At 42.8% G+C, this 129,233-nt stretch overlaps 2 protein-coding genes across 7 annotated transcripts in view; both read right to left on the bottom strand.

Moving 5' to 3' along the window:
- Positions 1 to 16,058: 16,058 nt before the first annotated feature.
- On the bottom strand, positions 16,059 to 78,649 carry LOC123775227 (endoribonuclease Dicer). Of its 5 annotated transcripts, XM_045770212.2 has the most exons (14): positions 78,273 to 78,629; positions 74,974 to 75,065; positions 73,886 to 74,140; positions 66,676 to 66,752; positions 62,007 to 62,150; positions 55,566 to 55,724; positions 48,319 to 51,396; positions 37,518 to 37,706; positions 33,855 to 34,049; positions 28,662 to 28,780; positions 25,657 to 25,834; positions 23,377 to 23,460; positions 19,952 to 20,119; positions 16,059 to 17,484 (listed from the first exon to the last, which is right to left on the bottom strand). In XM_045770212.2, exons 3-14 carry the CDS (start codon positions 74,133 to 74,135, stop codon positions 17,377 to 17,379), a joined length of 4,749 nt encoding a protein of 1,582 aa, XP_045626168.2. In that variant the 5' UTR covers positions 74,136 to 74,140; positions 74,974 to 75,065; positions 78,273 to 78,629; the 3' UTR covers positions 16,059 to 17,376. The 5 variants fall into 5 exon arrangements, with proteins under 5 accessions (XP_045626168.2, XP_069178020.1, XP_069178021.1 ...); XM_069321919.1 differs by lacking the exon at positions 74,974 to 75,065; XM_069321920.1 differs by lacking the exons at positions 73,886 to 74,140; positions 74,974 to 75,065 and having other exon boundaries at positions 78,273 to 78,626.
- Positions 78,650 to 106,540: 27,891 nt separating this feature from the next.
- LOC123773731 (endoribonuclease Dicer) overlaps positions 106,541 to 129,233 on the bottom strand; it is a 143,958-nt gene continuing 121,265 nt past the window's right edge. Inside the window, exons 11-14 of one of the 2 annotated variants that reach the window (XM_069321917.1) lie at positions 125,452 to 125,629; positions 124,763 to 124,846; positions 122,250 to 122,417; positions 106,541 to 114,315 (exon numbers count right to left, since the gene is read on the bottom strand). In XM_069321917.1, coding sequence (XP_069178018.1) covers positions 114,208 to 114,315; positions 122,250 to 122,417; positions 124,763 to 124,846; positions 125,452 to 125,629 — 538 coding nt within the window. In that variant the 3' untranslated portion in view covers positions 106,541 to 114,207. The remainder of the gene's footprint in view (positions 114,316 to 122,249; positions 122,418 to 124,762; positions 124,847 to 125,451; positions 125,630 to 129,233) is intronic. The other variant, XM_069321918.1, reaches the window with a different exon arrangement.

The following is a 129,233-nucleotide window of genomic DNA, read 5'->3' as shown; positions in this document are numbered from 1 at the left end:
ATCCCTATTTACCCAGTCTATTTATCTGTGGTTGAAGTCCCCCAATATTATGATTTTAGCTTTTGTTCCGCTTGCTACCTGTGGCTGCCGTTTCTAGCATCTTCAGGCAATTTTCATTGCACATGTGATACTCTTCTCTAGGCCATCTATTGTTTGGTGGAGATTATAAATTACTGCTACCACTATCTTCACACCTTCCACTGGTGCTATTCCTAGAATATATTCTTGTCGGTTAGCTCTCTGTCTTCTATTTTTAGTTGTTTAAAACTCAAGTGTAGCTATAACAAGACTTACACCACTCTCCCCTCTGTACACTCTCTCCTTATTACTTAATGCCCTCTGGGGAAGATTGCACTTCCTATAGTGCTTGTCAGTTTCGTTTGTTACTGCGATCGTGTGGGGTTGTACTTAGTGTTACTCTTTCCTGTAACTCTGTTCTGTTATTGGCAGTTCCATCCTCATTTGTGTACATTAATTTTATGCTACTAATGGCAATTAGGCTGCTTTTATTTTTTCCCGAGGAGTATTTGTTCATGTAGTTGTATTTCTGTATCTGATAGGTACGGTGAACCAGTCACTCCTGCCTATTTGTTTGTGTGGATGCCTTGTTAGGCTGGGCACACCTGCTACCTTCTCTGTAGTGTACTCTGTTTCATTTTTAAGATAGTTTGCTCTACTATTTCACTGTGTTCTACAGTTTCCAGATTTTATTTGTCTTGTGCACTGTTTGTGCTATTTTCTGGTCTCATTATATTTATTTGTTTTTTTCTCCGATTCTCTCTTATACCTCCCTTTCCTTTTTATTGTTGCCGCCGAAGGTAGCTAGTTTATTGTGCACCCCATACTCATCCTGTGAGCGGTAGCGCAAAAGCATTACAGAGGGCACAAAAGGTCTTTATCAGACCTCATCTTAGATTATTACATAAACAATTTCATCTATCCTTCACACCTTATAGTTACAATGTCAGCTAGTTACAGAGAAAGTGCTATTACAAGAGCTACATATTTGTAGCAAGTCATCATACATTAATGGTAGGTCTTATCGCTAATACATAATAGTTTGACCAATGGAGATATTACAGAGTCATAGGGGGAGCTTCTGTTTATTATTAGTCCTCACAATACACTACTTGTTTCTGAATCTCATATGTCGTTCATCTACTGGAAGCGAAATGTGGATACAGTGCAAGGATTTCAGGTAATTTATCCATGGTAATAAGATAGGTTGCCATATCATACAGACTGAGCTTAGATTTATCTATAAATGGCTCAATTTTACTACAATCCAGGATATAGTGTTCGAGTGTGTGTCCCTGTCTTTGTCCACACACTTTACACTTTACTTCATCTAGATCCCTATACAAGCCGAACTGCCAGATATACTTGTAGCGAAGTCTTATACGAGCTGTGACAACATCTGTTAGTCTACTGACTTTGTTACTTGCTCCATACACATGTTTTACTTCACACATTTCATTGTGATGAACAATGGACCTGCTAGTTCCAGTTTGCTCTGTTCTACTTTCTTCAAATTCATCCAGGAGTTCTCGTCTAATGACCCTTTTAAGGGACCTATTTGATAACTCAAGATTCCGTTCAAATACTGTCTTTATCCCTTTCCTCCTTAGACATATCCTGTCTAATAAACACTGCACGGTATTTATCCTTATTTCTTAAACCTCACTTCTCTGCCAGTATATACTTGTTCTCTCCCCTTCTTCCAACTCTTCCTGGATTTTTACACTGCCTCTCACTAATTCATCCATGTTGTCTCGAAATTCTACTATATTAATGGTGCAGGTGGCGTACGAGTGAGCTGCGGGTACTGCATGGCTTTCGGGGTTCACGCTGGGGATATCGCGGGCAGAGTCGGGTTGGGGTGTTGGGGGGGGGGGAGGGCTGCGGGTGATATTAATCAAGTCGGAACCTGGATTTGGGTGTCGGGTGAAAGATGGGTCGGAGTTCAGGTGTTACGGGGGAATGGAGGAGGGGGATGTGGAGTCTGGTCGACTATAGTGAGGTGGGGGGGGGGGGGTATTGTGGTAAAATGCGGTGGAGTGGACGGAGTGCGCGGCCAGATTTGGACGGACGGGTGGGGAACAAGCATGGGCGGGGACGTTGTGGGCGGGTGCAGGCGGGCCTATGGAAGTGGGAGGGTATGGGGCTGGAATAGACGGCTGAGACCGAGGGCGAGCGCGCAGGCGCATACCGTATGGTATGCGGGCGGGCGGGCGTGCAGACGCGTGGTATGAGGGTTTGAACTTGTTTTAACGTGGCCATTTTGCGTAGTAAGAGAACGTCTGCTTTAGTGTTGTCATTATGGCCTATCAATCTTCGGAGGGTTATTAACGCCCATCAACCTCTGGAGGGATATTTAGGCTCATCAACCTCTGGAGGGTTATTAAGGCCCATCAACCTTTGGAGGGTTATTAAGCCCCATAAACCTCTGGAGGGTTATTAAGCCCCATAAACCTCTGGAGGGTTATTAAGGCCCATCAACCTCTGGAGGGTTATTAAGGCCCAGCAACCTCTGGAGGGTTATTAAGGCCCATCAACCTCTGGAGGGTTATTAAGGCCCATCAACCTCTGGAGGGTTATTAAGGCCCATCAACCTCTGGAGGGTTATTAAGGCCCATCAACCTCTGGAGGGTTATTAAGGCCCAGCAACCTCTGGAGGGTTATTAAGGCCCATCAACCTCTGGAGGGTTATTAAGGCCCATCAACCTCTGGAGGGTTATTAAGGCCCATCAACCTCTGGAGGGTTATTAAGGCCCATCAACCTCTGGAGGGTTATTAAGCCCCATAAACCTCTGGAGGGTTATTAAGGCCCATCAACCTCTGGAGGGTTATTAAGGCCCATCAACCTCTGGAGGGTTATTAAGGCCCATCAACCTCTGGAGGGTTATTAAGGCCCATCAACCTCTGGAGGGTTCCAGGACTAATATATATATAATATATACTTTTTATACAGTATATAAGAATTCACTGTATAATACACTGATAAGTGGAGTATAGTTCTCGCTGTATATATCCGGTCGCCTGTGAAACAATCATATATAGAGAATTATATATGAAAAATATATGATTATCCGTCGCGATGCAAGTCTCATCCTATCTTGAGATGATTTCGGGGCTTAGCGTCCCCGCGGCCCGGTCCTCGACCAGGCCTCCTTTTTGTTACATATCCCCAGGAAGCAGCCCGTAGCAGCTGTCTAACTCCCAGGTACCTATTTACTGCTAGGTGAACAGGGACATCAGGGTGAAAGAAACTGACCATTTGTTTCCCCCTCCACCGGGGATCGAACCCGGAACCTTAGGACTACGAATCCTGAGCGCTGTCCACTCAACTGTCAGGCCCCTGATAGGAAGAGGGGGGGGGGGGGGAAGAGTCCTAACCATATACTGTACTCAGACCTCGACAAAGCACTCAGGAGGGTGCGAAACACTTGGTGTAAATCAGAAAGTAAAGAAAGTGTAAATCTTTACATAAAATACACAAATACCTAAGCGTGGGGTTTTATCCTATGTTATTATGTCTGTGAGAAGACACTATACCATTAGAGAACAACCCGTCCTCTTAAAAATAACGTCGCCATCTTCCCCAAATGGCGAGGGTCAAGTCGGGAGAAGAGAAAAGAAGGCGAGAGGAAAGGTTTTTACCACAAGAGAAAGTAACCGGGCAAGCTCTCGCAGGTGTTGTGACCCGGTTTCAAGTGGCCCGGTTCGCGTCGAAGCTGTTAGATTAAGGACCTGCACGAAACGTTATGCGTGCTAGTGGTTTTTACAAGAATGTAAACTTCACTGCTCTGTACTCTCATGAACCCAATGTACCTTCTTGTATATAAATAAATAAATAAACAAAGCTCCGCCCCTCCTAAGAGATCGCATGAATGAAATGAACCAAGACTTTCTCTCTTTCCCCCCAGAGAGGGCGGATTTTTTTTCACGCTTCATTTTCAACATTATGCATTTCTTGGCAGACAGTAAAATTATATATTAATGATATAAAAGTGGGTTTAATTGTGTGTAAAAGTGGGTTTAATCGTGAGTAAATGACTTTTGTAGAAGACACTACGAGACTGAGATCAAAGCCCCTCCCCCCCTGGGGAAGGCAGACAAGAAAGTTGGGTATAAAAACTCGTCAAATGCGCGCCAAAGTTGCCAGACACCACCATGATAACGGCATCTACTGGCGGATACTGATTACCCCTAGGAGAGTCCTATAGTTAGCTGGGGGGGGGGGGAGGGAGTCCTATAGCTAGCTGGGGGGGAGCACTATAGCTAGCTGGGGGGGGGGGAAGGGAGTCCTATAGCTAGCTGGGGGGGGGGAGTACTATAGCTAGCCGGGGGGGAGTGCTATAGCTAGCTGGGGGGGAGTACTATAGATAGCTGGGGGGAGGGAGTCCTACAGCTAGCTGGGGGGAGTCCTATAGCTAGCTGGGGGGAGTGCTATAGCTAGCTGGGGGGAGTACTATAGATAGCTGGGGGGAGTCCTATAGCTAGCTGGGGGAGTCCTATAGCTAGCTGGGGGGGGAGTACTATAGCTAGCTGGGGGGGAGTACTATAGATAGCTGGGGGGGAGTACTATAGCTAGCTGGGGGGGAGTACTATAGCTAGCTGGGGGGAGTCCTATAGCTAGCTGGGGGGAGTGCTATAGATAGCTGGGGGGGAGGGAGTCCTATGGCTAGCTGGGGGGAGTACTATAGCTAGCTGGGGGGGGAGTCCTATAGCTAGCTGGGGGGCGGGGAGTCCTATAGCTAACTGCAGGGCGGGGAGTCCTATAGCTAGCTGGGGGGGAGTACTATAGATAGTTGGTGGAAGTCCTATGACTAGCTGGGGGGGAGTCCTATGGCTAGCTGGCGGGGAAGTCCTATGGCTAGCTGGCGGGGGGGGGGGGTCCTATAGCAAGCTGGTGAGGGGGGTCCTATAGTTAGCTAGCAGGGGGGGGGAGTCCTATCGTTAGCTGGCGGCGGGAGTGGAAAGTTGTTTCCTTGCGAAGGGGGAGGGGGCAAAGCGTTTCCTGGCGTGGGAAGGGGAAAAGGTGTTTCCTGGCGGGGTAGTTATATTGGTTGGGTAGGAGATGTTCCTGGCAAGTTATTGACTGTGGGGTTCCAGGCGGGAGATATGAAGGCTGAGGGAAGAGGGTTCCCGGTGGAACGGGGTGCTCCTGGTGGGGGAGATGTGGGACGGGGAGTTTCTGGTGGGGGAGATGTGGGACGGGGAGCTCCTGGTGGGGGAGATGTGGGACGGGGAGTTCCTGGTGGGGGAGATGTGGGACGGGGAGCTCCTGGTGGAGGAGATGTGAGACGAGGAGTTTTTGGTGGGGGAGATGGACGGGGAGTGCATGGTGGGATTTTTGGTGGGGGAGATGGACGGAGAGTTCCTGGTGGGGGGAGATGTGGGACGGGGAGTTTTTGGTGGGAGAGATGGACGGGGAGTTCCTGGTGGGGATGATGTGGGACGGGGAGTTTTTGGTGGGGGAGATGGACGGGGAGTTCCTGGTGGGATTTTTGGTGGGGGAGATGGACGGAGAGTTCCTGGTGGGGGGAGATGTGGGACGGGGAGTTTTTGGTGGGGGAGATGGACGGGGAGTTCCTGGTGGGGATGATGTGGGACGGGGAGTTTTTGGTGGGGGAGATGGACGGGGAGTTCCTGGTGGGGGAGATGTGGGACGGGGTTCTTGTACCAAGAGAGAGTAATGATGAAATTACTGCCTTGGGGGAACCTTCACACTGGTAATGAAGAGGCAAAAAGGTAGTCTCAATTCGATGCGTGCCTGACACGTATTGCCGTAGAGAAAGTTGATATTTTTTGCATTCAGATTTCGCAATTTCGACATTATCCAGTTGAAATCTGGTAACTATAATAATTACCTAGGCAAAGAACCCTACATATTTTAGCCTTAAACTGTAAATTTGTGTTAAAAAAAAAGAAAAGACTTTAATGCTACAAAAAAGCGGCAATTTTTTGTCATGCAGCACAGTTAATCCCAACCCTCCTGTTTTTGGTTTGTAATGCAGAGAACAACAGTTACATGGATGGAAAAAATAAATAATCTAACCCAAGGAGTTTGGTTGGCCCCTCTTGCTTGGGCTATCAAATAGAACTCAAAAGACTAATAGACGAGAACTCTTAGATGAATTTAAGGAGAGAAGAAGGTGCCAGCAGCTGGAACTAGTAGATTCGTTATCACAATGAAAAAAAATTGAACAAAATGAGTATGGGACAAATTGCGTGACATTTGTTGTCACAGCTCAAATACGACTTGGCTACATTAAGTATATCTGGCACTTGGTCTTGTGTGGGGACCTAGATGAAGAGGTGTAAAGTGTGTGGGCAAAGACAGGGACACACTATATTATTGTATATTTTACACTTTAGATATAAAACTAAACTTACGTTGAACTAAATAGCAAATCATTTTATTGTAAATGATAAAATACCTGAAATGATTGCAATGTATCCATATTTCGCTTGAAATAGATGACATAAGCAATATTGAATGTACAAGATGTGACAAAACTCTACATTACCCTATGAAAACCACTGTTGAACCTCGCTACCGCTCACACGAGCATAAGTGCGAATGAACAGTACACCAGCACCCTCAGGCAACATATTACAACTAATTCTTGGACCGGAATTGTGTCAAACTTTCTAGGCGCCTCAACCCATATTCTTGGCGGTTTTTTTGAATTGTTGCAGACACTGCTTTCTCCCGCGCCGCTTTCCCGCCACCCTGGGCGGTGACTCGCGGCTTCCTCACCTGTAGCTGCTATGTTACAGTCTACAAAATATGCACCTTTGATAAAATAAATCCACTGTTGATTTTGTAGATGGCCAGAAAAAGAAGGCAACCACCAATGTTAACTTTTTTCTGGGCAATATATATTTACTAAATTATGCACAAGATTACATGCGCTAGGCTTAAGATTGCTTATTTAGGCCTAGGACAGGTTAGGTTGAGTATTTCGCTTCGTATTTTATTAATTTAGGCAGCATAATACATTTTGAATGAAATTATTAGATTGATTCTATATAAAGTAATAATGCGGTTCAGTTTGTCACTTTTTTTTTTGTCATCATGTTACCTCCAATCCCGACTGTCGGTGTTACCATGAGGATGTCACCTAAGGAATTAAGACATCCCCACGGCAACACCAACAGTCGGGAATAGAGGCGACATGATCAGCAGGCCATGAAAAACACGAGGACTGGATCCAGGATATAAACCGTGTTAATCGTAGAGATGAAAGTCTTGTCCAAACTATAGAGACCTTGATAATACACTCAGGAAGGTACAAAAGTGTGTAACTGAAACCTTTACTTAAAATTCATAAACACACGTGTTTTTTTTTTATCGTATTCAAGCATGTCTCACGTAAATTTCATGATAGACACCAACAAGGACCGGCATCAACTTTAATCACTTCGTCTCCTATTGAGTGAAGGAAAGTATTCCGTGTCGTTAATGGGGACGCCAAGGTGCGTACCGCCTGTAGGTCTGGGTACCCCATCTACAGAAGTTATCATCACATCCTTCACCACCTTCCCTACTCTCTCCACAATTTTCACTAAACGGCGTCTTTGTCACTAAATAAATTACATTACGTAACAATCAAGCATGTAGATAATAATATGCTGGATGAATCTTAGTGAGGACGGAGTCTGGTATTTAGCGAGATGGAAATTGGTGTAATTTGCGGCTTCATATACTGTGGGTGCCAGGTTGATGGGCTCGTCCCTGACCTGCCTATGGCTGTAACTCAACTGTACGACAAATATGCAGCATAAGTACCCACTTGCCTCTTATTGTTAATCCAGTGTAGATTAGGTCAGGGCCTGTATATAACCGGTGTAAATGTATAGGGAATTCCAGCACGTCACACCGGTAGTTCAGCGCCGCTTGTCACCTTCCGGATATATATAATCACTTTTAATAACCCAAACAGTAAAATGTTAACTCCACGAGAAGCTGGGAGCCGGCCGGGACGGTGTGCACCTCAACACGGCCAGGCGAGGTCTGCGGGACATCCCTTTGAAGACCTATTTCACACCGTTGAGGTTGCCAGATGTCTGGGTGCCTTGCTTTCAATCGTTTATTAAATTATAATAATCTTTAAAATTGGTAGTAAAATAACACACTTGTAGCTGAGTATGGATGAATGAAGGACGCTTTCTTGTACTTTCAACAATGTCATCATAATTATATACTGTATACAGTATACCGCATATATAGGTACTGTAAAAACTTTGCCATACAACACCCTTACTTGAATTAGCTGAGAGCCACTATTTCTCTAGTGACCTCGATAAGGACAGGCAGCCGGCGGCTTGTCAAAAGTTCCCCCCCTCCCATTTATCCTAATGATTTTTCCAATCTAGATCTTAAAATTCAGCAGTGTTTTGGCATTTACAGCTTCGGTAGATAGGCGATTCCATAGATTTATAACCCTATGGGTGAAAAAGCATATATTTTCAGTCCTGCATTGTGGCTTGTTGAGCTTGAAATCTTTGCTTCTTGTAATTGTTCAGTATTTTAGAAGTTTCTGAGATCCGCCCTGTCATGTCTGTTTCGCAGTGTTGGTAGCCCTGAGGCCCTCAACTTTTCCTGGTATGAGAGTTGATTTAGTTCTAGGATGAGTTATGTTGCTCGGTGTTGCACTTTCTCCAATGCAGCCATGTCTTTCTGAAGAAGGGTGCCTTCCCGTGTCCATGGGTCTATCATAGTTCACGTCTCCTTGACACTAGGCTCTCACTCGCCTTCAGATTGGGCATATCTGTCTGGCAGCGCATCTCCTTCGTCTACTGCTGGTGGATTTATCCTGCTGCCAGTGGTGCCCGAACTAGGTGGGTACTGTCAACATCTACGTCTCGATTGATTGATGAAGATTAAGCCACCCAAAAGGTGACACGGGCATTAATAGCCCGTAAGTGGTGGCTCTTTTTGAGCCATTACCAGTATCAAGAGCTGATACTGGAGATCAGTGGTGGGAATGCACCCTGCATGACGGGAGATGTCTCCCTTGTGAATGTGTTAAGATGACGATGAAGCCACCCAAAAGGTGGCACGGGCATGAATAGCCCGTACGTGGTGGCCCCTTTTGAGCCATCACCAGTATCAATAGATAATACTGGAGATCTGTGGAGGTGCGACTGCACCCTGCGTGACGGGAGATGTCTCCCGCGTGAATGTGTTAAGATGAACATGAAGCCACCCAAAAGGTGGCACGGGCATGAGTAGTAGCTCGTAAGTGGTGGCCCTTTTGAGCCACCAGTATCAATAGATGATACTGGAGATCTGTGGTGGTGCGACTGCACCCTGCGTGACAGGAGATGTCTCCCGGACCAAATGGTGACCAAATGGTCCATCTACGTCTCTATTGCCCACAGTTTTTATAGCGGTCCGTCTAATTACCGCAAGCTACCACAAGCTACACAAGCTTCACAAAGCTTCCTGGCAATACGTTAGTAATTAATAAATATGATATATTTACTCATTAAAATGTTGGTGCTGAATGTACAACACGAAAAAACATAATTTTAATCTGAAAAAGTATCTATTTATAAAGAAATTAGACGAAAATAAAGAGCTGGTGACGCCAAATCAAGTCGACGACCCAAGCGTCGGTTAGGTTAGGTTAGGTCAGCCTAACACATCATATTTATTCATTACTATCGTATTGCTAGGAAGCTTTGTGAAGCTTGTGGTAGCTTGCGGTAATTAGACGGACCCTTTTTATAGTGCTCACATCAAGATAACAGAGTGCTGTTCATAGGCTGCATTTTTGTGCGTCGGGTGAAAACAAACACCATAGGCGGTATAACTTCTTATTAATTGCAACTACAAGTTGCATGGAATGCAGATAAGTCACAATAACGTGGCTGAAATATGCTGACCAGACCACACACTAGAAAATGAAGGGATGACGACGTTTCCGTCCGTCCTGGACCAAATTCTCAAGTCGATTGAGAAGTTGCATGTTGTGCAACTGCAGTTGCTAGTAGTTTGCAACTGAAGCTGCTGGAAATGATTGCAGCTTTGCAGTTGCTGGAAAGTTGTAACTGCAGTTATAAGAAAATTGCAGCCTATGGTGTGCATGTGAAGCGGCCTTATTAACTATATTTGTATACTTATTTTACGTTAGTGGGGGCACGTACACCCGAACATACTACTACGTAACTAAAGTATACAAGGTTAGAGAATTCATCCAAGAATTATAAATGGAGCACTTAACAATAATGACGAAGAATGCCTATCGCCTATGCACAATCCAAAATAATTAACAACTAATTATTTATAATTACCCTGTAACGTATTGGAAATTGAGCGAGAAAGAAAAGAATAATAAAGTAATGAGTGAGGGTTTGAGGTGAGGGAGGTAGGGAGGTAGAGAGGATGGAGGAATAGGTGGAAGGAGTAAGGAGTGGAGTCTGGGAGTATAGCGTGGAGTGGTCAGGTGAAAGGGAAGTTTGAAGAGAGGCGAAGGGAGAGACCGAGAACACGGAGGGGAGTAGATAGTAGACGCAGAAGGTAGAAGTAGAAGACAGATGAGTAGAAAGTAGAAGTAGAAAGGGCTGCCACCATCCATTCTAGTTCTTTACATACAAGACAAGGAATGGAACTTGTCTGTATCTCAATCATCTCAAGATAACCTAAAGAAGATGATGACCCAAGCAGGCAGCATGTCGGAGGCAAAGTTTTTTTTTTTCAGGGATATTCCTGCGCGGGCCCTAAGCCTCTGGCTGGCCCACTAAGTGTTGCTTGTTTCTGTTTTACTTGGGCGGAGTATGAGTATTTATTACTCGTATGGTCGCTTCAGTAAGATTTTGCCATATGTGTTTAACAACGTCTTCTGCTCTGTTGAATCTAAGTTGAAATCTTATTTTGCTGACTAGCTGATGACGTCATTGACCTTTAGCAATGCCTGTGCATGGACCACCGGGGTAACGAAAAAAGTGTATGACTACGAAGGACCTTTTAATCCCCTTGAGTGAAATTTTCATGGACTATAAGGCATTCACCCGCTGGGGTAACGGAAAAACAGGTATGACTACTTGCTGCCCCACACTATTGTAACGAAAAACATGTATGACTACTCGCTGCCCCACACTATTGTAACGAAAAACATGTATGACTACTCGCTGCCCCACACTATTGTAACGAAAAACATGTATGACTACGAAGGACCCCACACTATTGTAACGAAAAAACATGTATGACTACGAACGACATTTTAATCCCCTTGAACGTACCTGTGCAGGGGCATTGAGCGGCTACCAGGTGACGTCATTGACCATTAGCGATATCTGTGCAAGAGTCACCGGGGTAACGAAAAACACCTATGACTACGCGCTGCCGGCCGTTGGGGTAACGAAAAACACCTATGACTACTCGCTGCCGGCGAAAAAAGCAAAACGGCAGCGAGTAGTCATATATGACACTACTACCAAAAGTGTGGATAGCCACCACTAGCAAAAGTGGTGACTATCATCCAGAGACAAGGGCACACAGCAACATTCAAACCCGCATGAGGTGGGCTGGAACTTTAACTGGTTAGCAACACCTTGCCCGGGCTTCCCCTAGCAGTCAGCCTACAGGCTCTGGAAAACCCTGTCAGAACTCGGTGGACCTATTGATACGTCTTCCGAGTTCCAGCCCACCGAAGACGTATCAATAGGTTCACCGAGTTCTGACAGGGTTTTCCAGAGCCTGTAGGCTGACTGCTAGGGGAAGCCCGGGCAAGGTGTTGCTAACCAGTTAAAACCCAAAGCTAACAAGGGGAAAATCAAAACACTGAAACCACTGTGACGTGTACAATCACAGGGACCTAGCAGAGAGGCGCTAAAATAATAGAGGTGGAATTATAGACACACCAGACACACACAAAAAAAATAAAAATACAATGTCCCCAGAGGAAACAAGAACTGGCTGCCCCATAGGTAGGCAAGCTACACAACACCTTAATGCACCAACCAGCACGATACCATTCCCTACCAAAGGTCAAACAAGGGCCACAAAACCCCAGCTGGCCCCAAGGGCAGGGTAAATGCCGTGCAGCAAAAACCCTCCGGAAATGGTTTCCCTAACGCACCAGGGAAGGGAACCCTAACATGTAAGGGCAATACCCCTCACAGGGTGCCTAGAGAAGGATACCCCTAAGCGTATGCAGCCCCGGCACTGATGAGGACACCTGGCTACCACAAACACATCATCACTGCAAAGGTCACCACGAAGGTAAAACCCCGCCTATAGAAATTGAGGCTAGAGTATAGATGTCCGCCCTGGACCACATTAGCTAACAAACTGGAGTGCTGGATAGCCAGGGCGGGAAGGTCTGGGGGGCTCCCGCCCCCCCCTCCCTCTCTCGGGGAGGGGAGGGCTCTACCTCTCTAAGTAGTAAGAGTTCTCTCAGTGGTTTCTAGATGTCATTTTCTTACCATGTGGGGCTTGTTTTGTTATGCCTACCTTTCTGGGTGTCTAACCCCAGTCAATGGCAGATAAGGGAAAACACCAACCACAAGGGGGTTTTCCAGGGCCATTGCTTCCTACAACCTCTTTGAGGGGACCAGGTTCTGGCTCGTGGTGCCCGTAGGTTGAACTCCATAGACTAATGCCCCGGTATATATTTATCGATATTGATGTATTGTAATTGATATATTGATATATCACACATTAACCCAATAGTTCCAGGAAGCTGTAAGGGCTTCCCACAGAAAGAATTTATTTCTTCTTCATTCCTGCTCTCATTTAGATGTTTTGCCTCTACGAGGTTCAGTTTCCAGCTTCTCTGTCTTCTTTTGAAAGATCTTGTCTTAATGACCATAATTTCCCTTCCTCATCAATTTGTAATTTCCTAACATTCCTTAGTACTTCTTCCATCAGCTTATTACTGTTTAGAGTGATCAAGGTGCCAATCTTTCCTTTTTTTCTACCTGCCAATTCTTCTGTAGTCGCAGACATTTTCTTTGGTTGTAAGACCTTCCACTAGCCCAACAATTTTATCTACTACTTTTGCTTGTTCTATGGCTCTTTCTGACCTAGATGTTATCTCCTTTTCTTTGCAACCAAAAATTAATAGGGACTTATTTCGATCGACTGTTTTGCATGAATTTCGGGTTTAATGCCAGTTACTTTTTAACTTCCAGCATGTTTGTTTTATCCTGGTTGCTGCCGTTTTTGGCTTCCTTTCCTGCTGCTTCTATTTTTCCTTCTCCCTAGCCACTGGTGCATAGGCAAGTTGCCACACCAACAATGCTTAACACAAGGCCACACAGGATCAAGTCAAAACAAGGCACTTGGCTGAAGCCACAGCTTACTGACAACAATGGTGGCCTACAACAAACATGTCACCATTGTCATCAGCATTAGCATTATAATACATCAGCAACATAACTGATTGCTCCAGCCAGTGGACAGAGTGAGTTCTGACCCCTTTGCCCTCCTCAAGAGAGAGAGAAAGAGAGAGGGGTGGGTTGAACGAGTGCACACTTGTTTTGAGACTGGACTTTCTGGAGAGGTGGAGGAGTGTCACCTGCTTCCTATGCCTCTGTGAGGGGGGCCAGGTTCCTGCTCTGGTCCCCTGTACGCTGAACAGAACTCCACGGCTGATGTGTTCTAGTAACTGGAAGTCCTCTCTGAGATAGCTTCAGAGAGCACAAGGGGCTCCATATATCCCCAAAAGCACACTATTTCAAGAAACTAGGCTGACAGTGAAGCAATCACCGGCACTCAAAAGGGCAAAAAGCACAATCATAAGGAATTAAATGTTTAGAACTGATAATTATGTATACGGATGGAATAAACCATCCACCAACCAGCGTTACATTGTAATGATTAAAATTAGGCTGGGATATCATTAAATAGGAAGGTGGTTCTAGATAATGAATCTCAGTGAGCATTCCAACTGCAGACTCTGAACAAGAGCTAGGATACACTCTTCAACACTACTAGTTATCAATAGACTACATGGCAAGAGATACTTTAATCTTTTTATTGCACTCATGGATATTGGAAGATATTCTCAAATTCTACCCAAAATTTGTTAGTACAGTGGGGCCTTATGCAGGCGATGAGTCACAATAACGTGGCTGAAGTATGTTGACCAGACAACACACTAGAAGTTGAAGGGACGACGACGTTTCGGTCCGTCCTGGACCATTCTCAAGTCGATTGTCACAATCGACTTGAGAATGGTCCAGGACGGACCGAAACGTCGTCGTCCCTTCAACTTCTAGTGTGTGGTCTGGTCAACAGTGGGGCCTCAATTTACGATGGAAATCCGTTCCCAGAGACGTATCGTAAGTCAAAATATCTTAAGTCGAAGCGATTTTTCCCAAAAGAAATAAAGGGAATTGGATTAATCTGTTACACACCCCCAAAAATATTAACTTAAAAATACATTTTATACTGAATACAATTTTTTTCTCTAACTACAATACAGTACATATGTTTATCTTACCTTTATGGAGGGCTCTTGATGCGTATGGAAGATGGTGAGGAGGGGGAAGAGGAGAGGTGTTACTGTTTTGGAAGGGGAGTCCCCTTCCATTAAAACATCAGGCAATGATGACTTCTCTGAGGTACTCTCTCCTCTATGTTTTGCCTGCATACCACTAGGACCTGGTTGTGATTCACTGCTTGTTTGTCTCACTAAAAACCTTTCCATAGATTTTTGTTTTTACGTACATTTTAATTTTTGTCTGTAGTGAGGCATCACAGTGTCATTATAAAGGTTAAGACAACGACCTACTGCACCGTGATTTGGGCGAGTCGTTTCAGCAAAAGTTTGCAATTCTTCCCATGCTGCACACATTTTCTTAATTAATGAGGAAGGGACATTCTGTACTGTCTCCTCCTCCCCTGAAGAAATTTCCTCAGCTGTCTCTTGTTGCTGCTTCTTGTGCAGTTCTTCGGTGGTCAGTTCTTCGCTGTGTTCCTCCACCAGCTCACAACACTCAGAACACTATGAATGCCACTCCTTTTTCTAAATTTCTTAAACCATCCCCTGCTCACCTTAAACTCTTTCACATTTGCATCACTCGTTCCAGGGGTTTTCTTTAAAAGGTCTTCATGCAATTTCCTTGCTTTTTCACAAATGATAGCCTCTGAAACTCTATCACCTGCTAACTCCTTGCTGTGTATTCAAATTAATAAAAACTGTTCAACATCCTCAAGTGTGTGTGTTCTATGTTTCGTGATTATTGATACGCCTTTTGCCACTTTAGCACTCAATGTTTTTTTTCTTAGTAAGTATGGTGGATATCGTTGACCGAGATTTGCTGTATTGCCTAGCTAGTTCAACAACCTGCACACCATCTTCACATTTACGAATGATCTCTTGTTTTTGCCCTATGGTCATCCTTACATGGGTTTTCGTATGGTGAACCTTACCACTGACTTTCTTGGGACCCATGGCATGATATATAATAATCAGTTTTATGTTCAAAAAGCAAAAAATCACCACAAAAACGGAATTTCTTATAGGCGTGATCATCACTAAGCGGGCAGCTCTAGTAAACCAAGGCAGGTCGGCCTGCGTGACTGGGAACCACGCGCTCGGTCGACCCAAACGTGTACCAACAAATATCGTTAGTCGACAACACTATCGTAAGTCGAGTCGCATTTTTCGATCAAATTTACATCGTAAGTCGAGGTGCCACTGTACAGGTTAGTGGACTAGACTTGCATTCCATGTCACTGATTTTAAATATGACTATCTATTCTGAGAGATGAGGATATTAGATTAACATTATGGCTAGCTCTATAATTCTTCATATAGAATAGGATAGCATCAGTAGTGCTGCCAAAAATATAAAAATTAAATACTAGCCACAGTACCATTGTAATTTGAAGAAAAATATATCAAATTAAATGCAACTTATAAACATTGCATTTGAAAATAAGGCATTGTGCAAGTTGGTTAAGGCAGGTGTCTGGGAATCATCAGGGCGCTGGCTCAAGTCACTCCACTGCCTCGATGATTTTCATTGATAAATCACGCCATTGTGATTTCATTATGAACTTTAGTGTGTAATTATCTGGTAATTAATACAACTTGAAATTTTACATTTTAATAAAATAAGTCATTTCTATTTGAAGGAGCATCACATTATTTACATTATTTAAGTATACAAAATAAACTCCACTTAAGTAAAAATAAACCACTGACTTCTTCTTTACACAAAAATAATGGAAGATTTCAATGCAATAATGTTTTATCATAAAAAATAGACTGTACTTAATTTTTATTTACAATGGGAGGAATACACATATACTGTACTTTGAAACAAAAAGATATTGAAAATAAAGTAACCCCCAAAACTAAAAAATGCATTGACTCTATTGGATATTCACTAAACATTTCTGAACAAGCTGAAGGAATGCTCAGATAAACACATGAAGAAAAAAAGTAAAATACCTGAGATATAAAAAGGAGGATGATAATGACTTGCATAAATATGGCTAAAAGGAAGACATTATAGCACTGTGTACAATAAATTGCACGTGAAGATAAAAAGCTGAAACACATTCATCTTTGTTTCCAGAGAGACTTTGTACATTGGTGTATTGGTGCACAGTGCATAGGTACATAGGTGACTAGTTATGTCTCAGTATCTCAATATGTATCATTTATACATTCAAGTTATATTTCACAATATCATTTATTATTATCATTCATCAACACGAGGCTACCGAATTGGCAAAGAACACAGCTGAGGACAGTATAAAACACAACTAAATGTCAATCTATACATTCACAATAACACAATATAACAGTACACAAGTATTTACATTCCAACACCACCTATGGTCTTATGCCAGCATCAACTGGCCACCTTTTAAAACTAATCCTCAAATTTTGAGTATTATGAAAGTTCTTGAAAGGAATAAAATGGATAAAGGAAACCTATTTTAATTAAAAAGAAATAAGACAAGAGGACAGTGGTGGAAACTAGATATGCAACTGAGTCAAAGAAAAGTAAGAAAGATCTCGTTACGTGTACAGATGGTAAGAAAGTGCAAGACATTCAAGAGGTTGCTGAAGCCAATTCCAACCACAACTTTAAAATGAAAGATGATGAAAATATTATTGAGAGGGGTAATTAGTGCATCAGGTATAAATGGCTAAGAGGAGAGCATAAAGAGCAAGATCCCACTCTCTTGAGTCACTGATAGGTAAGCAAGCAGGACAACACACGTGTAGCTCTCCATCTTGCAACTACGCTTAGGAAATTACACATGCACGCACACAAATTCTCCTTCCATGACTGATAATTAACAAGAAAAAGAACATTACATTGCTTATGTTGGTTTACAGTTTCATCTAGTATGGCAAAAACAGGAAGGTACTTAAGAGTAACAAGCAGCAAGGCTCACTGATCCTGAAGAGATTGTAACCTTTGAAGTCCCAGTTTTGCTGCTGCTATCCTTGCAGTTCTATAATTCTTCCCTTGACCACAAAGAATTGGCAAGCCCAAAATCTGTTGGGATGAAATTATACAAAATGTATTAAGAAAACAATGTGAGTGAACACATTTCCAACCAATATAAAGTTCATTCTTAGCTGCTCAACAACCTGTTAACAACTAGGTTTGGCAATTGAAAGTTACAAAACACATTCGAAAGTAGGTTATGCCTTAATTCCACTATCCCAGAATAACCACTATACTGTACATCCTATGGAGAAGGCTTCATATGCCTAGCCGTGAGTAATGACACACTGCCCAGAGGTAGGCTTCATACTCCACCGGTATTCCTCATAATGTCAAATGGTGTATGTGATGGCATATACTTTTATGGAAAAAACAGTGTCAAATGTAATGAAATGCCAATTTCTGGGTGAGCCCCCAGAGGTCCGAAAGCTATTATCACTGAATCAGTGCCATACTACTAGGTGCCATCAATCGCAGAGTTCTATTGGCCTACTAGGGACCATGAGCCAGAACCTGGCCCCCTCAGATGTGCAGAAAGTGATGGGCTATGAACACTTTACATTAAGTCAACCATAACTGCCACCACCCTCCCCACTAACAGTTCTATGATGATGAAACACACCGACACCCTGGGAAAAGGAGCCTCCAGTGCTCAGCCAGAATCTGGCGTTTCATTACATTCAATGCTGTTTTTTTTGGGAGGAGTCCAGTTGGCTCCCTGAAGCTAACTACCCACAGAGAAGTACAATAAAGAGCACTCACCAGGGAGGAGGCAGCACTGCAAGAATCAACTCAAGGATAAGACTGTCTACTGCGACACACACACACACCTCAAAAGGAAGCAACACTATGTACAAAATAGTAACGATAATCGATAAAAAACTTATCAGCTCCCGAGACCTGGAACTTCAAGAATAAGAGGTCAGATATTTAAACTAGCTAAACAAAGCTGCTGAAGAAATAAAAAAAATTCACTTCAGCAGAGTGGTAGACAGTTGGAACAAGTTATGCGAGTGTTGTGGAGGCCAAAATAGTTGGTAGTTTCAAAGCGTTATATAACAAAGAGTGCTGGGAAGAAGGGACACTGTGAGCATAGCTCTCATCTTGTAACTACACTTCAGTAATTTCACAACCCAAAGCAACACAAGGAACCAGTAACGTTAACAAGATACATGGCCACCAAGACTCTGGTAAACCTCCAAAACCCCTGCACTCGAATATTGGCCCAAGACATATTAGCAAACACTGCTGTCAGAGTGGCATACTTCCGAACATCATGGGCACGAGGGTAGACCGCAGGTTGGCTAGACTTAATGATACCGCGGACAACCTGAGAAATACAAGCCCTGGAACAGGGAACGAAGGAAACCAAATCAACTAACAAATCCACCGAAGCAGAACCGATGGCACAAGGTAGCGGCAAAGATCCGCCACCAAACAGAGCATGATGCACCCCTGGCTGAACCAACCAAGCAACAACAAGGAAAGGACTCCTCCGGAAGCCCGCCGACTCATTCTTTGCTGGATAAGGAGGAGTCGGCTGCAAGTTAACAAATAGCTCACCAGGACCAAAAGAACAAAACCCCTGACCTGAAAGCAGTGTATGAAGCTAACCCACTCAACAACTAGAAGCCAAGGAGAGTAAAAATACAGCCTTGAAAAAACAATCCATGATGGAAGGGGCCACAAGAAACTGAGGAGAAAAAAGGAAAGAAAGAACCAGGTGAAGAGACCAGGCAGGCTCAGGAGATGCACGAGCTGGCTGGAGGTTAAAGCATGAGAAAGCTTGCAAAATGGGGCCAAAAAAGTGTTAGCCCCGAACACAAGCTGTAGCAGCATGATAAGAGGAGACAGTATTCAGAATCAGATGCCAAGAAAGAAAGGACAAAACAACCAGCTTGGAAAATTGAAGAGTAACAATGAAGAAAGAGAAAACGGTGAAAAGACCGCAAAGAAATCTCATGCATCAGCCGAGAAGATGATTCGAAGTGGGACACCGTTCACCCAGCCATCCAATCACCATATAAATGGCGATAAATATGCATGTTTAAGTCAAGATGCGTAGAGCAGAAGAGCCGAACCAGGAAAATATGTCACTAGCCCAACCTTCTGAAACAGGTGGAGCAGCAGAAAAACACCCGGGTTCAGACATCGAGTAAGCAGTGCCTGAAACCAGGGCTGGGCCAGCCCTCAAGGAGTCAAAAGAATCCCAGTGCCGAGACATCCATAAACATATCAAGAGACAGAAGGAAAGCACCACAGTACCAAACCTAAAAAAGTCCACAGTGGAAATCGGGGAACCAAAATACCCTGAGCCTTACTGGGGACAACAAACACACCATTAAAGTTCAGGTTCCTGTCTGTTCCTCATTTCAATCAACAACCTATCTGCTCTCATTTCTGCTTTTCATTTTCTTAATAATTTTAATCTCATCTTTATATCATCTCATCTAATATATTTACATCAACAATTACACTAGTGATTAAGAGTGAATGTAGCACACTGTTAACCTACCTGCACATTATACTTGGCAACGTCATCATTTTTATGACGAGGAACTTTCTCAAACTTTACTTTTCCAGGTGCTCTCTCATAGAGCTCACGCACACAGTTCACCGGGATGTTTATGAATGATTCCTCCACTCTGACTCCGATGAGCAATTCTACTACCTTCCAGGTTTTCTGAGGACAAACATTATGTAGTTAAATATATATCCCACATTATGTATGATAAATTTGATATTATAAGTTGATTTACTATAATGAATAAGAGCTAGAGTTTGAAAAATACTGTAATGAGTTTAACCCTCTTGGAGCATCTTTATAAAAACCTGCTCCACCTACCAGAAAAATATTTCCAATTTCTGAGGGGAGCCCCCTTGTGGCTCCCTGAAGCAACTATTACTGATAGTGCACCATCTATTGGGTCGCATCAGTTTTGGAGTACTATTTGGCCAATAGCCAGAACTTGGCCCCCTTAATAGAGGTGTAAGGAGCAGTGACATTTATTTACATACAGTATTTATTTATTTATACCACAACCAGGGAGGGCACCCAGAAAGTCAGCGAGACAAAACAATCAACAGATGGCTGTAGTAGAGACTGTAACCTCATGAACTGACAAAAGAACGCCCTAGCATTATAAACAATAAAAAAATACCAGCTGCAGCTCGTCAGCTCAACCTCTCCCACTCATCTGAGGGAAGGGGGTATGTAGCTCGCGGTCAGCTGGTGACACTGCCCTCAGTTCTATGCTGATGCGTGTAGTATGAGTATCGGGTCGCCTCTCTCCACTTGGGCTCCAGTCTCCTGCTTCAGTTAAGTTATTGTTCCTGACCATCATTAGATTTTATTTACATTTTCAGTGTAGCGTGAGCCTGGACATTAGTGCGCTTTGAGCTGCACGTGCACAGGGTTATCTTCCCTATGTGCTGTCTAGTACTGCATGCATTTCAGGGTTCTCTTTCCCCGGGGTGTTTGGGGGAGGGTCACTTCCTTGGACGTCATCCTTGCTTGTGGTGGTCCTCTCCCAGGTTGAGTTAGATTTCTTCAGTTTCCTATCTTTACTTGGGTTTGTTGGAGCATTTGTTGGCTTAGAATGCACCCAGTACTTGCATACTATGCATTAGTATGTCGAGGTTGGCATTTTCAGCTGTTGTAGCCAGGATGTGTTGCCTACTACACTGTTTTTATACGTAGTTCTCCAAAGCATTACGAGACAGGGACACCACACTATGGTTTCGTATATATAGATTCAGCAATGTATTATCTTTTCTAGATCTTGCATAGTGTTCCAGTGCCTGGGTATCATGCTTGGTCGATTCCTTCGGGCCCTGGTAATCTCCAGCAGGTTTGGGGGTCCCTATGGATTTCTCCCTGAACCTGATCTTGCTTTGAACGAATTTGGGGATTGTATGTCATCCATACCAGATGGCTACGTTCATTCCTTCTGCCTCCGCCATGACACCTGTTGGGTCAGGTTCTTGAGGTTATCTTGAGATGATTTTTGGGCTTAGCGTCACGGTGGCCGGGTCCTTGACCAGGCCTCCTTTTTGTTACATATCCACAGGAAGCAGCCTGTAACAGATGTCTAACTCCCAGGTACCTATTTACTGCTAGGTAACAGGGTGAAATAAACTGCCCATTTGTTTTCGCCTCCACTGGGGACTGAACCCAGAACCTCAGGAGTACGAATCCGAAGCGCTGTCCACCCAGCTGTCAGGTTCACATATTTTTTTTTTTTTTTTTTTTTTTTTTTTTTGCAGGGGCAAGAAGATCTTTTTTTCTTGTGCGGGCCCTAAGCCTCTGGCTGGCCCACTAAATGTTGCTTGTTTCTGCTTTACTTGGATGGAGTATGAGTATTTATGACTTGTATGGTGGCTTCAATAAGATTTTGTCCCATATGTTTAACAACAACTTCTGCTCTGTTGAATCTAAGTTGAAATCTTAATGGGTTTGTAACTCCGCACTGTGTTAGATAACGTTCCAGTGGTCTGTGGGGCATTTCTCCACAGTTCTGACATTTCCTATCATATTATAGAACCTGTAAGCCTATTTCTCATGCACATGGGTATCCAAGCCTGATGCGATGTAAGTGTACTTCTGTTCTTCTACTGCTCCCTTTCATCGAACTAAGTGGTTCATAGTTGGTTGGATTCTTGTATCAACCTGCAAATCCTGATGTTGCAACTGCTGTGTTGTGATCACTGTACACCTTCTGCATTGCTTTGTTTCTAATTACTTTCTTAATCTGTGATAGACTCTGTGGTATGTAAATGTCTACATTTCTTCTCTTAGTTGCAAGTTTTGCAGCTTTGTCTACAATGTCATTTCCTATTATTTCCTGTTTTTCCCCTATGGTGTCGGGTCACTGTAGGGAAGGCACAACTGTAGGCCCCCTACAGGGCAGTGACAACTTCAACCTTGAGTCATGTGGGGTTTGTTCTCATGCGACTACTCTTTCGGGTCCTCCTGTTGAGTTATGGCTTTTCAGGCAGCGACTACTTTATGAGTTAGCTTTCTGCCATGCACTTTCTTTCTCTATAGTTTCATGGTGAGTAGCTCTTGGAGGATTTTGATGTGCTTGGCAGAGCATCTCTTGCAGGGATTTTGGTTCTGTTATTGCAGCATCGGCTGTGCTTTCCAAATTATAAGCTCCTGTGCTCCAGGAAGCAGTTGCCATGTTCTTTTCCGCCCACCTCACTTATCACAGGCTGTGTTGGCTCATCTCTCGACTCATCATTTGTCCTGGGTCTGCTGTCCGCCTCCCCCTTTTCTGCACTCCTCTACCTGAAGGACATTGTTCTGCAATTTTTATCCTCTATGGGTACAGCCTGCTGTTCAAAACTGCAAAACAAGAGCTATGAGGAGAGGCTAGAGGTACTAAATATACCACATCAAAAAAATAAAAGAAAACGAGGTGACATGATCACTTTGTTCAAAATAGTAACAGGAATTGACAAAAGTGAAAAAGAAGAATACAGTACTTGAAAACTACAACTTCAAGAACACACAGTCATAGATTTAAAACTAAGAAAACAAAGCTGCCAAAAAGACATTAGAAATTTACTTTTGCAAGCACTTGGTAAACAGTTGGACCAAGTTAAATGAGAAGGCGTTGGAGGCCAAAACCGTCAGTACTTTCAAGGCATCATATAAAGAATACTGGGAAGGTGGGACACCATGAGCATAGCTCTTGTCCTTTAACTACACTTAAATAATTACTCAGATGAAAATGACTCATTATGATGATGTGACACTACATAAAAGTAGCCTTCCATAAGGGGGGCCAATATAAATGAGAAATGAGTGAGTTTGACACATGAAATATAATCTGACTTGATAAATTTGCTTACACACCCAAGGATTTTGCAAGTTCAAACATGTTATTCTTTCATTTATGACTTTTTTGTTAACAATTCTTACAAAATTTGACTAACCTCGAGAGATCTCCCACTGTCAAGATACACGGCTCCAATGATGGCTTCAACCAGGTCACCCAAAGCTTTAGGTACATCAACGTCCTGTAATAAAAAATGTAATTTATCATTGCAATATTCCTATATTTTATCTACTTGAAAGAGTAATAGATCCAGGAAGGCTGATGTGGTTTACATCTCATGATTAATCATAACCACAAAGCAGCAAATCTATTAAGGCTTGCACCTAACAGCTTTTTAAGAAAAATAGATAATGATACAAAAAAAAAAAAAAAAAACAGAGTTGAATGTAATGAAACGCCATTTTCTGGGTGAGACCCGGAGGCTCCCCGGACCTTTCCAGGTTGATATGGATATATTAGCTTTCTGGCATCAGTCAATGTGCATGGCGTTCTTGCCTACCAGGGACCACGAGCCAGAACCTGGGACCTCTCAGAAAGGCACGAGGAGCAATGGCCTATAGAAACCCCCGTGTGGTTGGAAGCATTTTATGTCTGCCATCAACTGGGTCTGGCACCCAGAAAGGTAGGTGCCCCAGAACAAACTCCTATTTTGGTGAAAATATTGCTCCGAAAGCCGAACGAGTGAACAGAACTACCCAAATGAAAATTAGCAAACTAGCATGATGTCATCACATTGCTGCGCAGCTGTCTGCATAACCCCCCCCCCACCCTCCCCGAGAGGGGGAGCCCAAGACCTCGCGCTGGACAAACCATCCCTAGCGCATCATCAAAGGGGGCAATTTTGAAAATGCCAGAGCAACCCACTAGCAACTGATGCCTTCTAAGTGGAGAGAGCACAGTGCCAACTGTTATGATCCCAGGTACCTGAAAAATGAGTCTACCTTTGAGTTATTCTGCAAGACCTGACCTAAATAAGAGGTCAAAGAAATATAGACATGGAGATACATATGTAAAATAATTGGTTAGATTTGATAAATAGTTTAAGAGTATGGGCAGTGATCAAGAATGTAAGTAAATGACTTAACATGTAAAGCATTCTCTGCCTGAAAAGCCCAACCTCATTGGGAGTCAGAACGAAGAGTTGCATGGGAAGAACAAACCCCACAAGAATCAGGGTTGAAGGTATCACCTAACTACCCAACAGATAGCATAGTTGAGGCAGAAGGAATGATCATCGCAATGTGGCAACGAGCAACCCTCAACCTCATACAAAGTGAGAGCAAATTCAGGGGTAATATACATGAGATCACAGAACTTGCAAGGGATTTCCAGGGCCTGAAAGGGAGGGGGGGGGGACCTCAGGACACCCAGGCACTGGGATCATATAAAATCAAGCCAACAACCTGGTATACGCAGCTACAGAGCCGATCTCAATGCTTTGAGGAAAGAGTACAAACCACCAGCCAAAGCCACTCCCAACCAGAGTGAAGATGGGAAAGTTTCAAGACCACTGGCTCACCTTAGCCGAAGGCCACCACAAGCGAGGAAGACCTCTAAGAAAGCGACTCCTGAAGATTGCAGAGAAGATAATCTTGGCAATGCAAGGACAGAACTAGGGAGCACACAGGAAAGGTAACCCTGCATACATGCAGCTCCAAGAATGCACAAACCTTGGCTCAAACTATATCACAGTGTACAGGAAATACCACCAAGTGCAAATGTTACCACTTAGTTGAACAAGCAGAACACTGAAGCCAGCATAACAAAGAGTTGACCTGATATCCACTACATCAGCTATAGCCTGGGACACCATGTGCCAGCTGACAGTGAAGTACCTTCCCCACTCTCCCAAACAAGTGGGAGGGTGGGCAAATGAGCTCACGTTAGTTCAGAGATATTTATATCATTTGTTTACATAGTTGTGGGAGTTCTTTAGTTGGGTGTTTAGGCATTAGTCTATTTTGAAGCAAGTAATGGCTTGATTTAACTCACTGACTTTCTACCAATCTTTCCCAGCGAGGTGGCGTAAATAAATGTCATCGTTCCCTTGCACCTCCTTGAGTAGGCTAGGTTCTAGTACTTGTTCCCGGTAGGCCTACAGAAGTCCCTGGGTGTTGTGACATAGTAGATGGTACCATCTCAGGATAGTAGCTTCCGAGAACCACGAGGGGATCCCCTAGAAAATTGCTTTTATTCTACCAATCAACTATGCAACTAAGAACCACACCCCCTGTATAATAAGAAAGTTATATTGCAGTATTTGTTAAATAGCAAATAATGATTTCATGCCAATACTCTTTACAGAATCTAACAATATTATCTTGGTTCACAAGTACAGTAATATAAAGTTTATATCTTGGAACACTTAATATCCTACCTCTCCATCCACCTCGTCTGCTTCAGTATTCAGAGTATCTTCCTCATAGGAGTGCTCACAAATTTTCAGAAAATTGTCAATAGAAGCCTCTAGTTTGGGTGCCAGGTAGAGTAAATGTTTGTGAAGTTTCATGTCTACAGCAACTCTGGCCAGAGTTTCATTCTTGACATAATATGATCTGCAATGAAAAACACAGATCAATAAAATTAGAAAAATCACACATTACTCTTGCAACATGAATAATCACACAAAATACATTATCTTAAGACTTATGTTACTTTCAACTATGGCATGTTGTCATCACTTTCATGGGTAGTGAGGCAGTTTAATTTGTGGAGTGGGGAGGCACCCTGACTGGCAGGGTGAAATTGCACAAAGTATCTCGGGAGTGTAATACAGACACTGCCTGCAAGACAAATCTTGAAAAGAAGAAAAGGCTAGAAACGAAGAAAACAAGGCGAGAACACAGTCCAAAGACCAAGTGGGTTCAAGTGGAGCATGAGCAAGCCAGAAGTGAAACAATGCATGTAAATGCTTACAAAATGGCACAGAGGAAGTATTGACACAATGCAAGCAACAATGCCCATGCCAGCACTGCACAAAAATAGGTGATTTGACACTAAGTGCCAATCAAGAAACCACAAAGGAAAAAACTCAGCATTGAATGTAATGAAACGCCATTTTCTGGGTGTGACCCGGAGGCTCCCCGGAGCTATACCAGGCTGATATGCTAATGTCAGACTTTGGCATCAGTCATGTGTATGGAGTTCTTAGGGCCTACTGGGGACCACAGCCAGAACCTGTCCCCCTCAAGGCAAGGGAAGCAATGGCCTATAGAAACCCCCGTGTGGTTGGAAGCATTCTATGTCTGCCATCGACCGGGTCAAACATCCAGAAAGGTAAGCATCCCAAAACAAACCTATTCTGGTAAAAATTACTACCAAAAGCCAAACTAGTGGATAGAACTCCCCGACATAAAACAAGCAAACAAGTATGACGTCACACGTCACCGCACCTGTCTGCGCAGCTTCCCCCTCCCTGGGAGGGAGAAGGGGAAGCCCCAGATCTCGCACGCCGGCTATCCACCCATCAGTTCTGAGGCTGGATGTCAAAACACGCGAAAAACCACCGACCGGAGGGAGGGAGGGAGGGTTGCCGGGGAGCCTCCGGATCACACCCAGAAAATGGCGTTTCATTATATTCAACGCTGGTTTTCTGGGGGGAGCCCCGTCGGCTCCCCGGAGCTAACTACCCACAGAGGAAGGTCAAAGGGACGGATCCGGGAGGCGAACACCATGCACCCCTCAATGGAAAGCGAGACAACAGGCTGAAACCGCCAACCCAAGGCGACACAGGCCCGAACGAGCCCGGAAACGACACGAGACAACGAGCAACCAGGCCCCTGTATGACCGCCAAAAAGCCCCGTGCCTTAAGTCAGCAAGGACACGCTGCCAAGACGGCAGCAAGAGCAGGAAACCACGAACGCCACGGGCAAAGAACACAGGCTGGTTAGCCGCAAAAGCACGGTGGACGACCCGGGACACCTTCTCCCGCGAACAGAGAAGAACGGAACTGGATAAACCGAAAGCGCGCCCAGGACACAGAAGCCACAGTGCGCAAATAACAGAGGAGGGCCTCAACTGAACACAAAACACGACGCACCTCCGGCCTGACCAACCAAACACCAACAAACCAAGGACCAACCTTCCCCCCTCCCCCCCCCCCCGAATACTGCAGCCTTACCCCGTGCCAGAAAAGAGGGAGACAGCCGCAACCAAACAAAACAAATGCCACGATTGAAGGAGAGCAAGAAGCTCAGCGGCCCAAGCCCTAGAGGCAAACGCCAACAGGAAAAAGAGCCGTCAAAACAAACCCGAACCGAAGGGGCCACCACCTACCGAGGAGAAGAAAGAGCACGCTGTCCAAAGACCAGGACAGCCCAAGCGACGCACGAACAGGCTGGAGGTGAAACAATGCACGAGACAGCCTACAAACGGCGCAGACGTAACACCAAGACCGAAAGCAAGCCGAAGCGGCTCCACCAGCGCCACACAAAACGAGACGACAGTATGCGGCAAGTCAACAATCCCCAACCCCCACCAGAAAAGCCAAGCCGACGCCAACAAACGCAGCCACCTAAGAAGGGACAGAAGGAAAAGGAAGGACCACCAAATTACCCCATACTGCTGCCAAGAAAAGCACGCAGGTGGGTTACCAACTATGAAGCCACCCGACCACCCACCAAAGGTGAGAGACTCGAGGCAGAACCCAACCAGCCCCGTCAAGGTTCATCCAAGCCTAGGATGAGGTGGAGCCGCGGGAAGATCTCGGGCGTGACCACCGAGGAGGCAGAGCCGGAAACCCTAGCTGACAAAAACGGAGACGGAACGTCCGTCGAACAGAAAACCCCCCCAACGCACGCGAGCTCGCCCAGAGACCAGAAACTATGAGCCCGACGAGAGACCCCAGAGAAGGAATGACTTGAGAATGGTCCAGGACGGACCGAAACGTCATCGTCCCTTCACCTTCTAGTGTGTGTCCCCCAATAACCCCAAAGCCCTCCTCCAACAATTGAGACAGGAAGATGTTCTCCCAAGAGAAGGCTCAGGGTAAGGGGGCAGGACCAGAAGGTTCCACTACCCCCATCATTATAATATGGACGAGACCACTCTGGGAAAAATCCGAGCTAAATCCTGACCCGACTCCTAAACCCCAAGATGGTTTGGAGCGAGAACCAGGGAAGGGAAGACCAGAAGGAACATGAACTACACCTGAAGGGTAATTAAATCTATTAAATCCTACTAGAGATGATATACAGACAATTGAGAACATCCCTCAAATAAGCCCATTTATGAAGAAATTGTGCAAAGGTACATTTACTTGACGTTCCGATATAGAATTCCTTTCTTCTCTGGACAAATGCCTCTCTAATTCTACAAGTGATAAATTGGGTAAATGATAAGAGCAGAATCATGGATGAACGGAATCATTAGTAAGGCCTTACCTCAAGTCGGATATCTTCCCGGGGGAATAAGAAGCATGACGAGAAAAGACTTGCCCTGTTACCAAGTAGTCCAAAACTGCATCCCCTAAAAACTCAAGTCTCTGGTTGCAATCAGTTACCTGCAATATGATCAGGAGTATCATTATTTAGTGACTAATTTAAATACCTGTAACATGAAAAATCCACATGCACGTGACAAATTTAATACAAAAACTAGCATTGAACGTAATGATACACCTCTTTCTGACTGGGCCATGGTGGTTTCTTAAAGCTAGCCACACAGAGATAGGTCCACACATGTCACATTAGCCCCACCAATCCTTAACCTCCATGCTGCAGCACATTTATTGTGACATTCTGGTGGTGCGCTGAAAATGAAGTGTTCATTTATAAATGAAGCGCCCATGTTTTAAAATAAAGCATGGGCGATTCAAGACCCGCGAGTTGCCACAAATATATTTTCATTAATTTTTCAATGCATTTTCAATTATTTCTAATGACTTTTTTTTTATCATATCTGATGCACATTGGTGTCCTTTACAATATGTATACAGTAGAATGTTCATAATGTTCCAAGGAACTGTCATACATGTGTCACTAATGTGTTCACACAAAATTTTTATTGCTGTAATATTATGTGTTCAATATTCAATTTATTTACACTTATGTACACTCACTCACACACTATTTGCTAAAACACTGTTCATCTATACTACTTGTATCAGAAGCATCATCACTGAACCCAGAAAACGATTCATCTAGAGTATCATCTATAAAAACTGGAGATGGCACGGGTGGTCAAGGTGGTGCTCAACTACTTCTAGATATGCTCGCTGTATCGTCTTCATCTGTGCTGTATCACTTGTATCTGACACTTGTATTAGGTCTTTATCGTGCCTAGCGTCATCAATATCATGACCCCCTTATGTTCTTCAAACAATAAGGTCTCAATTTCACTAACAGAGAGTTATCTTTTAACACCGCGTTGGATAGGGGATTGGGCGCCAGAGGCACGTGTACTACCCACGTTTGCTCACTCAGAACTGAGCCAGCCAGCAGCCCTGGGGCATGCCGGAATTTTTTTAAATTAAAAAAAAAAAGAAAAAAAAAAAAAAAAAAAAAAAAAAATTACTTCCCAGATATATGAACATAATTGAATCACTAATATGAACATTATAATTTTGAGTATAGCAATTATTGAATAGCAGAAATTGCTATTTATGAAATTTTATAGTATAGCAGAAATTGAACTAAAGCTATAAGAATCATACAAAACCCAGGAGAGGCAAAGAGAGGTAAAGGTCATCAGTGAAATAGAGAGAAATCTGAAATATTTTTTTCCTCCTATGTAAAATCAAGATCAAAAACCACATCTAGTATCAGACCCCTGCGAAAGGGAGATGGGACTTTCACCGATGACAACAAAGAAATGAGTGAGATACTGAGCAAACATTATGACTGTTTTCAGCGAGCCACTAAACTCACTAAAGATTGATAACCCAAATGAATTTTTCATGGACATGATACCAACATCAAATCATATATCAGACGTCACCCTATCCCCACTGGATTTTGAGGAAGCCATAAACAGTATGCCTATGTATTCTGCACCAGGCCCTGATTCTTGGAACTCCATATTCATCAAGAACAGTAAAAAACCACTATCACAGGCCTTTCACATTCTTTGGAGACAAAGCCTAGATACTGGCATTATCCTTGACATACTAAAAACAGCAGAGATAGCACAACTCCATAAAGGAGGAAATAAGGCAGAGGCAAAAAATTACAGACCGATAGCACTAACATCGCACATCATAACATTTTTTGAGTGTGCGCTAAGAAGTAAGATCACAAAATACATGGAATCACAGCATCTCCTTAACCCTGGACAACATGGTTTCAGAACAGGGCACACTTGCTTGTTACAGTTGCTGGACCACTATGACATGGCATTAGATACCATGGAAGACAGAGAAAACGCTGATAAAACTTACACAGATTTTACAAAAGCCTTTGATAAATGTTACCATGGTGTTATTACACATAAAACGCGTTCAAAAGGAATTACCGGAAAAATAGGCAGATGAATACACAATTTCCTGACTAACTATTACACATTTCCCAATGTGTAATAGTCAACAAAATAAAATCCCATCCATCAACCGTGAAGAGCTCAGTCCCCCAGGGTACTGTGCTTGCTCCAGTACATTTTCTCATCCTCCTATCGGATATAGACAAGGACACAATCTATAGTACTGTACTGTATCATCCTTTGCAGATGACACTAAGATTTTCATGAAAGTAGATAACATAGAGGACAAGGCAAACCTCCAATCAGATGTAAATCAGGTCTTTCAGAAAACAGAAAATAATATGGTGTTTAATGAAGATAAGTTCCAGCTCATGCACTACGGAAAAAATTAAAATATGAAAACGGAAACCATGTACAAAACGCAGTCAAACCATGACATAGAACAGAAAGGCAATGTAAAAGATTTGGGTGTACTCATGTCGGAAGATCTTGCCTTCAAAGAACACAATAAAGTAGCCATCACAACTGCAAGAAAAATGACAGGTTGGATAACAAGAACCTTTCACACTAGAGATGCTATATCGATGAGGATACTTTTCAAGATGCTAGTGCTCTCTAGAGTGGAATACTGCTGCACAAAGACAGCCCCTTTCAAAGCCGGAGAAATTGCTGACCTGGAGAGCGTGCAGAGATCCTTTACTGCTAAAATCCACTCAGTAAAACATCTAAACTACTGGGACCGACTAAAAAGCCTAAACCTGTATTCTCTTGAGCGCAGGCGGGAGATACATAATAATCTGTACGTGGAAAATAATTGAGGGGCTGGTCCCAAACCTGCACACACAAATAACACCACATGAGACCAGAACGCATGGCAGGACGTGCAGAATATCCCGTCGAAAAGCAGAGGTGCAACAGGTACTCTGAAAGAGAACTCTATCAACATCAGAGGCCCAAGACTGTTCAACACGCTTCCACTACACATAAGGGGCGTAACTGGCCGACCCCTCACAGTGTTCAAGAGAGAACTGGACAAGCCCCTCCAAAGGATACCTGATCAACCAGGCTGTGATTCGTACGTCAAGCTGCGAGCAGCCTGGTTGACCAGTCCAGCAACGAGGAGGCCTGGTCGATGACCGGGCCGCGGGGATGCTAAGCCCCGGAACAACTCCAAGGTAAAATAAGGTAAGGTAAGGTAGCGATGATTCACACACTTTATTATATAAATATATCACACTAAACATTATTGAACAATATTACTGCAAAAAAATAAGGAAAAATCAATCAAGAGACATTGAAATAATTAGATAATAATAGCTTTGTGGCAACTCCCGCCTGACAGCTCTGGCAGAGCTGACCGCCTCCGACGATTGCTCTGTCAACGCCTCAATTTTGTCAGACTTCCTCACCCTATTGCAGCCAAAATATGTCGCCTACGATTCCCCCCTCCCCCCATGCCCAGGAACACAAGTGAACACTTTTGTAAGAGGATTTTTTTTTTTCTTACACCTGGGCGTGTTGCAGGCTATAATCACAAGAGCAGCCCAGGGGTTAAAATCGGATTTTCTTGGCCTGCGCTTCGCCTGCCACAAGTATTGTCGGGCGGTGCAGTCCAGTGGTTAATAGCCAATTGAAGAGCAAGGCCAGAATGTGGCCTCCCCCCCATCATAGTGACAATAAGCAGTTTTTTTTTATGATTACCGAAAAACAAAAAAATATCATAGAGAAATGAAGCTGCATATGCTTCCACCATGCATTTAGCTTAACCCCCACCCCCATTTTTGTTTTTTGTTTTTTTTGCAGGGATATTCCTGCATGAGCCCTAAGCCTCTGTCTGGCCCACTGGGGATAAACCCACCTAATTATAGCTGGCTACAACAAGGAGGCAGCACCCTGGGAGTTGCCAGCTCCCATATCAATACTTTTCAGTTCAGAGCCTATGACTAGACCACCAACTGATGCACTTGGTACTTCTTGAAGAAAACTATCTAGTTTTATCTTGAAGTCGTCCTCAGTTGTTCTGGCAATATTTCTTATACTTGCTGGGATGATGTTGAACAACCGTGGCTCTTTGATGTTGATACAGTGTTCTCTGATTGTGCCTATGGCACCCCTGCTCTTCACTGGTTCTATTTTGTTCTATTATTTCATTCATGGTATTTTGCTCTCTTTGCCTTTCCTAGATTTTATATGATTCTTGCAACTCTGGGCTAATAAACCCTCTTTAGTTTCATTTTTTGTTCTTGAGGCATTTAAGATGATTAGGTGTCTCTTTGTCGAAGATAGAGCACAGCAAATTGCTGTTATTTCTCGGTAACAGCCCATCACATTTACATGAAAATGAGTTAGTCGAGGGAAATATGTTTGCAACATTCTTGCTACCCAACATAACTTCCACCTCCCTAAATTAACACAACTATACTCACCAAAACATCATTACAAGATCGTATGGAGAAATATCGGGACCCTTGGCAAATACCCATATTATATAATATTTATTGACAAAAACTTGTTTGTTTTAAAGCATCTAGTGAATCTGTAATGTACTGTTATGTATTTTTTATTCATAAAATTTATCAAGTGTTACAAGTGTTGAGATTATGAAAAGATAAAGAATGGATGTTTGGATGATAAATTTAAATTTATTTTAATTTTGTCTGGGACAGGCAGCCTGTGTATGTATATATGTGGGCTTATTTTGAAGTTCCCCATCCCCCTTCCAGGTAGAACTACTGACCCTGCCCAGGATGTAACTCCACAACAGTTGACTATCTCCTAGCTATTTATTAACTGCTAGGTGAACAGAGGCATTAGCTGGAAGGAAATGTCTTCAACCATTTCTGTCTCGCCCGGGATTTGAACTCTGGAGTCTCGATTGCAAGTTGTGTCAAGTTTAAGAATCTATTCAAACACTGTTCATCCAGGAGAGAGAAAAACAGTGAAAGTTAGATGGATCAAAACAGTTACTATTCTTTGTGACAGTATGAACCAGAGTATGTTTTCAAGAGGAAGAACAATTTTAGGAGACAGAAAATTGACAGAAAAATTAATATACCTGTGCTGTAGGAGCCAGCTCGGAAGCACTATTAGCACACAGAATGCAGACCATCTGGAGAGTAAAAGCTATGGGTAAGAGTCTGCCCAATACTGCATCGCTTTACCTTGTTTGGAGAATAAGAGCTGTGGGTCACAGCCTGCACAATAAAAGCTTGGTCATCAAATCTGTAGTTAATTGCCTCCTCTAGTCGATCAAGGCATGCAGTGTAGTATAATCTTCTTATTTCAGTCTTTGCCCACGACTCTTCGCTCAGCAGTGGAGAGATGATCTCTAAGGGTGATTTCAGCAAAGACTCGTTCTGAAATATAGTTTCTCAGTCAATACACTCAACCTTACCACCAAAGAATTTAAGAATAACAATGAAAAACAGTGGATCTAAAAAATCTGAATAATTGTGATAGGGCCAGTTTAAAATTTGTGAATTGACTTTTTTTTTTCTTTTTACTATTATGTACTAAATTTGGGAGGCATTTTCTTACTGCAAATGATTGAACACATCCTTAAGTTATGCAATTTTTCTTAAATACTGTTATTGTTAAGCCATGAGAATCACACCAGGCCTCCAACTCTCCCATGCTGACCTACCAGAAACAGGACCAGAATTCCCCATGTTGTGAGGGAAGCTTGTTTGATTATCAAACAAGATTATAAGATTGTTATTATGATTTGATGATGGAAGAATATGATTATCTACTAAAACTGAGAAAACCAACTAGAAATGTTTGGTTAAACAAAACAAGCTACTAAAAAGAAGGAAATGAACAATGAGGAAGGGGCAACAAATCAATGCCTTGGGTGACCAAACTTAGACCTAATGGGTCTGGCCTTCATGAGATGGCAGCCCATGTCACCAAGGGTCCAGACCCACTTAGGAGCTGCCAATACCAAGCCCCAAAATCCCCAAAGAAAGAGAACAGAGGAGGGATGAGGAGCAACTGAAGAACTACAAGAAAAGTGAGTTTCATCACAACAGGTCACAACTTTACGAACACCAACTAATACAAACCGGCCTCCCAAGTCCCAGGCAGTCTTGTGTTTAGCACTATCGCCGGCGCCACGCGCGCACCGCAGACTTTGACGTCCTGGGGCCAATGGTGCGGGCGAGCGTGCGGCGACACCTAAATGTGTATACTCGTTTCAGTTTTCTCACCTTAATTCTTGTGCTACGTCGTTCGTTTTGGTATCATTGTGTTCGCAATTAAATTCCCTGCAGATGCATATGCATATAATGTCCAAAAGTCTGGCGAGACTCCCCACAGCAAAGCCTAAAGTCGGAAAAGTTACTGTGAGCGCACAAAATCAGTAAAATGTGTATACTCGTTTCAGTTTTCTCACCTTAATTCTTGTGCTACGTCGTTCGTTTTGGTATCATTGTGTTCGCAATTAAATTCCCAGCAGATGTATATGCATATAATGTCCAAAAGCCTGGTGAGACTCCCTGCAACAAAGCCTAAAGTTACCTTGTGAACGAGCACCAATTTGCACACTACAGCCTAATGTGTATACTCGTTCAGTTTGATAACATCAATTTTCATGTTACATCGCTCGTTTTGGTATCAAACTGTTCACAAAATAAAGGCGTGCATTTTAAAACTAGTCCCATAATAATAGAGCAATAACTGGAATTTTAACAAATATTTTAATTTTGGACGCTCATCATCAAAATTATTTATACATTTCCAGTGTTCTGACATAAAATTTCATGTTACATCGCTCGTTTTGGTATCAAATTGTTCGCAATATAAAGGCGCGCATTTTAAAACTAGTCCCATAATAATAGCATAATAAGTAGAATTTTAACAAATATTTTGAAATTTAAAATTTAGACCCAAAAACGTATTTATAATCTTTCAAGTGTTCTGACATCAAGTTTCATGTTACATCTTTCATTTTGGTATCAAATTGTGCGCATTCTAAAGGCGCTTATTTTGAAACTACCCGAGGTCAATCGGATAAAAAATGAATTTTATACAAATACTTTTGTAGTGGACGCAAGTCCTGTCCTCAGCTAGGACTCGAGAGAAAAAAAATGGACGCGAGTCATGTCCAAAGAGAACGATAGTGTTAACTAGGTATAAACTCCAGGCTGGAGATGCATACTCCAGGATTGGTCTGATATATGTGGTATACCTTTACAAGGTTCTGAATTAAACAAGTTTCTAAAGGCAGTTCTTATATTGGTCAATATAGCAAATGCTGCTGATGATATCCTTTTGATTTTGAAAGGATTTTTTGTCTTGTCTTCCCTTCGAGGTTGTTCCGGGACCATCTTCTGGGACCGTGTACTGTCGCCTCGTCTTGGGTGGTACTGGCAGAGTCGCTCCAGCTTGAGTTCGGTGTGGCTGTTCCTTCTGCTCCATTCTGTTTGCTGTCTTGGGCGTTGTTTCACCTCTGGCCTGCTCTTGATTTTTGGTGCCGTCCTGGTCGTTGGCCCTAGTGGTCTGTTTTCTTCTCCTCCTCATTTTGTTTTTTTAGGTTAGGGCGCGTGGCATCCGCATCCCGGATCCTTCCCTATTTTCCTTATCTGTGGCGAGGTAGCTCCAAGGAGCCAACGGGGCTTCCCCCAGAAAACCAGCATTGAATGTAATGAAATGCAATTTTCTGGGCGAGTCCCGGAGGCTTCCCGGCATCCCTCCCTCCCTCCCTCCGGTCGGCGTTTTTTCACGTATTTTGACATCCAGCCTAAGAACTGCCAGTTGGATCGCCGGCGCGGATGGTCTGGGGCTCCCCCTTTCCCCTCCCGGGGAGGGGGGTAGGGTACGCAGACGGCTGCGTGGTGATGACGCCATGATAGTTTGATAATTTTGTTTGGAGAGTTCTGTCCACTTGTTCGGCTTTCGGTAGCAATATTTTTACCAGAATAGGGGTTTGTTTTGAGGCGCCTACCTTTCTGGGTGCCTGTCCCGGTTGATGGCAGACATAGAATGCTCCCAACCACAGGGGGGTTTCTATAGGCCATTGCTCCTCGTGCCTTTCTGAGGGGGCCAAGTTCTGGCTCGTGGTCCCCGGTAGGCAAGAACTTCAAGCATTTTGACTGATGCCAGAAAGTTATACATATCCATTCAGCCTGGATAGCTCCGAGGAGCCGACGGGGCTCCCACCAGAAACTATATTGATGCGTTATTTCCCGCCTCACGGCTAGCTTGGTATGACCACTCCAAAGCGCTTGCTTGTTGAACGCTCATAAATCGTGACATCATTCCAATACTTCCAAGTTTCACCATCACCAAAGCAAGCCACATATAAATCGTTTAGTATTTTTCCAGTGATCATTTTAATAATAGACTAAACAAACAAAAATATGAAATGATTTTTCTTGTGCACCAGGAGGTTGTTAACTACTAAAACAGGTGTGCAGCCAAAAGCTTAATTCATTCAGATACATCACAGCATTCATGAGATTGTACCAAAAGCTACAGACACCTACCTCAAAGTGGCACAGAGAGAGACCCCCTTACCATATCAAAGAAAGCATGCTTGAGTGGCACATGTGGTAGGAGCTAGAAGGGGAGAAGCTTTACAGGGATTAATTTGTACCACCCATCTTGTTCATACATTAGATGGCAAGGCTGAAAATTATATTGTTTCTTTTTTTATGAAAAGAATGAGAGTAATTACAGTGTGCATATTCTAGTATCCAAGGAGAACATCCTTATATGCAATAATGACCTCTTATAGCAATGACTTTGCTAATGCTCTCATTTTAAGGAACATTTTCCCTTCATTAAATGATTTGTGTGTATAGAACCTCCACCAACATGCTTACATTATAAACTCCAATACCCAACATATGAAGAAAGTTGATGGCCGATTCACTGCCACCAACGAGTAGGTAAGCTCCTATTAGTGCTTCAACGCTGTCTGCTATGCTCTTATCTGACAACACATGTTCTGTCCATGGATTGTAACACATCTTTTCTTTCTTCCTCTTTTCTTGCTTCATCTTCTTAACTATCTGCAACAAATTCACAAACAATTTATGGCACACACAGTTAAATGCATGAAAATACAACAGAAAAAATAAAAGTGTCAAGTGTAATGAACTGCCTTAACCACTGCACTGCGCAACGCGTCTTGAGGCTCACGATGGGTGGTGCGCAACGTGCCTCAGGGATCTTATAGGTATACCTTATCATTCAAAACTCCCGCTGCTACATGGGGTTTACATCAGCTACTTCAGGGCTCTCCTAAACAGACACCATTTAAAAAAAATCGTGGGCAACATTCCCGGGTGTGAAGGTCTCAGTACTGAGTGAGTAACCAAGGCTGGTGCACGCAGCATGAGCTAACAGCATTGCTGTTCAGCTTGTGACCACAGCATTACCTAAAAAAGTCCAAATATATATGTATCTGGTGTTATTTAGCCATGATAGTATTACAGAAGAGCCTGACTGATAAAGACTGTGTACAATATCAGTGAATGTTCAGATATCAGTGAATAAATGCTGTTCAAGATGTTCACAGCGCTAGCCACAGCACACTGCCATTATTTCATCCATCTAAAATTCTTCAAACAACTTCTCATGTTCCATTACAAAATAAACATGTGGAAAATTAATCATCATGTACATGATTTAGTGATCAGGATTCTGATAATAGCAGGAATGTGGTGAGAATTAGCAATGTGGGAGGTGGTGTATTGTTGGTGAGGGGAGGGAGGGAGATAGCGTTGTCTGCTGGCTGGTGTGTGGCAACAAGTTATTGTCTGGAATCACAATACCAGCTTAGTGGTTCGCTATGGTGAACCCAAGTATAGATACTTATATGTAACGTGTGTATAGAGTGTAATAACAGAGAAATCAGTTTATTGAGAGGAACCATTTTGGTGAGGGAATGGGTAAAGCTGTCGTCTGCTACCTGCTGTGTGACCTGTTATGCAGTGGCCACTATGCTGTTTGGACATCAGACCAGCATAGTTGTACAGTTATGGTGAATAAAACATGTAGATACTTATATATAATGTGGGTATGTAGGGTAATAACACCACAAACAGTATTGTTGTGGGATAAATATTAATGTGTCTGGCCGTGAACCAGTGAGGGAGGTAGCCGTTAGCTCACACAGAAATCACAATAGTGTGATGCATCAAATGAAAAAATCCACAAGGGCCGTGATGAGGGTTCAAACCTACATCCGAGAGGATCCCGGACACGCCTTAATCGAAGGAGAAGAGGTAGAATAGATTATTGACAGAGCCCGGGTGCATGGGGAAATTGTGTAAAACTCTGGTTTGTCTCTCGGAGAGACTACAGGATCCGTGTGAGGTCAGTGGAACTCCTGGTTGCAATTCTTTCCCACATCGTGACAGTCGATTAAGGTGCGCCTGGGATCCTCTCGGACGTAGGTTCGAACCTTCACCATGGCCCTTCTGGATTTGTTCAGCCAACAGCTGTGTATGTGGGATAACCTCTCTTATTGCCTGAACTCGTCTTATCAGCTTAGTTGTACAGTTATGGTGAATAAAACATGTAGATACTTATATATATTTTGTGTGTATATAGTGTAATAAGACGACAAACAATATGGTTGTGGGAGGAATGTTAGTGCGTCTGGAACTGAACCAGTGAGGGAGGCAGCCATCAGCTGTGTGTGTGGTGCGACCTCTATTATTGCCTCAACTCATCATACCAGCTTAGATGTACAGTTATGGTGAATAAAACATGTAGACACTTATACTGTATATAACATGAGTAAATAGTGTAATAAAAACAATAACAGTATGGTGGGAGGTGGAATGTTGGTCAGAGGGTGTTGAAGGTGGGAGGGAATCAGCCATGCTGTGTCGCGCCCACTCTTGTTGTCTTGGGCTCACTATACCAACTTAGTGGTTCGTTATGGTAAACACATATGTAGATAGGTATATACAATATGTGTATGTAGTGTAATAACAGCAAAAACACTGATTGATCGTAGAATATAATATACATGTCACACATATGAGCCCCATAATTTTCAGCATAGCAATATTCCATACATTGAACTACTGTATATAAATTCCACAAATTCCACACTTTTGAATAAAATTACAGCAAAAAAACAGAGAAGAAATGAATGAGAAATATAAAAATAATTGTGAAACATTATATTCGTGTCAACTGCCGCCCCACAGGGTGGCGGGGCCCTAGTGACCTTGAGCACTCCATTGCTCAGCGCCCATAATTTGCTCAACTTCTGAGCTCCATCGCAGCTTAAGTATGTCACATACAATACTTTTTTTTTTTTAGTTTCCAGTGATCAGAGACTGTATTTTAACAATATAAGAGAAATTTTTTGAAAGAATTTATTTTCTGCACACCAGGTTTTTTTCATATTTTAATGCAGAACAGTGCAATGGTCAATCTGGGTTACAGTAAAACGAAGCTGCTTGCAGAAACTGCGTGACAGCAGATTCCGCAAACAGCAACGGACAAAAGAGCGACAAAAACCTAGGAGCCAAAGCCCAAGCAGATTCCAAAGAAAGAGCAAGCACAGCCTGTTGGCACGAGGGGCAAGAAGCAAAATACAGAGACACTGCCTCCTTGAGAATTGGCACAAACAACTTCAACAAAGCAGCCAACACTGTAGCTGCTGAGGCAAGCACAACCGAATGAAGACTTGACACCCAGCATCTCTACATCCTCTTCAAGCCAGTTCGAGGACAGCTCGAGAAGGGAAAAGAAAAGCAAGACCGAGGCCAAATGCCCCCCTGGTGCACAAATCCTCAGCCACCAAGAAAGCCAAAAGGGAGTGAACCTGCACATGCAGTTGCACAATGCCAACATCCCGAAGATGCACAGGGGCAAACAAGCACGCATTAATGTGCTCAAACTCAGCCCCCAGGTAAACCTGTAACACAGTGGAAGTCTCATACCAATCAAGCATGCGGGTCTGACAAAATCCATGTCATGCCCCCAACGAAAAAAGGACATTCTGCCGACTATGAAGACTCCGGTACATCGTAACGCACCCAAAAGTGAAAGGTCGAAGTGAACTCAAAAGAAGAGAGATCCATCACCGAGGCATAATCCGGGCCTCGCAGAAGGTAAGCCGCGATAGCCTCCCGAACCTCCTTAGGTGGGATTCAAGAAGCCGAAAACCTCCGGAAGGAAGGAACCTAAGTACCCAGGGGAAACCAGAACTGAACCGGGGAAAGAGCTGAACCCAATCATACTTGTACAGGGAAGGAGTAAGAAAACCCCCCTCCCCTTGCAACAACAAGCCCTGCTGCAAGGGTACCAACACCCAAGTGGGGTCAAATGGGACCCAGACCCAGGCCCCAGGCAAAAGTGGCAAGTGACACCCTAAGACAAGGGGACAGAACAACCTACAAACTCCCACTCAGCAAGCTGAAACCCAGAGGACGCATCCATAGGTCCAAAGAGCCTTAATGGGGTTTTCCTGGGCCCTTAGGCTGACTGCTAAAGGAAGCCTAACAAGGTATTGCTAACCGGTTGGGACCAAACAACCACGAAAACTGCTAAAAACTTGAACCTCTGCGACATGTACAAGCACGGAGGCTTAGCAGAGGACCACCAATATAACAGAAGGGTAAATAAACCAAGAGGGCAGACCCCCACCAGGCAAAAGAAAGAAAAACTGCGAAAGCACAATGTCCCCTGGAGGAACAGAACCGGTTGCTGTGTAAAATGGGAGACAAGCTTCACAATAACTTGTGCCCCTACCAGCAATGATACAACTTCCTACCCAAGGCCAAACAGTGGATACAAAAAACTCCAACTGGCCCCAAGGGCAGGCAACTGCAGAGCAACAGACCCCGTACTAAAACGGTTCCCAAACGCCCTGTGGAAGGGAACCCCAAGATGTAAGGGTAGTACTTACAGGACGCCTAGGGAAGGTGGCCCTAAGCGCATGCAGCCCCAGTACTGATCAGTTATTCCTGGCCTGCACACCACACACTGCATAAACACTCCACAAAGCACAGAACTGCAGAGTCAGAGGCCAAAGTTGACGACCTCCACAGTCCACATCAGCCGAGAAACTGAATGCAGGAGCGGCCGGTGTGAGTGTTTCAGGGGCCCCCCCTTCCCTCTCTGGGGTGGGGTAGACGAGCAGCGTGAGTACCGTTTGCTTGTTTTAGTGTGGCCGTTCTGCCTCCCAGTTCAGCTTTAGGTAGCAAATTTTACCATGTGGGTTTTTTGTTACACCTACCTTTCTGGGTGCCAAACCCCGATCAATGGCAGACATGAAATGCTTCCAAACACATGGTGAAGGGGAGGGGGGTTGTTCCATTGGCAATTGCTCCTCGTGCCCCTCTGAGCGGGCTAGGTTCTGGCTTGTGGTTCCCGGTAGGCAAGAACTTCATCAACTGATGCCATGGTCTAATACATACATATCAGCCCGGTAAGCTGTAGGGAGCTGTTATCTTGAGGTTATCTTGAGATGATTTCAGGGCTTAGTGTCCCCGTGGCCCGCTCCTCGAACAAGCCTCCTTTTTGTTATACACCCCCAGGAAGCTGTCTAACTCCCAGGTACCTACCCGCCAAACACACACCGAAACTACGACGTTGGTACAACGTTCGAACAAGTTTTAACACCTCCTAACAAGTTATCACAACCAATATAGCAAGTTGTAACAACGTTCTAATAAGTCATAAACACATTAAGCCAAGATGTAACAACCTTATTACAAGTTGTAACAAGCAGAAAATAGAGACAGTTTCGGTTTGTGTTTTCAGGGTATTTACTGCTAGGTAACAGGGCCATCAGGGTGAGAGAAACACTGCCCATTTGTTTCCACCTCCACCGGGGATCGAACCCGGAACGTCAGGACTACAAATCTGAAGCCCTGTCCACTCAGCTGTCAGGCCCATGAAAGGCTGTAGGGGCTACCCACAGAAAACAAGTTAAAAACCATTCTGACACATTGAGATTATACAGTGGTACCTCGGGTTTATGAATGCCCCTCTTTACAAACTTTTTGGGTTACGAGCCTGATTTCTTCGGAAAATTTGAATCGGGTTACAAACTTTACCTCGGGATACGAGTTTGTTGATATGCGTATGGTCTACCTAGCACGTGGTGGCACGGCGATTGCGCCTCAGTTTCCCAGTGCCTTCCACCTGAATTCTTTGCAAGGATTTACAGTTTTTTTTTATTTTTGGCTATTTGAACATAAAAGTTGTTATATATCTCACCATGGGTTCCAAGAAAGCCAGTGGTAAGATTCAAGGCAAGAAAACACAAGTGAGAATGACCATTGAGAAAAAATAAGATCATTCGTAAACATAAAAATGGTACACGTGTTGTTGAACTAGCTAGGCAGTATAATAAATCTTCAGGGGGGAAGGAGAAGGCAGTAGAGGATGTCCCTTCCTCATTAATTAAGAAAATGTGTGCAGTATGGGAAGAACTGCAAAGTTTTGCTGAAAAGAATCACCCAGATAAATCACCCAGCCGTTGCATTGATCTTATTAATGACAATGTGATGTCTCACTACAAACAAGTGTTGCAAAGAAGGGAAAAACAATCTTCAATGGAACGATTTCTAGTGAGAAAATCAAGCAGAGAGCCAGAAGCAGGTCCTAGTGGTATGCAGGCAAAACGTGCCAGAGTGTGCACCCCAGAGAAGTCCTCACTGCCTGATATTATAATGGAAGGGGATTCCCCTTCCAAACAGTAACACCTCCCCCCCTCATCACCGTCTTCCATATGCCAACAGGAGTCATCAGTAAAGGGAAGTAATAACTTGCACATACTTTTGTAGTGAAAATTTGGGTGAATTATGTATAAATTTACTTTAAAGTTCATTTTTTGGGGAGTCAGGAACGGATTAATTCATTTCCCATTATTATGGAGAAATTCGATTCGGTTTACGAATTTTTGGGTTACGAACCATCTCCAGGAACGGATTAAATTCATAAACTGAGGTAACCCTGTATATGGGAAATTATCTTTGTGGCAACTTCTGCCCCACAGCAGGGCTGAAGTAGACTGCATCAACTGCTGTGTTAACACTTTGAGGTTCCACAGACTGATTATCTCGTCATTTATTTTTCTACTGAATGTGTTCCAACGACGCAATACTGAGTCACTCATTAAAATATTTTTTAAAAATTTAAATTTTATCAGATCAATCTTGTAGTGGTTTTAAAATAAGCGCCTTTAGATTGCACACAATTTGATACCAAAATCAAAGATATAACATGAAACTTGATGTCCAAACACTTGAAATATTATAAATAGGCCTATGGTCCGAATATTAAAATAATTGTTAAAATTCTATTTATTGTCCTATTATCTTGGGACTAGTTTTAAAATGCGCGCCGTTTTATTGCGAACAATTTGATACCAAAATGAAAGATGTAACACAAATATTTATGTCAGAACACTGGAAAGATATAAATAAATTTGTGATGATGAGCGTCCAGAATTAAAATATTTGTTAAAAATCCAGTTATTGTTCTATTATTCTGGGACTAGTTTTAAAATACTCGCCTTTTTATTGCGAACAATTTGATACCAAAATGAGCGACCTAGCACGAAATTTGATGTTATCAAATTGAACGAGTTGAACATTAGGTTGCAATGTACAAAATGGTGCTCGTTCACGGGTAACTTTAGGCTTTTCTGCGGGGAGGCACTCCAGCCTTTTGTACATTTTATTCTTACACATCTGTAGGGAATTTAATTGCGAACACAATGATACCAAAACGAGCGACGTAGCACGAGAATTAAGGTAAAAAAATGGAAGGAGAATGCACATGTTACTGATTTTGTGCGTTTTTGCCGACTTTACGCTTTGCTGTTGGGAGTCACGCTAGGCTTTTGGACATTATATTTATACACAGCTGTAGAGAATTTAATTGCGAACACAATGATACCAAAACGAGCGACGTAGCGCGAGAATTAAGGTGAGAAAACTGGAATGAGTATACACATTTGGGTGTCACCGCGCGCTTACCCGCACGGAGGGGCCACGATCCCCCAGTCAACCGCGAGTTTCTACGGAGCGCGAAAGTGTTAACACCTGTATACTGTATTGCCAGACTTTCTTCCCCCATTATGGCCAAAGTATGTCACATACAGTATTTTTTTGTTTCCCATAATCAGGGAATGCATTTAAACAATAAAAGAAAAAAATTTGGGCACGAATAATTTTTTACACACACCACGGGGTTGTCATATTATATTAATGCACAGTACATGGGTTAAAGAACAGGTTGAAATAAAAGACTGGGCCAGCACAGCCTGATGACATGCAAGACAGGCTAAGCAAAAAGCTGCCACAACCCCTAAAGGACAAAGGTGAGCAATTTGGGCAGAACCACTGAAGCTAAAACCACAGGCAGCAAGGAAGTCACAAGGGGGACAGATGCCAGAACATTCAGGCCATCACAGAACCAATTCAAGAACAGCTCAACAGTTCAGATGTGCAAAATGACCGCTAATTGAGTAAAAGCTCTATGACCCTCTGCGGTAAGGGCTCTTAAGAACACAGGCGGCTGAACATGGGGTTGCCACTTGCCCATGTCCTTGGGAAACACTGGAGTAAACAAGCAGTTCAATCATCAATCAGCAGAAAAGAAGCACTACCCAAGAACACCTAAAAGGCAAAACTCAGTTCCTGCCATGCAAGCATTTGGATTCGACAGAAACCTTGCCAAGCACCCAAGAAAAGTAAAGGATTATCAACCAGCCAGGATGAATTGGGGACCTCATACCAAGCCAAAAGGCAGAAGCAGACCAGAACTCAAAGGTATGTAGGTCCATAAGGAAAGCAAGGCACTGATCCCACAAGAGGAACTGAAAAATGTCCACCTGTACTGAGGAAAGTGAAAGGCGGGACAACAAAAACCTTATAATAAAACAGTTCTGCAAAACTGTATGGCACACCAAAGTGCACCTAGAGGGAAAGCAGCTGAGTAATTGAGCTCACACATATTAGAGGATTAGGGAAGTCTTCCCCCTGGAGCAAAACCCATCATCAGATGGAATCAAAAGTTCTGGAGCCGTTAAAAGGCACCCACCTGCCAAACACACGATGAAACTACAACGTTGCTACAATGTTCGAACAACTTGTAACATCTTCTAACAAGTTGTAACAAGTATCTAGCAAGTTGTAACACGTATCTAGCAAGTTGTAACACATATCTAGCAAATTGTAACAAGTATCTAGCAAGTTTAACAACTTTCTAACACAAAAACTGTATAACACGATGTAACAGCTTTGTAATAAGTTGTAATAAGGTAACAATTGGGACCATTACAGTGTGTGTTTGCAGGGCAGGGACCCTTCTCAGATTCTTCCACAGCCCTGGGGATCTGTGGAGGAGACCATGGAGCAGTCACATTTCATGCCCAATGCATGAGATAGAAAGGCATTGTCCCTATGGAGAAGGTTCAGAGCAAGATAATTGTTGTGAAGATGAAGGCTTTGTATCTTTGGCAGGAAGAAATGGCTCAACAGTTTCCAGTCAGACAAACCACACCAGCAAGGAAATGATGGGGGGGCAAATTTAAACCAAGTGGAATATACAATCCCCTCAAAATCCAAGTTCCTAAACATCCCAGGGAAGAACTTCAAGGCACCCAATTGAAAACACCACAAACGTGCGAGAAACGAGCTCACAAACCAGCGGTTGCCTGACCACCAAAAGAGATAAGAGAGCATGAAGTTGGCTTCGCTGTCAGGAACAGGTTTTTAGGGTCCATAGTATCACCTATGGAGGGGTCAGCAAGGACTCTCAAACTTCAGCTTTACAAAGCAGCAGGAATGGTCAACCTCATCAACGCCTACGCACCAACACCTTACTCAGCATGATACAATCATAAGAACATAAGAATAAGGGTAACTGCAGAAGGCCTAATGGCCTCATACGAGGCAGCTCCCATTTATAACCACCCAATCCCACTCATATACATGTCCAACCCACCCTGAAACAATCAAGGGACCCCACCTCAACCATGCCATGTGGCAATTGGTTTCACAAATCAACAAATCTGTTACCGAACCATTATTTACCCAGGTCTTTCTGAAATCTAAACTTATCCAGTTAAAGCAATGCTGCAGATCCACAGGGAGCTTACCCTGGCCTGAAGGCAATTAACCAAGCAGGACACCGAGGCACTATGGATGGGCATCAAAATAATCAATAATCAATGCAGCCTGTAGGATAAACTCGTCTATGGTGTCTGCGGCATGCTGTATGAACAGGTACATGTACCCCACCACATCCCACAAAAAGAACAGAATGCCCCAACCACAGGGTTTCGCAGAGGAGTCGATGAAATGCCCACAACCCTAAGCGGGGCTCTTCATCCCTGAGTGGCCAGGCCACTGGCTTAAACTCCCAAACCCACCAGAGAAGCCAGTCTATCAGTGCAGGGGCAATGCCAGATGAACACCTAGTGAAGGGTTACTCTAAACACAGTTTAGACCAAGTCCACATCATAAGTGCTGCTGGTAAACAAATGCTTGCAAGGCAAGCACTAAAGAACAGCAAAGATACAAAGGAAAACTGCCCCCACAGAAGAAAGTCCAAAGGATAGCTTGTACTTATTTCTTAAATGTGGGACTCGCTGCAGCTTTGGGCAACTCATTAAGGTCAGAGCAATCTGACATCAAAATCGGGACTGTCCCATAGCTGACTGCAAGTCGGAGCTCTCAGGGGCCAGATTCACGAACGCACTCACTTACGAACCTGTACACCTTTTTTCAATCTTTGGCGACTTTGTTTACAATTATTAAATAGTTAATGAACTCCGAAGCATCAGGAGGCTGTTTATAACAATAACAATAGCAGCTGATTGGGAAGTTTTCATGCTTGTAAACTGTTTAATAAATGTAACCAAAGCTGTCAAAGATTGAGGAAAGATGTACATGTTTGTAAGTACGTACTTGCATAACTGCTACGTGAATCTGGGTCCAGGACATCATCTGTTTATGGCTTTGTACACTAAGGAGTTCTAAGTTTTGTTTTGAGTGAAACCTTGGGATTTAAGTGAAAAATATGTAGTCAGTTGGGTGTTCTGGAGCTTCATTTAGGCAACCCTTACAGATAATCATATTGCTTCACTTACTTTCTCAATGCATTCTCGGTGTGGGTGATTGTAATGAATCCCTAGATATCTCTGCCTCTGGGGGTGATGGGGAGTGGGGGATGGTGGGGTGGGGGGGGGGGGGGGGGAGGAAAGAAGCAGGTTCTAAGGTCTCATCTCGGTGAGCCAACAGAAATCCTATAACTAATTTGACTCGATATGAGAAGTTATCTAGGAGAGTGCTTCAGGAATCTAACAGGGGCTTACCCAGAGAAACAACATTAAAAATGTCCAATATACATAAACACATGAGACAGTAACTTCAATATCAACATGCCACAATGTACAACTGACAAGAGACACTTTTTCATTATTAAGGTAATTAAAATTAACCCATGGAATTAGCTAAACATTGAATCTATTATCAAGACAATGCTTCAGCTCAAAATATAGCTGGAAAAAAATCTCTAGCAATTACAGGGGGACCTTCAATGTGACACAGGCTCCCTGTACCTGTCAAGGCCACTAGAAATAGTCAAACGGCAGAAAAAATAAAGAAACTACACAATAAAATTCTAAGAAAAACATACCTTTTGCAGGTTATCCAGACCAAAATCAGGAAGACTAGACCATGCATCATGGGAAAGGTTCAAGGTTCTCAAAATCTTATTAACTTCAGGTTTGACCAAAAAACCTGGCAGGAAACCATTTGCTGGAGGTGTCAAATTGATTGACTGGATCTTCTGTGGTATTTTTCTGCTCTTTGCCAGGGAATACAGAGTCCTGTTACAAACCAGCTTGCCACGGCGCAGAGAGAGTCTTCCTTCATGATGCTCGGTCTCTTTTAAATATAAATATTCTGCAGTGATGAATTTGAGGAAAGTATCTCCAAGAACTTCCAATCTTTCCAGATCCATATTGTCATGAGCGGCACAAAGTGTGAGAGCTTGAACAATTACAAATGGATGGATATAGTCACTCTTCCTTTTCACTAGTAATGCAGACAAATTTTTTTCATGGTCTCTTATTCTTGCAATTATTTCTTCAGTCCAATTAAAATTTATTTCTGGATACTCTGAATCCTGTGTATGATAATTTGGGGCATTCATGGTAACATTCAGTTGATGGGCCAAGTTTAAACTATTCAGACGATGAAGAATTGACGGGATACACATGATCTGCCACCAGAGAGAGGCTTTCAGAGGCAGTACGACACAATGTTCAGGAATGTACCTGGCAGGTTCACGTCCAGTCTTCTGATCACTCTTCTTACAAGTGTCTGGCAGCTTTTTCAAGTAGTTGAGTTCTCTTGGTAGGTGCTTTGCAGCTATTAAAGGCTGTTGAAGATTGGTGGTCCTCTTACCAAATTTTTTTAACACATATTGTTCATAAGAAGCATATGATTGCTTTGGGTCAGGAAATGCAATTTGTGGATTTATATCATTAAATATTTTAGTAACATAGAACAGGTCAGTATTTTGTATATACACTGGGTAAATTACAGCATCCTCAAAAGTAGATCTCTCAAACTGGAAACTTCCTGTTTGTGATCTAAACATATTGGGCAATCTTAGAGATGTCAATGGGAATATCTGATTTAGAACATCTAAGTCAATTGTGCCAGTTTTTCCTATTGGCACAATAAATACTCCTGAGCTTTTAGAATCAAAGACAAATAGTGAGGTATTGATGTGCAATAGTGTCTCAAAAACTAGCTTATGGAAATGTTCAATTTTACTCATCAGCTCAGAACTTTGTTCTACAAGTTCCTTAACAAATTTCACCTTGACTTCCACTTCCCCCCATTTAGAAAAGTAGAGTGGGAATGGACAACGAATCAATTCTTTTTTACAAATCAATCCCATCGTTACATCACTCTTGGAGGAATCAATTACTAAATTAGTATGGGGTGTGCCCTTTGGCTGAATGATAATTGAATACAACTTGTAGTGTCCTTCATGGAAATGGGTAAATGCCTCGCACACCTCCTTATCATAGACTTGACGCCGCTTCTTTGTACCAGGCTCAGGTTCCCCCTCCTTTACTCCTTCAGGTGGAACTTCCACCAGACCATCTAGTATACTATCATCTAATACCTCTGTTGGCCGTAAAAACTCATCCAATTCTCCCATTGCATGCAACATTTTACAAAGATACAGTGCAGCACTTTTTTTGGCAAGGTCTTTGTTCTCCATACAATCCCCAGATATTTTAGACTTCAGGCATGAATTAATTGGAAGCTGTATCTCTGCCACAAATCCATCATCTGTGTATTTGTAACTAACTTCTGGTGTCAATACTGTAAACTTATCCTGAGGAAGAGTACCACAATACACATTAATAAGTGGCATAGCAGAATTTAAAGTGACTTTGGGTCCACTTGGTCCGTATGGCTCATAAGGAACAATATGTTCATCTAGAGAAAATATACGACTTGTCTTCTCATCTGTAGGTAATTGACGATTTCGGCAGAATTTTGACAAGGATATATCTATTTCTCTATACACTTCTAATGTCTCCAGCAAGTCTTTCAGTTCTTTCTCCTCCACCATGAGTAAATACCTTGATGGATGTGCACGTGCTCTCCCCTTCGACTGTATATATGCCCGATAATTCACTGGCTTGTCGAAGCGTATAACTACATTACACTTTCTAATATCCACACCTTCCTCCAAGACACTAGTTGACACTATGAAATTGCAACTCCCATTACGAAACTTGCTTAAGCTTTCCTTCTGCTTGGAAAGTTCTAATTGAGCCAAACGAATGTCAGCACCCAAGCGGGTATTTGAACCAACAACATACAACGGCTTTACAAAAGCAAGATCATTAGACATTTTAGCAGCTTCCAACAGTAAATCATACAGGATCTTGGCAGTGTTTCTCCTCTCAACAAAGATCAATCCATATACCTCTCTGTTACATGCACGAAATATTGAGAATAGCTTTTTTACCTTCTTGGTAACATGACTAAGAGGGTTCATGGCAGATTCCGCTTTAATACAAAAATTATATATTTGTTCCAACCTCCTGCTCAGTAAACTCATCAAATCCCGAACTGCTGGTACATCATCCATTTTTTCAATATCATCAAAATGGTTCATCTCATACTTGATTGCCCGAGCCACACACCAATCGCCAAGGGTACACATAATGTACTTGATATTCTCTATTTTCTTGTTCACCAATTTTCTATATCTAACTTCTATATCATCTAGTTCCTTTACATCTTCTATAATTCCTTGCAACTGCGCAAAGATTATATCTTTGTACTCGGAACTTTCATCAGATTCATAACAAATAATTTTTTCCTTGGGGCTAGTACTGTACTTATTAACTTCTGCTTGATTTGTAGTTGTCACTAATGCACAATCCATTGTGGCTTCCAGTTCCTTCATCATGCCCAACACATTTTTTTTTTTGCATTTTCGATGAATGACACAAGCTGTAAGCCCAAGAATTCTAGGACATTCCTGTGGATTTATTTTCTTTAGAGTCTCGTACTGCCTCATAATTTCTCGCATAGGGTGCTTCCCTGTGGCATGATGACATTCATCCATAATAAGCAGATTTACTGATGACAGTGGCAACCTGGCATGAAGAATAAGATCAAGAAAGATCTGAGCAATAACCACCAAAACTTCCTTCTTTGCCAGCTCCTCCAACCACTGTAAAAGAAAAACAAATTATGGCAAAAAATAAAAAACCAGCGTTGAATGTAATGAAACACCATTTTCTGGGTGAAACCCAGAGGCATCCCAGAGCTAACCGGGCTGATATGAATGCATTACACTCTGGCATCAGTCAATGCGCATGGAGTTTTAGGCCTACCGGGGAACAAGAGCCAAGACGTGGCCTCCTCAGAGAAGCACGAGGAGCAATGGCCTATAGAAACCCCCGTGTGGTTGGAAGTATCCTATGTCTGCGATTGACCAGGTTAGGCACTCAGAAAGGTAAGCGCCCTAAAACAAACCCCTATTCTGGTTAAAACATTGCTACTGAAAGCCAAACTAGTGGACAGAACTCCCCAAATAAAAACAAGCATGACGTTACCACTTCACCGCGCCGCTGTCTGTGCAGCTCCTCCCTCGATGGGAGTTGTAAGGGGGAGCCCCAGACACCCGTGCCAGCTATCCACACCCCAGTTCTCAGTTTGGATATAAAAAAATACACGAAACACTGCCGACCGGAGGGAGGGAAGGGTTGTCGGGGAGGTTATCTTGAGATGATTTCGGGGCTTTTTAGTGTCCCCGCGGCCCGGTCCTCGACCAGGCCTCCACCCCCAGGAAGTAGCCCGTGACAGCTGACTAACTCCCAGGTACCTGTTTTACTGCTTGGTAACAGGGGCATAGGGTGAAAGAAACTCTGCCCAATGTTTCTCGCCTGCGCCTGGGATCGAACCCAGGACCATAGGATCACAAGTCCAGCGTGCTGTCCGACCGGTTCCCGGGAGCCTCCGGTCTCACCCAGAAAATAGAGTTTCAATACATTCAACGCTGGTTTTCTGGGGGAAGCCCCTTTGGCTCCCCGGAGCTACTTAGTAAAAGACAAAACCAGAAGGACTTACCCAGGAGGCAGTCGGCACTCACTCCTCAACTCTAAGTCGAGACAACTGGCTGCAACTGCTGACCCAACGCAACAAAGGTCCAACTAGCCACACGAACACTGACAAGGTAGCGATCAGCAGGACCCTGTTCGACCTCCAAAAACCCCGTGCCCGAATGTCAGCCCAAGACATGTTACCAAAGACGGCAGCCAAAGCAGCAAACTCACAAACGTCGTGGGCACGAGGATAGACCGCAGGCTGCCTGGACCGAATAACCCTGCAGACGACTTGAGGGACCCGAACACTGGAACAGGGAAGAAGGGAAACCAGGTCAATCCAAAGCGTGTCCCCGGCCACCGAGGCCATGGCGTGCAGGTATCAGCAGAGCCGCAACCAAACAACACATGATGCACCCCCAGCCCAACCAACCAAGCAACAATGACCTAAAGACCCCTCCGGTAAGCAGTAGTTTCATTCTTCGCCAGAAAAGACGGTGATGGCCGGTGAGGGAGCCGGTCGGCCGAGCGGACAGCACGCTGGACTTGTGATCCTGTGGTCCTGGGTTCGATCCCAGGCGCCAGCAAGAAACATTGGGCAGAGTTTCTTTCACCCTATGCCCCTGTTACCTAGCAGTAAAATAGGTACCTGGGTGTTAGTTAGCTGTCACGGGCTGCTTCCTGGGGGGTGAAGGCCTGGTCGAGGACCGGGCCGCGGGGACACTAAAGCCCTGAAATCATCTCAAGATAACCCAGTAAGTGTCCCGCTTACTGTGACACTTACCAGTAGCTCAGGCAGGGTACTGCTAACCGGCACCCAAAGTTACCAACAAAACTGTTATAGTTGCCTCCCCCCCAGAGGTGTACACTCACGGGGGCCTAGCAGGGGGACCACCAAGATACTATAGGGAGAGACCAAAACTGAGAGGCAAACCCCCCCACCAGGCAGGAAAACAAAAACACGAAAACCTCCGCAAGAGGACAACGTACCCAGGCAGAACAGAGCCGGCCGCTATGAGAGGTTACAACTAGCTACACAGTACTCTGCGCCCCAAACATTGACGAAAACTACCCCCTACCAAGATGCAAACAGGGGTGAAGGAAACACCCCAACTGACTCCAAGGGCGGTCAATCACCGAGCGGCAAAAGGCCTTGCGGAGGTAGCCCCCAAAGGTGACTTGTTGAAGATGGCCGCAAGCCCCAAGGGCAGTACTAACTGGAACACTTAGGGAAGGTGATCCTAGGCACATGCAGCCTGAGAACTGGTGAATATACTCCTGGTTTGTGCACCACCAAGCACAGCACACACCACAAGGTACAGGACAGAAATCTGGAGCCAGAGTTGCACGACCTTGCCAGTCTCGCATCAGCCACAGAACTGGTGTGTAGATAGCCAGCATGAGGGTCTGGGGCACCCTCTTTCCCCACCCTGGGAGGGGGGAGCTGCACAGACAGCAGCACGGTGACATGGTGACTTCAATCGCGTTTGCTCATTTTCATTTGGGGAGTTCTGTCCACTAGTTCGACTTTCAGTAGCAATTTCTTAACCAGAATAGGATGTTTGTTTTGGAACGCTTACCTTTCTGGGTGCCTGACTTGGTCGATGGCAGACTTAGAATGGTTCCAAGCACATGAGGAGGTTTCTATAGACAATTGCTTCTCGTGCCTCATCTGACGGGGGCCAGGTTCTGGCTTGTGGTCCCCGGTAGGCCTAGAACTCCATTCACATTGACTGATGCCAAAGTCTCATATATCCATATCAGCCTGGATAGCTCCAGGGAGCCAAAGGGGCTCCCCCCAAAAAATCAATTTTCTGACCGCTTCTCATCATTTTTACATATAGTGTGCACAGCTGTCTGTTCTACAATCCCAAAAGAATGGATTTTTCATAAACCCTAAACATTTGGAGAATAAATTTTTTTGTCTAGATTTGGTGCATATTTCAAATGCTATATTGCCAATTTTTTTTTTTTTTACAGTAAATTATACTGAAAACCTATATTCTAAATCTATGAAAATGAAGATTGTGAATGCTATCATATGAAGATCATATGCTATTCTGAGAGCATAACACCAAATGAACAATTGGTGATATTTTATATTTTTGCAGCCGATTTCAAAATCTGAAGTTTTCAATATTCAATTTTAGAATTATTTTTTATTTTCTTGTTTTTCAAGTTATATTGGTGATCATTTAGACAAAGTTGGAGCATTTGCCAGTAGATTATGCACAACAAATTTGAAAGCATTTGAGCAAGTTCAAGAAACTGATATCCAAGTCCATACATACATACACGTATGTATTGCGCATTTAAACACTCTCGCGTCCTGATGACGGTCGCAACGTCAAAAAAACAAAACACACACGAGGCCCTGACTCAATGACGATTAATCAATTAATAAATTTTGAAAAATTCCATTTATTATCCGAATATTATGGGACTGGTTTTAAAATGTGCGCCATGATATTGCAAACAATTTGATACCAAAATAAATGACGTAGCTCAAAAATTAAGGCAAGAAAGCTGAAAAAGAGTATAAACATTTGAGTGTGGTTTGTGCGCTAACAGCCAATGCTTGGCCTACCCTGTGGTGTGCAGGGGGTTGCCCGTCAGGCATGCATAAGTGTTAAGGGTTAATCAGAATCAGTATCAAGAATTGGAAGAATCGAGCATTTTTAAGCAATCAGAATCGGTATCTTTATTATGATTTCTGATTCTTAAGACGATTCTAACATTTAATAATAAAAAAAAATTCAGATAACTAAAATTATTATGCAAGTGGATTGCCTTTTCAGTATAAAAAAAAAACTATTTTTGTTTTAAGTGAACTACTATTGTAATGTAATTTTATTTGAAAAAAGGATTAAAAATTATATTGTATTGTAAATTGTATACAATAGTGCAACTGTGATGAGTAATGCAATGTTTTCAGTGCTTCTTATTTTCTTGTGTTTTGTAGATTAAGGATTACTTTTTGAGTAAAACAAAATCAGCTACGTATGCTTTAATTGAGCTAGCGTTGCAATATTAACTTTATCTGAAATAAGATTATAAATTATATTTTATTGTATAGTACACAAAGTATGTACTGTATATCCACACATACAATGGAATGTTTTCACTTTTCGGGTTTCTTCTAGAAGATTAAGTTGGATTTACCATTGCTTTCTTTCTTAATTCAATCTGTTGTTAATACATTTACCCTAAACACAATGGTCTTGTATGATATGAAGATTACAGTATTCTACTGTACCTAAACAACAAAAAGGAATGCATTACAGCCATTACTCACCGAAGCATCAGTCCAATAATCCACACCTGTCGAGCCTTCATATTTGCCAACACTTAGTCCTGTGTGATTTTCTATTGCAAATGCTTGCTGATGGACCAGAGGAACAGTGTTCACAACAAATACTGTACGCTTGTTGCCCTTAATCAACGGTCCACGAATCTAGGGATTAAAAAGTATATTTTAAATACCCATATAAAAGGAGATGCTTGATTTTCAAATAAGTTTACAAATAGAAGTACTGTACAGTATTTAAAATTTATTTCGGCAGCATATCTGAAGGGGGTTTCAGAATTCTTCTACTCCTTAAGCCCTGCCTGGGGCCATGCTCTACTTGTGATAACTTAGTCCAACAAGCTGTTGCTTGGAGTGGCCTGCAGGCCCACATATCCACTACAACCTGGTTGGTCCAGCCCTTCTTGTAAAAGCTTATTTAAATGTTTCTTGAAGATATCTACCTTTGTTCTGGCAATATTTCAAAATGCTTGCTGGGAGGGAATTGAAGAGCCATGGACCCCCGATGTTCAGACACGACTCTCTGTCTTGCAAATAGTCTTGTAATTGTATCTTGTCGTATTTAGTCTTTTATCTCTTATATTCTTGTAGATTATGGCATTATTTTGTTATCTATACAACCACTTTGTCACAGCCCAATTAGTTAAGTGTAACATTAAGTGTATCAGCATAAGGTCCATAGCTGGTGGAAGCTGTATTATGTGTCACTCACAAACCTGCAACATTTCCCAACAATTCTGGGGTTGTCTTCAAATTAAGAAAGTGCATTAAAAGTAAACATCAAGGATGGGTTTAAAGGTCCTTTAAAGGTCCTTTAAATTAGCTTTATCTTGAAAGGTCAAAAGTAAAGAGCAACAATTATTGCCTATTGTCATGTCACTGTCACTGGATGAAATTCACATTCTCAGCTGAGTGTGTATTATACTGTCTATGCTCGGGTATTTGGATCATATGGGACCCCCAACCCCCATATTAGTGGGCTGGACATCCGAATTAGCAGAATTTCTTACCAGGAAAATAAAAAAAATGGACGGCCATTTTCACAAAGTTCAATCACTCTCACTTCATTAAAAACAAGTTAACTTATTTCTTCTTAGTACCTCCATGTCAATTGCTGCTGCTACCAGATGTGGTATTAGCAAAAAATTATGGGTATTAAATAAATCATGAAAGAAAATATTTAAGTAATGAAAGGTGGCCAAGATTTTCTGGCAATGTAGTACTAAGAAATGTATTAAAAGTTTGTGTCTCACTGACATTAAACACTGTACAAGATATCAGAACTAGGGCTTCCACAGACTGGCTGGCTGGGCTGTTTATCGGGCACACCTGGGCCCCTCCAAATTCCCTCCCATCAACACACGCAATTCTGCCCCCCACCCCCCTCTCCCCACTTCCACATGAATGGCATAAAGTCACCAGTGGAGTCCCACAGGGTTCTATACTCGAACCTATCCTGTTTCTGAAATAAGTAAATAATTTTCCAGAGAGTATAATACTCATTCCTCTCAATGTTTGCTGACAATACCAAAAATATGAATTGGATTAAGACAGAGGAGGACAGCAAGAGGCTACAAGATGACTTGGACAAACTAAAGGAATGGTCCAACAAATGGTTGTTACAGTTTAAGGGGGCGTCTGGTTGGCATCTGGGTCCAAAAATGCAAAAATGAAAACTCATTCGATTTCAATCAAACTTTTTTGACAAGTTCTATATGAAAAGTGTTTCATCTGGTCCAAGTTTCAGCATTGTAGCATAAATAGGAAGGGAGAAAAAAAATATTGAAGTAGTTGTGAAAATTATGCAAAAATGGTCAAAATCGATTATCAATCAAAAGTGTCAACTGAAATCATAACTACAACTCTTTGCTATCACAATAGCATATATTAAACAAATATTATTATTAGTTTAATTGGAAAAAAAATTTAAGGAAAAAAAAAAAAAGGATTTTTTTTTTCGTTTTTTTTTTTTTTTAAATATTTTTTTTTTTTCATTTTTTTGGGGGCGATTTGCATCAAACTTAAACACCTGACTGTACGTAAGCCTATCTGTAATGATGCCAATTTTGGAGAAAATTGGTTGATGTCAACCTCAGCCACAGATTTTAAAACCTTAGACTTTATTCATTTCTGTTTTTTTTTTCAATTGACACAAACGTTTACAAAACTCATTCTTTTTTTATTCAATTTACATGAAACTTACACAGTATATGTGGAGGGCATGTCTCTACATTGGGGGGCTTTCATTTTTCTCTAAGTTCATTTATTGATTTTATAATAGCAATAAACATGCCATATTTGCAAAAAAATTTTGAGGAACTTTGAACATTTGTATTAGGAAAACTAAAGACGTTTTGGAAATTCTAAATCCCCAAATCCTTTATTATATGCTAATGTGTCAGAAAAGTGTCACAGAATAATTTTATCTGAAACGTGTGTTCTGAAGTGTGGACTTGAAAATGTGTAAAAAACGTTCAAAAAAAAAAAAAAAAAAAAAAAAAAAAAAAAAAAAAAAAAAAAACTCCCTTTCTATTTACGCTGCAGTACTGAAACTTGGGACAATTTAAGCACTTTTCATATACAACTAGAAAAATAATATTGGTTGACATTGAACAACTTTCATTATAATAACCAGACGCCCCCTTAACCTGAGCAAATGTAAAGTAATGAAGATAGGTGTAGGGAACATGAGGCCAGATACAAGGTATCATTTGGGAGATAAAATTCTTCAAGAATTGGAATGAGAAAGACCTGGGAGTTGATATCATGCCAGACCTGTCCCCTGAAGCCCACATCAAAATGATCAGTGGCAAATGCCAGGTTGGCAAACATAAGAACAGCCTTTAGAAAATTGTGTAAGGAATCATTCAGAACCTTGTATAACCACATATACCAGACCAATCCTGGAGTATGCAGCTCCAACATGGAGTCCTTATCTACTCAAGCACAAAACCAAACTGGAGAAGGTTCAAAGGTATGCCACCAGACCAGTACCCAAGCTGAGGGATATGGGCTATGAGGAGAGACTACAGGAACTAAACCTCACGTTGCTGGAAGAGAGAAGAGTTAGGGATCACCACATACAAGATTCTCACAGTAATTGACAGGGGTAGATAAAGACAGTTTATTTAACACAGGGGATACATGCACAAGGGAGCACAGGTGGAAACTGAGTACCCAAATGAGCAACAGGGGTCATTGGTAAGAACTCTTTTTAGTGTCAGAGTAGTTAACGCATGGAATGCACTAGGAATTGACGATGTGATGACAGACACCATACACAGTTTCAAGTGTAGATATCTTAGAGCCCAATAGGCCCAGGAATCTGTCCACTTGTTGATTGACAGTTGAGAGTCGAGACCAAAGAGCCAAAGCTCAACGCGAGTGCCTCATCCCCCTCCCCCCCCTTACAAGGAGAGGTTAGAGGCATTAAATATGCCATATCTTCAAGATAGTAGAAAAAAGAAATGTTATGATCACTCCAGACAAAATAGTAATGGGAATCAACAAAATTGATAGGGAAAAATTCCTAAGACCTGAAACTTCAAGAACAAGATGTCAGAGATTTTAGCTGACCAAACAAAGCTGCCGAAGAAATATAATAAAATTCACTTTTGCAGAGTGGTAAATGGTTGGAACAAATTAAGTGAGAAGATGGAGAAGGCCAAAACCGTCAGTAGTTTCAAAGTGTTATATGACAGTACTGGAAAGATGGGACACCCTGAGTGTAGCTCTCATCCTGTAACTACACTTGGGTAATTACACATTTTGTAAAATATATGATAAAGAGCATAACAAAATTTATACTAAAACAGATGCAGAACTAGGAAACAGGAGTGGTTCAACAGAAATTGCAAGGGGCCAGAGACCGTAAGCAGAATGTGCAATTGAGCTGAGCATTCTACTTCAATTTATATTCCAAACATCTTTGTCCACAGGAAACTTGGCTGTTATGGAAAAAAGCAAACATAGTTCCAATCTACAAAAACAGTACAGTGGTAGAGAAGACCCTCTGAATTACTGACCAGTATCATTAACAAGCATGGTACTCAAAACACAAGAAAAAATAGTTAAAACCAAATGGGTAGAACACCTGGAGAGTAATGACAATAATAGACAGTAGTGTTTTAGAACAGGAAGATCCTGTGTAGCAAATCTATTTAGTTTTTATGATTGAGCCACAGATATTCTACAGGAAAGAGATGGTTGGGTTGACTGTCTATCTGGACCTGAAAAAGGCTTTTGACAGACTCCCACACAAGAGGCTGTTTTGGAAACTGGAACATGCAGAAGGGTTGAATGAGAGACTGCCGATATGAATGAAAAATTTTCTAACTGACAAAGGCGAGGGCAATAATTAGAGGTAATGTATCTGATTGGAGGAGTGTTAACTAGTAGAGTACCACAGGGTTCAGTTCTTGCACCAGAAATGTTCATCGTCTACATATATGATCTACCAGAAGGAATACAGAATTAAATGAACACGTTTGCTGATGATGTAGTAGTAGTAGTAGTAGGGGATGATAGGAAGTAGTAGTAGGGAAGATAGGAAACCTAGATGATTTTAATGCCCTTCAAATGGATCTAAATAAAAATAAGTGCTTGGAGCACCATGTAGCAAATGGAATTCAGTGTGAATAAATGCCATGTTATAGAATGTGGAATAGGAGAAAATAGACCATACATAACCAACAAATTATTTGGAAAGGGCTTAAAAAAACTAACAAAGAGAGAGATCTAGGTGTGGTCCTGGATAGTAAACTGTCACCAGGGAAACACAAAGGAAATTGTGCAAGGAGCATATGCTATGTTTAACTAAGTTATTCATTTATGCCACCCACCGGGAAAGGCACCCAAAAAGTCAGTGAAACAAAACAAACCACTGTGGGCTCCAAATGACACTGCAGCCTAGAGAACAGCAGAAATAACTACCCAAACTCTATAAACAACCTATAGAAAATTCATGAAACTAGCTTCAGCTTGCACGCCCCATTTCCCTCACTAGTTTGGGGAAAGGAGCGAGGCAGCCTGCTGTTAGTCGGTTCTTCCACCCTCAGTTCCCTGATGGTGCAAACACCCCCAAAGACTTGGAGAGAGGGGCTATGTCAGGAAGCCACTGGGGGCTCATCCAGAAATAGTGGTTTTATTACTCCTCAAAGCCAGTTTCCTGGGAAAAGCCCCATATGGCTCCCTGAAGCTAACCACCACAGAGAAGGAACTAAGTGGCACTTAACAGGGAGGAGGGAGTACTGCAGGTATCAAGATGAAGTTGAGACTCTTGGCTGTGACACATAACCCAAAACCACACAAAGGTGCCAAGGACAGGGCACACTGACAACATACTGGACCACCAGAACCCTGTTCAACCTCCAAAACATACGCGCCTGAAAATCAGCCCAAGACCTATTCGCGAAGACAGCTGAAAGAGACATTTCCAAACTTCATGGGTGCGAGGGTAAACCACAGGATGGCTAGACTTAATGACACTGCAGAGAACCTGAGAAAGGAGACTCTTATATCAGGAAACCAAGGCGACACGATCAACCCACAAAGAATCCACCAACGCAGGAAAGGTGGCACAAAGGTAGCGGGAGAGAGCTGCTACCAGACAATACTTGATGCACTCCCGACCAAACCAACCAAGCATCAATGACCAAGGTACCCCGATGGAACCCAACAGACTCATTCTTCACCAGAAAAGTTGTCAGGTGTAAGCAAACAAAAGCCCCAGTGCTCAAGGAGTTCATGAAACTCACCCACCTGACAACTGGAGACAAGAGAGACCAAAAACTGTGCCTTGAAGAAACATTTGGGAAACAGGTGAACAAGACCATAAAACTCTGCTTTCTGATGTTGAGAAAAATACAAAAAAAATTATAATAATTCAGTTTGGTAGTAATAAAGAAATGTTTGATACATTTAGGCAAATAATTTTTAAATTAATTATTTATAAAAAATTTCTCCCTATCTTTCAGGTACAGACAAGTCCTTGAAATTTTGCATGGCTTCAATGGTTCCTAACATTGAAGCTAGGAATGGAACTAGGAACCACTGAAACCATGAAAAGCCAGTTCCTAGCCCATCCACCATCAATGGATGGTGATGCACCTGAATATATTTTTGTTTAAACCCTGGAAGGAAGTTAAGATTTCAGTTTTTTTTAATATGGTAAATGATTGCCAGAAGTCTCTGGTGTTAAATAATGTCCACACAGAACCTTATAGGGCACATAGTCTCTCCCAGGTGACCGGTGCATCAGCCCCTTTCATTTGAGGGCCACGGGAGCATTTAAAGGACTAATCAGCAATTAATAAAGTGCTCATCATGCATCCTACCATTACCGCCTGCCACACGTATCGCTAGTTAATGGTTAAAACAAGCAAGATATACTGTGTATAAAGGTTTTCTTCAACTAGATCAGAATCTTACCTGCTCAGCAAGTTCCTTAATAAGAAGAATAGATATGAAAGTCTTGCCAGATCCTGTACCAAGAACAAGAATGCAATTCTGTTTCTTGGCATGTTGCAACAACTCCAACTGGTACGACCTAGCAGCAAATTCTGAAGCATCTCTCTGTAAAATTATGTCGTGTTACTAATTATCTTTTATACTTTTTCATTATACAACTTAATTCATCAAATGAATAATTTAGCTATTGTGTTGTACAGTACTTTCATAATAAGAAATCTTAAAAGTTTGAACCCTTTCAAGTTACTGAATATTCATCTACTTACCAGACTACTAGTAGACAAAGCTTCACAACATGCATCTAACTTAGCACTTCAAGGAAAATTTGAGAAAGTGTTAAGTCTGCACCAACAGAAACAATCATACATTTGACAATTATGCCCAGAGCTTACCTACAACTTGTGTACAGATTTTTTATTATCTTGCAGTCTGGCTTCGACAATAGCTAAATTTTATTATTTGCAGAATAAAACCTAATTAGTCAAGAAAGGAACAGGAAGGAAGCCTTCATCTCTATGATATTCTGGAGCCTTGACAGTTTGAAGGCAATGGATGACAGCATAGAAAGTCCCCAAACCCATGGAAGCCAAATCCTGAGGTCCATCCCAAATATACAAGATAATACTATTCTGAGATAGTAAGTTCTCAAAGCTCCATTATATTCTTAGGGAGGGGGAGGGAGGGGAGGCCCTTAATGCTATCCCACACCAGTCCCACATCAGTTGGTGCCCGATTCCTCCACTTTCATCAAGGAATGAATCGAGATCCCTGCTCGGGATCAAGACTTGCCTTCCCTCCACAAACTTCAGCAGTCTCACCTTGCAACAACTCAGGCCCAGCATGATTTGCTCAAATTCCTATTTACAATCAACACTGTCAATTAACTGTCATCAACATCAATTGCCAATTTTCTTCATTATTGCCAGGTTTTACATCAATCTTTTCATATAGATATACTTTCAATATAGATATATAATAACCAATATTGACTATTGTATATCTATATGAATGTAATGGGGTTAATAGACCTAAGAAAAAGTATTTTTTGTAATTGCTTATTACAATTACATTAGCGCTTGTAATTGCAAATTACAATTGTTGAGGGACACATGACCTTGAGGGACATTAGGAAAGCAGACACATGAATGTCCTGAAAAGAGGACATTCTACAAGGAGGTGCATGACCTTAAGAGGGCCAATGCAGTTCGGACAATAAGAAGCAGGGAGGTATTCCATTCAGTGCCCATGAGTTAAGTGTGTATGGCCAATATATAACCTAGCCAGAGCTGTCAATTACGGTGTTAGAATGAAGTCAATTGGGAACAGGCTATGTTTAAGAGTGCACAGTTTGTTACCTGTAACACCAGACCAATAACCCTGCCAACAGTCTTCGATTGAGGAACAAATGACTGGGAAGAAATCTGAACAAGGAATGCCTTTATGGTAAATCGGAGAAGTGCAAATAGCCTCCTTTGTGGCAGTGTCCATGCACACATTTAAGGTACAGTGGTACCTTGGTTTTCAAACTGAATCCATTCCCAGAGACAGGTCGTAAGCTGAAAATTCGCAACCCGAAATAAATTTTCCAATAAGAAATAATGTAAATTGAATTAATCCGTTCTACACTCTCAAAAATATTTACTTCTAAATACATTTCATACATAATACATGCAAATATTTTGTACTATAGTATGTATAAGTTATTGCTTACCTTTATTGATGACTCTTGTTGGCGTATGGAAGACAGTGAGGACGGGGTGAGGAGGAGAGGTGATTAGTGTTTGGAAGGGGAGTCCCCTTACATTATAACATCAGGCAGTGATGACCTCTCTGGGGTACTCTCTCTCCTATGTTTTGCAGGCATACCGCTAGGACCTGGTTATGGCTCGCTGTTTGCTTGTCTTACTAAGAATCTGTCTAAAGACACTTGATTTTCCCTACATTTTAACCACTTAGTCTATAGTGAGGCATCACATTGTCATTAAAAAGTTAATGTAATGGCCTGCTACACCTTTATCTGGGCGAGTTTTTTCAACAAAACTTTGCAGTTCTTCCCATACTGCATACATTTTTTTAATGAAGAAGGGACATCCTCTACTGCCTCTACTCAACTATTTTCTTAGGTTGAACTTTACCACTGACTTTCTTGGAACCCATGATGTGATATATAATAATTACTATTATGTTCAAAACCAAAAAAGCAGAAAACAATGAAATTCTTTACAAAGAATCCAAGCACGATCGTCACTAGGCGGGAGAGACTGGTAAACTGACTGGTAAAAACTAAACCTCGGCCGTGCCACCAGGAACCACAAGCTCGGTTGACCCATAAGTGTATCAACAAAGTCACAAGGCAAGGCAAAGGTCGTAACCAGATTCAAATTTTCCAACAAAATTGCATTTGTAGCCTGAAAAATTCGTAAAGAGGGATGTTCGTATCCCAAGGTTCCACTGTACAGCTCAGTGGAACCATACTAACTAACAAAACTATATGGCTGGGAACCCAGCAAAACTAAACTGTCTTCAAACTTCTTTAGTTCAGAAACAGCCAATATTGGATTTTTATCACCACAGGATGTGAAGGGCTAAATGATGCCCTTTACATCCATGAGAGCACTGCACAAGTTAACCACAATAACAAAGGAATGTTTACATCGGAAAAGCAATTAATGAAAAGAATTCAAAATTGCAAACGGTTCAGCCATGAAGATGCTAGTCTTCAGAGGTAGGCAGTACATATAGGTTTGGCCAGGAAGAACTATGGCACATCCAACATCGTCAGCAGACTTGGACCCATTTGTGAATTGGACAATGAAGTGTAAATGCAAAGAAAAGTGTTAAAGGAAAAGGGGTTTCATCACAGGAGGGGGGGGGGATGTAAAAGCCTTTATCATATGGGTCAAGGTTATGCAAAACTTAATAATACATAATAATAATAATAATAATAATAATAATAATAATAATAATAATATTTTATTTACAAAAAGATACAATGGGTTGGTAAAATTACAGTAGTGATATTTTTACATTCTTGCAAAGCCACTAACACGCATAGCATTTCAGGCAAGTCCTTAGTCTAACACATCAGACAAGATGAAAAGGTACATTGTAGCAAGGTTTTATATCAACAAATAACTACAGTACAATATAAATTGACAGGTGATTACACTGGTAGAGATATATGTCTTAAGTACTAATATTGGGGAAGTGGGTAGTACAAGATACAGTGTGAGTCTGAAGCACAAGATAGGAAACTATGAGGATGAAACTAAAAACTTTTTGATTTTACATTTGAACAGGGTATGGGTTGGACCATATTTTTAATTCATCACGGAGTGAATTCCAAAGACTGGGCCCTTTTGTTTGCATGGAGTGTTTACAAAGATTTAGTTTGACTCTGGGAATATCAAACGGATATTTATTTCTGGTGTAGTGTTCATAGGTTCTATTACACCATTCAAGGAAAAGTTTCAAATCAAGATTAACATTTAGGAACAAGGTTTTATACATGTAGATAGCACACGAGAATGTGTGGAGTCAATATGTTTAGCATGTTAACAGACTTATCAGAGGGGCTGTGTGTTGTCTGAAGAGTTTATTATAGTTCTGATAGCAGAAAAAAAATTCTCAGAATAATATTTTTCTTGCACATGAAAGAGAATGCATTGGAATACAGTACCTGCACAGTTTAAGGGGGTGTAACCTAACAGAGGGGAGGAGGAGGGTGAACAACTTCACCAAAGACCCTGTGAAACAGCTTGGTAAACCAGTGTCAGTTGACTAGGAACTGTCAAGACAGGCCAGACATTTCCCCTTTGCGCTGTCAAAGGGGCAAACGGCAGGAAAGTTAACGTAAAGACCCATGAGCAGACACACCCTTTTGCGGCACATAATTGTGATGTCAAGCAGAGCTAGGCCAGCTGAAGGAAGCGCAAGGACCTGGAAATCAACACTCCAGAGGCCTACCCCAACCACACTAGGCGAGGCCCCAATCCAGCCAAACCATTGGAGCAGAAGGGACAGAAACCTTTACAGAATAATAGGTCTGAGAGGACGAGAGCAGAAATCGCAGCCAAAGCAGCCTCCTCAGGGAAGTGGAGAAACAAAAATGGGAAAGGCAGACGAAAGAACCGGGCCAAATCTAAGAACTTGGCATGTACAGCCTACTGACATACGAGGTGAGCGAAGTAAAATGTTGCCACCATCTCCCGAAGAAGGGGGACAAGCAACTTTAGCAGAACCTACAAAGCTGGAACTGCAGGTAAGAAGGCAGTCACACTAGGAACAAGTACCAGAACATCCAGACCATCATGGAGCCGATGGCACCTTGTTCTCTCCAGCCATAATCTACTGTCTCTCCCAGATCACTGGGGTAACCTACTATCTCCTATGGATGTGTGACATAACCTACTGTCTCCCATGGATCATTGGCATAACCTAATGTCTTTCGTGGACCCTCGGCACAAACTACTCTCTCCTCCAGACCTTTAATGCAACCTACCATTTCTTCCAGATAATCCAGATCTTCACAGTAACCTTCAATCTCTCCCAGATCATCGGCATAACCTACTATCTCTCCTGAATCATTGGTGAAACCCATCATCTCTCCAAGTTCATTTGTGTAACTTACCATCTTTCTCAGACCATCTATTGCACCACTGATTTGAGGGATGTCATGTGAATAAACTACATCAATTATAGAGCAAGCTGAAAGAGATAAAAGACTGCATTAATATACACAACAATATAATTTTCTCATTGAATACCTAATCTTAGTACAATGTGTCCTGTAAATACCTCTACATAATGAAAATTATTCAACTAATGTATATGATAATATAATTTCTTCAATGAATGTCTACTGCTAATGTACTGTATATTCAGTGTACTTTATATATTTGCATTATAAAATTTCATACATTTAAATGATGCCAATACAATTTACCTAAAGAATGCATCTAAAACACTCGGTAAATACCTCTGCACACAATACAACACTACTCATATAGTTCAAATTTTGCTAAACCATGCCAATTTTTGCCAGAAATTTGGTGCAAACAATCTTGGCTTTTTTAGGGGAAGAAAGGGATTATTCAATATAGTACTCTGCATCCTAAAAACTCTGATACCGTTTGCATTAAATAATGGTCCAAATTTGCCCACAGATTCTTCCCTCCAATTTCACAGGACCCTTGCTGTAATAAATTCCAGCATAGTCCGAACAAATTGTTCAGTGGAACATGTAAAGGATAAAGTGGGATTGTTACTCCAAACCATCAGTGAGACCGAGCGATGGGAGGCAGTTGTGTTATCATCCATGATCCTCTAAAGGAGAAAGCACAATCTTGAGTGAGTATAATGAAAGCAGCCACAGGGCTAAATATGATGAGAGCTGTTACAATCCAGTTATATCTAATTGATGAATAACAGACTCCTAATGTTTATGTATAAGTATTATGGTATATTAACCATTAAGATTGAATAAAGATGATAGATTGTGCCTTGCATTGAAGTCTGTTAATGGAATGGAGACTATGGTTAAGGTATTAGGTATAATTGTTTTTTTGTTTCTTGGTACAGTATTGTGAGAGGTTATGAGCCGGCACGTGCGAGAGCAGTAGGGGGCAGCCGGTATTTCTGGAGGTCTCACTGGCTTGACCGTATGTTGTAAGATTAGGGATACCAACCTTGTCATTTGAATGAGGTGAATGGGTATGTTATTTCCTGTTTCCTTGACCCAGAGATGTGTTGCAGAGCTCTGGAGTCGTCCAGTTAAACGTGTGGAGGAATGAGGTATGTTTAACATCCTATTTATTGTTTGGTTATACAGTAGTGGATTCCCAGTTGCTGAGGGGAAGAGAGAATCACTCTCACCATGTGGCAATCATGCAGTCTGTTGCCAGCTCACTTCATGTCAGTTACTGTAATTCTTGTGTATGTCAGTACCTGTATTTCCAATTAGAAGCTTATCTTATGTAAGCTGTTATACATATACTTATCACCTGTGAGGGCATATTTCAGTCAGTAGTCTTGTTTAGCAGTAATGTTACACTCAAGTCTTTGTGCATGTGGCAGCAGATAATATAAAGCTAGGCCTACCACCCCAGACCTGTGTGGAGACCTATGTTAGATACTATGTAATTAATTAGTACCGATACATTTACTTAGATGTTGTCCCAGTAATGATCAGCTTGATTTTGCTTAACAGTTTCTAAGTAAATGAAGGATAGTTTAGGAGAAACAGCCTAGTAAAGAAATTACTAGGCCTAGCAGCTCAAACACATTCGTTTGAATGCAGGCCGCATGCAAGCAGAGCGTGCGGGTCTGAGGTAATTGTATTCTGGGAGCGGCGGTGTGAAGACATGGGCTGGTGATCTCGGCAGGAATGGCCCTATTAAGTTAAGTTTCGATAAGGATAAGTAGGTTATTCATTTGTGTTTAAATTAGTTGGAGTGCCCTAGCCGTTCATTTTAGTACAGACAACCACGTGCTTTGCGACCCACTTGGGGACGAGATCCGTCGGTTACTGTGAAAGTTCGTAAACAAATACTGTAAATCTTGGGCAAAAAATTTACATGTTCATAGCATAAATGCGACAGTATTTTGTTTGTACTCGCTAATAAGAGAAGTCCTGATCCACTTGTTATGTTGATCATTGTTGATGAAGCAGTTATTTACATGGAAGTGGTGGTAATGGATGTTGGTGGAGTTGGGTTGACTCAAGTGGAGAATAATGGTGATAAGGTAACCTCAGATGTTGAAGCATTTGGATCAACATGTAATGAGTCAGGTGCAGGTGAGGCAATGCTTCCACCTGCACCTGTAAAAGCTTCCAAGCTTTCTTGGAAGCCTTTACAAGACTATAATTGACATTAGTTTCATTACCTTTGATCTTGTTTTCAAAAACTTCATATACAAATTGTACTGGCTCATCATGTCCTTAGTTTCAAACTCACTGTTACTCGTTTCCATAAAGGCCAGAATACCTTCAAAATATTTCTGATTTTGTTCCATATTACATTTTTCCTTTAACCCTTCTTTATCCTCCTCTTTGCAACCTTCTTCACTGTACTCTTCTGGCTTTTTTGATGTACATAATTCTATAATTTCATCATCAGTTATGTTTTGAATGGTTGGGGCTTCATCAAAATCTACCCACCTATCTATGTCATCTTCTATTGTTTTAGTCACCAGTTCTGCTCTCAGTTCTGGGGACTTCATCCCCCTGACATAGGCTAGGAGTTGCTCTCTTAATTTTTTCCTCACTCTTAACTTTCTTCGCCGCAAATCCTTCAAAATTTGCCTAGTCATCTTCCTCAGGAAACAGACTTATAATCTTATAATAATAATAATAATAATAATAATAATAATAATAATAATAATAATAATAACAATAATAATAATAATAAATTTTTATTCAGGAAAAGTACATACATAGTTGATTTACAAATATAATGTTAGATCTATATATAGAGCTAGTACATACAATACCTAAAGCCACTAATACGCATAACGTTTCGGGCCCCACTTGACGTGGGGCCAAATTTTTTCCAACCATTTCTCAGTGTTGTTTGCTTTACCTCGTCCCATGCACTAGCAATAGTCCAGATAGCAGACTTTACAAGTCATTAATTGTTCCAGGCTGATTATTAAGACGTCTGGCAAACATCCTTGGTGTTTAAGGTTCTTACATTATCCCTTGATCCATGGGCTGGATCAATGAAGTTGTATTGGGTGGTGACATTCCAATGATATTGTTATTTACTAGCTCATCACCTCAGGGCGGTGAACTATTATCTAGCAGCAGTACAACTTTGCTGTTTTGTGGGAAGCCAACACTTTTCAGGTGCTCTTTCACCTCGGGTACAAAGTTCTTATTAAACCACTCGGCAAATATTACTCGAGACATCCACGCGCTTGACTGGTTCTTATAAATCACAGAGGGCACCTAGCTGACTTTAAAACCCAGGGGTTTTTGCTAATTCCAGTCACAAGTAATTTCAATTTGTGTGTGAGACAACTGCATTTGCACAGCACAAAGAAATTCTCTGTTCTGGTTATAACCACCTGAAGGATCGTCCTTCACCACTATGAGCCATCGTGTCTGTGAGAAACATACGCCTGTACAAACCTGTCTCGTCAGCATTTAAATTTACTCTGGAGATAAATTTTGTTCCTGTACCATCTCTGCAAATTTACTTGAATAATCGTCAGCACCAACAGTATCAGCAGATTGCTTTCACCATGTACCCAAATGAACCTAATGCCATGGTGGGTTTTAAGCTTCTGACCCAGCCATCACTGTACAGTATACACACTTCTGAGGAATATTCATTTCTTGGTGAAATTCACATGCTTTTTTCACAAGCAGCCAGCCTGCCACTGGCTTCTTCGTTACCTCACGCCTCTGTTTGTACCACTCCTACACTGCATTATCAACACACTCCACTTTTGCTTTACTTACTACCTTTCTATTTCGTATTGCCTTATCACTTTCATTTCTAGAGAAATGGTAAAAAATGATAGGTTTAGCCTTAACCCTTAGACTGTGCATATTATCGCACATGTTGGGGGCCTGGTAGTGAAAAATATTTGAATTGTATAAAAATAACTTCAAAAGTTAAATCTCCAACTTATTGGCTTCAGTGTCGTGAAATTTATCAAAATATTTTCAGAAATTGAATTTAGACAAATCTTTTAAAAAAAGAACGTTTTGTTGATAAGGAGAACAGCTCCTAATAACTGGAACTGAAGGATTATGCAGTAATAAAGAGATGCAAGCACCTGTCCGACGCCCAAAGAAGAATAGCAGTAAGAAGTGTCCACAAAGTGGATATGCAGTTGGTGCCTTTATATCATTGCTGAGTAATACATAATAACAAATAATAATGAATAACTATGTTAATATGCTCTATTTTGTTATATATCATATAAATACATTGTCCAATGTTAATGTATGTTACTTTCATCAATGGCCCAAAAATATGTTTTTAAGGGGAATTTTTTTGTCAAGATTTTTATTTTTTCCTTCTTTGTTTATTATTTGATTTTGCTGTAACTTTTATATCCTGGAGAATGCATGTTTCCTTAACTATGTGAAGATAGAATGAAATTGGTCAATAAATAAATCAGTCACAACTCGCAAAACTTGGGACTTAATTTTTTGGGGATGATTTTTTCTCTGACTTCAAACTATTTTCTTTGTCTCTTTAGCTTGTTTTGATGATTAGGGACCATATTAGGGCTTTTTCACTTATATAAAGTACACCCTAAATATATTCCCTAAATCATTATAATTATTATAATTATCCCCATATTTTGTGCTTTTTTTGGGATATTTTTTCTTTACTTCATTTCAACTCGTATTGACCTACAACAACTTTCATATCTTCGAGTATGAATGCCAAACAAGGTTTATTAAAACATACAATTAAATTAACGAATTATAACTACCTTTATTCATTGTTGATAACTTCAACTTCAATTATCTCTGAAACTAGAGTTTCAACTTTGAGTGGCTTCTAAAATTCCAGTTTTTGACCAATTCTCACTATTTTGACATATTGTGTGTTCAGCTATCTGTTCTACAATCCCTTCAGAATGGATTTTTCATAAACTTTACACATTTGCAGTTATAATTTTTTTGGTTTAAATTTGCGGCATATTTCAAATGCCCAATTGCCGGGGTTTTTTTTACAGTAAACTGTACTGAAAACCTATATTCTAATTGGATGAAAATGAAGATCATATGCTATTCTGAGAGAATATTAAATAAATGAACAATGTGATAATTCATATTTTTTATTCTGAATTGAAAGTCTGAATTTTCAATACTGTATTCAATTTTAAAATTAATTTTGATTCACTTGTTTTTCAAGTTACGCTGTGATCATTTAGACAAAGTTGGAGCATTTGCCTAGCTGATTATGCAAAAAAAATTGGAAGGTGTTTGCGCAAGTTTTAAAAACTTATGTTAAATTATGTTATTATTATGACATAAAATTATTGTCAAATCATATATGTATGTATTGTGCGGTCTAAGGGTTAAGAAGATCAAAAACAGTAATTTTGCTAATGCCATATTCAGCGCACATGACACTTCTCAGGACACCGCTCTCCACCTTCTTAATTAATAATTTTAACTTTCTTCTCAAATGTCATCACTGACCTCCTTCTTTTACGTATCCATCCAGCTTGTTGGTGCTTTCACTGACACAGCGTGCATTTGGAGCTGACATGGTACACAGATGTTCCTCGATCGTGCAGATATGTATATCCAACAGATACGGATGAACACTCCAGTCTCGTGACAAATCAAAACAATGGAAACAATGAGCATCGAATCTATGATGTCACAGTTCAGAGTGGTACCTGACACCGTCAGTGGGCAAACTAGGCCATCTCCCACCCACCACCCTGGGCCGGCGCAAAGCCTGGCAGATGCTTACACATTTCTTGAACTATTTATGCGAACCTTGCGCTTACTGAACTTGAGTTCGGGAAGTGTGAAACCCCCAACCCCGATCATGAAACTGGAACATTCAGATACTGTAACTTAAGTTCGCAAAGCATGTGGCTGTCTGTATTTACTGTGTTAGAAGGGTGTACTGGACTTTGTTCCCAAGCCTGGACAGGTCACGTGGTGGTATCTTGGGTGTATGATTGTGTGACTGTTTTTGTATGTTATGACCTGTAAATACACTGGAGTTTAGTTCAGCTCACGTTTTTATTGTCCTCATTTTCCGTGCCAGTGTACAGAGTGGCGGAATTAATGGGATACTGTTCTATTCTCGAGCCGTATTTGGACGGTCCTTAACAAGAGCAACCAAAGGGCACCATCTAGGAGTGCGACACAGTCTTAAGAATGTTTTACATGTTACTGACTAGGCTACAAAACAGTTCACTTAAATCAAGGAGCTCACGGGGTAACGTTTGGCCAACTTTTGGCTTTGCTATGGGTGGGGCGTGCCGGGCTTTTGGACCTCATACGCATATATCCCTGTAGGAAATTCTATTGCGAGCAAATTGATAGCAAAATGAAAGACATAGCACAAGAACTGAGGTGTGAAAAGTGAATACACATTTTATTGCTCTTGCGCGCTGACGGGCAATGCTTGGCCGATTTCTGGGTTTAGTGCGGGTGGCACACGGGCTTTTGGACCTTGTCTGCATACACTCCTGTAGGGAATTCTATTGCGAACATTTTGACACCAAAATGAACGATGTACAACGATATTTGAGGTGATAAACCTGAAAAACAGTATACATTTCAGTGTTGCCGCGCTCTCGCGGGAAACACCCAGGCCACCTTTGGGTAGTCTGGCGTGCGCACGCCCAAAATGTGAAAGTGTTAAGAAATACAAGATACTTCATGAATCTAGGTCCTGGATATTGCTAAGTAACTAAGAATTTTAATACTGTATTTGTTTTGAAAATTTCCCAAAACCCCAAGCTCCAGTTAATGCTCCATATTTTGTTTGAGAAATGGAGGAAAATTTCAAGAAGAATGGTATAACACCTGCTCCGTACAGTCCTCCTTCAAATGGCCTGGCTAAGAGAGCAGTACGATCCTTAAAAGAAGGGGTTTCAGCAGTTTACAGAAGGGTCTAATAACACAAAACTTCATAGATTTGTGTATAATCAAAGGAAAACTATTCATGCTACCACTGGTAAATCTCCTCCTGATTTATTAAGTGTCTGCAGACTTAATACTTCATGTGTGTTCTTTTATTTTGCCATTCAGTGTATGGCCAGTTTCACCAAAGTATTGGAGAGGACAAGAAGAGGAAATAAAATAAACACCAGCAGCATTGCAAGCAGGAACAGCAGTGTGAACTTACCATACTCCTCCAAAGACATTTGCATAGCATATTTTATCTGTTCTTCCTCAGTCATCAAAGTGATATCAGGGATTTCTGTAGATGAAGAGCTGTTGTGTGAACCCATTCCCTTGCCAGCATTGCCAGCTGAACCACTGCCAACTATGGCACTTCCAACAAAGCTGCCAGTGTTGCCACCACCAGTCTGTCTCATTGTCTCTGCCTCCAGGGACATGGCCAGGACCTGCTGTAGGCTTTGGTCATCAGACATACCTCCTATTTGAAGGAAAAGAAAGTGTCCATTATTCCCAAGCATAATTAACAGGAGTGCACATCATTTCTGTCATAACAGCATCACAATAACGACCAAATGTGACTAAAATAGCAAATGCAGTTAATAGAACACACGTTCAAAAATTGTAAGCTGCTCTTACATTAAAAATTACAAAGAAAACAGAACATACATTATTCAATGCATGCAGTTACAACTTCAAAAAAATATGCGAGGATAGGATGAATAATAGGATGAATTGCTTAATGGTTCATAATGATACTTAAAAAAGTAGTCATAAAACCAGAGTTGAATGTAATGAAAAGCCATTTTCTGGATGAGACCCGGAGGCTTCCTGGAGCTATCCAGTCTGATATGGACTTAGCATTAGCATTCTTTCATCAAAGTGCATAGAGTTCTTGGCCACCAGGGACCATGGCCAGAACCTGGCCCCATCAGAGAGACACGAGGAGCAATGGCCAATAGAAACCCCCGTGTGATTGGGAGCATTCTATGTCTGCCATCGACCGGGTCTGGCATCCAGAAAGGTAGGCGCCCCAAAACAAACTTGTGCAACCCACCCACCCACCCCCACCCCGGGAGAAGGAAAGAGGAAGCCCCAGACCCTCGTGCCGGCGATCCAACCGGCAGTTCTTAGGCTGGATGTCAAAAACATGCGAAAACACCGCCGACGGGAGGGAGGGAGGGATGCCGGGGGGCCTCCAGGACTCGCCCAGAAAATGGCGTTTCATTACATTCAACACTGGTTTTCTGGGGGGAGCCCCGTCGGCTCCCCAGAGCTAACTACTCGAAGACAAAGAAAAACACAAGGACTTACCCGGGAGACTGTCAGTCCTCACTCCTCAACGCGAAGGCGAGACAACTGGCTGCAACCGCCAACCCAATGCAGCACAGGCCCTACCAGTGGCCCTTGAATAGGGGTTTGATTAAATCAAGGTATATTACACTGTCATACGTAACAGTAGATGGGATTTATTTAATCAGTCTGAATAGGGTGGGATACATTGGTCAGGAAATATGGTACTCATACAGAAATTTCATACATTAAGCACCTTAATTAATTTGTAAGGAATGATTGTATATAATTCATATGGTCAGGGACAGGCTGCCTGTAAATTAGGTTAATATTGTATCGAGATCCCCCAAGGTCCAACTACTGACCCTCCAAATTGCTTTGCATAAGAGTGGCTTCATTAGTATGTGCAACTCCTGTCCCTGCAATTGTACATTACTTTTATGTTGTTTGTATACACATTTTTCTGAATAAACATTATCAATATCATCATTATTATCTCCCCCAGGAAGCAACCCCATAACAGTTGACTAACCCCCTGGAACATTTTTACTGCTAAGTAAACAAAAGTCATTCCAAAACTAAGTCAACTCTCGTGCCAGGAACAGATGAGGGCCTCAGGCCTAACACCATCGCAAACCAGACATAACAGGGGTAGATCTCATCGAAACTTTTAAAATACGGTATTAAACAATTTGGAGGATGTTGATCCAAATGTCTTCAAAAGGTCAGATGTGACACAAACAAGATGCAATGGTTTCATACTCAACAAGCAACAACGCAAGACTGAAAACAGATGTTTTTTCCTTTGACTTCTTTGACAAGCCGCCAGCTTCCTGTCCTCATCGAGGCCACTGGTGTTAGAGGCTACCCACGCAAATTCTGGTGATAAGAAACGTGCCCAACCATTTACGTCCCTCTTGGGATTCGATCCCAGTATTCCCGACCTAGAGTCGAGAGATACTTATTTGTTGTGTTCATGGGATCATGTAAATGAACCCATGAATCAGTTCTTATGTAAGGAATCATTCAGAACCTTGTCTACCTCATATGACATACCAATACTGGAATATGCAGCTCCAGCGTGGAGTCCACATCTAGAAACACACAACGAAGTTAGAAAAGGTTCAGAGGTATGCCACCAGGCTAGTCCCTGAGCTGAGAGGAAAGATTACTGGAACTAAACCTCACAACACTGGAAGTCTGAAGTTAGGCGAGACATGATCACTACCTACAAACTTTTTAGAGGAATTGACAGGGTAGATAAAGATAAACGGTTTAACATGGGTGGAACACGAACAAGGGAACACAGTTGGAAACCAAGTACTCAAATGAGCCACAGGAAAGTTAGAAAGAACTTTTTCAGTGTCACAGTAGTTAACAAATGGAATGCATTAGGCAGTGATGTAGTGGAGGCAGACTCCGTACACAGTTTCAACTGTAGATATGATAGAGCCTAGTAGGCTCAGGAATCTGTACACCAGTTGATTGACAGTCGAGAAGTGGGACAAAAGAGCCAAAGCTCAACCCCAGCAAGCACAACTAGGTGAGTACATCCTTCTGGAAACAGTTTTGGGTGAGTGATGATAGTAAGGTGCTGGGCACTGTGGGCAGCACAAGACAACGTGTCGAGTGCTTGCTCACTATCTTTACCCACTTAAGCTGTGGCGCTCTATAATCTGATTGATAATCGTTAATTTGTATGAGGTACTTTGCAGGTGGCGAGCCCCATAGGTAAATACCATGTGAGATACTGTTAACAGGCCAGGTGCACAATTTCGTAACCTTCCTCACAAATTTTTTGTGCATATTCAACATGGTAAATCCTCCAAGTTTTCTTACCGGATCAATATCATAACATTAACGGGGGAAAAAATATTTCAAAATTTTTATAATTTCACAATTTCAAATTAACAAAAATTTTAATTTCATTAATTTTTATTTTATTCATTATGGGCTCAGAATGGCATATAACGTTCATTTTCATGGCTGTAAAATATTTTTTGAGAGTATAGTTTACTGTAAAAAAAAAATATTCAATGTGGCCATCAAAATAATGTACAAAATTTAGACGCAAAAATTTATAACTCCCAAAGTTATAGGTTTATGAATAAATGACAGCAATGACACCTTAGAACCAAGAACTTTGCACATAGTATGTAAAAATGGTGAGAATCGTTCAGAAACTGAAATTTGTAAGTCGTCTCAAAGTTTAAAATTTTGCTCATGTAGAAAAATTAAATTAAAGTTCTCGACAATGAATGTAGTAGCTCAAATTTATGACATACCTTGTAAGTTTTAATAAATATTGTTTGGCATTGGTACTCGAATATGTGAAAGTTATAGGTCAATATGCATTGAAATGAAGTCAAGAAAAAATACCTCCCCTACCCCCAGCCAAAAAAAAAAAAATATAGGAATAGATATACTGTACATAAGTATACTTTATATAATTGATACAGCCCTTCATCTGGTTGCCATTCAGCAAAACAACCTAAAGAAACAAAGAAAATAGTTTGAAATCTGTAAATAACTCGGCCAAAAAAATTAAATCAAGTTCTGCCACCTGTGGCTAAATTACATTACATGTCGACCAATTTCGTTCCAACTTCACGTCCTTAGTGACGGGTATGCATTCTCTAAGATGTGGAAGCCACAACAAAATCAACTGAGAAATGTAGGAGAAAAAACAAAAAAGAAAATGCCCCCAAAATTAAAATTAGTCGACAGCTGCTTGTACAAAGTGACATACGAAATACAGTACCGGCATTGGGTAACGTCTTTATGAGATAGATGGATAAATATATAGATATTATGTCTATAGCTATCTTTAGATCTATTAATATATTATTTAAATATGATATATTAAACTAGAGCAAAATACTCATTATTAAGTGTGAAATTTGGCCCTCCAGGTGGCCCTCAACAATGCTAGAAGGCACCAGCGGCATATCCACTTTGTGGACCCTCCTTACTACTACCATTCTTTTTTGTGCATTGGACAGGTGCTTGTGTCTCTTCATCACTGCATTAATTATACCAGTTCCACTAACTATGAGGTGTTATCATCAGTACCAGCAGCGCACGGATTTATTGTTAAAAAATTCGTATAAAATCCATTTCTTAACATATTGGGATGATAGTTTCACGACGCTGATGCCAAATAACGGGAGATTTGTTTAACATTTTTCACTATATTTCATATTTGGACGAATATTGTTGTGCTCCTGGTTCCTTAAATGAGGAATATAGTGCGAGGAGTTGGGTCAAGCAGGAACAGCAAGGCGCTGCAGAGGTTACCCACATGGTCTCTCTCTCCTTACCTGAGTACGTACACCCGCTGCCAGTGCCACTGACGAGACCAGAGTAGTGTGGTAGTGAGTGGTGAGACGTGTAGAGGAGCAGCGTGCCGCTGGAGGCAGAGTGAGGAAGAGAGGTGCCGTGACCACCGCCAACACAGTCTTCAGGCCGCCCGCCACCACCAACTACAAACCCAAAAATTCCCTAGGGGGAATTTCTAGACTTTTCCCACATTTCCTTAGAATCCTAGATTACTTAAACTTAATTTTAATAGATACTCTAGAGAAAAAATCGCTAAATGAAAGACTAAAACCCTCTAAAAACACTTGCTGGTAAGCTATTAATGTCGAATATGCCAGAATGTTCTACAAAATTGTTTAACAACTCCAGGGACCCATTCACTGCTGGGTGAAAAGACGCTATTGTTATGGATTGGCGCCCAGTCAATCCTCCCCCGCCAGGATACGAACCCAGGCCAAAGCACTCATGCTGGGCAAGTGCTTCACCACTGCGGCATGGAGACCAAGTATTGTTTCTAAAACAAATGTTTAAGAAATGTATAAAATCATTCAAAATTATTAATAATTAATAATTCGTTTTGTTGGGGCAGGAAGCCTGCCCCCAACACATACATCCATACATACATATACACACATACATACATTTTATAATATATATATATATTATATATATATATATATATATATATATATATATATATATATATATATATATATATGGACACCAGCACACTGTTGTATATACCGAAGCATGTTATTAAAAAAAATGCATCGAGTCTTCCCAGGATCAAAGTACCTCTTATTTTAATAACAAGAACAGGCAAACACAGCAATTCTGCCACCCTATGCTATAGGAAAGTTTATAGAGTACAGATGTAAAGCTAACTATACGAGTTAACCTCAAATTTCCATCTCACGGGTTGGTTAATCATACACGTGGTGACTTCAATCCCTCATACAACACGGTGGAGACCAGAGAAAATGGTAGAGGAGCAACAAAATACAAGCGACCAGTCTGAACACTATAAGCATCTAAATACTTACAGTGTACATATTTTTCCTTCCCGTGTATATAATTTAATAATAATCATTTATTGTGTTGGGGACAGCCAGCCAGAATATATTTATACACGTTATGTTTATGCGTAAATATTCAAATTCTCAATTTCTTTCTTTATTATGCACCCCATACGCATCCGTGGGCGATGGTGTAAAGGATTAGAGGCACATAATCGGTTCAGGAACTGAACCCTCTAGTTCGTTTAGCTAAGTAAATAACAAATTTTGATGCTAGTTACAAAATTATTAATGTTATATATATACATGTACACACTCTCATACATACATGTACATATATATATATATATATATATATATATATATATATATATATATATATATATATATATATATATATATATATATATATATATATACGTATACATATATACATACACATACATATCTAATCACCCACACAAATACACACATCAATAATCTTTTGTGTCACAAGTGATCAACAAGAGGCTCACAACAGTCACTATACAAGGCACTTTACATCTATGGTGAGTCACACAGTTACTAGTGTGTCACTCACCCAACTGGGCGGCAGCTTTACAGTCATGTGCATGCATTACCTACAGTAAGCAAATTTTGGATACTTCAAAAAGCTGCAGCACATCATTATGAATGAAGTACTTACACATTTCTTGGATGCTATTGATGGTGTTATCTCTAAATTTTTTCACATTCCATTATATAATGACGCAAAGTATGCGAGTAGTTCTGCTGACAGAGTTTGCATTTAATCAAATCTACATTAGCAGATGTTACAAATTCCAGAGGTACTTGTAGCCGAACCTAAGCCTAGCAGTGGTAACATCTAGAAGTCTGCTAAATGTTACCACTGCTAGGCTTAGGCTCGGCTACAAGTACCTCTGGGAATTTATAACATCTGCTGATGTAGATTTGACTAAATGTAAACTCTGTCAGCAGAACTACTCGCAGAGTTTTTCTGCTAACAAACTCTGCGAGTAGTTCTGCTGACTCAACTAAGAAAATTAAACGAAAATTCCGAATGTTTATTGTGTTTCCCAATGTTTTTTTAGGGGGGGTAGAAATAGCCTAAGCTACTCTATCCCTTTAAGATGTATTTCTTTCTTATCTCAATAAACATACTTGAACTTGATCCCAACGTTTTACCTGAATTTACCCGAGAGCCACTGACACTAGTGGCCTCGACAAAGACAGGAAGTGGACAATGCAACATTGAACCGGAAAACATCTAGTATAAAAAAGCATCCCCCCAGAAAAGAAAATTATACACATGACAAGATGCTTAAGGGGTGGACATTAACAATGAGGAGAGCTCACAGGAATTGGAATAGGAATGGTCGGACTGAGGAAAGGAAGAATGCTTTACTGGTAGTTGCTAGGCTGTGTGGGGAGAAGAGAAAGGAAATTAGGAGCAAGTATTGGCAGGAGTTTGCAGAGAAAGTTGGGAGTAACAGAAACTTGAAGGAAATCTGGCAAGACGTAAATAAAATAAGGGGTAAAAAGCATGATTTTGTTGCATATCCTGACCCGCAAGGAATTGCAAATGGTCTCGTAAATAAATGGGCGGAAGCTGCCAAACTTAGTTCATTACCCGCTGTAACGAGAGAGTCATTAGATTCTTGGAAAGATCTAAGAAAGGATTTTATATTTACAGCAGGTAACAGTGGTGATGTCACTTGCACAGGTATTACCAGAGAAGAACTAATAACGGCGATTAAAGTTGGGAACTCTACCGCCCCTGGGGAGGATGGAGTAACTTATGAAATACTTAATGAACTTGCCATTATGACGAAAAGCCCACTTTTAGACCTCTTTAATATTAGTTATAAAGAGGGCAGTATTCCCAGTAAATGGAAAAAAGCTATGATCATCCCTATCCCTAAAGCCAATGGAGAGTACAGACCAGTGTCTTTAACCTCGTGTTTTTGTAAAATGATGGAGATGATCATTTTAAATAGACTTTTATATATAATAGGTGATCAGCTGTCTAGTAATTTGTTCGGGTTCCTCAAAGGAAAAAGTACCTCTGATTGTATTATTAAATGTCTAGCTAATGAAAATGATTCTTATAGAATTTTTATTGATTTACAAGGAGCTTTTGATAAAGCCAACAAAGAGGTTATTTTATATGAATTAGCTGGTCTTGGTGTTAAAGGGAGATTATTGCGCTGGATATGGGGATTATCTTTACGAAAGGAAGGCTCAGGTGTGGTATCAAGGTTGTATGTCAGGTGTGAGGTCTTTTGAACTCGGCACACCTCAGGGAGGAGTGTTGAGTCCCACCCTGTTTAATGTACTAATGAATAAGATAGCATCTGAGAGATACTCAAATGGGATAACTCCGATCATATATGGCGATGATATTTTGTTTCAGGGCAAAGATATTTCAAAGGTTCAAACAGTGTTGGACAATTTCGGAAACCTGTGTCACCATATGGGACTGGTGGTTAATGAAAACAAAACTAAGTTTGAATGTAGAAGTCGGAGGCCCATTATATTGAAAATAAACGGTAAAAATATAGAGAGAGTTAATATATATAAATATTTAGGCATATATGTTGGATATACACATGAGAGTTTGGAAGCTGAGATGAACAGACTGTTGGGTCAATGTCGGAAGAGATTACAACCTCTGAAGGCCTTGGCATGCTGTGGAAAGGGAGTGGGAGTCCCTGTGCTACGAATGATATACTTGAGTACTGTAAGATCTCTTATTGATTATGCTGCACCTGTCATTTCTTGTTTTGGTAAAGGTAGGATGGGCACGTTGGAGAAGGTACAAAATGAAGCCATGAGAATTATCTTAGGATGCCCAAGAAATGCTATGATTGAGATAATGAGGATGGAGTTGAATCTGCAGAGTATTGGGGATAGAATTGCAGAGATAAATGTAGCCTCTGCCATTAGATTAATGAGAGGTGGGGGAGCTAATGAATTAATCCTCTCGGTTCAAAAGGTGGGAAGTAGTGAACAGTGTATGATGAAGAAGAGAGTATATATGAATAACTTATGTTCTAATGTTATAAAGTATGATGTTATTACAGAGTGTATTGCTGTACCCAAGAGAAAATTCACACCACCATGGGAGGATTGTAATGTAAATGTAGTAATTACTCCCTTGCAAAAGAAAAAAAGTATGTATGAAATAGGAGAGCTGAGGGCAACATATGATTGTATAATTAGAAAACTGCGTACAGAAAACACTCTACATGTATATTGTGATGGGTCAGTAGCTAGGGATGGGAAGGCAGGATGTGGAGTCTTGATCAGGGAGTACACTGACATCGGCACTGTAGATACTGTTATTGGACGCCGCTTAACTGACAATGTCTCTTCAACGCAGGCTGAACTCCAAGGTGTATTAGCAGGATTACAGGAAGTAGTCAAATGTGGTAAAAATGCTTGCTTCTTTATTGACAGCAGAGGAGCGTTAGAGTCTTTAAATAGCAGACGCCCAGTATATCAGAATATTGTGATAGAGTGTAGAGAGAATGTTAAGAAATTAGAAAAACTGGGTATAAAGTAAGATTCATGTGGATCCCTTCACATGTGGGAATACTGTTGAATGAGGTAGTTGATGACATAGCGAAGAGAGCCACTGAAAAAACTCTTGTTGATGTTGTATGTCAGTTAACCTTGAAACAAATAAAAACAAGAATTAAGATGATCCAAGAGGGTGAAGAAATGATAAAGAGAATGGCAATGGTGGACAGTAGTAACACACTTAAGAATTATTCAATAATAAATACAAATTCGTCCTTCACTTATGGTAAAGGAAAGTCTACTTGGAAGGATTCAATTTACATGAGATTAAGATTAGGATACAAATATATCTGGCAATACGGTGTTGATGTCAGTGAAAAAGATAAGGAGTGTAAATTATGTAGTATGCCGCACGCCCACACCTTAGAACATTATGTATTAGAGTGTCAACTTATTGAAAACTATAGAAATAAGGAAATAAATAGTGTACCACATCAAATTGTTTGGATGTGTGATAATGGTATGATAGACAGTATATTTAGGAGCTATAAGAATTTTGCCCCAAGAGTGTAACAATTATATGCTGTACTTACTATATTAACCTGCAATGTTAAATGGGATTTTTGTAATGTCATTTGTCTATTTGTACTCACTGAATTTGTGCGCCCCTTGAGGGACTTGAAGTAGAGGGGGGTAGAAATAGCCTAAGCTACTCTATCCCTTTGAGATGTATTTCTTGCTTATCTCAATAAAGATACTTGAACTTGAAGGAAGTGGACGACTTGTCGAAGGTCCCCCCATTTGCCTTGATCATTTCCAGCTGTACTTTAAAAGTTAACAAAATTTTGGCGTTTGCGCCTTCGGTGGATAGGCAGTTCCATGGGTTACTAACCCTGTGGGTGGGAAAGCATCTCCTGTTCTCAGTCCTACATTGTGGCTTCTTGAGCTTGACACCGTTACTCTCTGTTTCTATTACATCTGACATTTTGAAGAAATTTTCTGGATCAACATCCTCCAAAATTGTTCAGTATTTTAAGTTTCAATGAGATCCGGCAGGCCGTCCTGTCATGCCGGATTTGCAGTGTTGTTAGCCCTGTGGCCCTCAACCGTTCCTCCTTTGTGAGTTGACTTAGCTCTGGAATGATTTTTTCTGATCAGGGGGAAAGAGACACCAACAGTATGGAGGCTTATTTATTAAGTAGTAGAAGTACAAGTAAATAATTTCTGCAGAACATGTAAATGAGGCGGCTATAAGTGAGTACTTAATGTTATGCATCTATGTTATGCATTTGTTAAGCATCTTGTCATGTGTATAATTTTCTTTTCTGGGGGGATGCTTTTTTAATGTGGGGTAATGGTCTGTAGTGCTATCGGTGATTATACCTGAAGTAAGCGGAGAGGTTACGATGACATCCTGCCTGACGTCGGAAGTAAAAGCGTCACTCTTCCACTTACCGACCGCCATTATCGCCGCCGGGGCAAGCCCGTCCAGAGAAAGCTGTGTTTCCCTGCCAATTCGAAAGGAGTGAGGGGCATAATCAGTTGGAGGCAGGCCTAACGCTGCAAGGGCGGCGCGAAGCATCCTCAAGAAGTCTTGCCTGGTCACTGGGGGCGCCTGAGTCATGCTGGAATATGAGCCCTGGGCCCGCGCCCTTGAGGCTGAAGTAATTGGAAAGGGCATGGACCGGGCCGTACTTGCTGGAGGGGTCCGCTCTCAAGGCTAGGGTGGGCGTGCGACCCGCGCTGTGCTTGTAGGATCTGAAGACAATATTGATTCCTGCCCTTGTAAATGATACCTGGTCCAGACGGAGCGTGTCGTCCTTTTGCCGCGTAGACCGCCTCACCCGGGCGTAGGCAGGCGTGGAAAGCCAGGGAAAAAAGCGCTCTGAAGCAGAACTTCTCGTAGACAGAGTTACATATGCCTCCCCATGCCCGCAGAAGGCGCCTCGTCACGGGGAGACGCCGAGCGGGGAGCCGTCGAGCTGAATTTCACGCCCCTTTGAGGAGTTGAGTAACCAGGAACTCGCGAGTGGGGTCCTTCCTACCATACAGCTTGAAGACGAAGGCGATAGCTGCTAGATAAGCATGCAGCAAACGGAACGCCAAGCCCCGGGAGAGCAGGGATTGCAGGAAGTTCGCCAGGGTCGAAGGGGCAGCATCGAAGGGGCACTCCCCCCGCCGTCCAGCCGAGACGTAGGCGACTTACTGTGCCCACTTAGCCTGGTAAGCACGCCGAGTCGCTGGTTGCAGGGAATTAAACAGAGTTCTTACAGTTGCAGGGCAGGTGCTGGGGAACGGTAGACGGCGTCTCGCAGGAATGAGGGCGGCATTACCGTAAGAGGACGGGCTGACGAACTCAACCTAGTCACAGAAGTGGGAGAAGATTGTGTTAATATGGGCATTCAGAGAATACCCTAATGTGGGCCCACCATAGTCGGGGCTATAAAGTCTGTCCTTACAGCACTGACTGATTGTAAGGGGGGGGGATGGGGGCCCTGGTCATCCACCTCACGAGTCTGAGGAGAAACGAGGTCAGAAGTTAACAAAATGTAACAATCGACTTAAGAATGGTCCAGGACGGACCGAAACGTCCCGAGTATTATCTATTGATACTGGTGATGGCTCAAAAGGGCCACCACTTACGAGCTATTCATGCCTGTGTCACCTTTTGGGTGGCTTCATCTTCATCTTAACACATTCACAAGGGAGACATCTCCCGTCATGCAGGGTGCATTCGCACCTCCACAGATCTCCAGTATCAGCTCCTAATACTGGTAATGGCTTAAAATGGCCACCACTTACGGGCTATTTATGCCCGTGCCACCTTTTGGGTGGCTTCATCTTCATCTTAACACATTCACAAGGGAGACATCTCCCGTCATGCAGGGTGCATTCGCACCTCCACAGATCTCCAGTATCAGCTCTTGATACTGGTAATGGCTTAAAACGGCCACCACTTACGGGCTATTTATGCCCGTGCCACCTTTTGGGTTGCTTCATCTTCATCTTAACACATTCATAAGGGAGACATCTCCCGTCATGCAGGGTACATTCGCACCTCCACAGATCTCCAGTATCAGCTCTTGATACTGGTAATGGCTTAAAAGGGCCACCACTTACGGGCTATTTATGCCCGTGCCACCTTTTGGGTTGCTTCACCTTCATCTTAACACATTCATAAGGGAGACATCTCCCATCATGCAGGGTGCATTCGCACCTCCACAGAACTCTAGTATCAGCTCTTGATACTGGTAATGGCTTAAAAGGGCCACCACTTACGGGCTATTCATGCCCGTGCCACCTTTTGGGTGGCTTAATCTTCATCAATCAATCAATCAACCGAAACGTCACCACTTGGTCCGGGAGACATCTCCCGTCACGCAGGGTGCAGTTGCGCCTCCACAGATCTCCAGTATCATCTTTTGATACTGGTAATGGCTCGAAAGGGCCACCACTTACGGGCTATTCATGCCCGTGCCACCTCTTGGGTGGCTTAATCTTCATCAATCATCAATCTACTCATCCACGGGAGACATTTCCCGTCACGCAGGGTGCAGTCGCACCTCCACAGATCTCCAGTATCAGCTCTTGATACTGGTGATGGCTCAAAAGGGCCACCACTTACGGGCTATTCATTCCCGTGCCACCTTTTGGGTGGCTTCATCTTCATTTTAACACATTCTCACGGGAGACATCTCCCGTCACGCAGGGTGCAATCGCACCTCCACAGATCTGTAGTATCATCTATTGATACTGGTGATGGCTCAAAAGGGCAACCTCTTACGGGCTATTCATGCCCGAGCCACCTTTTGGGTGGCTTCATCTTCTGTTTAAAACACGGGAGACATCTCCCGTCACGCTGGGTGCAGTCGCACCTCCACAGATCTCCAGTATCATCTATTGATACTGGTGATGGCTCAAAAGGGCCACCACTTACCAATTCATGCCCGTGCCACCTTTTGGGTGGCTTCATCTTCATCTTAACACATTCACAAGGGAGACATCTCCCGTCATGCAGGGTGCATTCGCACCTCCACAGATCTCTAGTATCAGCTCTTGATACTGGGAATGGCTTAAAACCACTTACGGGCTATTCATGCCCGTGCCACCTTTTGGGTGGCTTAATCTTCATCAATCAATCGACCGAAACGTCGTCGTCCCTTCACCTTCTAGTGTGTGGTCTGGTCAACATACTTTAGCCACGTTATTGTGACTCATCGCCTGCAAAAGATAACAAGGAAAGACTTCACTGTCCAACCTCACCACAAAGCTCATATGTAAGGCACCAGGATAGGCAATCCCAGGGTTAATCATAACAGGATACATGGGTCACTATTACAGGGCCAAACGGCATTCCAGGGACCAACTCTTCAATGCCCACTTGACCCAATGTCTAAATAGGTGGGGCTAACTAGACAAGCCAATTGGTTCAGATGGGTTGCACTAAATCTCCCATTTTACCCCCATCCCTTCATAAAAGATGCATTACCTCTTCCCCCCAACCCGCAGGGGCCATAACCCTTGGGTGGGCTCAACTCCCAAACGAAGGGACATAAGAGTGTGCTCAGGTCTCCACACACAGCCAACATATGAGAATGTGTTTAGATTGTACACCCTACGGGAGACATCTCCCGTCACGCAGGGTGCAGTTGCACCTCCACAGATCTCCAGTATCATCTATTGATACTGGAAATGGCTCAAAAGGGCCACCACTTATGGACTATTCATGCCCATGCCACCTTTTGGGGGGCTTAATCTTCATCAATCAATTGTACACCCTCACACTAGGCGGGAGAGGGGAGCAGGAGGTATCCCCCTCCTACCCGCAGGTGGCTCATAATAGCCCCTTTCCCATGACAAGGAACCATCTACCGAGGAAGGGACCTACAGTGTACAGTATATACAAAGTGCATAGAATATTGTAGAAGGTGTATATGGCACTGCACATAGTCTGTACCAAACTTTATATAATGCTGTTACGACCCTGGGTTCCTTAGTTGGAAACCAGAGGTCAAATTGAGCTCTAAATAATTACTTTACATTAATTGAAAGGATTGGATCATGTGAGAAGGATAGTTGATTGAATGATGAAGATTAAGCCACCTAAAAGGTAGCACAGGCATGAATAGCCCGTAAGTGGTGGCCATTTTGAGCCATTATACCAGTATCATTAGCTGATACTGGAGATCTGTGGAGAAGGATAGTTGATTGATGATTGATGAAGATTAAGCCACCCAAAAGTTGGCACGGGCATGAATAGCCCATAAGTGGTGGCTCTTTTGAGTCATTACCAATATCAATAGATGATACTGGAGATCTGTGGAGGTGGGACTGCACCCTGCGTGGGAGATGTCTCCCGTGAAGGATAGTTATGTTGTTGTTGTTATAGATTCAACTACTCGGAACAAGCTCCAAGTAGCACGGGCTGTGGTGAGCCCGTAACTTACCTGGCACAGGAGCGGTTAAAAAAAAGGATAGTTAATTAACAATACCATTTATACTCTGGTTCCTCTCACCGTTGATGCACTTTTGTTCTCATCTTCCTTGCCAGACGTAAGATGAATCTTGTTTCTCACAGAGCATTAAGACTTTGGGCTTGTTGATTATTAAATATAATATTGAACTAATTATCAGCTATTCTTAGAATGATTAAAGTAACTAGTAATGAATGTCTGAGTAAACTTGGGATGATGTCTGCTGTACGATTAGCTGAGTATCTGTCTGGCAGCAATCAGAGTAGGAGGCAGGAGGGCTCTGGGTTGCTCTTTCTGGTGCTGGCTGTGGTTGGGTTCACACTCCACCTCATGGGTTCTGTACTTTTTTTTTTTTTTTTTTTTTTTTACCTTTCTCTCTCCTTACGTATCCTTATTCTCAGTTCTACAAGATAAGTATTGTATAAGGTGTACCGGTCTCTGGCAAAAGTGTGGAGTAGTTTGTGTAGCCTGAGCTAGTGTTTATATTCCTAGATTACCCTAGTTTGTGTTAGTGAAACCACGTGTGCTCAAGTTGTTCCAGGTTACCTATTGTCTTTGCTAATGCCCTATCCAAGTAAACTTTACCCTAGTTTTGTAATTGTAAAACCTTGCATCCTGCCTATGTGGACCAAGGCTTTTAACGTAAAGTAGAGTGGTAAAGAAAATAGTTATATGAATGTGTATGGGGGTTTATTAGAGGGTTTAATAAATAAGGTATAAGATAGGTTTCCTTTGATCCTGCCGAGTGTGGAATAGGGGATTACCTTAGACTGCAGATATATATCCTAACCTAACTCTTATGAATTACTGGGAGTATTCTTCCCTGGGGGCCGGGGCCTTCCTATTTCCACTATTTTAGGAACTTTTTTTTTTCATCTTGTACCATTGGCCCTCTCAGTTTAATCACATACCTTTCCATAGCAAGCTTCATACCTTAAAAGCTTCATTGAAGGTTGTAACAGAACCCATGAGCACCACCAGGTTATCTTGAGGTTATCTAGAGATGATTTCGGGGCTTTAGTGTCCCCGCGGCCCGGTCCTCGACCAGGCCTCCACCCCCAGGAAGCAGCCCGTGACAGCTGACTAACACCCAGGTACCTATTTTACTGGTAGGTAACAGGGGCATAGGGTGAAAGAAACTCTGCCCATTGTTTCTCGCCGGTGCCCGGGACCACAGGATCACAAGTCCAGCATGCTGTCCGCTTGGCTCCCTTTTGATATTCCAGAAACCACTACTACCAGAAACTACCTGGTAGCTAGGAACTACCAGAAACAAATACCTTTTTGATATTCCAAGAGTACGACTTAATCAAACTAGAAATACTCTACAAATCAAGGGACCCAGAATGTGGAATGACCTTCCCAATCATGTTAAAGTCTGTACCTCTCTCAACCAGTTTAAGATAAAAACTAAGCACTACCTAATTAACAACCTCTAACCTACCTTACCCCTATAATGTCAACCCATGTCTGTTATTTTTAAACAATGCTGTTTGTCGACCAAATTGTATTTGTTTTTCTGCCATGTCCCCCCCTTTTTATTTTTATATTTTCTCAACACTTTTTATACTTTAATCTCAATTAGTATTAAGTTTTGGTCTTGTGTTTTTCCCTGCCACAAACACTTTGCGTAATAGTGGCTTTAGGCATTGTATGTACTAGCTCTATCTATAAATGCATCAGTATTTGTATCACCCCTTGTATGTATGTACTTTACCCGAATAAACATTTGATTTGATTGAACAAATGTGGTTGTACTGTACATGGTGCATAATATACTGAAGTGTATACTGCAGTGTACATGATGTATAATATACTATGCCTTATGTATTGTACATAGTATCTACATTATAATAGTTAATGTGTAATGTATAAATATACACAAATTTGCGTTAAATAGTTTTTCCAAAACCATTCAATTTGAGTGTTTATTATGCAAGATTACACCACACACTCCTCTCTTGGTAAGGCAAGTACAAATTTGCTACTGTGTATTTTTATTTGAAAATTATGCAGTACATGTAATTATACTTTAAATAAAAATAAATATATGTAATTATAATTCTACAAATTTATGTGCATTTAAATCTAAGGCAAATGTATAGCAATGACTATAAAACTACAGAACATTGGTAACTACAGAACATTGGTGACCCCTTCCAAAATTACCTTAGAATGCAAAAGAATTCACGGGGGTCAGTGAATCGCCTCCTCACACCACCCTGAATAATCTGTTCTAATGACATTCCAATACACAGTACAGTGCATCCAAATCCAATGACATACATATGTTATATATCACAATATGCAGTACATGCAAAATAAAAAATGCAAAAATATACTATAATTTATTTGAGGGAATGTACTCGCCTATTTGTGCCTGCAGGATTGAGCATAATATCCTGCCTTTCTAGCCGCCGGTTTTTTAAAAGTGCAGTAATGACTTTTGTCCTGTTTCCCCATCATATTTAGTTTTAAAATTATAGAGAGTTTGCTTCCACAACCTTCTCCTTATGTTTGTAATGTATATTTAGTGTACGTACTTGGTTGATTAGACAGAGTTTAGTGGTGTTTTATATTTATTTATTCTTGGTTACAGCAGTAGGTTCGTTGGCAATGTAGCGAAGTGTTAGTAATTGAAACGAAGCCTGGAGCAGGGCAGAGTCGAGTGAGGCCAGGGGGGTGGAAAGCTCGGATGTCGGGTGAGTGTAGAGTAATTACCTAAGTTTTGGTCTCCACCACCACCTCACTCAGCTTGTTTCAACCGTCTACTACTGTTTGCAAAAGAACATTTTCTAATGTTCCTCCTCTTTCTCATCTACATTAATGACCTTCCAAATGCCTCCCAACACCTCAAACCAATTCTATTTGCTAACGACACAACCTTCATTTACTCCAGTCCTGACCCTCTTGCTCTAAATGCCACAGTAAATACTGAGCTAAATAAAGTCCATCTTTGGCTAACTGCCAACAAACTCACCCTTAACATTGACAAAACCTTCTATATTCTGTTTGGCAATAAATCCTCTAGTCTTATAAATCTCAAAATAAACAATACCCAAATTTGTAACAAATTAGATGGCAAATTCCTTGGCATTCTCATTGACCACAAGCTGAATTTCCAGGTGTGTCTTCTATACAGGTGTGTATTCTATACTTCTTCCAGGTGTGCCTTCTATACAGAATATAGAAGGTTTTGTCAATGTTAAGGGTGAGTTTGTTGGCAGTTACCCAAAATCACTTACGTCCTCTAATTACCCAACACAAAGCCGCTATTAGAACAATATCCAACTCTGGCCCCAGACATCACTCGGTACCCCTACTCAAATCTCTTAATATGTTAGATATTAAGTCACTGCACATTCTCTCATGTGTATTATACATATATAAAACGCTAAACTATAATGCCAATCCTGATCTTAAAAGCTTCATAGTAGGTTGTAACAGAACCCATGAGCACCACACCAGAAATAAATACAGTTTTGATATTCCTAGAGTACGTCTTAATCAAACTAGAAATGCTCTGCAAATCAAGGGGCCCAGAATGTGGAATGACCTTCCCAACCATGTTAAAGACTGTACCTCTCTCAACCAGTTTAAGATAAAAACTAAACACTACCTAATAAATTCCCTGTAATCTACCTCACTCCTCTATTGTCAACCCATGTCTGTTATTTTCTTTTTTTTTTTTTTAATCAACACTGTTTGTCAACCTATTGTATTTGTGCTGCTTTTTCAGTCATGTTTCCCCCTTTTTTTTTATCTTTATTTGTATTTGTTCTCAACATCTTTTATTCTTTATGCTCAATTAGTATTAAGTTCTAGATATTAATGTTTTCTTGCCCGAAACGCATTGCGTAATAGTGGCTTTAGGCATTGTATGTACTAGCTCTATCTATATATCAATCCATTAATGTAACATCACTTGTATGTATATACCTTACCTGAATAAACATCTGAATCTGAATCTGAATCTGAATGTTTTTGCGGCACATTTGTTTCCTTAGCTTTATGCATATACAAGAATGTACATAAGGAATGTGAGGATACAATTATGGTAATTACAGTCTTGTAAAGCCACTAGCACGCGCAGCGTTTCGGGCAGGTCCTTAATCTAAGAAAATTTTAGGGAGGTAAATACTTGCAAAATTTATAGACAAAAAAATGATAACAGATTACATGGAATGAAAAAAAAAAAAAAAGATGAGAGAAAATTATAGGTACAGTATATTAAAGCACATAGGTAGCTATGATTGATTGCAATGACAGCTTAAAATGGTAGTTGACAACAAATTGGTAGGCACAATACAGCAGAAACAATATAAGATTGATTGCAATGACAGCTTGAATGGTAGTTGACAAAAATTGGTAGTCACAATACAGCATATGGCTAGCACATAAAAGAAGACAGCAATGAACACAATGATAAGGTTGTTTGATATTACATAAAAATTAGGAGATTGGGTACCACTAGGTACAGAGCAAATTTAAAGCTCAGTGTAGGAAACTAAATAGATGAAGTTAGGTACTTTTTGGTTTTGCTTTTAAATAAGGCAAAAGTTTTACAGTTTTTCAATTCACTAGGGAGTGAGTTCCATAGACTAGGTCCCTTAATTTGCATAGAGTGTTTACACAGATTAAGTTTGACCCTGGGGATATCAAAGAGATATTTATTTCTGGTGTGGTGATAATGGGTCCTATTACATCTGTCCAGGGAGAGTTTCAGAGCATGGTTTGCATTTAAGAACAGGGTTTTGTAAATGTAGTTGACACAAGAGAATGTGTGGAGGGAGTTAATATTTAGCAAGTTTAGAGATTTAAACAAGGGAGCTGAGTGTTGTCTGAAAGCAGAGTTAGTTATTATTCTGATAGCAGATTTTTGCTGTGTGATGATGGGCTTAAGGTGGTTTGCAGTGGTAGACCCCCATGCACAGATACCATAATTAAGATAGGGGTAGATTAGTGCATAATATAGTGAGAGGAGAGCAGAGTTAGGAACATAATATCTGATTTTGGAGAGTATACCAACTGTCTTAGAGACTTTCTTAGTTATGTGTTGAATGTGGGTGCTGAAGTTGAGTCTCTTGTCTAGGAATAGGCCAAGAAACTTGCCATCATTTTTATTACTGATGTTAATGTTGTCTATCTGTAGCTGAATTGCATTTGATGATTTGCTTCCAAATAAGATGTAGTAAGTCTTTTCGATGTTTAATGTTAGTTTGTTCGTTGACATCCATAAGTGGACTTTTTTTAATTCATTATTCACAACATTATTTAGTGTATGTGGGTTGAGGTTTGAGTAGATAAGGGTAGTATCGTCAGCAAACAATATAGGTTTGAGAATATTAGAGACATTAGGCAGATCGTTTATATATATAAGAAATAGAAGAGGTCCTAAGATGCTGCCCTGTGGCACTCCAATGGTAATTGGTAGAGTGGAAGAAGTTGTATCATTGATGGTTACATATTGGTGTCTGTCACTAAGATAGGATCGGATGTAGTCAAGGGCAAGGCCTCGGATTCCATAATGCTGGAGTTTAAATAAGAGGTAGTTGTGATTAACAGTATCAAAGGCTTTTCTTAGGTCAATGAAGAGTCCAATCGGAAACTCATTTTTGTCAAGGGCTGAGTAGATAATGTCAAGGAGACTAATGATTGCATCATTGGTACTCTTTTGGGACCGGAAGCCAAACTGGCAGGGGCTGAGTATGTCGAATTTTACGAGGTAGGAATAGAGCTGTTTGTAAATAATTTTTTCAAATATTTTTGATAGAATGGGTAGATTTGATATTGGTCTATAATTGTTTATGTCCGCCGGATTGCCTCCTTTATGGACTGGCGTTACTCTTGCTTTTTTGAGGATATCAGGGAAGGTGTGACACTCTATAGATTTGTTGAACAGTAGTGCTATGGGTGGGGCAAGGGCATGGGAGGCTCTCTTGTACACAATGGACGGAATTTCACTGGTGTTCCCTGCCTTGGTTTTTAGAGAGTGTATGATGGACACAACATCTGCCGGGCTGATTGGTGAAAGGAGAAGAGAGTTTGGATAGCTGCCTGAGAGATATGTGTTAATATGTGTCTGAGTCTGTGGGATTTTACTGGCAAAATTAGCACCAACCGATGAAAAGAAACTATTAAATTCATTTGCCATTTCTAAATCAGTTGACGGTATATCCCCATCCTTGTAGAGTTTTATTTGGTTATGTGAGTGTTGTTTAGTTCCTAGGATACTAGAGATAGTTTTCCAAGTGTTTTTCATGTTGCCTTTTGCTTCATTGAATCTATTCACATAATATGCAAGTTTTGCCTTTCTTATGATACTGGTAAGCATTGATGAGTACCTTTTAGCTACTTCCTTTGAAACTAGGCCAATCCTAACTTTCTTTTCATATTCATGTTTCTTGTTGATTGAGTTGAGAATGCCATTTGTGAGCCATGGATTGTTTAATCTTTTGTCAGTTACTTGCTTTGTAAGAAGGGGACAATGAAGGTTGTAGAGGCTTAGAGTTTTGGAGAGGAAGAGGTTAGCTAATGAATTTATATCATGGGTATTATTGAATTCAGAATCCCAGTTAATATTGTGAAGTGCCTCTGTAAGATTGTCTAAAGCTGATTCACTGTGTAGCCTAAATGAAAATTTCTTGCTTTTTGGTGGTGTTATGTCCATGTTCGCTATGAGAAAGGTAGGATAGTGGTCAGTTGTTCTGTCGTAGATTATACCAGATACAAGGGGAGCTGTTATGTTTGTCCATATGTGGTCCAAGGTAGTGGCTGATGTTTGAGTGACTCGGGTAGGTTTGGTGATAGTGGGGATTAGCATACAGGAGTTCATGCTGTTAAGGAAATAGTCAACTTGAGAGCAGTTTTGTTGACCCAGGTCAATATTAAAGTCTCCTCCCAGAATGATGTGGTTTTTGTTGAGATTGTTGTTTATAATAAGATTCCTTAGGTTGTCTGAGAAAGAAGCTATGTTAGTATTGGGAAATCTATAGATGGCTCCAATAGTCAAAGAGGATTTAAGGGATTTAATTGTAAACTGAGCAAAAGTATATTCACAGTAGTCATCTCTGTCACTAATAACACTGTTGCAGATAAATGTATCTCGGTAATATATAGCTGTGCCACCACCTTTTTTATTAGGCCTACAGTTATGAATGGCTTTATAACCAGCTAAGTTGTAGAGTTGGGTATAGTCTTTATTTAGCCAAGTTTCTGTTAAAATAATGAACGATAGGTTAGTACCTAGTGCTGTGAGTAGTGCATTTAAATCGTCAAAATGTTTACCAAGTGATCTAACATTTTGGTTATAAACTGATAGATAGGTGCTATTTTGGAGTTTGTTTTTAGCCTGGTGTGCTGTGAAATACTTACAATAATGATGATCAATGTGCTGGTTGGTATAGATATGAGACAGAAGATTTTGATCAGGATCAATATCAGTGTGCATAGAGATGCAGAGGGATCACGATACAAGATACACGATAAAGCAAAACACAAGAATAAGAGCAGATACAATAAAATAGTAACAATTTAGAAGTAAAATAAAGATCCAATAGATAGCCAGGGAGGACACAGAAGTTACATAAAATAAAACACAAAAAATCAGTAGAGACTGACAATATAAATGTAAAATAAAAAATAATAAGAAAAATAATAATCATAAAAAAATGATCTTGAAGATAATTAGCTTAGTAATGGTTAATTAACAGGGTAATAAAAAGCCCTAGGTTTAGTGACAAGGGGATTAACTAAGAACAAATAATTAAGAGTATAAAACAGGCAAAGATGACAAACAAAAAATAAAGTAAAAATTAAAATAAAAATAAAAATAAACACCTTTGGAAAGGAAAGGCAGAGCTTCAGTACACTTTGGTTGTATGTGAGACTACAAATTATGTTCTGGTTATTCAGCTGATATCCCACAGTCATCCAGGAAAGAAGTGAGGTGTGCTTCAGTGGTTATGACATAAGTTTTTCCAGAGTCAGTCTTCCTAGCTATTATTTTACCATCGCGCACAAAACAATGTTTAATAGCAGTGGATCTATTGCGAATTCCACGTAGTTTAAATAAGAGATTTTGTCTGAATCTGGTAAGACATTCGTTCACATAAACCTTGGATTTCCTAGCGACTGCAGCAGTGATAAGGTCTGACTTGCGGGAGCAGCTATCCAACTTCACGCGTATCCTTCTGTTGTTTGCACCAGATGTTTGCACCAGCTTGAGTCTGTGTCCTCTTGCTCTTGAAATCCAGGTCTCGGGAATTCTTCCCTATCAATTGTATTGATTCCTGTTACTATTTTGTACGTGGTGATCATATCGCCTCTTTTTCTTTTATCTTCTACAAAAGTTTTGCCATATTTAATGTCTAACCTCTCCTCGTAGCTCTTGTCCTTCAGTTCTGGGAGCCACTTAGTGGCATGTCCTTGCACCTTTTCCAGTTTGTTGATGTGCTTTGTAAGATATGGGCACCATACATCTGCCGCTGCATAATCTAGCTTTGGCCTAAAAAAAGTTGTGAACAATTTCTTTAGTATTATGCCATCCTTGTATTTAAAAGCAATTCTAAAGTTAGAAAGCATAGCATAGGCTCCTTGCATAACATTCTTTATATAGTCCTCAGATGATAGTTTTCTATCTAGATATCTTTAAAGATTTCTCTCAGTTTATAGATTGTGTGGGTTCTCCTATTCCACATTCCATAACATGGCATTTATGCACATTAAATTCCATTTGCCAAGTGGTGCTCCATATACTTATTTTGTCCAGGTCTTCTTGAAGGGCATTACAATCATCTTAAATTTCTTATCCTTCCTATTATCTTAGCATCATCAGCAAACATGTTCATATAATTCTGTATTCCATCTGGCAGATCATTTAGGTAGACAATGAACATCACCGGTGCAAGAACTGAATCCTGTGGTACTCCATTTGTGACATTTCTCCAGTCCGATACATTGCCTCTGATTACTGCCCTCGTTTTTCTATTGGAAAATTTTTCATCCACGTTAGAAGCTTACGTGTCACCCCTCCAATATGTTTCAGTTTCCAGAACAACCTTTTATGTGGATTTGCTGTCGAAACTTTTTTTAAGGTCCAGATAGATGCAGTCAACCCAACCATCTCTCTCCTGTAAAATCTCTGTGGCTCGATCATAGAAAGAGTAAATTTAATACACTGGATTTTCCCAATTCAGATCCAGTGTGCATGTGTGTTTTATATTTATTTCATAATGCTGTACTGTATATAAATCAATATATTTCTGCACCCAATAAAAGTACATAATTTGAGTCCAAAATAAACATTACTTCAGTACTAAAAAACGGTTTTCACAACACTAGTTCATCTTAGTCCAAATGAAACGAGTACTCAAATGCTTTATTTTTAATGACTATAAAAGCATTAGACATTGCATTACCACCATTAAACGACAGAATCATCAAATATTGATAATACAGTATATTATAAAATGGCTAAATATGTTCACCCCTCCACTAATAGAAATTTTATATAATTTCATTACAAATTGAAGAAATACTTCAGTTGAAAATATTAGATATATGAATAAATACAAAAAGAGAATAACATTAGGGAATCTCTGGAACCAAACATAATTACAATAAATATACATAAAAGTGTAAGCAGAAGACATAATATATCACTGTAAATAAATCAAGCACTGAAGGCCACAAAATGTCTGTCTGTTCAGGCACTCATTAACTCTCCAATGTAATTAGTGGTGCCGCCCAGCCTTTGGTACATGCCCCCTCCCCTTCCGGCCCGTTGGCGTCGTGAGGGGGCTTGGTGGACGGCTGCCGGAGTGTGATGCTCCGTTGGGCAGTCCTCTGTCCTTTTCTGGCCTTGCACTCCTGCTGCTGTCTTCTCCAATTGTGCCGGATCGCTTTTCCTTTTCCTTATGTTTCGGTTTTCTCCCCCCTCTTCTCCTATCTGCTTGTCGTTTCCTGCCGACCTTTTGCTTGTTTTGGATTATTTCTTTGGACTTCTTCTATTTTGACGCCCGGGTGCTTGAGGGGGCATACTCTTGCACCCGTAGAACTGTAGTACCCGACGTCTCGAGCGAGGGGAACCTTTTATTGTCAATCCCCCTTTCGTCGCTGAACCCGATCTCGACGGACTGACGGTTCTTAAGGTGACGTTTGTGGGGCGTATACTCACGATGCACCCCTAGGGGGCCCCGGCATGATCGGCGATAGCTTCCTGTTGGGTGTCCTGCCTCTAATTGTGGCTCCATGGTGGGTATGGGGGCACATTCGTGGATGAATTTTTCACTTTTCGTCTCTATGTCGTTGAATGTTTCCGTTGTACCCTCTCAGGCTCGTGGGGTGGGCGACCAAGCCCCCGAGTCGGCCTGTATTGGAAGACCAGGCTCTGTAGCTCCCGCTGCGTTGGGCCCCGACCTTGCTCCTCCTTTGACCGTCCTGACTTCTTCCCCCAGCTCCCCTCCCTCCTCTGAGGTTGGGTCGAGCCTCCAGCCCCCGGTGGTGACCACTTCGTCCCCTGGTGTGGCTAAGTCTTTCGTTGTGACTACTGCGCCTTTTGACCCCTCTCTCTCTAGGGGTTCTCAACGCCGTTCGCGCCCCAACCGCACTCGCTCGATTCCTTCCCGTGCTGATGCGTATCAGGCCTTGTTTGGTCCTGCTTCATGGGCCAAATACTTTGATCTCCCTCTTGATTCTGCGCCTCCTGACGATTTCTCCCTCCATCGGCATCTTGTAGATTCCGTGGATGCGTGTGTTACTTTCAACCCCACTCGTCTCGGTACACGTGTCGTTGCTGCTCCTTCTCAGGATGCGGCTTCCCGCTTGGCTGCCTTATCTTGCCTTGGCGAGATCCCTGTTCGGGTCTCCAAGAACGTTCAGATGAATTCCAGTGTTGGCACTATTCTCCTCCCACCCCATGTTGCAACCGGTGTTCGGAATCTGCAGGATTGCCACGATGATATTCGGCATATCCTTGATGCCCAAGGCCATTCTGTCCTCCAGGTCGACTCGTTTACTCGTCCCCCTCGTGGTCGTCGCCGTCAACCCCTTCGCGTTGTGAAGATCACCTTTGATGGTAGGACCCTTCCATCCTCTGTCATTCTTGCTGGTGCTAGGTGCTCTGTCCAGGAGTATATTCCTTCTCCTCGACTTTGTAATAAGTGCTGGAGGTTTGGGCATGGTGCCCTCCGCTGCTCTGGGACTGTCTCTCTCTGTCCTTTGTGTGGGAGTGAAGGTCACTCTAAGTCGGAGTGCACTTCTCCCCAAGCTCGCTGCCTCAACTGCGGTGAGGCCCATCCTACGTTCTCCCGTGCCTGTGTACATTACAAGCTTGAGGCGGCCGTCCTTAACCTGAAGCACCTGGAGCGTTTGTCTTTTCCTGAGGCGAGGCGCCAGGTTCGCCGGCTCCCGCCTTATACTAACATCTCTTATGCTCGCGTGTTGCACTCTTCCTCTCCTCGTCCTTCCTCCCTTCCTCAGACTCTCAACCGTTTCCGGGCCTTGGACCCTGATACTCCCACTGCCCCCTCCTCTGTTCCTTTGAGTTTTTTCCCGAGGGGTCCCCCTCCTGGTCCTCTGTCTGGGGTTCCCCTTCTTTCAACCCGGTCTGTCATGTCTCCTGTGTCTTCTTCCTCGTCCCCCTCCGATCCTCCTTCCCATCCTCTTCCTCCATCTATCGGCTCTCCCCGCCGCCTGTCGGTGCAGGCGGATGTCCATCGCTCTCCTAACGGCCGTCGTGTGTGCTCTCGTTCGGCTTCTCCGGTTGAGACACTGGAATCCGTTGCCCGGTACGTAGTTGCTGGGACACCGGTCTCTTTAAGTCAGAAGCGTAAGCCTGGCTCCTCTCCTTCCTCTTCCCCGGCGGGTAAGAAGGCTTCGCTTTCTTCCTCAGCTCCTCCTTCTGGCTCTGTTGCTCCTTCCCCTCCCGTTTCGGTGCTTGCGCCCCCTGTTCCTGCTATGGAGGTTTCTTTGGCCCCTGCTTCCCTTTCGGTTGCTGCTCTTGCTGGGGTGCGCTCCCCTCTTTCTACTCCCCCTCTTCCTGCTGCTGTCCTTGACTGCTCCTCTCCGTTGTCTCCTCCTCTTCCTCCTCCTCCTCCGGACCCTGCCCGCCCACCTCTGATCTGTTCTCCCGTTTCCTTCCCTCCGTCTTTGCTCAGTTTACCCATGCCCCCTAACCCTGACTTTGCTGACCCTGATCCCGACCCTGATATTCTTTAACGTGCTCTGTTGGTCTTTCGCCTTTGTTTCTTCCTTGTTCTTTGTTTTTGTCCTTTCTCTTCTCGTCGTTGTCCATTCTTCAATGGAACGTTCGAGGTTATTACGCCAATTTCCTCGAACTCCAACTTCTGGTTTCGCGGTTTTCGCCCCTTTGTGTCTGTCTCCAGGAGCCAATGCTTGGTGCTCGTCCTGGTCGTTTTCGTGGCTATTCCTTTCTCTCCCCCCCCCCCCAGCCATTGCTGGGGCTTCTAATTCTTCTGCTCTCTTGATTCGGGCTGATGTTCCCTTTGTTCGTTTACTTTTTCCTTCGCCTCTCCATTGTTCTGCTGCTCGTATCTTTGTGGGGAAATGGTACACAGTTTGTTCCATTTATCTCCCCCCGAGTGTCCCGCTCTCTCTTCCTGATTTGAAACACCTCCTAGACTCCTTGCCGGAGCCTGTGCTCCTGCTGGGTGACTTCAATTGTCGTCATTCTCTTTGGGGTGACGTTCTGACGAATACCCGGGGTCGCCTCCTTGAGCCGTTTCTCCTCTCTTCTTCCCTGTCTCTTCTGAATTCTGGTGAGCCCACTCATTTGGACTCTCGAACTCGCACCCTTTCTTGTCTTGATCTTTCTCTCTGCTCTTCTTCTCTTTACTTAGATTTCACGTGGCAGGTTCTTGATGACCTCCATGGAAGTGATCATTTCCCCATCCTTGTTTCCTTTTTCTCTTTTCGCCCTTCCCTCTCTTTCCCTAGGTGGCAGTTTGCTAAGGCGGACTGGACCCTATTTTCCCTCAGTGCTACTCTCTCTGACCTCTCCCTTCTGCCCCTCTCTCGCGCTCTCCTCCTTTTTCATGACACTGTCTTCGACGCTGCCCTCCGCTCTATTCCTCGCTCTTCCTCTCGGGGTCCACGGAAGTGCGTTCCCTGGTGGAATGCGGACTGTGCTCGGGCTGTCCGCTGTAAGCGTGCAGCCTGGAAGAAGCACCGCCGTAGGCAGACGACCGATTCTTTTCTTTTCTTTCGGAAAGCGAGTGCGGTGGCCCGTAGGGCCATCCGTACGGCTAAACGTGAATGTTGGGCATCTTATGTCTCGACAATTACGTCCGAAACCCCTCTGGCCCAGATCTGGAAGCGTATCCGCAAGATAGCGGGTAAGTTCGTTCCCGATGTTTCACCGGTCCTTCACCTCCATGATACTCTTGTGGCGGACCCGTTGCAGGTCGCTTCCGAACTGGGTTCCCACTTTTCTTCTGTTAGCTCTGGTCTTCATCTTCCCCAATCTTTCCTTCTTCGTAAACCTGTCCTTGAGTCTCGTCCTTTAGATTTCTGCACTCATCTTCAGCTTCCCTATAATGATCCCTTCTCTCTCTCTGAACTTCGTTCTGCCCTGGCCCTCTGCGGTTCTACGGCGGCGGGCTCCGATGGTATTCATTATGAGATGCTTCGCCATCTCCCTCCGAGCACGTCTCAGTATTTACTGAGTCTGTATAATCGGATCTGGGAGTCGTCGTCAGTCCCTGAGGACTGGCTCGATGCCGTTGTCCTCCCTGTTCGCAAACCGGGGTCTCTGGGTACTTCCCCTAAGGACTTTCGCCCTATTGCTCTCACAAGTTGTGTCTGCAAACTCTTTGAACGTATGGTTAACGTTCGTCTGATGTGGTTCCTGGAACACCATCACCTCCTCTCCCCTTCTCAATTTGGTTTCCGCAAGTGCCGCAGCACGACAGATGTCCTGGTGAACTTGGAGGTCTATATTCGTACTGCTTTTGCTGCGAAGACCTCCGTTGTTGCCGTCCTTTTTGACCTAGAAAAGGCTTACGACACCACTTGGCGTTATCATATCCTATCTCAACTTCATTCTTTTGGCCTTCGTGGTCATCTCCCTCTCTTTCTCCGCAGCTTCCTCTCTCGTCGTTCCTTTCGGGTGCGCCTTGGTACCGCTCTCTCTCCCTCTTTTCAGCAATACGAAGGTGTGCCCCAGGGTAGTGTTCTGAGCACTACTCTTTTTCTGGTTGCCCTCAATGGTCTTCTTTCCTCTCTTCCTTCTGGTGTCTTCTCCGCTCTCTATGTCGATGATCTTACCCTTTGTTGTCAGGGTGATGATTCGCCTCTCCTTCAACGCCGGCTTCAACTTGCAATTGATGCCGTGTCGTCTTGGGCCACAGGTCATGGCTTCAAGTTCTCTACTTCTAAGACTTGTGCCATGACTTTTACGCGGAAACGGGTTGTTCTTCGTCCCTCTTTGTCGCTTTATGGTCATCCCCTTGAATACAAAGATTCCGCGAAGCTTTTGGGGTTATTCCTTGACACTCGTTTGTCTTGGTCTCCCCATATCTCTTACCTCCGTGTTGAGTGCTCTAAGGCCCTTACCCTCCTTCGGGTCTTGTCCCATACTTCTTGGGGGGCAGATAGGCGCACTCTCCTTGCTTTACATTCCTCTCTCGTCCTGTCTAAGCTCGATTATGGTTGCCCTGCTTACTCGTCTGCTTCTCCTTCTACTCTTCGCCGTCTTGATGCTTTGCACCATACTGGGTTGCGCCTCAGTTCTGGTGCCTTTCGTTCGACTCCCGTCCTTAGCTTGTATGTTGACACTGGCTTCCTGTCTCTCCAGGACCGCCGTGATCGCTACTGTCTTCGCTATCTTGCGCGGTCCTTGCAACATCCTTCCTCTCGCCTCTGTCGTGCTTTAACTTTTACCCCTCCTGCGGTTCCTGTTCCTCTTCGCCACCTCCCTCTTTCTGTCCGGTTATCTCGCCTACAGGATTCTCTTTCCGTTCGTATTTCTGATGTTTCTCCTTGTGTTGTTCCTTCTTTGCCCCCGTGGAGGGTCCCTCTTCCGCGGTTTTGTACATCCTTGACTCGTATCACTAAAGCTTTTACCCCTCCTACGGTTCTAAAACGCCTTTTCCTCGAGCACTTTTCTTCTCACTCCCGCTCCGTTTCTGTCTTCACCGATGGGTCTAAGTCAGCGGACGGTGTTGGCTACTCTGTTGTTTTTCCTGATCGCACTTATATGTGTCGCTTGCCTCCGGAGACTAGCATCTTTACAGCGGAACTTTATGCTATTCTCTATGCTCTTCGTCTCCTGCTTTCTCGTTGTCAGTCTTCCTTTGTGGTTGTTGTTGACTCTCGTAGTGCCCTCATGGCTCTCGGGTGCTTTAATCCAGTTCATCCAGTAGTTGTCGAGATCCAGCGTTGGCTGTTTCTCGTTCACAGTAAATTTAAGTCGGTTGAGTTTTGTTGGGTTCCCAGCCATATTGGCGTCTTTAAATGAGCGTGCGGATGCTGCCGCTAAGGAAGCTGTCCGCTCTTGTCCCATCTCTCGTAAAGGCATTCCGTATTCCGACTTTTACCCGGTTATCCATTCCTCAGTCCTTACCCATTGGCAGGCTTCTTGGTTGTCTGTTACTGGTAACAAGCTACGTACTCTTAAATGTTGTGTTTCCTCGTGGCCGTCCTCCTTCCACCGTAACCGGCGGTGGGAAACAGCTCTGGCGAGGTTGCGTATTGGCCATACTCGCTTAACCCATGGTCACTTGATGGAGCGCCGCCCTGCTCCTTATTGTCCTAGTTGCATTGTCCCTCTTACGGTCGTGCATGTCCTTCTTGAATGTCCTGACTTCCAGGACGAGCGTGTGTCTTGCTTTCCGACCGCCCCTCGCGGTCACCTATCCCTCGATAGAATTCTTGGTGACTCGGATACTTTTGATATCGTTCGCCTTATGCGTTTTTGTTCTCGTATTGGCATCCTTGGTGATATTTAGCGCCCTCTGATTATTTTGCGTATTTGATGGTGCTACATAGCCTTCCCGGTTTGGTGCCTTCTTTTGATAATTACTTACTTACTTTGGTACATGCACCAGGGCTCCAAGACCTACTCTCATATCCTTGGAATCGGGATCAAATACGTGTTTTCTCCACAAGATAAGGGTAGCTTAAGGATTAGAGATCAAGCCAAAACCAGGAAAAAACTGTAAACATTCATGAGCCACCCAAACCTCAACCCAGGAGGTAAAAGAGAACAGGGTGGAGACAAGGTGTTACTGAGGGTCCACACCAGCAAAGGGTGTTGTGGACCTTTTACTACATTTAGTAATTGGTTTCAGGGAGGAGCCCCTCTCAGTAGATCCCAGGGATAACTCCTAATGGTATCTTAGCAAAGGAGGCTTGCATTCTAAAAATGACAAAGCAGTAAACAGAAAAATATAGCCAGGGCTTACCATGGGAAAAAATGGCAGAAGAGGATCCAGGGAAGAGTGGCATTCACAGCATTCGAAAAGCTAAAGCTCAATACTGTACAAGCATGGCCGAGGGACCCCAAGCAGAGCCAGGTCAATACCAAGAAGGACCATCCAGATCAAGCCTTGAGCCCAGCAGCGGCCAGAAAACACTCAACAAGGGAGCGAGAACAAATCAATAGCCACCAGACTTGAGGATTCCATAGATACCCCTGAGCATAAAGTCCACAACCAAACTGATGCTGTTACAGTACTACAACTAGGCCACTGAAAGAGCCACCAAGAAATCCAAGACAAACTACTCCAGCTCACACCAGATATGCTGTTCTAGAATAAATGGGCACTATGTCTAGGAAATTCTTGGCAACAATCACGTAACTGAAATATTTTGACACTTTGACCTGAAGCAGTGGAGCATGTGGTCTGGAAACATCAAGAAAGGAGGCAAGGGAAAGACGAAGTACATCAACACCTGGGCACATTACCCAGGAACAGCCAGGGTCAATGCCTAGAAACAGATGGGCACACAACTCGGACAGGTAAACAGAGGTGACACGGCTCCGAGTTGGGTACACAGCCCAGACAGAGGCACACAAATGGCCTAGACAGAGGAGAGTTTACAGCCTGGACAGAGTTGAGTATACAGCCCAAAACGACAACTGAGCACATAGCCTTGAACAGCTGATCACACAGTCCAGAAATTGCCAGGGCCACAACTCCAATGCCCAGGACTGGAATTCAATTAAGATTCAAAAGTTGCACAGCACACACTGGGTAAACTATCAAAAATTGGACTTGCTTGTGATAGTGAGGTGCACACACCTGCAGTGAAAACCTGTTGCTAAAATAGCACACACTTCCAGAGGAAGTGGCACTCCAAGTAGGCCCAAGGGAGACAAATGCTCACAGTAAGCACTAGACCACATAGGAAAGCCACCCAATGTCCAACACAGGGAATGAAGATGAAAGAGTAGGGGTGTAAATTCAGCTGGGTGAACTGCATCTGCAGATGGCATCTAGTATAAGGTAAAGCCCAGCACAACCTGTGAACTGTAGCACAATAAGGAGACACAGGGCACTAAATGTCTAAGACAGAGCCCAACAGATGTCCCTTGACATCTGCTGGGATCTGATTACTACAGTATTGACAGGAATTAACTGTACATACTGTAGTATAGAGAAGCACAGTCAGGCAATGCAGGTAAACCCCATCTTCACTGGTGAGCTGTGATTTCCAACAGCTAACCATGGGAAAGAAAATGGGGCATGATTCCAAAAGAGAGGGGAACTTGATCAAACCTGGAAAATGGGCCAAAGAAAACCCCTGCTGGGGCAAGTAGATAGGCAAAAACCAGGACAGACACACACACACACATACAACCTCCCTACCCCAGAGGCTGAGAGGTAGAAGGGAATCAGGTGTTAGACATGGAAGCCACCAATCTACTACACCTTCTCAAAAGCTAACTTTCCATGACTACATTATAAAAACAAGAGGCTGGTGTCAAAACGCCAAAGGGAACAGCTGACTGCCGTAGCCAGTAGCTTGCCCAGTGCAAAATTCTGTGGGCACACGAGCTGAAGATTCAAACCGGAAACCTGGAATTTAAATAACATCAAAATCCAATCTAAAGAGGATAGCCAATACAGCTACTCTGAAAGTGTTGAAACAACAGTTGCTTGTACTTATATTTTCCGATAGATTTAATCTCTGGTTTGGGTTAATCCCCTGATTCTCAAGTTCCCAAGCCTTGAAGAGAGCACCAGATTTGGGTCCTGGCTTCTAGTAGGTTCATGTGGGTCTCAAAGCAACCAGTTCTCTCGAATAATACTCTGTATTTTGATGTCAAAATTATGTCCCCAATGGACAAAATATGATGTACTATAAATCATAGTGCTCACAAACAACCACATTTTCTATGCATTGGTATATATACAAATAAAATACCAAGTGAAATAAAAATAAGGAACCGTTTCCTTTGGAAAAAAACCCTACAAACATTAAATACACTGCAGGTATGCAGTATTCAATAGTCAATACACAAAAGACAGTATAAATCAGAGTACAACATGAAAAAATATACTATAAGCAATACAGGTTACTATAGTATGCTGTACCATAGATCTTATCCTGTACCCACGTTTACATAAGTCAACACACACATTCTGTTTACATTTAAAATCAAAATTGGACGAAAATCATAAGCCGCCTAAATGGAATATAAATCCCTAAACATATTACAGTAGGTCCTTTCACTCTAATGAACTGGACAATAAAGAATTCCTGAACAGTCCAAACAGTTTGTTCTATGCAAGTTGTTCAGTGGAACAAACAAATGTTCGTTTCAGTGATGATTGTTCACCTAAACCTAGCCATCAAGATATTGATGTGCAACCAGCCTCCTAAACTGTCAGTAATTGTAAACTGTTGTAGGGCATAAAATCTTTTAAGACTTGCATTTCTGCCTCTCCACATGTCCCTGACCGTAAATTTTCTTGGCTCACCGGGACCCTGCTAGCAACCCGTAAAATGCTTACAATCATTTTGCCTTTTTTTATTGGGTTATTAAAAAAAAAAAATCCAAGTTGTTTGTTGGGTTATAATTACAAGTTTGATGTCAAAATGTTGGCAAATGAATTCTCTAGAGTACAGATACAAAAAACCATGAATTTGAGAAATTGTGTGTGACAACAATTAATATATGAAAGTATGTCTCATGAACAAGCAGGAAGCACTGGTCGATCCACCCGTGCCCTATAGATGCTCTGTCCACACAATAATAATGATTTTTTTGTAAGTTTTTGTACTGACTGATGTAAACAGAATAGCTCAGGAACTGAAAATTAACGATTTAGCAATTGGATGATGAATTTTAGTGACATTGGAATGTTTACTGTTGGAGTACAGTACGTGTTTTAACATCATCAGAACACGAAAGTGTTTTTAATATAACATATTTTGCAAATTATATTATCAAATAAACGTATTAAAAAATTTAGATATTTAGTGTACCTTCACTTCTCCATACATTTTCCATCCAAATTATCATTCTATAAGGAAAAACTTATTTTTTTAATTTTTGGATTTTACTATTTTATACTATCCAATTTTTTGGAATTAAAACATTCACTGCCTGATGATGACGTCGATGTCATAAAACCAGAATACAATGTATGCCCATTGATGTAAACAGCGTCAATAATTTTTACAAATTTGTAGAAATTCCATTTATTGTCTGTATACTATGGGACTTGTTTTAAAATGTGCACCAACTTCTGCACATTCTCTGTATAACCCATGTGGCATCCTGACCACTCCCTGTGGACACCCACCCACATTGGAGGCTCACAGTTCTCGTGATCTCGCTTATGACAGCTGCGGCCTCCCCTAGAGTCGAAAAGTTTCCCTATACTGGTTATTTTATCTCAGGAATTTGTTGGTACCAGCTTTATAAACACTGCAAATTGAATTCTAGATAGGATCAACAGCAGAGACAATTCATGATGAAAGCATTGAAAGAAACACGTACAAGGGAAAAGTTATTGGGTTTTTGTTGAAAGTATAGAAAAGTGAGACATATGTTCTTATATGCACATATTCCTTTAGAGCATTCTATTGCGAACAATTTGATGCCAAATTGAATGACGTAGCACAAAAATTGAGGTCAGAAAGCTAAAAGAGTATAAACATTTGTTGGTGGTGGTGAGTTAACGCACACTGCTCGGCGGGTCGCCTGCTGGGGCAGCGAAAGTGTTAACAGTACTGTATTTGCATCTGGGCAGACATTAATGTATTGCCCTAGCCACTCATTAGGGGTTAAAAAAATGTAATTAAAAATGCTGCAATGCATATAAAGGTTTGGTAACTTAATAAAAATAACTTTCTCAACAAGTGATAAGTGAGGGAGGGAGGGAGGAATAATGTGAAGGACGGAGCAAGCATGGCAGTGCTCCCTCACCCACCTCACATGGCGAGTATGGAGTGAGGCAGCTACATCTACTTATGTGCTAATTAAAATTTCTGCTCGATGGAAAAATATTCCCACTTTTCTTTACCATCTTCAGCACTATGGTTGCTATTGTGAGACATCTTTTTAATAAAAATAGAAAGTACTGTATATTTTACAGTATATATAATATAATTGTATAAGTACATTTTATGTGATAACAATAATATTTACTATCTGGTTATTGAAGGCATAATACAACTGCAGCTTATCATTGTTTTAGTAATTATGAGTGTAAGCTCTACATCCATAGTGAGCTATTATATCCATATTAGCATCATTGGTATAAAATTCAGACAAAGATAGTTAAAATCAATATGATAACCACATTACCCAGTGAATGGGAAGAGGTTTTCCAGGGGATACAATGATATCCTTTATGAAATGAATAGACCTTGCTTCAAATTGTTTGTTACAGCAAGTTCATACAGTATCTCCAATAATGTATACTGCATTGCAAAATTTTGTTTGTGAAAGATAATTAGTACTATAATTGAATGTAATGAAATGCTCTTCCTGGAGGAGTCTTGGTGACTCCCTGAAGCTATCTTGCTGAGATTTCTCCATGCTAATAGTCACATCAATCGTGTTAGTTTTGCTTTGCCTACCAGGGACCAGAGCCAGAACCTGGCCCGTCACAGAGGTGCAAAGAGCGAATAACAATTCATCATCCCACCAGAAAGCCACTGATGCTTTACAAACAACTTGAGGATTCACAGAAAACAAAACCTCAAATCCGACAAACAACTGTAAATGATTCACACAGAACAAGAAAGTCAGTGAAATTACCTTGAAAGTCTTTAGTACCGATCACCTCCACCAGGCAGCATGGCCCCAGGTCGCGGTTTGCTCCCCCGACCAGAGAGTTCTAGAGCTGACGAACTGTCAAATCTGGCAGAAAGGAGGAAGTCAAGTAGCCAATAGGGCTCCTTAGCATTTCATTACATTCAATGTTGGGTTTCTGGGGAAGACCCTGGTTCCCTGAAACTAGCTACTGTAACCACAGAGAACAAAAGTGGCACTTACCAAGGAGAAGCAAAGGCAGAAGACACTAGAATAAAGAAGATAATCCAGGCCAGAAGATACAGTTCAAAGCAACACACGACTGACTGTGACCAAGAAGACTGACTAAATACCATCACCAGAACCCTGTTAGAACACTAAAACCTCTGAGCCGAAAGATCATCAGCCTAGGACATACTGGGGCCAGATTTACGAAGCAGGTACGCAAGTACTTAGGAACGTTTTTGTTCTTCCCATCTTCGTGGCGGCTACTCCCGACATAGCCGCCACGAAGGAGTAGGAGTAGACAGAGCACATTGCCTGCAGGAAGTTGAATCATCCTCAGGACATGCCACACAGCCAAGAACTCACATACCATACCAGAACCCCATCAAGCAGGTATGTTATGTGCTCAAACATACGGACCTGATCACTATACCTGGTTTGCCTGGCGAGTGCTGGTTACGAAGCCCCAAACCAGAACCAAGGTATCCGTGAATGCATTGAGCAACAAGGGGGGATTTCACCACAGAACTGAACCCCAAAAAGCCTAAAGTGGAAGCTGGCAAAGCAAGAGCTGATGAAGGGCGGCACAAAGTGTGAACTGGAAAAATTGGTCCAATGCCTGGAGCATTGTACCAGACCCTGCCCAGCAGGAAGAAAGCCACAGGGAAAGTTTAGGCTCTAGAACAACCACTTGGCCAACCTACAAGTCACTGGGGCCTATCTAACACCTGACAGCAGTGAAGCTGCAGGCATAGCATAACTGATGGAGGCAGGGAAAGAGAAGGGAACTAAGTCCCAATCAAGGCCCAACCAAGTTCATACCTGGGATGGCACTAACTGGGATTTCCACCAGTTTTTACCAGGAACTAGAACCCATCAAGATGGGAAAAACAAACCCCTGGCCAGCTGATATGTGGACTAGCTAGGGCCCTAAACCAGCCAGTCATCAAAGTGAGCCAACACACACATCCCTAAATGTCATAGCTGGAACACAATGACCCGTGCTAACGTGGTAAACACATGGGAAGCGGATGGGGGGAGGCAGATTCGAAGGGAAGAACCCTGAAGTGGCGAGCTTGATGCTTCATAACAAAACCTAGCTAGTTTCTGAACTTGTGAAGAATAGGGACATGCCTATAATCATCCTTGAAGTCCAGGGATGCTATCTAAGCTCCAGCCTGTAGTAGCAGATGAACTTGGGCCAAAGTGGTCATGCAGAAAGTATGACAGGCAGTGAAGCCATTCAATCCAAAAAGATCAAAGATGTACAACAGTAGATCTGCTTAATCCTGCTTCAGGACCAGTAAGAAATGGGACACCAACTGAAAGGACAAAGTCCCCACGGCCACACCTGGGTCCAAGCAACCCTTAACGACCTGATGCAGTGCTGCATAACACTCCTGACCCATATGGCCAGATCCCCAAGAATAGGCGAGGGACCGTCCAACTCCACCATAGACCAAGGAAAACAACTTGAAAAACCCAAGAACCAAGGGACCAGGAGCCAGCAAATGGGCTTGGTGCCTCCCCACGTCAACATCAAAGGGCAAATCCCTAAAGGGCTCATGCGTACCAAGAGCAAAGCCATCCTTCTGTGATGCAAAGTTACGATGCCGAACAGAGGAGAATCTTGCATCACAAAAGTGCAATGGTCTGAGAATCAGACCCACCTAAAGACCTACTTGACCAACAGCAGACGAGCTCTCCATCTTACCAGGGTTGCTTCTGAGTGAGGAAAGAACTCCCAAGAAAACAACAAATGATCAAGGAGGTGCAAGAGCTGCAGCAGATCAAATTTTTGCGATGACATCCTCAGGGAAGAGGAGAGGTGAGAAGGGAGGATGCAGACAAAAGGGTAAGAGACCAAGCCGAAACTAACGAATGGGCCAACATGGCTTGTCGACATATGAGATGGGCCGAATACAATACCTCCACAGCCTCCTGAAGGAGAAGGGTGTGCATCTTGGATTAGCTGCCAAGGCTGGAACCACAGGCCTAAAGGCCTCCACACCTGGAGCAGAACCTAACAACACCATGTTCTCACAGAGTTGTTCCAAATCCCTCTATGAAGTCCTAAACATGCAAGACCTAAGTATAAATGTGCCCTGTGGTTCTCTGCATTAAGGGTTCCAAACAGTGCAGGCAGTGGAGTGGAGTGGAGACTGACAGCTGGGTGGACAGTGCTTCGGATTCGTAGTCCTGAGGTTCCGGGTTCGATCCCCGGTGGAGGCGGAGACAAATGGGCAAAATATTTCTTTCACCCTGATGCCCCTGTTACCTAGCAGTAAATAGGTACCTAGGAGTTAGACAGCTGCTATGCGCTGCTTCCTGGGGGAGGAGGCCTGGTCGAGGACCAGGCCGCGGGGACACTAAGCCCCGAAATCATCTCAAGATAACCTCAAGGCAGCTGCACATGTAGAGCTGGCACTTGCCCATATCCTCGGGAAGTGCCGGAGCAAACAGGCAGCTGTGCTTGAGAGGAGTTTAAGAAGCACCGCCCAGGAACACTTTGAAGACAGAACTTGCCTCCTGCTAATCAAGCGCTCAGGTCTGACAGACCTCTAACACCTACCAAGCCTTCAAGGAAGAGAGGGTGTGGTCAGTCAGAAAGGATGAATCCAAGACTTCATACTGCATCCAATAAGCCAAGACAGACAATACTTAAAATGACCAAGTCCATCAGGGGAGAGAGAGAGAGAAAAAAAGAGGTTCAAGTTCTGCAGGGAGGTACTGAAACAAGTTCATGCGAACTACCAAAGATGTAACACAGAAAAATAGAAACCTCCAGAAGAAAGAAAACTGAGGCACCAAATGAGATCTAGAAATGAAAAGGGGAAGCAGCCGAGCAATCATACTCATACACAGATGAAGGATAAGAAAGATTATCCCCACGAAGCACAAAACCCTCCACAGTGGAGAACTATGTACACAAATGGTTGACGGGCACCAATGGGCCATCCTTGGGCTCTCCCCCTCAGTCCCAGCAGTCTGCCACAAAGGCTCCAGGGCAGAGCCAAAGTCCTCACCTAATGCCTACAAAGGAAAGTGTCCTTCCAAAGAGAAGAGGATGAAACCACCCCAAAGAAGTCTGAACTACACCCTGAGCTGAACTCTGACTCCATAACTCTCAGATATTTCAGAGCTGGAACTACACCTGCAGGGAAAAGAACAAGATGCACAGACTTAGTACAGATGGAGGTCAACACCTCCAATGCCACGCCTCTAAACACCATAAGGGGCCAATGCTGGGGCATCCAGATAATCAATATATCACAAATGCATAATCCGAGCAAACACAGCTTGCAAAGTGGCAGATGCCTGTAAGGGCAGTGACCCAGAGAGAACACACCAGGCAGAAGGAATGATCACCCTTCAAGTTCGCACTCGGCTAAGCATGGGCTTGATGGGACGATCTATAATAGACCATGCCCGAGATTCACAAGGGAATTGCCAGGGCCTGAAGACAGTTAACCAAGCAGAAGCCTCAGGCACTGTGACTGCTTGCCAGAAGAACACACATTAAATGCAGCCAAAACAGGCAGGCCACAAATGGCAACTGCAGCATGCCACATTGAAAACACATAAACCCCAGTATGCCCAACACAACCAAAAGAATGTCCCATCCAAGGGTCCAAACAGAGGAATCAAAGATTCGTAATTACCCCTAGGTGGGGATTCCTTCCCCTACGCAAGGAATCTCCACCCCGGCAGCCTGGCCTCTCTGGAGTGAACTTCCAAACACACAAGAAAAAATAACACTGCAAGGGCAGTTAGTGGACACCCAGGGAAGAAAACCCTCAGCACATGTAACCTAAAATGGAATGAAAACCAAACTCTCACAACAAGCCAGACAGAAAATATGCACGAGAAGGTAACACTAAAATTAGGAACTCAAAAACAAGCAAATGGTTCCCCGCAGAATGAACAAACTCCACATAAGGATGGCATGGAGCTGGAAATGGCAGGGCTTGTCCATGATTTGTGGACTTGAGCACTACAGGTGGAACTTTCCACTTTAACATTAGCAATAGAACTGGGTAATGAGGGGAAACTAGCTGCAGGCTGGAACCAGACTGCCTGGTGGTTGTGATCTGTACCAAAGAAGTTTTGAGCTAATTTTAGTAAATTCCTTGCTCTATGTGAATAATTTGCAGTGTTATCAGGTAGTTTCATGGCTTCGTTTTTTTGTGAACCCTCCAGTTGCCTGTAAGTTTCACTGCCTTTCTGGAGGCTGGACTGGTGAGGTGAAAGATTGTCACCCACTTCCTGCACCTCTGTGAGGGACACTAGGTTCTGTTTCTATCTCTGGTAGGTCAAACACAACTTCTGCAATTTATATGACTTTTAGCATGGATAAATCTCAGCAAGATAGATTCAGGGAGCCACCATGGGGAGCCACCAAGAATAATGATTTAAGTGCAGTTACCAACTAGATTCTGCTCATTAAACAAAGCCAAACAACAGGTTCTCAGGAGCTTCTAATGGATTGTAACTTTTGAAGTCCCAGTTTTGCTGCTGCTATCTTTGCTGTTCTATAATTTTTCGCTCTACCGAAAAGAGGTGGTAAATCGTCAATCTGTTTGGATGAAATAATACAAACATTACATAAAGACAACAAAATGAATGCTTGCATTTCTAGTCAACTGGAAGACTGCTTTTGGCTGGTAATTAAGAAGTAAACCAATAACAAATAAATAATATGAAATTAGAGCAAGGATATAAATGTAAGTTGCTTAAATGTTATTATAGAGAAAGCAATTACCATAATATACATAATAATCACAAGAAAACATCAGGCCAGGAAGAGTATTTAGCACTGTATCAAGAATATTAAACAGTTCCTACATTTAAGCATTTAGTATGCGAATGCAAGAATAAATGGACATAGATAAGCAATGTCAACGGTATCACATACATGGAGGATTTTATCAAGGGACATACGAGTCGAAGAAATATTTTGAAAGCAAGATTTATGATTATCCTGAAAATTTAGACATTTCATGAGGTGACTGTTGTTGGACAACGTAGTTATAACACAAAGAAGCAGATCTTCATTTATTGGGTGCCTAGAAGTTAACTCTGTGTGGTCAATATGCAACCTAGCCAAAGATGTTTCACAATTCTTTGTATGGTGGCAGGAAAAAGGCCACGAGGATTGATCACATTTATTAGAATGCAATTTGCTATCCATAACAACCAGCAGTGAGTGTAATGAAATGTGTCTTCCTGGAAGAGCCCCAGTACTCCCTGAAGCCAACTCTTTGTGACAGTTTTCCATACACATCACAACATCACATCAGTCCTAGGAGTTGGCCTATTGGCCTACCGAGGACCTAGAATCAGAACCTGGCCCCCAAAGAGGCAAAGAGAGCAGGGGATTGTTACAATCACCTCTCACACCCTGGAATCAGAATGATAAACTGATAATCATAAATGCCTACAGCCCACCAGCAAGCAACACCTCATAATGATCATGAGAGAGATTATAGTAAAAGCAGAAAAAGATAAATCACGATTGTTGGTACTGGAGGCTTCAACTTGAAAGCAATAGACTGAGAGGCCTATGAAGCAAGAACAGAGGATTTGGACAGGCAAATTTGTAAATCTCATTCTGGAGACATTCATGTATTAACATGTCTAGCAGGCCATAAAAATGAGGGAAGTGTATGTTCTGTCAATACTGGATCTAATATTCACCATAAAAGAAGAAGATATTTGACATCCAGTACCTTCCTTCCTTAGGAAAGAGTAATCATGTCCTGTTTGAAGTTAAATATGCTTTGCAATATAATCTAGAAGAGAATGGGGACATTGAAACAGTTGATAAACTCGATATCAAGAGAGGACACTATGGGGAACTAAGAAAATTCTTTAATGAGTTTAATTGGATAGACTTGTAGCTAGGCAACTAAGTAAATGAGATGAATGCTAAATTTTCCAAAATAAACGATGAAGGCACACAAACATTCATACTAACAAAGATGCAGGACCAGAAAACTGGACTGGTTCAACAGAAATTGTGAGAGAGCCAGAGAGGAAAAGACAAGAAAATGGGTTTAATATCGGAAGTGGCCTAACCCACAAACATACCAGCACTATAAGCAAACAAGAAACAATTATACAGCAGTGAGAAGAGAGGCAGATTGGAACTTTGAGAAAGGTATAGTGGACAAATGTAAAACATATCCAGGCTTTTTCTATAAATACATTAAAAGTGAGCTGCATGCAAAGGATAAAATCCAGAGATTGGGAACAGGGAACAGGACTACTGAGAATAAAAAAAGAAATGTGTGAACAAATCTGAATGTGTGGAAAAAAAAATTTAAATGAACAGTTCAAAGTATATTTGAACAAAAATGAGGGTTTCAGAGAGATCATAGAATTAATATATGAATAAAGGTATCTCAAGACAAAGTGGAAAAATTACTCATGGGGATAGGAAGAAATAAAGCAGTTGGACCTGATGGAGTTTCACCTTGGGTGCTGCGAGAATGTGTAGCCGAGCTGAGCATTCCACTCCAATTAATATTCCAGACATCCTTGTGCACAGGAATTTTAGGAAATATATGGAAAATGGCAAACACAGTACCAATTTATAAAAATAGAAGTCGAGAGGAACCTCTAAATTATAGACCCGTATCATTAACAAGCGTAGTAGTCAAAACACTAGAAAAAATAGTTAAAGCCAAATGGGTTGAACACCTAGACAGTAATGACATAATAATGGACAAACAGTATGTTTTTCGAACAGGAAGATCCTGTGTAACAAATCTACTTAGTTTTATGATAGAGCTACAGAGATACTACAGGAAAGAGGTGGTTGGGCTGACTGTATCTGGACCTAAAATCCAGCATTGAATGAATGAAACACCATTTTGTGGGTGAGACCCGGAGGCTCCCCGGAGCTATTTGAGCTGATATGAATGTATTAGGCCCTCGCATCAGTCAAGCAAATGGAGTTCTAGGCCTACCGGGGATCACGAGCCAGAACCTGGCCCACTCAGAGAGCTATGAGGAACAATGGCCTATAGAAACCCTCGTGTGGTTGGAAGTATTTTAAGTCTGCAATCAACCAGGTCAGGCACCCAGAAATGTATGCACTCCAAAACAAACCCTATCTGGTTAAAATATTGCTACTGAAAGCCGAACTGTTGGATAGAACTAACCCAAACGAAAAACGAGCAATTGAGCATGAATTCACAACCGTCACTGCACCGCTGTCTGCACAGCTCCCCCCTCTCCACAAAAGGGGGAAGGGGGAACCCCAGACCCCAGTGCCACCTATCCACTCTTCAGTTCTGAGGCAGGATGTCCAAAAAAAAACTGTGAAAACTGCTGACTGGAGGGAGGGAGGGAGGGTCGCTGGAAAGCCTCTGGGTCTCACCCAGAAAATGGTGTTTCATTACATTCAACACTGTTTTTCTGGGGGGAGCCCCGTCAGCTCCCGGGATCTTTACCAGGCTGATATGCTAATGTCAGACTTTGGCATCAGTCATGTGTATGGAGTTCTAGGGCCTACCGGGGACCACAGCCAGAACTTGACCCCCTTCAGAGAGGCAAGGGGAGCAATGTATAGAAAACCCCCGTGTGGTTGGAAGCATTCTATGTCTGCCATCAACCGGGTCAAGCATCCAGAAAGGTAAGCATTCCAAAACAAACCCCTATTCTGGTTAAAATTGCTACCAAAAGCCGAACTAGTGGATATAACTCCCCAACAGAAAACAAGCAAACTAGTATGACGTCATACGTCACTGCGCCGCTGTCTGCGCAGCTCCCCCCTCCCCGGGAGGGGGAAGGGGGAGCCCCAGACCTTCCACGCCGGCTATCCACCCATCAGTTCTTCGGCTGATGCTATAGGCACCGGTTGTGTGCTCCGGCTCCAGTAGTTGTTTCAGCACTATACCTAGAGTGTGGTGTCTGTCTTCTAGGTGGTGCATGAGCCGGGAGTGAGTCTCCAGTACTCGGGCTGCATGCGCCGAGGGTTTCCTTTCCTTAGGTGCCCTGTAAGTACTGCCCTTGAGGCTTGGAGCCACCTTCCACAAGTTCCTTGGGTTCTGCCCCTGCTAGGCCGTTTACTGCTTGGTTTTCGGCCGCTCTTTGTGTGCTCAGGTGTTCTCTCTCCCTTGTTCGCCTTAGGGTAAGGGGCAGTTTTGCACTGGTGGGGCGCAGGGTACTGTGCAACTTGTCTCCGCCAATCATGGCGGCCGGCTCTGTTCCGCTTGGGTACGCTGTCCTCTTGCGGGGTTTTCGTTTTCTTTTTCTTTTTTCTACCTGGTGGGGAGTCTGCCTTCGTTCTTCCCCCTTGTGTCCCTTGTGTTCTGAGTATTTTTCTGGTGGTTCCCCGTGAGTGTACACATCCCGGGTGTTCAGCTCTTAGAAAGTTGTTTGGTAGCTTTGGGCGCCGGTTAGCAGTACCCTGCCTGGGATTACCTGAGCGCGAGTCCTCTTATAGTAAACGCTCGGGACCCTGGGAAACCCCTGGGGGCGCGCGGGTCTGATGGATGTGACCCCAGAGTCTCCCATCACTTTCGGCGAGTTTGAGAGTTGCTCTCACCCCTTGTCTCAGGGTGACTCTGTTTTGCCTCCGTCTCCTACCTTTGGGGTCGGTGACACCTTCGACCCGGAGTCCTGCGGGTTTTGTTGCTCGGTTACCCAGTTATGCTGACTAAGCGGGTGCGGGCAGCAGGGGCGTTGCGCTTTGAGGCTTGGTGGTGGCAACGCTCTCGTTTGTTTGCTCCCCGGGAGTCCCGGGGCTGCCCCATTTTTGGTTCGTGTTGGGACTTGGGGGTGCTGGTTGCTTAGGTTCTTTCCACGCCCCTTTGGTTTACCCCTGGATCCCCCCCTTCCTGCCTACATCCGGTTCCTTACCATCTGTGGGTTCGGGGTGGGGTTTGATGGTTTTGAGACTCGGGCAGTCTTGGGGAATTCCCCTTCCGGGGTAGTGACGGGGGCATTTGAGCCTGTTCCTCCAGCTGTGTTGTAAGAGTCTGCCAGTGGGCTCCCTTCCTTAGTATTTTCGCGGCTGCCCCGATTTTCTGGTACGGCCGGGGCTTTGGGGGACGGCTCGGCCCCGAGGCCTGTCGTGTAGGTTCCCGGGGCTGGGGAGGGGCTGACTTGGGGCCCTTGGCCCCGTAGGACCCCGTGGGGGGTTGTTACGACCCTGGGTTCCTTAGTGGAAACCAGAGGTCAAATTGAGCTCGGTATAATTTACTTTACATTATTTAATGCGCTTGCTGATGCGTGGTTGTCCTATCTTCCTTGCCAGACGTAGGACGAATCTTGTTCACACAGAGCATTCAGACTCTTGAGCTTCTTGTGGATTAAGTATAAGTGAAGTAATTATTAACTACCCTTAGAACGAGTAAAGTAAACAATATTGTACTCCGGTGAAGATTTGTAATGTGTATAAGCTGCACGATCAATTAGGCTCTTCCCGGCACCACAACAACTCGGGAGCTCGGCGGCTGGACGTTTTGCTTTCTTCTCTGAACGGCTGTGATTGAGTCAACACCTCTCCTGTGTTGCTCTGTATCTCTCTCCTCTTCCTCCTTCTCTTCCCTTACCTTATCCTGTGTCTAGTTTACAAAGCTAAGTATAGTGCTGCATTTTCGTTTTCTGGCATAAGTGTGTAGATATTGTGTAGTATAAGCCAGTGTTTTGGGTACCCTGAAGTGTTGTGTTGTGTTGTGTTAGGGTACACCACATGGGCTCACTGCCTCAAGCTTCAAGTTCTTCACCAGTAGACTTTATCCTAGCTTGTCCTAATTGTAAAACTTTGTATCCTGCCTATGTGGACCAAGGCTTTTAACGTAAGATAGTGTGGTAAAGTAATTATTGTTATTGTTATTTAATGTATATGGGGGTTGTTAAGAGGGTTTAATAAATAAGTTAGTTTTTGAGGTGTAGCCATTACTCCTGTTGTAGTGACATAGTTGATTGTATCCCAGACGACAGATCTGTTCTAAAACCTTAAAAGTATAAACAGGAACCTATGTTCCTTGGGGGCCGGGCCTAATTGTGTCACTACCCTGTTACACCTTGATTCTAACTGCTGACCCTTTCCATAATACTAGATCCTCCATAGCAGCCCATAAACTTATAACGGGGTTTTTCTCCCCCTCTAGGTGGGGCTTGTGGTTACGCAGAGTGGGGTTTGTCCTCCCCACTCGCCGTACGTGTTGTTGGGCATCTGCCCCTCTCCGAGCTCGGTTCCTTGGACTTTGAGTCGGTTGGTTCCGTCCTGTGGGTGGATGCCCCCCCCCCTTTTTTGGGACGGTGTCTTCGTCATGTTTCCCCGTTCTTGGGGTTCTACGTGACTTCTGGTCTCGGGTGCGACTGTGCTTTTGTGTGCCTTTGGGACTGGTGTTTGCTTCTGTGTTCTCGAGGGTTTGGGAAGGTTATCGCTACTTCCCGTATTATTGGAACGTCTGTATTGGGCTACTTGTAGCCCGGTTGGGCTGCTCGTGGCCCGGTTGGGTTCCCTTTGGGCTCTTTGAATTCGCTTTGTTGGCCGGTTTTGTTGTTACTGCTTCCTCTTTTGGCTACTTTTCTAGTGCAGTAGTCCTGGTTGGCGCCTTCCCGCAGAGCAGGTTGTGCATTTCAGCCAGCGTGTCATGCGTATGCGCCGTGGAGTTTTTTGGTCTGGGCGGTGTGTTTTAGTACTAGTCGTAGGCGGGATTGCAGCCGCAACAACGCCGCAAGAGGGAGAGACAAGGAAGCGGTCCGAGAGTCCCACACAAGACCCAGCCAGATCCGAAACTGAGACGGAACCAAATGGGAATTCCTCCAGTTCACCAAGAACCAGAACCTGGCGAGCTAGGAAAGAACCAAATACCTGGCAAGCAGATGCATGGATTGGATGTGAGCCCACACCAGCCAATCGTCGAGGAAAGCCAGAACCCGAACCCCTAACAGAAGCAAACGGGTCACCACGACCCAGGTAAGGCGTGTGAACATGTGAGATGCCAGATTCACACCGAAATCAAGGCAACAAAAGTGGTAAGCCTGTCGCCCCACGACAAAGTTGAGCCAGTCCCTGAACCCCGTATGATTCAGGACATGCCAATACGAGTCACAGAGGTCCAGAGACACCATCCAGGCACCCGGAGCCAAAAGTAGCCAGACCTGAGACAGAGTGGTCATCCAAAAGGAGGGCAAAAGACCCAGGGGTTCAGATGGGACAAGTCCAGTATGAATCGCAGATTCGCACAGTACCGTTTCGGAACTGAAAACAGGCGGGTAACCCACCTGAGGGATGCTGTCGTTTCGACCACGCCCAAGGCGAACCAACTCCAGGATGACCTGATGGAGTGCAGGAGAAGAAGCCTGCCTGCCAGCCCCGATTCCCCCCAAAGGAGGAGGAACGACCGAACGCCACCACAGGCTGAAGGAAACGACCCGAAATGCCCACAAATTGTGGAACCAGGCGAGAGCAAACAGTGCAAGTCTCCCACCTATTGCCCCATCAACAGGGCGAACTGCGAAAGGGTTGACGACCCCTACGACGTGTACAAGCATGGGGGCCTAGCGGAGGACCACCAATACAATAAAAGGTGGATGAACCAAGGGGGCAGACCCCCACCAGGCAAAGCAAACAAAAATAAAATTTAAACCCCTCAAAAGCACAACGTCCCCAGGAAGAACAGAACCTGCTGCTGGAAATAATGGGAGACAAGCTGCACAATACCTCATGCCCCTACCAACAACGATACCATTTCCTACCCTAGACCAAACAGTGATAACAAAAACCCCAGCTAGCCCTAAAAGGGGCAATTGCCGAGCAGAAAAAGACCCTTATGGAAGTGGTTCCCGAACGCCCTGTAGAAAAGAGCCCCAAGATGCAAGGGCAGTACTTACAGGGTACTTAGTGCATGGAGCCTAGGTACTGATGAGTTACTCCTGCCCTGCACATCACATACAGCAGAAAGACACCACAAGGCACAGAACTGCTAGGTGTCCAGAGGCCAGAGTCGACGACCGCCACAGTACATATCAGCCGAGGAACTGTGGCTGTAGCGGCCGGCGCAGGGAGACCTGGGCGCCCCTTCCACCTCCTAGGGGTAAATAGGGGGTGGGAGCTGTGCGGACGTAGAAGCCGCAAAAGTGTTAGTGACGTTTGCTTGTTTTAGTTTGGGAGTTTTGCCTATCTGTTGGGGTTTTAGTAGCCTTTTTTACCATGAGGGGGTTTGTTTTGTTACACCAACAGTTCTAGGTGCCAGACCCCAGTCGATGGCAGACATGGAATGCTTCCAAATATATGAGGGTTTCAATAGGCCATTGCTCCTCGTTCCTCTCTGAGAGGGGGCCAGGTTCTGGCTTGTGGTCCCGGTAGGCAAGAGCTCCAATCGACTGATGCCACGGTCTAATACATACTAGTACATACATATCAGCCCGGTAAGCTCCGGAGAGCCATAGGGACTCTCCAAATATTTTTATTAACATCATTATTATATATTAAAGTCAATACTTCCATTAGTGATCAAAATATTATGTAACACACTGTACACTTACCTGCACACAGTACTTAGCAAAGTCGTCATTTTCGAGACGAGGAACTTTTTCAAATTTAACTTTCCCTGGAGCACTCTCATACAGCTCGCGCACGTAATTCAAAGGGATGCTTGTGAGGGACTTCTCCATTATATCTCCCATAAGTACTTTTATTACCTCCCAGGTTTTCTGTGGACAAACAATATGGAAGTAAATACAATATACAGTGGAACCTCGAATAACGAATTTAATCCGTTCCAGCGCTGTGAACGTCATGTGAAACGGACGTCATACAAAACGAATGTCCCCATTGACAATAATGGGGGACATATTAATCCGTTCTACCATCGAAAAAGATCAATATGATATTCGATGTTTTAAATAATAGAGCAGCCTACCTCACATACACTGAACAAACGTTTATGACATTTTTCTTTCTTCAAATTTGCTCAATATATTTTTTTAATGTCTTATAGCAAAAGATTCGTTCGGTGTTCAGCAGGTAGGCTGCTCCATGTTTCTTAAATAAAAATTTTTTTTTTTTTTTTTTTCTTTTTTTTAAACAGAACAAATGTCAAAAAGGTTCGTTCGGTGGTCGGCATGTAGCTGCTCCATGTTTCTTAAAAAAAAAAAAAAACAGCGTTGAATGTAATGAAACGCCATTTTCTGGGCGAGTCCCGGAAGCTCCCTGGAACTTACTAGGCTGATATGCTAATGTCAGACTTTGGCATCAGTCATGTGTATGGAGTTCTTATGGGCCTACCGGGGACCATGAGCCAGAACCTGGCCCCCTCTAGAGAGGCAAGGGGAGCAATGGCCTATAGAAACCCCTGTGTAATTGGAAGCATTTTATGTCTGCTATGGACCGGGTTAGGCACCCAGAAAGGTAGGCGTCCCAAAACAAACCCCTATTCTGGTGAAAATTGCAACCAAAAGCCAAACAAGTGGATAGAACTCCCCCAAACAAAAACGAGCAAACTAGTATGACGTCATCCGTCGTCGCAGTCCCCCCCTCTCCAGGAGGGGGGAAGGGGCAGCCCCAGACCTACCGCACCGGTGTTCCACACCCCAGTTCTGAGGCTGGAAGTAAAAAACACGCAAAAAACTACTGACCAGAGCGAGGGAGGGATGTTGGGGAACCTCCGGGACTCACCCAGAAAATGGGGTTTCATTACATTCAATGCTGGTTTTCTGGGGGAGCCCCTACGGCTCCCCGGAGCTAACTACCCACAGAGGAAAAGAATAGAGACTTACCCGGGAGGTGGTAGCTGCTCACTCCTCAACCCGAAGTAGAGACAACTGGCTGCATCCGCTGACCCAAAGCGACACAGACCCGACTGGGCCCAGGAACGTTTAAAAGGTAACAAGCAGCCAGGACCCTGTTCGACCGCCAAAATCCCCGCGGCCGAATGTCACCCCAGGACATACTGTAACCCCGCGATAATCCGGGGTTCGAACATCCGGAAAATGCCCTTATACGGCCAAAATCGTGACCGGATAAAGTTATCACAATATCCGGCCAAAATGGCCACAGGAACCGGATAAAAGCTGGTTTGGCCGGATAAAAATTCGGCCGTACTAATCCCATCTGCCTGTGGCTCTAGACACATGGTGGAGTAAGGGGTGGGGTGGGTGGGTGGTGTCGGGAGGGTGGGAGGGGAGCGTCAGGAGGGGACCACCTGGGTACAGGAATTACCATTAATTTTAGAACAATTAATCATAGCCAAAAACAAATGAAATACGTACTAGTAATTATTTAATAACAATTAAATAAGTTTCCTAAAAGCAATGTGCATAGACTGAAGTTTCCTTAAAAAATATTGCGAGTGTTTTTCCTCCTGGCGGCCTACGTAACGTGCTATAGCTGCCCCAAGTGGACCCGTCCAACACATTTTCGTTGTTGTTAACCAGAATAGGGGTTTGTTTTGGGGTGCTTACCTTTCTGGATGCCTGTCCCAGTGAATGGCAGAAAGAGAATGCTCCAAATCACATGTGCATTTCTATAAGCCATTGCTCCTCGTGCCTCTCTGAGAGGGTCAGGTTCTGGCTCGTGGTTCCCTGGTAGGCCCAGAACTCCACCCACATCGACTGATGCAGAAGTTAGGGATATTCATATCAGTATGGATAGCTCTAGAGAGCCATAGGGGCTCCCCCCCAAAAAAGCACAGAAACTACTGCACAGCTCAACAAACCCCTGAATACCCCACCCCAACCCTGAGCCTCACAGACAAGTCACAGAACAATGCAGTATATGGGGCAAGGACTTTTCCAAAAGAGGTCAGCAATCTCAGGGACAGATACGCAAACCCAACATGGAAGGTAACCCTGGAAATGCGTGATCACAGTGAGACTGTTAAGAGGACATAATTTCTTTGACAGGAAACATGAAACTCGTGTGACGTCATGCTTGCTTGCTCGTTTTCATTTGGTTTTCATAGAATTCCCCCCCGAGAAAACAAAAGTCAGTAAAGCATGACATTCAAATTATACCTAGTTCATTTCTTTGGCAATTCTTACAATGTTAATCAACTAACCTCGAGAGATCTCGCACTGTCAAGATACACAGCTCCAATGATGGCTTCAACAAGATCACCTAATGCTTTAGGCACATCAACATCCTGCAATAAATAAAACACAGTTAATAACTGCAATATTTCAATAATTTATTCAATATGTTTAGCAATAATAACTATCTAAGAGTTTTTTTTTTTTAGTTTTTTCCATGGTAAAGTTAATGCTTATGGTGTGGCAATTCCATTTAAGAATGGAAGTGACTAAGCTTTTGGGAACACATCAGGACTATGACTCACAAAGACTTACTGACGACCAGGATTCTGGCCTTCTCAAAGAGGCAAAGGAAAGCCTAGTGATCAGAGATCACTATAGTACCAAAATTCTACCAGATCAAATTAGTGCTCCAAAACAAATACTAATAACTGTTTCGACCATTTTCAAGATAACAATAAAAACAATTGTTACTGCAGTGAAATTAATGCTGAAATACACTTGCCCACTACAACCCAGGCAACCAAAAGTCACAGCCTGCAGGCCGGCTTATTCACGAACCACCCCAAGAGACAACCTGCCCACTGTATTATTGAGTAAGAAAATTAGACAGCTGCAACTGTTAAATAGTCACATCAAATAGTGTCCCTATTCCAATGCTATTTACCTATCAAGAAATATCATCTCAGTTCACATCTTGGAATACTAATATCATTACCTCTCCATCCACCTCGTCTGCTTCCGTATTCAGAGTATCTTCCATGTAGGAGTCTTCACAAATTTTCAGGAACTTATCAATAGAAGCCTCTAGTTTGGGTGCCAGGTAAAGTAAATGTTTGTGAAGCTTCTTGTCTATAGCAACTCTGGCCAGAGTTTCATTCTTGACATAATGTGATCTGCAATGAAATTAGTACATATATAACCTCACAACCTAAATGATAAAACTCAAGAAATAATAATAAATTTTACATGTGTATTGTAGATCTTAATATTTAGATGCAAATTTTACATGTGTATTGTAGATCTTAACACTTTCGCGCTCTCCGCAAAGGTCACTCAGCCAACCGAATGTGCGCGCTGCGTTTTTATCGCTTAAGCATAAAAACAAAAATGTGTATACTCTTTTTACTCTTCTGACCTTAGTTCTCATGCTACGTATTTCATTTTGGTACCAACGTGTTCGCAATAAAATTCTCTAGAAGAACATTAGTAAAATAAGTCACGAAACATATAGGGATACCAGCACCAAATAAATAACTACGTAGATGACTCGCCGTGAGCGCCCATCAGCAACAAAATGTTTTTACTCTTGGGATTGTAATCACCTCCACACTTGTTCTACAGCGTTAATTTTGGTATCAATGGACTCGCAATGAAATTCCCAACACGGTGATATGAATATAAGCGTAGAATAATGATGCAGCCCGCCCGCAAGAGTGTGGGAAGTGGTGAAATTGTTACCCGGTATCGGTGACGGGACGACGCATGGCGCTTTGAAAGTTTATACTTATTTCACTCTCATGACATTAATTTTCTATGTACGTCATTCATTTTTATGTCAATGTGTTCGCAATAGAATGTTCTATGTGCCCATAGGTAAAAAATATCAACAAAGCGTAAGTTAGAATAGCGACAAATATAAAACAACGCTGGAACATATCAGTGAGCGTCAAACACACACGAAATATTTTTACTTTTGTTATGTTTGTCAAGATTATACTTGTTGCACACAGTTATTTTTGGTTGTATATTGATCGGAATAAAATTCCCTAAACAGACATATGCATATAATACATGATATGGGGGAAGAATTACCAGTATAAACGGCTAAAGTCACCCACTTGCAACCCGTTTGGGACAAAATACCATTTGATCGAAGTTATCCACACCTTTCATGAACTTATTGTACCATGCAGCCTAGTGGTGAGAAAGAGAGCCTCATAGCGCGCAGCTTGAAACAAACCCAAAGTAAATCGGATAAAAATTGAATTTTATACAAATATTTCAAAAGTAGACATAACTTTATGTCCACGATGCGTTTACGTTAGACGAAACCGAACGCGCCGGCGCGTCCAGATAGCGCGAAAGTGTTAATATTTAGAGGCAAATAAAGTAATAATAATTGTCATTATAAAGTTGAACAACATAAAGGAAAATGGAGTCAAATCACCACAGAATGAAACCCTGACTAAAAATTAACCTGGAGAATGAGAAGTTAAACATTTGAAAATTATTATTATCGTATTGAAATTTTCATGAACTTACAAAATGCCAATTTGTTACTTACTGAAGATGATACAGTGGACCAGTTCAGGGGTGGCAAACCTAATTGTGAGTGGGTGCCCAAATTGGCAATAATCTTCCAAAAACTTATCTCAGGTGTCCATTGCAATTTTGAGCCATATTATAATTAATATTATTATATTTGTATTTTTCCAGTTTTTAGGGAGAAAGAGAACAAAATGTTTGAAAGCATTCTTAACCCTTAAATGGTGCAATACATATATGTATGGACATGGAACACAAGTTTCTCAAACTTGATCAAACACTTTCAAATATTTTCTGCATAATCTACTAGCAAATGCTCCAACTTTGTCTAAATGATCACCAACTTAACTTGAAAAAACAAGAAAATCAAAAATAATTCTAAATTGAGTATTGAAACTTCAGATTTTGAAATCAGCTGGAAAAATATAAAATATCACCAATTGTTCATTTGGTGTTATTATGCTCTCAGAGAATAATAACATAATATAGCATAATAGAGACTGGCACTATTAAGCCACTTGATCACCATACAAATGGTGATAAACTCGAGTCAAAAATACCAAACGCGAAGACTCGAGGAGAGGAGCGAACCAGTCTTGTAACGGACCAGGCCGATCTTCTGAAAAGAGAGCCTCATAGGAGCTGCAGAAAAACCTTCGGGTTGGGACAACGGGCAGGCAGTGCCTGAAACCACAGCTGGGCTGGCCACCATGGGGCCACGAGGACAACTCGCCCCTGGTACGTCTCCAAGCGAGTCAGGACCCGGAGCAACAGCTGAACCGGAAGAAGGAGCTACAGGAACCCTCACGTTGACCAGATCTGCCGAAAGGCGTCAAACACAACAGCCTCGCGTTTAGGAAAGGGCACCACATACAGTATACTGGAAGACGCCTCGACCACGCCGACACGAAGAGGTCCACCTCTGGGTGCCCGGATGTCTGGCAAAGCCAACTGAATGAGTCAGCATCGACGGTCCATTCCATGGACAGGGGAACGAACCAGGACAGGCCATCTACCAAGACGTTGGACACCCCCCGGACGTGAACCACCAGGAGAGCCAAATCCCGAGAACTCAGCAGACGATTCACCCAAAGCAACCAACTCCAAAGAGCCAAGCACTGGTCGAACCCCCTCGGTTCAGGCAATGAACCACCATGGAGCAGTCCGAATGGCACCGGATCGTTGATCCACGGGCGACCCGAGCCCTCCGAAACGCAAACCACACCGCCGCAAACTCCCGCACCGTGCTATGGACCCGACGGAAGGACGGTCCCCACTGCCCCTGGCCGCCCTGATGAGCACTGGTCACAAAGTCCCAGCCGAGAGACTATGCGTCCGTGAACACATCGAGCGAGGGCTCAGGAAGGCGCCAAGGCACTGAACCCCTAAAAACCCAAAGAGAAAGCCGGCGGCGCAGCAGCTGATGTAAGGCCCCCCAGGGGTCGAACCCAGCCATCGCGAGAGGCGGAAGGGACATCCCCAAAGGAACCAGAACAGCCAACAAAGCCAAACTCTACCCGGTGGGTAGACCATTATCGCAAAGTTCAGGCTCCTGCACAGACCCTCGTGCAACCGCCAGGTGATCCGGGAGCCCCCAGAAACCAGTGCATGCGGGACTGCAGCCGAAGGAGAGACTCCAGAGGATGAGACAAGGAAGCGGTCCGAGAGTCCCACACAAGGCCCAGCCAGGTCCGAACCAGGGAGGGGACCAGATGGGACTTCCGCCAGTTCACCAGGAACTTGAGCCCAGCAAGCTGGGAAAGCACCACACCCCTGGCGAGCAGACACGCAGACCGACTGGAAACCCAAACCAGCCAGTCATCGAGGTAAGCCAACACCCGAACACCTAACAGATGCAGACAAGCCACAACGACCCGGATAAGACGTGTGAACATGTGAGGTGCCAGGGTCAACCCAAACGGGTAACAATGAAAGCGGTAACTCTGACGTCCCAAAACAAGAAATCGAGCCAGTCCCAGAACGCTGGATGAATCGGGAGGTACCAATAAGCGTCCAGGGACACCATCCAAGCGCCTGGTTCCAAAAGAAGCCGGACCTGGGACAAAGTGGCCATCCAAGAGGAGAGGCAACAGCCCCAGGGGTTTAGACGGAATAAGTCCAGAATGAATCGCAGGTCTGCAATCCCGCTTCGGAACCAGAAACAGGTGGGAAACTCACCTGAGGGGTCGTTTCGATCACGCCCAAGCGAACCCACTCTGAGATGACCCGACA

This window comes from Procambarus clarkii, chromosome 10, assembly GCF_040958095.1.
Source record: "Procambarus clarkii isolate CNS0578487 chromosome 10, FALCON_Pclarkii_2.0, whole genome shotgun sequence".
Lineage (NCBI taxonomy): Eukaryota > Metazoa > Arthropoda > Malacostraca > Decapoda > Cambaridae > Procambarus > Procambarus clarkii.
This window is presented reverse-complemented; position numbering and strand designations above follow the sequence as displayed.

Coding starts and splice junctions, on each gene's coding strand:
- LOC123775227 (XM_045770212.2), bottom strand. CDS start 74,135: ATGTCTGATGACCAAAGCCTACAGCAGGTCCTGGCCATGTCCCTGGAG. Junction 51,397..55,565: donor ATTATTGGACTGATGCTTCG/GTGAGTAATGGC, acceptor TTTCTTTTACAG/TGGTTGGAGGAGCTGGCAAA. Junction 17,485..19,951: donor TTGCCAAGTATAATGTGCAG/GTAGGTTAACAG, acceptor TCATCCCAACAG/ATTTTGGGCTTGCCAATTCT.